Source organism: Podarcis vaucheri, assembly GCF_965113315.1.
Source record: "Podarcis vaucheri genome assembly, chromosome: 7".
In the NCBI taxonomy this organism is placed as follows: Eukaryota; Metazoa; Chordata; class Lepidosauria; order Squamata; family Lacertidae; genus Podarcis; species Podarcis vaucheri.
In genome coordinates this window covers 53579785-53723082 of record NC_138765.1, presented here as the reverse complement: position 1 = coordinate 53723082, position 143298 = coordinate 53579785, and the positions used below count along the sequence as shown (strand labels likewise).

Below are 143298 nucleotides of genomic sequence, written 5' to 3'. Positions count from 1 at the left end.
AGGAAGACTCTCCTTCTGCACCACCCTGCTGACTTAAAACCCCTGGTTTGGATATTAGTGCCACACTGCTTTAAAAACTGACAGCTGCTCCAGTTTAGTGTTGTTTTCTCCTGTTTTGTTTAATTGTTTGGCTTAAACAGAGTTGTCATATAAGCTTCTATTTTTACAGTGTCGCTTTGCAGGGGATGCTTTTGGCCAGAAATCAGAAAATACAAATAATATTAATCACCAAACATATGCAGGGAGGAGAGCAGCTTTACCCAGGCTGCTCTTGATTTCCCTGGGATGGTTCTGCAGGCACAAGGCTGCTCTGGGAATTCAGTCCTCCCACAGGAGCTGAGTCCCAACAGAAAGTCAAGCATAGCTGGGATGGTGCATAAGGAGCACACCATCTTGTCACATAAAAAGCATGGTGGATACAAACTGGCTATGGAAAGCAATATGACTTGCTTTCTTGCTGGCTATGACATAGGGCATAGGGGGCGACCACCGTGTTTGGGAAGGGGCTGCTCTCACTTTTGATGCAACTAGGGAGGGGCAATCAATCAGTAGCAGCTTCTCGCATTTTAAGGCAAACCCACTTAATCTGCATGTTCTAAAGCAATGTGTGAACTGAAACACAGTTCAAAATTTTCACCTTTTCAGATTTTGCAATGCAGCTGTCCTACCAAAAACATGTACAAAAATGCGTTTAACAGGGTAATGTGTGCATAATAATGCATGCATTAGTGAAAATCACAGACAAAAGGGAAACTGCTTTGCATAGGGGAAAATTGCACACAAAGATGTGTCTATCTGGAGAAATTTGCATTAAAATGCTGATGAATTTTCAAGAGGTTTTTCCCCCCCAATTGCAAACTGATGTGGAAATGCAGAGGACCAAACTTAAGGTTGGGGAAATGAGAAATGGAGAAAAACTGAAATGGACAGATTTACCCATCCCTAGGTGAGTGTGCTATATAGATAAAACCACTGCCACCACCTGCCATCTGATCCTTTTCACTAGAGGGGACAGGATCTGAACCCAGGCCTTCCTGCCTGCAAAGCAGGTGAGCTGCCACTGAGCCACAGGCCCACCCTGAAGCACCACATAACTTCTGCAGAAATTAACCCAGCACAGTAGAAGACCAGGCTCCTAGTCCTTCAAGAGCTGATCAGGAGAGTGAATTTTGGAAGGTGCAGCTTTTCCCACCACCGCAGCGCTACGACACAGCAAACTGCACCTACCAGAATCCCCTCTTCTACCCTGTTGCTAAGGATACAGCTGTCCGCTGTTGCTAAGGAGACATTGTTGCATCAGTCCATCCTACCATTGCAGCTGACAAGCAACAAGCCCTTCCGTGGCTTCATTAGCCCCTTTCTCAGTGGCCCTTTGCTCCATCGCAGGCTTGCCTGCCAGACACCACCCACGGCTTCTTCTATGCCGGCAAAAGCGTCCCGGCTGCCCGCCCTGTTTAGAGGGCCTTGGCCTACCAAGGGTTAACCAGTGATTACTGCCTTTGTCTCTGCATCAGTGTACATAATGCACTGCTCATTTGCATACTGCAGTGTGCGCTCAATTAAAATGAACTTTTAATTTCTTCTAAGTAAATTACTTCTTCCCGGTACGTGACGCGCACAAATGTCAGAATAATGGGGGAGCCGTGATGAGTTTGGGAAGCAGAAGGAGGCAGGGATACAAGCTGTTTTTAAGGGGGTGGGAGGTAATCTCCCTACCTCTCCCCCCCCCATTTTTTTTAATCCCCACATTGTAAAGTTGGGGAACAGCTGAGTGTAGCAGGGGGTGGAGGGGTTGTGTGCAGCCAGCCTAGTAACTTTCTTCTCTTGCATTCTGCTGTCATGGGGTTTTATAGGAATCTTCTGCAGGGCAGCAAAAGAAGAAGTGTTATTACACGAACATATGTGCCTGCCTCCTGCAGGAATTTATCCCCAAGCTCTGAGCATAATTTCAGCACATGTCTCTCTGCTCACCCACAGAAAATCTCCCCGCTGATTTGAAGGAATGGTTCCAGGGAGGTAAGGGGAGGCAGGGGAAGGCAGAGACATCGAGAGGCAGCTGGCTACTAGACCTTTCCACTGGGGACTTCTTCAGCCTTCACTGGAAGGCCAGTGAAAACAAGAACAATCCCTTTCCACTGTACCATCCTCTGGCAGCAACAGAAGAAGGTAGTCACAGGAAGCTGCAACAGGAACACGGGGACCTGCCTTGGTCCATCAAGCTCAGTATTGTCTCTACACCAGAGCGGTCCAACGTTTCAGACCAAGTGGGCCACAAGAGGAACCCACGAGCTGCACTGAACAAAACTTCCATATCACAAATTAAAGTGTTCCCAATATAGCTAATATTACTTAACACACACGGTTAATATAGTTTTAATTGAATATATATAATTAAATACACAAGTAATACATTCAATGTATTTATTTATTAAACATGCTTTCGTTACCAACACAGACATTGAGTCCCTGTAAGAATGAAAAGATGGAGTATAAATAAGCGCAGCCTGTGAAGAAGCAGAGAGCAGAGAGTGGGTTGAGGGCTGTGGCCACCTCATTCTCCTCACCTCCCTGTTCAGACTGGAAGACTGAATCTGCTGCAGAGAGGGATGCCTTCAGCTGCTAGTGGGGGCCTGTTGCTTTGCCTTTTATGCACAACTGCCCTTTAGTTGCTGATAGTTTGGTTGTAGGCTTTAGTTGCAACTTCTCTCAGTCTTATAAGGCATTCTCAGATTGCCCCAAAGGGCAAGAACATGTGATATAACTGGAATGAATAACAAAATAAGCTTTTGTTTTTGCTTTTTACAGCACCATGAACACACATATTAAGGCAGAAGCTTCCATTGACTCTTGAGTGTTATTACTCACTGGTGTCAGAGGCATACTGCCTCTGAAAGGGGAGGTCCAGGTCATAGCCATTGGTATCTTCCCCTGAATTTGTCTATTGCTCTTTTAATCAGACATCTTGTGGGACCAAATATCATAGTTTAACTACGTACTGTGTGAAGAAGTGCCTCTTTTTGACTGTCCAGAATCTTCCACCACTTCATTGGATGACCCCATCAGGTTCTGGTATTCAATAAATAAAAAAGAAGAAAACATTCTCTTGGTCTACTTTCACCACACATGCATAATTTTATACACCTCTCCTGCTTCCCCTCTTCCCCTTTTCCCCAAACCTGAAAGCCCCAAATGCCGTCACTTTTCTGGGGACTCTCAGCCACTTTTGCTATTCACTAGGCAGAAAATGTCCCATGACATTCCCACTGAAACAACTGTATCTGTCTTTCTGTGTTTGTGTGTGTGTGTGTGTGCACGCACATGCGTGCGAGTGTGTGCTCACGCCTGCTTGTGCCCATGCCCTTCTGTATGCAAGTGTGCTCCTGTCTGAGTGCCGCAGACACGAAACCAGATGGCAGGCAAGATTACTGGAATTTGATTTCCAGATAAATCGCAAGGCAGGATGAGTGAATGGTATTCCAGATGCATTATCCATAATCCTCTGGAAGGGAACCTTTCCAAACTAAGGAGGCCCTTGTGCTACCTCCGATAACAGCTGGGTAATCCTGTCCTGTGGAGAGAAGAGCCGTTCTGAAGCCACGGAGAAGGTTTAGTGATGCTGCAGGGCCCAGATCAGGTGGTCTATAACACCAGCAATTCTTCTGACACACATTTGAATATAAATATGAGGCCTGGTGGTGGGAAGATGAAAGCTTATCAAGCCGAGGCCATCAAAATGGCATTCTTTGATGACATCAAGCCACATGATGCTCTTAACATGCATGGCATGACTACTTGGAGAATGTCTCTAAGACAGTGTTTCCCAACCGGTGTTCCGTGGCACACTAGTGTGCCGCGAGACGTTGCCTGGTATGCCGTGGGAGGGAGGCGGGCGAGTCGGGCGGCGAGAGGCGGGGCGGCGGCAGCGAGGAGAGGCCGCCCAGCGCGGGGCTCTCGCCGTCTGCCTGCCTGGCTGCCTGCGTGGCGCTGACGTCACGGGGCTGTAACGTGCCCCACATAGGCACACGCGGGGCGGCGAGCGAGCTCCCTCCCACATCCCATCGCCGGCTCTGCACCAGGCGGTAGAGCTCGGCGAAGTCGCTGCGCTGGAAGGCTAGCAGCTCGCGCGCCTTGGCCAGGCTCTCGCCCGCCTGCGCCTCTAGGCACGGCGCCTCGGTGTCGGGCGGCAGCAAGCCCAGGAAGCGGCCCAGCCGGCCGGGGTCGCCCGCCTGCAGCAGTGCCTCGCACACGCACGAGACCTGCTCCGCCGAGAAGCGCGGCGAGCGTGGAGAATCGGGCGCGGCGGAGGCCAGCCCCGCGCTTGGAGAGGACGCAGCAGCCGTCGCCAAACCCGATCCTCCTCCTCCTGCTCCGCCGCCGTCCTCTGGCTCTCGGCCGGGAGGAGCCTGCAGCGACGGGGCGGGTGCCGAAGTTGGCAGAAGTTGGCGCGCCTCCTCGGCAGCGCCTTCATCCTCCTCCTCCTGCCTCTGCTCTCCTCCGGCGGCGGGGGTGCGCCGCCCTCCCCGGCCGGGGGGCTCGGCGGGGCCCGCGGGGAAGGAGGCCATGTTCGCGGCGCGCGGGATCGCGGCCCCCTCGCCCGCCTCCAGCCCGCTCCCCTCCCCCTGCGCGCTGCCCTAGCCGTGCAGGTCTCCTCCCCCTGCGCCGCCGTCCCCTTTCCACATCCTAGGAGCCGCGGTCCGCCTTCCGCCCCCGGGCCGCGGCGCGGCTCCCAGCCCTGGCTGGCCTCCGCCTCCTGGGACGTGCGCCCACCCCCGCGGCCCCCCAAACTTCGGAGCAACTCTCCAGACGCTTCTCCCCCGCCTCGGTCTCCCTCCTTTCCACTTCTTCCCCCCTTCCTTCCCTCTTTCTTTCTCTTTCTCTCCCACCCGCCTTGCCTTCTATTAACTTTCCTTTCCCCTTCCCATGTAGAACAGTCCCTGCAAATAAAAACCTAGCATATTTGGAAGAGGGATGCTAGCCTAACCATTACCTTCTATGCTATTACTATTTTTTTTTTTTAATTTAACATAAGTAAAAGGTGACCTTTCCCCATCTGGCATGGTGGTGTGCCTCGAGATTTTTTTCATGAAACAAGTGTGCCTTTGCCCAAAAAAGGTTGGGAAACACTGCTCTAAGAAGCAGGGTGAGTAGGAAGCTGCATGTTGACAAGGAAGAGTCAAGTTCAAATCAGAAGTGTCAAGAGGAAAAATGATTAAGACAGCAAAGCTTTTTACACATTAGGAGTGCAATGTAAACCCTGGTTGGAATGTCTGCCGGTGCTTGTTAAAATTACTAGTTGGCATGCAATTGCATTTCTCCTCCTCCTCCTTCATTTTCTGCCCTTCACCCTGAGGTCCCAGGTCGGGTTACAACAATTTAAAATGCAGCATTCAAACCAGTTTAAACCAACTTAAAATTACAGAAATAGGGTGGCTCCTAAGAATACATATCTCAAGGGCAAAGGGGTGTGTCTTCAACAGGAAAACTGCCTAATGAAGGTGCCAAATGCACCTCTGTAAGGAGAAAGTTTCACAACTTAGGGAGAGAGAATAGCCCCTCCTGGGTAACCACCACCCCTAGCTTCTCAGGGCTACTAAGAGGGTTCCCCTCTGCTGATCTTAATACCCAAGAGGATATGAAGGGCATGAGGTCGTCTTTCAGATATTTGGGGCCTAGGTCATTTAGGGCTTTAAACAGCAGCATGAGTACCTAAAAGGGGGTCTGGAAATGAACTGGTAGCCAGTGCAGCTGTTTTAAAACAGAGCTTATATGGACCAATTGAAGTTTCTGAGCAGTCTTCAAGGGCAGTTCTATGTAGGAGAAGCTTTGTCTATGCTTGCCCCCATTTGAAATGGATGGGCAAATTGTCAGCTCTGATACAATTGGGAAAGAATACAGTATGTTTGCCCTGCAAGAAACCCTTTGCTTGCCACATGTTCCAGAGCAGAGTGGGAAAACTGTGTTCAGTCCAAGGGCCTCATTCCCTTCTGGACAAACGTGTGGTTGATGGTTGGTATCCATCTGTCTCGGGAGACAATGGAGGGTGCCTTTGAGGGTGAAGTCAAACTGTTGGAAGGTTATAGTGCCTGCTGTGGCTGTAGGGACCAATATGGAAGAGACATGTTTTGCTGCAGCTGGGGCAGATGAAGGCGTCTGGCTGTGGTGCTGCAGGTGCACTACGACATTTCTTCTCTCTGTGCTCCTCCTAGCAGCCATTCCTCCCCTGGTCACTGCTCTGGTCACAAACATATGGGGGCCATGGGAAAAGTGAGTGGGGCCAGATGCAATGAGGCAACGGATGTGACTCTTACCTTTGTACACTAGGCTGCATTCCAGCCACACAAAAAACAGAGGCTTACCTTACACACACACACACACACACACACACACACACACACACACCTGGATGAGGTGAATCACCCAAACCCTCTCCTTATCTGTGCAAACAGGAACCATAATCATCATTCAAAGATACATTCTAGCAAAGCAAAAGCAATTGTAGAGGCTGCAGAGCAGGGCACTGGTAGGTGTGGCCTTAGGGAAAGTGGGTGTGGCCTGCAGAAAGCCTTGAAGTCTGGATAGAGAGGGCCTGAGGGCCACATCCAGGTCAGTGGTTCCCCACTCCTGCCCTACAGCAACATAGAATCAGCTTCTCAGATGTGGAAGATGAAAAAACTAAAACAAGGTACTCACAGAATTAAGGTTCTCAAGAGCTGATAGACATCAAACTAAGAGCTCTATGCATTGTGGAAGGTCCTCAAATATAATAGTATAGAGGTTTTAGCCTGATGTGGGGTCGATGCATAATATCTGTCAAAGTCTGACTGTGCTTTGCATGTTCAATTCAACTCTAGTCTGGCAGCCTCAAATGCAAACCACGATGAGGTCACGGTGAGGGTGCAATAAGCCTTCAGGGCAACATATAGCTCTGTTTTAATTATACACATTGCGGCACTGTTAAATACTGACGATGTTGATCCATCAAGTAATAAGACTCTATCTCCTCACGTTCACTTTATTAATCAAGATGGGAAAATTGCTCTGGATAGTCACAAGCAAATAGAAAGTCTGCTCAGAGAAGGGGTAATTTAAGGTTTGGCATCTGCAGACAATTCCCACCGGTGCAATTGTGGTTCAGATGTTGGGGAGCTTTTCCACCTCCTGGAATTTGCAGAGCAACTACACATTTCCCCATGCAAACCAGCACTTCTCCTAACTCTTAAGATAATTTCATTCAGTGTCTGGGCAAAAGGATTGGACACATTAGTTAGCAAACTGAGAAGTGAGGAAATGATGGTTAGGGTTTTTGTGGTTTTTTTAAAAAGTCATTGTGCATCACAGGTAAGAAGCAAATTTAATCAAAGGATACAGGCAGTCACCATGGACACGAGAGACCCCATTAACGTGGATATCTGTTCAAAGTCTCAGAGAAACCTCCTGGGAATATGGGACTAAAGAAAGAGTCTACTACACCTCTTAAACATCAGAATAAAGGGAGGGAATGAGAAATATAAAGGAAAGAGGATGGTTTGGGAGTCACCATTCAACATTTGAAAATTATCTAGGTATCAAAAGGGCCCCCAAAAGGCTAACAAAGAAAGGAAAGTGTGATCATTTATTTGGAAACACAGCCTTAATTCAGTGTAACTAAGAAGAAAATTTTCAACATAATGGCTGCCTCAAAGAAAAAACTCCTTGTGATCTTCAACAAACCTGAGGTCAGGCAGCCCCTTCCATTCTTCCAAGGAAGACACACAGCCCTTTTTAGTAATCCGTTAAAGAATGACTTTCAGATGGCCCAACTTTGATTCTGCAATAAGTTCTAGAGATACTACAATAGCAGGGAAATAAGATCTCTAGGCATAGAGATGATTTTGTTGCCACATGCCAGATTGTGCACTAGAAGACCAAATTCAAGGTCCTGACAAAATGGTGCTGAGGGTACTTCATTTTATTACCTCTTCTATCAACATTTTTCCTGCCTTCAACCTGATGCAGAAGCATAGGCAGAACACCAACTTGCCCCAAACATTACATACAAGCAGGTGAACCAAGGTAGACATCTTCAGTCTCCAAGTGAGTGATTCCCGAATAGGTGTAGCAGAAAGAAATGGCAACTCTCTTCTGTGGTGCTGACACAAAAATGACAGCCCTCATGTAGTGCGGCACAAGTACAGCATGATTACGAGCTGATGCTTGTGCATGTTTGTGTCTGAAGTTTGTTTTCAAAAGTAATGGTTTTCGCGTGTTTTAACTGTAATGCTTGTTTTTAGAATTTTTGGACTGGTTTGAATGTTTTTGCCTTTTAAATGGTTTAAATGGTTTATCTGTTTCCCAGCCTTCAGAAGGACATGTAGAATATAAAGTAAATAAATAAAATAATTCAAGCGCCATCATTTTACAAAGGTGGACTAGCTCTGCTTAGTGTGCCTAAATCTAAGAGCTGCATTTTTATAATAAAAAAAATGCACATGATTAAAAACCAATGTCCCAAGCCCATGGCTTCCTTGTCTTTAATACTGATTTAATCAATTTCAATAACAACAAAAAAATCAAAGTTCTGGCATCTTTAGGCAGCTGCTACAGCTGATTATAATGTCAGTGAACAGCTTTCCCTCTGGAGTTCAGCACCAGGGCTCTATGGACAGCTCCTCATCTTACAGCTTCTCAGAGTCCCTCCAGGAACTTGCAGTTTTTAAACATAAAATTTTCACCTGCTATTAAACTGAGGGATGGAATGTGGAAATGAATTGAATGTGGGATGGAATGTGGAAAGATCACCACTCTCGGATCAAATGTCCTTTTCTATCCAATGCAGGTTTTGCATTCACACCACAGGGCATTTTTTAACACATAAACATATTTAAGTGACCATGCTTTCCATCACTGCTGATTGAAATGGGCTCAAGGGGACAAGTGGAGGCAGCAAGAGGGGGCAAAGGTGCTGGATATGGGCTGGAATCCATGCACATGTTAAAGCAAGGCTTTTGAGGTGGATGTCTAAGAGCCATCCCAAACCATGTGACTGCTCTCCACACAAGTTGAGGGAGAAGTCTGAATTCCCCAACACTGCACTGCTAAGAAAAGGAAAACCAAAATGACTGAGGGGATGGAGTGACTGCCCTATGAGGAAAGGTTGCAGCATTTGGGACTTTTTAGTTTAAATAAAAGGTAAGTAAGAGGCAACACAGTGGACGTTTAGAAATTTGTGCATGGCATGCAGAAAGTAGCTAGAGAGAAAAAGTTTCTCCCTTTCCCCTAACACTAGACCTTGGGGACACCCAACAGAGATGAATGTTGGAATATTCCGGGGGAAATAAAAGAAAGCTCTTCTCCATGCAGCACATAGTTAAATTATGGGGCTGACTCCCACGGGAAGCAGTGGCAGCCACCAGCTTATATGGCTTTAAAAGACGATTAGGCGAATTCATGGAGGATTAGGCTACCCATGGCTACTAACCATGATACCTTTGCTCTGCCTCTATGCATGGTCAGAGGCAGCAATGATTCTGAATATCAGTCATCAGAACCCGCAGGAAGGGAGAGTGCTCTTGTGCCCAGAGCCATCTAGTTGGCCACTGTGATAACAGGATGCTGGGATAGATGGGCCTTTGGCCGGATCCAGCAGGCTCTCCTTATGTTCTTATGCTGCTGTATGCCATTTTAGGTGGCAGAGTGGTCAAATCTCCACCACTTCCCCACCACTGTCGTTCCCCATGGGTTGATAATGGTATGAGAGGAAGGGAGGGTGAAGGAACCGGCCAATTTATTTTAAAATTGCCTTGTTAATGAGGTTGTCTTGACTTGTTCTTGCTCAGTATGTGTTGTAGTAGACAGTTGTTTGGATTTTTCCAGTTCTATTTGACCATCTCAACCAAAATTGTTATGTTCCTCAACACACACATTTCTGAAACTCCTACCTCCTATACTCCTCTTCTTCCTCTCATAGAGAGAATTGAGTCCACTTTCAGTTCCTCCCCCTTTGTTTTGGCAATCCAGCTTTACTTTCTCTCTACCCCCCACCCTCCAAAAAGAGTCCCTGCACCTTTAAGAGGATGAATTATTTCTCCCATTTCCTCTCCTCTCCTTGTTTTTCATGCCCGTCTCTCCCCCTGGATACCTTCTGACAATTACCACTTCCCCGGCAGCTGGTGTGTGCTGTTTTGTGTGTGCGTGTGTGAGTGTGGGCACATGCTGCTATCTATGCGCAAGAGGTGATTGGAGCCACGCTTTTCCCCCCATTGCTGAAATTTACATTGAACCACAAATTAATTTCATAATTTTTTCCTCTCTAATTATGCCAACATCTGCTGCAAAGGCAAGCTGTGTGCATGCATTTTAATAACTCGCTTTCCCTGGGTTCCTTCTCTCTCCCCCTCCCTCCCTCCCTCCCTCCCTCCCTCCCCCCCTTCTCTTTCTCTCTGCTCTGAACTTTCCAATAATTATCACCAAGAGAAGAGCTTTCTATTTTAGAAACACACACACACACACACACAGAGAGAGAGAGAGAGAGAGAGACCGAGACCCAAATAAGCAAACCTTACTCTGCCCAGAGATGAATGGGCCTGCAAAGTGGTAGTTGGCCCATTAGGGTACAGTGGGGTACAGATGCACCAGCCTCAGTCTGCTGTCAGTCAGCGCTACCCCACAAAAAAACCCCACCTTCCTGCCTTCTTACTTATACAACCAGCCCGGGGGGGGGGGTAGACATTGGCTGTCAGGTTCCTCCTCCTTAGTCTTAGTTTTGCCCTTGCAGGACTCAGGAGGGAGGAGTTGGGGGACAAAACTAAAATGAGTTGGCTCTGCCTGTCTTTGGCTCTGGATCTAGCTCCTGTTGGACTCCCTACATTCTGCCCCACCAGTCCTAATGGGCAGCAGACAACAATGGGGCCTGTGTATGGTTATGGTCTGCTATGGAAAGTCCATAGCGGGTTTGAAGGCTTTGGGTAATACAGTCATACCTCATGTTATGTTTGCTTCATAGTACGTTTTTTTCAGGTTGCGTTCCGCGGAGACCCAGAAGTACTGGAATGGTTACTTCCAGGTTTTGCCACTTGCGCATGCGCAGCAGCGCTAAATCGTGCTTCGCGCATGCGCACAAGCACCAAATTGTGTCGTGCACCTGCGCAGATACAGCGCTTCAGGTTGCGGGCTTTTCACATTGCAAACAGGCCTCCGGAATGGATCCCGTTCACAACCAGAGTTACCACTGTATATCTAGGAGAGCAAATGTGGGGCGATTGTGCCTAAGCTCCTTCCATGAAAGGCCTGCTGCACTGTGTTGCTTTTATTTCCTTTTTTTTTTTGCCTTAACTCCTTTTCTAAGGGCCAATTCCAGAGTCCACATCACCAAAGATACATGATGACTTGAGCTGGATGGTCTTCCTGCCAGCAAGGCTTTTCTGTGGCATTAGTGGTCCAAGAGATGGCATGCCTGGGGAGGTATAACAGTCAGTTGCCTGCCCTGGATGGGGTTGCACTCCCTCCGAAGGAGCAGGTATATAGCCTGGAGGAGCTCCTGGATCCATTTTTGTCACTGGAGGCCCAAGTGCCTTGAGTCAGTTAGAAACACTTTCTGCCACTTTGGGATGGCAGCTACAGCTGTTCCTGAACAGATTACCCAGGTATTGGTAATCTTCATATTGGATGACTGCAATGCATTGTATATGGGCCTTCCCATAAATTTAATCCAGATGTTGCAGCTAGTGCAGAATGCTGCAGCAAAGCAATTGAAGGGGGTGTCCTTTTGATAGTGCTTTGACACCTGTAGTGAAATAAGACAGGCCAGGTTTCAGGTCTAGTAAGAGGCACATAAAGGCTTGATTGTGGGAACAAGGGAAGCTGCCTTGTACTGAGTCAGACTATTGGGCCACCTGGCCCAGTATTGTCTACACCAGGGGTAGGCAACCTAAGGCCCGTGGGCCGGATGTGGCCCAATCGCCTTCTCAATCTGGCCCACAGACGGTCCGGGAATCAGTGTGTTTTTACATGAGTAGAATCAGTGGCGTAGCGTGGGTTGTCAGCACCCGGGGCAAGGCAAGTAATTTGCGCCCCGTAACCCATGGATTTGCGCCCCTTAACCCTAACCCCCAGATGTTGCGCCCTGTGTGGCCGGGCCCCCCTGCACCCCCCACGCTACGCCACTGAGTAGAATGTGTCCTTTTATTTAAAATGCAACTCTGGGTTATTTGTGGGGCATAGGAATTCGTTCACCCCCCAAAAAAAATATAGCCCAGCCCACCACATGGTCTGAGGGATGGTGGACCGGCCCCCTGCTGAAAAAGGTTGCTGACCCCTGGTTTATACTGACTGGCATTGGCTAACAAGGTTTGTAGACAGGGGTCATCTCTAAGCCTTCCTGGAGATACCATAGGCCTTCCAGGAAAAGCAGATGCTCTACCACTAAGCTATGGCCCTTCCTCAAACTTGGGGCTATTGTTACCTCTGGGAATGCCTTGCTTTGTATACCCCTGCCCATTCACCTTGAGGTCTGCCTTATGTCTGCTAAGAACAGTGAATAGGAGCACCCCACAATTATTATTATTTATTTTTTTGCAAGTCCCACTTGTAGTGACTGTGATGCCCTAACCCAGTTTGCCCTTGGGAGAGAGTAGCCTGGGACGTTTCAAACACATAAGAAAGGTGGATTTTGTGTGATGTCCCTAATAATTTGGTTCATGGGCCTCCCACTATCCCATCCCCAGCATGAACAGCTGACACAAATGACCAGCAGCTACAACTGCCCCATCCTTCTTCACATCACTATGTATGACTCATTTCCCTTCCTACCCAGCCCATATCCCCAACTATAGGCTTGTCTCTTCACTGTGGATAGGTGAATCACTCAAGTTCAGGTGCTCTCACTTTCTGATCGTTTTAATTTTTTTATTGGGTTTTATAAACAAGAATAATGTTATACAAACAAGTATACCAAGTTTTTTCATGTCATTTGTATATCACAAAAATAGCATAATAAATGTGGGAAAATATCTACAACATGTTTCATTATTAGTGGTCTTAAGTTCAGTTATCTGCATTTCCACATCAGTTTGTGTTTCATTTATTCTTAGTTTCTTTTTTAAAAAAAATGTCATGAAGATTCATCAGTATTGGAGTATGAATTTCTCCTAATAAACCCATTTATATTATCCTCTATATACACATTTTTTGCAAAGCAAATTCCCCTAATACAATGCATTTTTTGTATGCCACTTACACAAATATATGCATATTTTACTCTCCTCTGTGCATTTACTTGACTGGAGAACTACATTGCAAAATTCAGAGAAGTGTGAATTTTGAACCTTGGCTGTGCTTCAGTTTACTTCTTGTTTCAGAAAGCGTGAATTAGGTAGGTTCGCCGTTAAAAGAAAACTGAATTAAATTCCTCCTCCCTCGCTACTCACCACAGGTGCCTGTGAAATGTGTCCATCCTGTCATTTGGCCAGATCTCCACTAGGGACTAGGCTGAGACCATCCAATTCACTCTCTCTCGTCCAAGAGGATGGCTCTCTGAATTCACAGCAGGCAGCCTCATCAGAGGTCAGAAGTTACTTTCCTGCCATCTGCCCCAAGTGGAAACAAGTTTCTCTTCGGCAACCTGTGAATTGGCCCACACCAGTGCAGTGCAAGGAAAGAGATGGGCTCACCCCCGGCCCCTTGATGTGTGGATCCAAGCCTATTACTGAGATCCATGGGCTCACCTGTTTGGTTCAAACAGGAATTGAGCATCCCCAGCTAATGTGCTGCCCTTTTATGTTTCCTGTGGTTTTTAATTCCTTTCCAGGTAGAATTACACATTGTGGGGTATCATTAAGATCACCCAGCTGTTGCAAAAGGTCATCAGCAATGGGGCTTCCTGTGCTGGAAAAAAGGGATATTACAAGCATCAATAGCTATCTGTCATGACAGCTATATGACACTCCTCCATGTTCAAGGTCTGTCTACCTTGACCCAATAGTCTGATCCAGCAGTCTCATCTTATGTCTGTACTTGTAAGGTATATTGTGAGAAGTGTCTTCTTATCAGTGATGGGGAAAAGGGAATGGGCTCCTGGTCACTAGAATAGGCTGAGTTTTAAAGGCTCAGTGCTGTCTGGGTGTTCTCGGGGTGAACTTTGCATGACCTTATCCTAAAGACACCACAGGGCTGGCCAGCAAATCCAAGCCCTGACCAGCTCATTTCTCCATTCCAGCGAACCTTGCTCTAATGAGGGGAAACTCTGCTCTGTCCACTTTTGCCTCTGGCCCCACCCACCACTGGCATGTGGGCCTTGGATGTCTGCCCAGAAGGGAATGTGACCCTGGGCTGGAAAAGGCCCAGAGCTTTCACCACTGCTCACTCCAGAGCAACCCACATATGCTGGCAAGAGCAGGGCGACTCTGAGACTCAATATTCTGCTGGTGGTGCCTGCCTGCCTTTGCAGTGAGGAGCAGATGGCAGGTAACAGAAGCTTGTGATGAGTAATAGATGTCTAATGAGAACAGCTCATTCAGATCCTCACCTTTTTCTGCTCGCTCATGCACCCTCCCCCTCTGTCCTCCATACATTTTCTTGGCACCTTCCCTCACTCCTTGGAGCTCTCAGTCTGGCCTGATTCCCAAGAGGGCTTTCCCCCCCCCCCATTTCTGGGGTTCCCCTTGCCTACCTCGCTCACACAGACCTCTTCTCCCTCACTGGCCCCAAAGCTCACCATTCTCTCCTGCTCATTGAGCCTAGCTAGGGCTGGCCCTGCTATTGGGCAAAACGAGTTGGCCATCTCAGGTAGCAGTTTCTGTGCATCATGAAAGGGCACGATTTCATTCAGGTGTGAAGAACCTTTTTCGGCCTGAGGACCACGTTCCCTTTGGAAGGAGGCATAGGCCAGTGATGGGCGGGGCCTGAAGCAAAAGTGGGTGGAGCAATAAATGTAAATTTTTCTTTTCTCCAGTAAGTTAGTTCCTACACACACCCTCACCCTTTTCTTTTCTCCACCCAGGGAAACAAGAGGCGTTATCAGAGATCAAGGACGCTTTCCAGCCAGGCAAAAACAATTAAGGAAGGTACATGAGTCTGGGGAGGTGGTTGGCCTGGGGCCAAAGAGAGCCTTGTAGGTCCTAGTGTTTCTCATTTGTCATGGATAGGGTTGCCATACATCCAGATTTTCCCAGACATCACTGGAATTTCAAAGGCAGAATTGACGTGATGTCCAAGAGGAATTTCTGAAAGACGGCACTTTGACCTGGATCTTAGGCAAGTCAATCGAATCAATTTTGGTGGTTTTCTTTTAAAAAGCTCAACAATTTTGGGCTCTTCCTAAAAAAAAACTTTTGGAGTGTCCTGGTTTTTACTTTTTGAAATATGGCAACCCTAGTCATGGACTGGCTGGACACAGAGGAATGGTGGGAGGCACCAGCTGGGGAACCCCTAAGGGAAGAAGGCTCACAATCTGGCGATTGGTGGTGGGATGACAATGAGTGGTCAGAGGGAGAAGCCTGGGAGGAGGAGGTGTCAGAAGCTGAAGAGGTAACAGGGTTTAGTGAGCAGGGAGAGTCTGTGGAAGAGGAAAGTCCAGAATCAGAGTCAGAAACTGAAGCAAGAGGAGGGAGGCCAAGAGGCAGAGATGAGTCAGGCTGGTGAAGACAAGCTTATCCTACTGCGACAAGCTCCCCTGACCCCTGGTCTCTGAGGACCAGAAGAAGTATGAAGAGGGGGAAGCAGAGGCAGGAATCTCAGATTGCTTGGCAAAGACCTGGGGGAGGATGAGATTTAGGCAGCTGTAGGAAGGCAGGGATCTTCAGCCTCCACAACTGCCTCATAGGGGCAAGACCTACCAAGAAGAGTTGCTGTGCTCATTACACCTAACTCCGTTGAGCTGGCCTGGTTTCTGCTAATGTCATGTACTCCATGTGATTTATTGCGGGCTGACTCCCTGACATCATCCCTGATTTAATTCATCATTACTGTCTTTTTACCACCACGACAAGAGAGACACAGTTGTGGGATTTTCTGCCAGCCTCCGGTATCTAGATAGGGTTCTTTTGGATGCTTCAGGGAACGAGGGAGACCACAAGCAGGACCTAAATGCAACACTAGCCTCCCCAGCTGTCATTCCCAGCAGCTGGCATTCAGAGATAGACCATAGCTTTATCCACAGTGATTTGGGAAACAAGATGCTAGATCCAATGGACCCACAGTGGGCCAATCCGGCAGGGCATATGGCCCAGCCTCCTGTTCTGACAGTGGTCAGCCAGATGCCTCTAGGATGCCCATAAGGAGCACCAAAAGCACAAGAGTGCTCTCCCCACTTGCAATTCCCAGAAACTGGCATTCAGAGCCATTGCTGCCCCATGACACTGGAGTTAGCACATAGGCTGCTGATGGCATTCAAGGCTGCCAGCCTGTAATCAATCTGGTGCCATTCTCTGCAGTTTCTCTGGTGGGAGAGGCAGCAGCTCCCTTGGATATGGCAAGGCAGCATCCTTAGGGAGTCTCACGTTATTCCAGCAGGCGAGAGAATTGGGGAATCGTCACGCCTTGGCCTGGTTGGCTCATTAATAGTTGATTCTGCTAAGAGCTTCTCTTAATGACTGTACGTCTTTCTTATAAAGTAAAGCCTGGATGGGAGAGATACATCAAAGGGGGCAATTAAAGCTGCTATTTAAGCAGCTCAGTTCAGTGGAGGGAAATCATTAGGGTTGTTAATGGCTGGTGGGAGAAGCAGGCATAGGCCTGAGGAGGCTCTTCTGAGCAGAGGTGGGTTGCGGAAGAGCTGCGCAGTCAGAGGGATCAGGGAACACCCCCCCCCAAAAAAAAATTGCTGCTGAATATCAGAAGATTTGAGCTTTTGTGCCAGCAAATTTGCAGCATGGAGAAATTGGGTGCATCTCTAAGAGTGCTGTTTAGGGAACAGGGGCAGCTTTCATATTTGAAACCACAGGCATTCAACCCTCTTCCCACTGAGGGACTCCTGATAAAGAAAAATAACAAACCAAACAAGTTGCACCCTAAAAATGAGCATTCATTGCAGCATAAGTTTTTGCAGACTGGAATCTACTCCATCAGGTTGTCCATGAAAGCTTGTGCCACAATAAATCTGCTCGGCGTGAAAAGCAGGTGCTTTTCCACTGAACTACGCAAAGGCAATATAGGGAACATGCAAATGTGCCTTATAGAGAGCCAGTGTGGTGTAGAGGTTAGAGTGCTGGACTGTGAGAACCTGGGAGACAAGGGTTTGAATCCCCACAGAGACACAAAGCTCACTGGTTGACCTTGGGCCAGTCACTGTCTCTCAGCCTAACCCACCTCACAGGGTCATTGTGGGGATAAAATGGGAGAGAAGAAGAGCCATGTAATCAATCTGGTGCCATCCTCTGCAGTTCCTTGGAGGAAAGGTGGGATATAAGTGCAATAAATAAAAAATGAATACCCAAGTCAGACCACTGGGTCTGCCTAGCTCAGCATTGCCCACACTGGCTGCCTTTTCGGGATTTCAGGCAGCAATCTACATGGAGAGGCTGGGGATTGAACTTGGGACCTTCTGCATGCAAAGCAGCTGCTCTGCCACTGAGCTATGGCCCTGTCCCCAAAGTTCTAGCAACTCCACTCTTCTTCAGCCTCCAGCCAGTTACAGCAGCCTCCCTGCTGGGTCAGGGCACCCAATGTGCTTCTCAGATGCCACTGCATACCAACTCCCACCTGTCTTACCTCCCCACTACCCACCCACAGCCACAGAAGTGCCTTTGCCTTCCCACCCTATCAGAAAGTTTGCTTTAAAAGGGAAAAAATACAGGTCACCTGGGACTTGGAAACAATAGCTCAAGGGATGGGGCGGGCGGGGGAGGGGAGCAGAGAAAGAGAGAGAAATGTGATGAATTGGAGAGCTATTGAAGCACTGAGTAGTAAACTCCATATTTTTAACGCCATTTAAATGCCTGCAAGCAGATTAATAAGGTCTAGGTAATAGCAGAACCAGCCTATATTTATTCTATCTTAAATGCCAGTTTGTCAGGCTGTATTAACATTGATGGTAAGACTTGGATTGAGGACAGCAAGTGCTGGGACTCAGGCTTTATCTCTCACAAACAGGCAGCCGCAGACCCTTTATCAGTCTCCTGTTCTTGCAGCAGCCTGCCTCTTCAAGGGCTGGAGCACCCCCTCCTCCATCAGCCCCCCCTCCACCTCCCCTCTCTTTTTAATCAGAGGAGAAGAAGTTCCCGGCTTGATCGTTCCATTTTTATCTCTTTTATTTACTCCATTTTAATGTCTTTCAGTGCATATTTTATTCCCATCAAGGCAGGGCCATTGATAGCTAAGGTTTCTCTGCCTCCTTCCCTCCCACTCCTTGCAATTTTTTTTTCCACATTGCAGGCACAAAGAAAAGGATGAGAAGGGTTGTTTTTTTTAAGAGAGAGAGAGAGAGAGAATTATCCTGTCAACCGCTTTCCCCAGCTTGGTTTCTCTTTGAGATTGGGCAGAGTTGAGCGCTGGGCCCCCATTTCGCTGCTGCTGCTGCTGCCCCCCACCCCCTTCTCCAAGTGGCAGAAAGTTCACAGCCACCTTTGAAGGAGAAAGTGGCAGAAATCTATTTGACTGCTGGTTCTTTACAGGTGGGTGACTCAGAGGGCTTCTGCGGCAAGCGCAGGGAGGGCCCGTCCGCAGGTGTTAAGAACACAGGAAGCTGATTTTTGCATAGGCTAATCTCTATCCTAGGACACTGATTCAGGCCTCAAGGGAGCATTCTGTCCCCATCCAAAACACTCATTTTGGCTGCAGGGGAAAGGGGTGGAAAACACTTAGACACAGCTCTGGGGTAAGGGAGAGGTTTACATCTCTCTACTATGCACTCTGGTGGGGATTGCAAATTACCCTTTCCCTGGTCATTGGATTGATGAGCAAAGGAGGCCTGATAAGTGTCCCTGCCCTGCATATACACAGCCCTCAGCTGATCTGGACAAATCAGCCGAGGAGGGGAGCTGTGTGCCTATGTGTGTGTTTGCACATATAAGAGTGCCGGGGAGGCACACTCACCCCTGGCATGTGCCAAAGGGTGACTGGGGCAGGCCAAGAAAGGTGAGCCGCCTCTGGTGTCAGGTGACTGGCAGGGGTGGAGCCACCTACCTGCCCTTTTTGGCTCGCAAGGTGAGGAGATAAAGATCTGGCCTGCTGGGCCATAAAGGTTCCCCGCCTCAGCGATAGTCCAACCTTAGTGTGGCTGTGCCCTACTTTACAGTGTGTAGTCCTCTATTGGAAATTAACTTCTGTTGGAAAGGCTGGCCATCCAAGTCTGCTTCAAGTATAAATGACTGCAAGACAGGAGGCCTTGTGAGGCCTCAGAGATGCTGTCCAAGGCCTTGCGAGACCTCGGAAGTTGCGCCAGGGGCCCTGTGGTGTGGGTGCTGAGCACCCACAACAAGTGCCTATAGTTGGCGCCCCTGCTGCTCATTCATTCCTCGACTGTTTCTTTAACCACGGAAGTACCCGTTAATCCATCTTTTGCATTTTCTCCTGCAGTCCTTTTACATAATACAAAATGGCAAGGTGGCCTTTCCCCGCCTCCCTTCCCCACTCCTCCTTTCTCCCCCATCAGCTTCATTTGCCTTCTGATCAGCTTGACAAAGTCCATTCTGGAAGAAAGGTCAGGCACCAGCCTTGGTCTCCTCCTGGGCTTGGTGGTGCCTGGAGAATGCTCAGGACGATGGGAGTAAATGCCCCTCAGCCCAGGTCCCTGGGGCCTAATGCGTTGCCCTATAAACCACAGCGCAGTGTCCTGGGAGGAGGAGAGGCAACCTTTTCAGCTGAATAATGATTTTAATGGCACAGTTACTATACATTTTCTTTATGCACAAGCACAGGCTTTGGCTGGGGGGGGGGGGAAGGGGGCGGGGAGAGGCTTTGCTGCTGAGCACACCAGAGATGCTAAAAGGGTAAAATCACTTCATTATACAAAATCAATTCCCTGCTCAGTTCCCTAAGCTTCTCTCCCCCCACTTTTCAGCCCCACAGCTTCAACCCAGGTGACTGCCTTCACAAGCTCTTAACCAAGGAAGCTGGGGTGGGGGGGGGAGAGTGAGAGAAGGAGAGAGAAAGAAAACCAAACCGTTTTAATTTAGCAGCCATTAGCCTTCTAAAACATCAAAGGGCGGAAAAATGGAAATCCTTATTAGCTAATAAAAAGCCCATTGCTCTCGCTCTCTCACTCTTTAATATAATTAACAGCAGCCAGCACTTCAATTAAAGCTTTTGCAAACTTCATTCTCTCTCACAATTACAACCCGGACACGTGCTCGTCTCCCTGCAAGGATTTGCCAGTGGAGAGGAACAGACAAGGAGCTGGAGTTGACCCAGAAACACCCCAGTTCAAAGAGAGGGGAAGGGCTGTGGTTGAGTGGTACAGTGTAGGTGCTTTGCAGGTAAAAAAAGGTCCCAGGTTCAGAGCCTCACAGATATGGCTGGGGAAAACCCCACTTGAAAACCACAGTCATTGCAGAGACAATATAGGCAAGGCAAAGGAATCTTTCTTTTCAAAGCCAGCCCGCCCACTAGGTAAGCTGAGGCAGCTGCCTCAGGTGGCAGAACTCCAAGAGGCAGCACCTCTGAAGGAGCCCTGCTGCTGGCAGGAAAGGAGCAGAGGCTTCTGGCAAGATCTCGCCAGAACCTGCCATTGTTGCTGCTTTGCGGGTGCCACCATGCAACCCAGATTAGGAAGGTTTCCACAGCAGAGAGGCAGTAGCAGTGGCAGCTTCCCATTTCGCTTCAGGCTGGGCTGCCCCAGTTCCTGTGTTCCTATATCTGCTCACAGTGGCCACCCAGATGCCTGTGAGAAACCAACAACCAGGACCTGAGCACAAGAGCAATCTTGCTCATGATTTCCAGCAACTGGTATTTAGGAGCATGCTGCCTCTGATCATAGAGGCAGAGAGCAAAGACAATTTGCCAGTAGCCACTGATTATCCTCCATGAATTTGTCTAATTGTCTTTAAAGCTACCCAAGTCAGTGGCCATCACTGTCTCCTGTTGGGAGTAAGGTCCATAATTTAGCTATGTGCTGTATGAAGGAAAGCACTTTTGCTGCTGCAGCCATTAGAGAGGGACAGATCTGTCAGTTTCAGTCCTCTTGGTTTCTCCCCCCCCCCATCTTAATCTCATCCCTCCACATTTCTGAAGCATTTTATTGCAACTTTCTCCTAATATTCACTAATTTTTATATGCGATTTTGTGTAATGTACACAGTTTTTGCCCATTTCCCCAAATATAATGTAATGTTGCATGTTAATTTCAATAATACCTGCACACTTTACCCTGGTCGATGTGTTTTGTGCACATTACTTGGCTGGAGAACAGCATTGCAAAACTTGGAGAAGTACAAATTTCAAAGGCTGGCTGTGTTTGGGTTGTGCATTGTTTCATCAAGTGCCAATTTGATAGGTTTGCCTTTAAATGTGAATTTGATTGAAAGCCTCACCCATCCTTAGCAGCCTCTGATATTTTCTCTTTCTGGTATTGCCCTAGGGTTGCAGGCATAAAAAGTGAAGTGAGCCAGTTTCATGCTATTGGATGCTGTTGCAGAATTTTGCTTGCCTGATAATTGAAGACCTTCCCCTAGTTTCTAACCCCAACACATCTTATGGCAAAGAGGAATCATTGTTAGTGGGTGGGTGTTGCTGTTGCTTGTATTTTTGACAAATATTGATAGCATCACTGAAATATTTCAGTTTAGTCCCTTAGAAAAAAAAATTCTTACTCATTATTTTCCTTTTTAAAAGGCTAAATATATACTAAGTGCTTTGCAAAAGGACAAAGTGAATAGGTTCCTTCCCGCAAAGCAGATCACTATCTAGAATGTTTACGGAAGGTCAGCAAGCAGCTGGGGCTGTAATGAGTTTCATCAATGCTCTCTCTATGCTCACAATCTCCTGCTCCTTTCCTCCTGAACATGACCAGCACTGGAGCATGTTAAGAATGGTTGCAGAGATTTAAGGATGCAGCTGCTGAAATGCCAAGTCTTCACTTCTCAGATAGACTGCTCCTGTTAAGGAGCCATTGTTTAGCACTCACATACCACAACAACCGTATAACTCCAATTTTCTGTTCCTCCGCCACTAACACTGCATGCATGAATGTGCTTTGAATGACAGACTGCGAACACAGGGCCACTGAGGAGCCAGGTGGGTGCTGTGCTCTGTGCACCATGCTGCTCTCACTAAGAAAAAGAGCCTGCTGGATCAGGCCAATGGCCCATCTAGTCCAGAACTCTCCCCTCCTGTGGTTCCCAACAGCTGGTATTCAGAAGTATTACTGCCTCCAGCTTTGTAAGCAGAGCATAGCCAGCATGGCTAAGAGCCATTGATAGCGCTCTCCTCCATTCACTGTGGGAGTGAGTTCCATAGTTGAACAATGTGCCCTGTGAAGAAATGCTTTTTAAAATCTGCCCTGACTCTTTCAGCACTCAGCAACTCTTGAAATTGCACATTATGCCCTGGGTAAGTACCTCAGTCATCCTGCCCTAGTGACACCATAGCAATAGAAATACAGTCATACCTCATGTTACGTTTGCTTCAGGTTGCGCATTTTCAGGTTGTGTCCTGCGGCGACCCAGAAGTACCAGAAAGGGTTACTTCTGGGTTTCGCCGCATGTGCATGCGCAGATATGGAAAATGATGTCATGCGCATGCGCAGAAGCAGTGAATCGCGACCCCCGCACACGCAGACGCGGGTTGTGTTCTGCTCATGTTGCGAACAGACCTCCGTTCGCAACCAGAGGTACCACTGTAATGTAAAAGGCATTTAAAAAAGAATAAAAATAAAAATGAAACCCTGTTCTTTTACCACACGAGGCTATTTGCATCTTGGCTGAATGGGGCTGGGGCTGGGAGGTCTCTGGGCCTTTGTGGAAACAGGATCTCTGGCACCTTTCCTCCAGGCCGCCAATGCTTTTCTCTCCTTGACCTGCCTGGGCTGGCCTTCCCCTGGCTGTGACCCCAGAGAAGGTCGGGGGACATCCTCGTCCTGTGGAAAGAAGTCGACAGCTTCCCTCTGATGCCTCGCACTCCCCGCCTGCCTTTCCAGCCTATTGTTCCCTGGCAGGGAACTTGGCCAGCTGCCTTGGCTCTCCGCCCCGCCTGGAGGCAGATTCTGGGCAGCCGTCTCCAGCCGAGCCCCGCTTGCCAGGCTCCGCCAGTGAAGCCACTCTTCCATTGCAGCAGCGTGGCAGAGCTGTCAGCCTGGAAGGAACAGCTGGGTGGGATCTGCTGATAGGTGCACCAGCTTCCATCTGCTTCCTTGACAAGGTGGCCCCTGTTTATGTATCACTTCAGCCTTGGCAGTCGATGTGCCAAGCGCAGCCTGGGAGGAACAGAGGAGGTTTGTGGGCATAGGAGGTGAATCAGGAGAAGGAGCATGCAGTGCAAAGCATTGCACTGATCCAACCCAAGGGGCTGCATTGTCCACATGGATGAGGAAAGTCTCAGGATCCTGTGCAAGAGAGCAGATGTCCACTGCAGAGGAGCAGTTACAGAGCTCTAGTGCAGCCTGAGGGGTTTAGCAAGCTTGGAGGAAACTCTGTGGGTTTATTTGCTAATGCCCTCAATGTGGTATTTGCACAGGGACTACAAGGGGACTACAAGAAGGGTTAGCGCTGCTCCCCTCAATATTTCCTGCCACTCCAATCACACCCCAAGCTTTCAGTCACAACCATAATTTTAGATCCTCTACAGCAGTGGTTTCCAAACTTTTGGGGGGCATTGGTTTCATTAACACATCCCTAGATAAATACCGCTTACCAGCGGGAAGGTAAACGGCGTTCCGTGTGCGGCTCTGGCTCGCCAGAGCAGCGATGTCACGCTGGCCACGTGACCCGGAAGTGTCCCCGGACAGCGCTGGCCCCCGGCCAATAAATGTGAGATGGGCGCACAAACCCCACAGTCTGTCAAGACTGGCCCGTTCGGGCAGGGGTACCTTTACCTTTACCTAGTGCCCTCTAACCTGTGCTATAGAAAGCATTATTCAGAATAGCGGTTTGGACAACTCACTAAGGAAGTTAGTAACATGATAAAATTCAAAATAGTAACAGATAAAGGCACATTTATTCAAAATCCAGTTAAAACTTGATCCAATGATACCAGTTTTTCCAAGGGTGATAGTCTTTTCTGCTTCCAGGGCCGCAATTTGGGAAGCACTCCTTCATACCATGAATCTAATATTTTCTCCTGTAATAACAGGCTTTGCTGCCTCTTCACACCCCTAAACTAGTTGTTCTGAAGTTTGCACACTTGCCCAGATTTTATATAAGCTCAGTTTTTGGGATTCTCTCTAGACTCAACCCCCTTGTGAGGCCACACCCCTTACTGCAGCCCTGCACCCTCCTTGAGTGAGTCCTTGAAACTGTGGCCATGCCTCTTCCTTGCCAGGATGGAGAGAGATGTGTGTGGAGGGGAGGGCTGCACAGTACGTAGTCGACTCTGGAACTCGCTGCCACAAGAGGCAGTGATGGCCACCAACCTTGCTGGCTTTAAAAAAGGATTGGACAAATCCCAGGAGAAGAAGGCTATTGAAGGCTACTAGCCACAAGAGCTATGCCTTGCCTCCAAAGTTGGAGGCAGTATTGCTTCTGAACACCAGTTGCTGGAAACCACTGGAGGTGAGGGTGTTCCTGCGCTCAAGTCCTGCTTTCAGGCTTCCCATTGAGACCACTGTGAGAACAGGATGCTGGACTAGTTGGGTCACTGGCCTGATCCAGCTGGTTCTTCTTACATTGTTACATTTTCTCTTTGGCCAAATTGAGTGGACTTGAAATGCTTGAGGCCTTTCCAAATGACAGCAAAACTCCTCATTGGATTTTTTTTTTATTCCTGGGCAGAAGGGCAGCACATGGCCATATGTGCAGATGGAAACCCCTTTGGAAAGCCAGAGGAAATCTAATCCCTCTCCATCCCCTAAGGGCCCCATCATGATCACCTCTCTCTCTCAACTCACCCCCCAGGGCAGCTAAGCCTAATCATCCTGCACCACACGGGGCTCCTTCAGATGGCATGGCCACCACCAGGTCCGGCCACGAGCTGTTCTTGACGGCATATCTGTACGGCCACACAGCAGAACTGGCAGAGCGGAGACCCTACAGGACAGCACTGTTGGGCCTGCTTCTAATCCCCCTCCCCACAAGGGGCTGCCGTTAAAAGGGGATTACTGGCATTTATTCACTTCGGGGCTTGTGGGATTGTTACGGGGTCACCATCTGAGCTGAGGGATTCCCCGCCAGGCAATCACAAAAAGGGAAAAAAATAGTCACCTTAATTTGTCTCTGTGTGTGCTGCCCTGTTAGCTAACATGAAGCAAACTAGCCTCTCAAGATGGAAGGGCCATGGCTCAGTGGTAAAATGCATATGCTTTACATGCAGAAGGTCCCAGGTTCAATCCCCAATGTCTCCAGGTAGGACAGGGAATTTCTCTTATCTAATATTCTGGGGAGCCACTGCCAGTCAGTGTAGACAATAATGAACTAGATGGGTCAACGGACAGACTTGGGGCAAGGCTGCAGTGCTAGCTATGTCCTTGGCTGAAAGGGGAAGGATGACATAGAATCGTAAAATTGTAGAGTTGGAAGGGTCATCTAGTCCAATCTCTTGCAATTCAGGAATATTCCCAAGCATGTCAGCTGGCTAGTAACTGCACCCCGGTGCCAAATGTACAGCTGAGCTATCAAGAGCCTTGGTGTCAGAGTCCAGCCTGATCATGACCCCAGGGAGACCCCTCAAGGATGAGAGGTACAGTGCAGTTGGAGACCCTGAAGAACCTGCTCCCACACCAGTAGAGCAGCCTGAGTTATCTGGCAACAAGGATACCTCATCTGCCCACCTCTATCTGGGTTAGATAGTCCCTTTTTAAAACGTGCAGGTTTGCTTCTTTTAAACATGCCCGTGGCCTTACTTGAAGTCTTATTCCTGTACACACTATTGACCAAATCTAGACTGAATCTGGTTTAATAGCCAGCACATTCCTCAAGGAACCCAGGGGAAATGCTCTGTCACAGGCTCGCTAAGAAACCTTTTGGGAATGATGTTTCCCATGGAACCATTGGCAGAGAGACAGGGCGGACTTTGGACGGGTGAGTTTCTGTTGATCCCGACAGCACTGATTTGCTGAGCCACAAGGGGAAGGCCATGCCAAAAGGTGCCATTGAAAAATGCCATGGTCAGCATAGTTTAGGAATCATCCAGACTTCCTTTTGTACCCTGCTTTCCAGGCACAGGTCAGCACTGTAAAGCTCTGTGTCTGAGCATCACCGCCCCGCCCTGCCCCCATCCTGGCACTTTCCACAGGAAAACCCATGTTTTACTGCAAATGGCCATCGGGTTTTCCATCAAAAAACACCCTCTCATGGACATGGAACTTTAAAACCCAGACCTGCATCACTGCCTTGAAACTCAGCACAAAAGGAATTCTGGATGAGCCCTGAATCTTTCAAAGGGAATGGGTGTTATTTGCATACAGTTGCTTTTATGGTGGAATTATTCAAAGGATGGAGCTGATGGAGCCCTGGTGAGCATCACAGATCTTCGGGAGAAGAGCCTTTCCAGCAATGCAGTGTTTGGATCACTGAGCCATTTCTGACGCAGCGTTTTCCTTCCCAACATAAAGAAGGGGAATCTAAGAGCTGATGGGCATTGAAACAGACCACCTCGGAAGGTGGTGGGCTCTTCTTTACTTGAGGTTTTTAAACGGAGATAGGATGGCCGGGGATTATTTAGCTGAGATTTCTGCATTGCAAGGGGTTGGACTAGATGACCCTTGGGGAACTCTTCCAACTCTACAATTCCACGATTCCATGTTCAAATCCCCAATAAGCAGTGCTGAGCAAATGCCGGGCCTGTGTTTTGATCTGCCTTTGTCTTCCCAGCACATGCAGACGCTCTTGGTATTACAAGTGTTGTTGCATCTGTACGAGAGTGACAATCCCTGTTCCTAACAGCTGTACATCTACTTTGGGGTGGGGTTTGGGGAACCACATTTCTGGCGCATATATTCTTTTCCCCAGCGTATTTTCATATTTGCCCGTTCGTGTTTATACAATAGGCTGTCAACAGCATCAGTGTGTCCGAGGGGGGATGATTAGATTTGTTTACGATACACGTCTCCTAAAGCTAGCTTGGGGGGTGGGGGTTGGTTGGTTGGTTGGGGGTGAGGATTTCCCCCTCCCTTTCTTTGCAAAATTGGGAGGAGGGAGAGTGAGGGGATTAAATCGAAAAGGGGAACAGTAATGGTGCGGCAGGTGCAAGTTCTGACAGTTTTGAATGGTTGCCAGCCAGCCTCTGAAATCCTCGGCACATCTGCTCTGATCAGTTGGACAACAGATGGGCCCTGGTTTTAATATTTTTGGATTCGGTTAGATTTAGGAGCTGATGTGAACTGATTGCAGAGCGCAGGTGTAGAAGAGACATGCAGCTTTCAGGCAGGAAGTGGAGGGTCAGACCGCGGCAAAGCAAGGCAAGTCAAGGCTTCCTTGCACGGGTCTGGGAAACTGTGGTGGGGGTGGGGGGAGCCAGAGAGATGGATTGATGGGGGGGTGGAGCAGGAGGAAGCCCACAGGCTCCAGGGTTTTTCACACGCTCCTCGGGTTTCTGATTATTTTTAGTCGGTTGTTTTGAGCATCTAAAGCCAGGGGTTCTTGCTGTTTGGGAGGGAGCCACTGTGCCTTCTGGGCAAAGTTTCTAGGGAACCAGCTGCAAGGGACTCTGCCAAAAACACACACACAGAGAGAGACACGAACAAACTTGAGGTTAAGAAGAGAGTGGGGGGAAAGCAGTGCTGGCTGCAAGGGACAGCTTGAAGAGAGACAGATGGGCAGAGAGGACACTTCCAACCAGCAGCAGCAGGCCTGTTAACAAAAAAGAAAGGAGAGGAAAACAAATGGAAAACAAAACAGTCAGAGTCGTTTTCAGTTATCAACTGAAATAACCTGCAAATGGAAATGTCGAAAGACTTTGTCGAAAGACTTTCTGCAAACACAAAATCCCAGATCATGCCTTGCTAAGATGCCAAATGGGTTATTCGATGCCTTTTAGCCACTCTTTGCTTCGTCTGTCTAGGCCATCCTTCCCCTATCTGGTGTCCTCCAGTTGTTTGGGACTGTAGCTCTTATCAGTGTCCCCCTGCCATGAGCCAGCATGGCCATATGATGTTGGGGTCATTGGGAGTTGCAGTCCACAACAAGTGGGGAGCCCCGGGTCAGGGAAGGCATTCTAGGCATGGCTTTATGCCACTGTCAGAAGCATCATACCTTTGAATACCAGGTGCTGGGATTTGCAGGTGGGGAGAGGGCTATTGTGCTCATGTCCAGCTTGCATGCTTCTCATGGGCAACTGGCTGGTCCTTGTGGTGAACAGAATGCCAGAGAAGATGGGCCACTGGCCTGATCCAACAGGCTCGTCTTATGTCAATGTATAAGCATGGTGAGTTTTTATGGTTCTGTTAACATGCATTTCTGCAGATTCCACCCCTGCGGGTGCTCGTTCTTCCTCCTCATTACGAGCAAGCCAGTAGCTAACTTGTGAAGATCCACAATTGAGAAGATCCATGTGGGAGTGCCAAATGTTGGCCTTCCTCAGAGCAGCATATTACAAAAGATGACCAAAGTCTCCCCCTGCTAGCAACCTAGAATGGTTTACAAGAGAGCAACAGCAAGCTTTCCACCACTGATCATTTTCTTCTTTCTTTCTTTCTTTCTTTCTTTCTTTCTTTCTTTCTTTCTTTTTTCCAAATCATCTTTTCAAGTGTTTTGCTTGATTATTGCATTTCTACAGCATTTGAACTGCAACACCACCACCACCATTTCAGCTGTGAATACTGAATACACAGGATTGCCCAAATGTCAGGGGCTCTTATGGGACAGCGCCTGTGACACCAAGGATGATTGAAAACCAACCATTGTCACCCTTTCCTGAATTTAATCCCTAATCAGGAGTACCACAATGAGCAGCATGCAGGGGAGGCTGTCCTCTGAAGGGAAGGGCATGTAGCACTGTGCTGCCTCTGCTTGCAAATTGTGAGTCTGGGCGGTAGACCATAGGGGCCTTTCCATTTTCTGGTGCGATTCAGTCACAAATGTATAAGATGAGCCTGTGGGATCAGGCCACTCTCCCCTCTAGTCTAGCATCCTGTCCTCACAGTGGCCAATCAAATGCCTGTGGGAAACTGAATACCAGCAACTGGTATTCAGAAGCACTACTGTCTCCAAACGTGGATGCAGGGTATAGCCATCATGGCTCGTAGCCATCAATAGCCTTCTCCTCCATGAAATTGTCTAAATTCAGCAACTAAAGCTGTTTCGGTGCTCTTGCACAACAAATCTGCTCTCCCCAAGCAGGCTTTTTTTCCTGTAAGGAAAATGCACTAGAACGTGTAGGGTAACAACTGCTGAATGGAAATTGCCTCGCCTCCCTGCAAGCAAATCAGAATGAATGCACAGTAAACACCAGGCAAACACCTGAAAACCTTGGTGCAAATGAAACTGGATGAACGTTCCATATGCAGGCCATCTGGAAGTGACCCGCATCTCCCAGGTCTTTATGTATGGCTGAATGAGAGAAAAGCAATAGGAAGCCAGGGGCTTCTGATTGGCCAAACTACATAGCTCCCTTATTGATCCAAGTGCCAGACATAAACTCTGTCCACTTCAATCAGATGCTTCCATCTGCTGTATAAACTATATGGCCTGTCCCTGGTCTTTGACTCTTTCTTATTCCACCTTCCAGAACCAATCCCCGTGGCGTGCTCCCATGATCTCAGCCTCTACCTGATCCCGTGCAAAGTTTGTGGGGCCCATTTGTATGCAGCACATAGCTAAACTATGGGACCTGCTTTCACAGGAGACAGTGATGACCACAACTTACATGGTTTTTAAAAAGGATTAGAAAGAATTTGTGGAGGAGAAGGCTATTTGTTGGTTACTACTAGCCATGAGGGCTAAGCTAAACTGGACCAAGTGTGCAAATCAACTTTCCCTGCGAGTAACCTATCCAAACTCCAATCCTTATCAGGACTGGGGCCTCGCGAATCAAATTTGATAGGTGAGCAATCTATGTTTAGCCTGGCAAACATGCCTGAACACACATAGCCATGCACACAAGCTTCAACACTGGTTTTATAAGAGGGGTCAGGCAATGGCCCATCTAGTCTAGCATCCTGTTCTCACAGTGGCCAGCCAGATACCTGGGGGAAATGCCTAAGCAGGACCCCTATGCAAAACCACTCTTCCCCTCCTGCAGTTTCCAGCAACATGTATTCAGAAGCATTGCTGCCTCCAGCCATCCCAGCTAGTCGCCTTCAATAGTCTTCTACTCCAGGAACTTGTCTCATTCTCTTTTAAAGTCATCTGGCTTAGTGGCCATCACTGCTTCCTGTGGGAGTGAGTTCCATAGTTTATCTCTGCACTGCATGAAGAGGAACTTTATCAGTCCTAAATCTTCCAACATTCAGCTTCACTGGATGTCTAGGAGTTCTGGTGTTACGAGAGGAGGGGATTTGGTTATTGATCCCTCCCACCTCACCATCCAGTTCTAAGTTATATAAACTGCATGCATTATACATGTACAGATATTTACAGCAGTTTAATCAGTGATGGCACATTCATACATGTGAGCCATAGAATCATGGAATCGTAAAGTCGGAAGGGACCCTGAGGATCATCTAGTCCAACCCCCTGCAAGGCATGAATATGCAGCTTTCTTATACGAGGATCGAACCTGCAGCCATGGTGGTTATCAGCACCACGCTTTAACTGAGCTATCCAGACCTTGTGTGTTTTCTCTCTTTCTCTCAATTCTACCCATAAAATAAATAATAAGTAATGGCCCATTCATTTATTCCAGGTGAAGTAAGCGCTCTGGACTCCAGTTAATACAATTAGTTTAGGGGGCTGTCATCACTAAGGAGGAAAGGCCTTAGGGAGGACCCACTGGAGAGAATTAACAGAAGGCAGGTAGCAAAAGAAGGAGAAAAAAGAATTACATTTGTGTCTGAGAAAGGGTTGGACTGTCATTTACACCCTTCTATGTGCATGGGAGAAGATGAGCCAGAGAGTTACAGGTGAAGGGGACACAAGCGCTCTCTCTCTCTCTCTCTCTCTCTCTCTCACACACACACACACACACACACACACACACACACACACACAATGCCTTCCTTCAAAAGAAAGTCCTGTTGAGAAGCAAAAGGTAACCAGCTTAGTGGCTCGCTTGATGGACCTTTGCCCCAATAAGCTCTCCCGGTGGCGAGAAAGCAGGCAAGGTTCATAGCCCCATTTATTGGCTTATTACTCCTTCATCTCTGGCCTAGAGAGGCGAGAGGATGAGAAGGCAGGGAGGGTTCTTCAGACACTCGGAGCAATAGGATTATAGGCCAGCCAAGCAGCCGCACTCAAGAGATAATGTAAGCCCTGCCAGCCAACTTTAATGCACATCTCTCTTTCAGGAGGTCTGGGGGCTTCAGAAGCCAGAGCACCTTGTTCCATCTGTGTCCTCCATCCTCTCTATCAGTGACCCTTGGCCTGACGGGACATAAATCCAGCAAAGGTTTGATGATAAGAGGGTGGTCTGTGTGCTGAGAGATGAGCATCCCGGATGGCAGAAGACGAGGCGAGGAAAGCACTTGCCTCGCTCTTATCTGCTACAGACCCCGTTTATACTAGGACAAGGACACTCTTGTGAGGGGTTTAGAGGAGGGAGGAAGCAGACAGAGCAAACCTGGTTAACACAAGGGTAACACACAGATGTACACACTCCAAATCAGCACCCCCAACTTTGTGCCCTCCAGATGTTTTGCACTACAACTCCCACCAGCTTCAGCCAGCCTGGCTTTAGACTACAGTTCCTATCAGCCCCAGCCAGGACCAGGTTTTGTAAGGCTGCTCTACACAATCCTTGACAAGCTAGCTTTTTGTGATGGTGAGGAGTGAAGATGATTACTCTAGTCTTGCCTTCCTGGGCAACTAAAGGGATCTCAAAGCTACTTCAGTTTATTGAACTGCATTTCTGTCTCGCCTTTCTTCCATTGAGCTCAAGGTGGCATGTGTGGTCATCATTCTCCCCATTTTATCTTCACAACAACCCTGTGAGGTAGATTAGGCTGAGAGACTGACTGACCCAAGGTCACCCAGTGAGCTACATAGCTGAGTGGGGATTCCAGATCCTAGTCTGACTCTCTAACCACTACACCACACTGGGTTTCATGAATGTTTGCCACTGGGAGATCTGCAGCATGGCAGAGGGGCTCACACACATGTGTATGCATGAGCTACCAGAGGCAGAAGGGACGCCGGTGGTGCTGTGGTCTAAACCACCGAGCCTCTTGGGCTTGCCAATTGCAGGGTCAGTGGCTTGACGAGGTGAGCTTCCGTTGCTCTGTCCCAGCTCCTGTCAACCTAGCAGTTCGAAAGCACACCAGTACAAGTAGATAAATAGGAACCATTGTGGTGGGACAGTAAATGGCATATCTGTGCACTCTGACACTCATCACAGTGTTCCATGCGCCAGAAGTGGTTTAGTCATGCTGGCCACATGACCTGGAAAAGCTGTCTGCGGACAAACATCAGCTCCCTTGGCCTGAGGCAAGATGCAAGATGACCCTATGGTCAAATTTGACTGGACTTAACCATCCAGAGGTCATTTACCTTTACCTTACCAGAGGGAGAACTTTCATGCCACTTCAGATCAGCCTTTTCCAAACTGGTGCCTTCCAGATGTTTCAGACTACAACTCCCATCAGCTCCAAGTCATATGGCCAATGGGTCAGAGGGTAATGGGAGTTCGGCAGGGCTCTCCTTAAGTACTTAACCTGGTGCTTTCTAGATGTTATTGGACTATAATAGTCCCTCTAGTCCAGCATCTGGTTCTCACAGTAGCCAGCTAGATCCTCATGGGAAGCCCAAAAGTGGAGCGTAACAGCCCTCTCCCACTTTTGATTCCCAGCAACTGGCATTCAGAGGCATCCAACAATGGAGGCAAAATATAGCCATTGTGGCTATTCATAGCCATAGGGAGGGCGACCTCAGGTGTGCACCAATGTTTTTTTAAAGTCTGTGTACACATTCCGCTGACAATTGTCAGGCGGTGGAAATGCAAGTGTGAAGCAGCCCTAACTTCTAGAGCAGGGAGGGAGCAAACATTTATGCATTTCAAACTCTGTCTCTAAGGTGAGACCACCTATTCACCAGCCTCCTTACATGCCAACCCATCCAGTCCGGAGTTCCAGTTTGACAGGTTCCCTCTGATTGTGAACAAAAGGTGCAGTACGAGCCCAAATCTCTGCAAACTTTGCCAACCTGAACTTTGTGGAGGAACTCATTCCCTTTGTGAATTCACAGTCCAGCCTTTGAAGCCTGAGTATGCAGCAACACGTCTCCAGCAGAAGATGGATTTAGGACCATTCAATGGGGACCACTGAAAACAGACTTGATTTCAAATTGCACAGACTGTGTCATGAATTTGTGGCAAAGAAGAAAGTAGAGGGCATGACTTGACATGTTAATACTGCCAATATCATAATGCCATTAGAATAATGGCACAACCACCCTTGGAATATTGTGCATAATTTTGGTTGCCACTCACCTGAAAGGGGGGCGGGGAGATATCGTAGAGATGGAAAAGCTTCAGAAAAGGGAAATCAAAATGAGCAAAGACTGCAGCAACTCCTATAGGAGGGAAGGTTACAACATTTGGGACTTTTCTGCCTAGATAAAAAGAGTTGACAGAGGTGTTCAGAATTATGTATGATGTGGAAAAAGGAGAAGTCCCCACTCATTTCAAAATATTCTGCTAGTCACCAGCCTGGTGCACCAAGCTGGACCCACCGAAGTGTCAATTTTGCACCACTTCCAACGGGGTCCCCTGCACCAGCACTCAGAAATCCACACTTGGTCTGGCACTTCCTTCCTTGCCCCTGCCATTCCCCCCTCTGTGCTTCCCCCTCCTCTTTCCTCTCTCTGAAAATTGATAATTAACCTCTTGTCCACGTGGCTGTTGTGTTTATTCGGTTCGAGCGGCTGCAGGGTACTGATATGGAAATTGCAGTGCACAGCCAACACCTCATCCCCAACACAATCTGTAGCTGCTCACAGCCGTTGGGCAGAGATAAGCAGGTGCTTATTCACCAGCCTAGCAGCAGCTGCAAGGGCCAGACTACCTGATCACTCCAATCTTGGTGAAAAACTACTCGATGTTGGGCTAATGCGATGGAGAGGGCCGATAGGCACTGGGTGTGTGGCTGGTGATGGGGTGGCCACCTCCCACCCCCCCCCAACTTTCTTGCTCTCATCTTCCAGCTTTCACCCCTTCCCTCTCTCTTCCAGGCTCATTTCTCTTTCCCTCCCTTATGCTCACCCCTTTCTGTCTTCCCTCTTATCTTTTACTCCAAACCTCCCTTTGATTACTTTTTTTTAAAAAAAGAATAATTTATTTCAGTTTGTTGTGTCCCTTTTCTGCCTGTTGTTTCCTTTCTCCCCAGCCTAGTAATTCACGTCTTCAAGAGTGACTTTGTACCTCTCAGATTCCCATGGGAATCATATCCTGCGATGGTGAAGAGATTAAGTGCGACACGGTGCCTGGGTTCTGGCATCAAAGCAGCGCACCTTCCACAGCTGGAGTGGGCTGGCCAGGATCTCTGGAAATGTGACGACAGTTGTTAAAGGCACTTGCTTGCAGGAGAGGGTTGTTGGTTTGTTTTTGGAGATGTTAGAGCACTAACCTGACCCCTGACAGCTCCAAAAGGACTAGGCTGCTAAGCACATTGATGCCCACAATCCAAACAGCAGATCAGAACATTAGTAGGAACATACAATGTGAGATTGTTGCACCAAATCCATGCGGCTTTGCACCCCTTTGCAGACTCTGTCCCCTCCAGGTATTGCCCAGGTAATGGTTCTGTTACTGGAAGTTCCCATCTGAAAACTCCACAAGTTCTGCAACTTTCTTATTGCCAGAACGTAGAAGGATTGTCTGAACTTTCCCCAGATGGAAGGTCATGGCTGCAGAGAGCAGCTGCTTTGCATACAGAATGCCCCATGTTTGATCCCTGGCATCTCCAGTTAAAATGAACTCAGGCAATCTGTGCCTGGGCTAGATGAACCAAAGCTCTGCTTTTCTCTGCATCAGGCCACTGAATAGCTTTGTATGATAAGCGAGGGCTGGAACGCCTGGCGCTGGAAAGGTTCCGAGTGAGTCCTCTGCCAGTATCAGAGCAGAGATTGAAGGAGTGGCAATCCCTGTTTTATCTGGGCAAACCAGAAGGGTAAGTCTAGCAAACTGCGCCATGTAAAACAATCAAACAGAGATGCCTAGCAAAGCAGCAAATCCCAAATGCACGCTTGGCTTTTGCAGTCGTCCATTACATGGTTGCTTTTGTTTTTGAGAAGTTGGGAACAATCCAGGGAAAAAAAGTAGAATTGGGTAATTATTGAGAATCACTTTTTAAATGAAAACCTAAAGTATTTGTTTAGCAAACTTAGATGCAGACAAACACATCTTCAGCCTCAACCCCTGGAGCACTGAAAGCAAGGAACACCAACTGGCAATTAGATCGGTTCATAAACAAGGACAGCAAAAGCAAAAAACCAGGAGGAGGCCTGAGGACCTCTTTATCTCTCATCCCAGCTCTGCATGCTCTTCGTGCTTTTGCCTGGTCTTCTTGAACTGGGATAATGTCATGCTCCAATAGATGCCCTCAGGGGTGAGGGTCCAATTCTCAGGTGGGTTAGCAAAATACCCAACAACGAGAGTGGGGTTGCATGTGCAACACTGTCCAAACTAACTAAGGTCAAGCACAGAGAACCAGTCTAGGTCTGAGACCTGATCCAGAGGCAACGTCAGGCAGCAGCACAAAGTCAGTATCAGAGGGAATTGAGGTAATGCGAAACACAGAAAGGAGGGCTAATTGAAATGAGGAACAGGAATCCCCAAACCTGTGTTAAGTTTCAGCAATGGGAAGACTCGAGATATATTCACACCTTTGTATTCTGGACAGTGAGGGCCTAGCTCACTGGACAATGAGGTTCCCACATCTTTGGAGAGAAAAGCAGCTAGCCAGGGGGAGGGATTTTGAGCAAAACTAGAATAAAGCCTGAAGGTGAAGCATTAAGGAGCTGCTTCCCAAAGTCAGTCCTCTGTTCCAGAATGCATCCCTCTTGTGCAGTCTCTTATGCATGTGTGCTAATACAACATTTGACCCTTGCAAATGCAAACTCAACCACTCGAGCCGAAGACTCCTGAACGCCATCTGCCCTGGTTTGTTTATCTGTGAAAGTTGTCAAAGGTGGCAGGAAAGGTAGAGAAATGCTGCTCTTTCTTTCTGAGGAGGCATCTGGGAGAATTTTCTCTCTCCTGCCTTCCAGCTGGTGGGTTAATGAGGTTATAACATTAGGGAATTTACTAGGAAGGAGAAGGTGGAACACCTCTAGCTCAGTGTTGTCTACCCTGAAAGGTGGCTGCTTTCCAGGCTTTCAGGTTGGGCTGCTTTCCCTTCTTTACCTAGGGATGCCAGGGATTGAACCCAGGAGCTTTCATATGCAAAGCAGATGCTCTGGGACTGCATTGCAGCCTTTCCCATAAGACCTCTGGCTGTATGAGATTTGGAGTAGAGAATGTCAAAGGAGTAGAGGACCACCGGCTGAAGCTCCCAGCTACAGATGGGAGAAATGTTCAATTCAGTTCTCACTTAAAGGTGGATCTTCTTGATTTGCACTATCAGAAAAACAGGAAGTGAACCGAAACACAACCATCCTTCAAAATCTGCACGTCTCCAGATTTGGTAGTGCAGTTCTCCAGCTAATTACTGTGCACAAAAATGCATATATTAGTGAAAATAACATGCAGAAATGCATTGTGTTAGGGAAAAATCACTTCCAAAAACGTAGCAAAGAGTGTTTATAATCCAGTTAAATCCACAATCAATAAAATAAACTGGACAGCAGAGCATAATATAAAACGATAAAAACAACAGTGATGAAATATCAAAGTGGCGCTAAAGCACACACACAGAAAATAGTTTTAACCAGGTGCCTAAAGCACACTTTACCTGCTTTATTTATTTGCCTGATTTTTTTTCATTCACTCAGTGGTTTGTTTATTTGTTCATTTTTATTGATTTTTATACTGCCATCAGTCAGTTGACTTAGTGTGTCATGAAAGAGCAGCACATGGTTTATTATTTAATTTAGTAGTAGTGGTGGTAGTATATTTTTACTCCCAGGGAGAGGCAGTTGTAGGATTTTCTTCTTCAAGTGCCAAAATATCTTGGCCCCAAAGCACTTTGCACTTTGGCTTGGAGAGAATGCCTCATGTGCTTTTCTGCCTCTGTCCCCCATTATTCTGACATAGCATGGAGAAAATGAATAGAGTTTTAAAAAATAAAAATAAAATATCCCTCTCTCATATTACAAGAACCTGCAATCACTCCATGAAGCTGAATGCTGGAAGATTCAGCATAGACAAAAGGATGGGCCTCTTCAAACAGCACGGTTAAGCCATGGAATTTGCTCCCATGTGAGCAGCCACCAACTTGGATGGCTTTAGAAGAGGATTCCACAAATTCATGGAAGAGAAGGCTACCAATGGCTACTAACCATGATGGCTATGTTTTCCAACAGTGGAGAACAGTGGAGGCAGTATTGCTCTGCATACTGTTGGCTGGGAAGAGTGCTGTTGCACTCAACTCAGAAGGACCATCATCCATTCTAGAGCATCATCTTTGCATGCAGAAGGTCCCAGGTTCAATCTCTGGCGTCTTCAGGTGCTGCCTGAAATCCTGGAAAGCCACTGCCATCACCCTGGAGAGTAATGAACTAAATGGACCAGTGGTCTGGCTCAGTAGAAGGCAGCTTCCTATGCTGCGGGCTTCCCATTGGGGCATCAGGCTGGCCACTGGGAGGACAGGAAGCTGGACTAGCTGGGCCTATGGCCTGATCAGTGAAGTGGCTGTGTTAGTTCTGTGCTTAACGGTGGCAGATCCACCTTATCTGACCTTCCCCAAGCAGAGAGAGTGTGTGTTGTTGGGTAAATGAAGGCTACCACCACGTGCAAAGTCCCAGATCCACCCTGTTAGGCAGCAAGTGAACTGAAGTGCCTGGCAGCTGTTGGAAGGGGGTGTCCCTCCCAGCCCTGTTCCCTCTTTGGGCCTGACTCATGGGAGAGGATGTGAGAGCCGGTGCAGCTTCTCTGAGCTGACAGGGGGTTTTTCCGTTCTGCTGAGAGCAACAAAACGTCTTCCCCTCTTGTTCATAATGAAACTAGAGCGGGCCGGGAGGGGGGGGTCCCCACCCAAAAATAACAAGCCGGGCTCATTGCGTGGCTGCTGGAACAAATCTGTCTTGCGGCTCAGTCACGGTGCATAGAAAATGGGGCATCAGGAGGAGCAAGGCCCCAGCAGGTGCAGGGGGCATCCCAAGTTGGAAACTGGTGTTGATCAGAGTAATGAAATAGGCTGCAGGTGTCGGCACAGGCAGGCAATGCAGAGAGACGCAGCTGCCTGCCCTATTGGGACACAGACGTACACTCCAAAAAGGCTGCAAGGATGGCCTCCTTGCTATCGGATGTGGTGGCAGAATTGCAATGGAAGCAGCTTTAAGGAAGGGTGAGATAAATTCAGAGGCAGAGACAGGGTCAGGGGTAGGCATGGCTGGGCACCTGCCAAAATAAGAAGAAGAAGAGGAGGAGGAGGAGTCTGGAATTTATATCCCGCTTTATCACTACCCTAAGGAATCTCAAAGCTGCTAACAATCTCCTTTCCCTTCTTCCCCTACAACAAACACCCTGTGAGGTGAGTGAGGCTGAGAGACCTCAGAGAAGTGTGACTGGCCCAAGGTCACCCAGCAGTTGCATGTGGAAGAGCAGGGAATCGAACCCTGTTCACCAGATTACAAGTCCACTGCTCTTAACCACTACATCACACTGTCTCTCGCCAGAACAGTCCACACTTCTGCAGGCAGTGGAAGACAGGCTCTTAGGGTGAAGGGGGCACTGTCCCCACCAGCCTCAGTTTGCCATGAGCTCACTTCCCAGCTGCTTGCTTTCTTATTTAAATCCCATCCAATTCTGGTAATGTTTCAAGAGGATTTAAAACAAAAACAAAAAAACACAAATGGATGCAGAAATGTGGCCAACTAAATTTAGGATTGGAAAAATCAGAAACTGAGATAAACTAAAATTGGCACATTCATCCACCCCTAGTTTAAAACCATAACACCAAAACTCTATGCCCCAAAGCCAGCAAGTGCCCTGCCTATGGAGTGGGGGGTGGAATAAAGGTCTTCAGCATGTAGCAGAATGAGTACGGGGTGGATTATCAAACAGAGAGGCTCCTTTGCCATCAACTCCTGCTACCCAAGATCCTTTGACTTGGAGATACCAAGGACCGAACCTGTGTGTAGCAGCACACCCTGCTCTTTTGATTCCTAGCAACTGGTGTTCAGAGGCCTGTCCTGCCTCTCCATAACATATGAGGTCACCTTCTATTGAGGCAACCCACTGGCCCACCTAGTGCCTTTGTCTCTGCCTATCGGTATCTCTCTGGGGTCTTTTTGAACCCTGCATCTTAGCTCCTTTTAAGTGGAGATGCTACTAAATGAGCACAGCACCCTCAAGCCTGTGCTCTACCATGTGGCGACAGACCCTCCCCAAGTCATGAGCCAAGAAATGAAGAGAGCCAATAACCTGTTGCAAGAACTCCCCAAGGTGCAGATGTCATGCTGCCCGCTTAGTCAAACTGGCACCACTACAGAACGTGGAAGCAAAAGGGAAGCATCTTCTGCAGGTCACCATCACCTCCATTTCCATTCCCACCCCCCAGTGGTGCATCTCAAGGGAGCGTCAGGGGGCGTGTGGTGCTCTACTTTAAATGTGCATTTCCTCCAGCCTTTCACTTCTCTCTCTCAAACGAGCCACTTCCTTTCTCCAGTGCCCCCTTCTCTTGCCTCCCTGGTGCTCTCCTACACATTCTTGACCGATAAGAGGGAGAACATAGCCATTGGTAGCTTCCTCCTCCTCCTCTATGAATTGATCTAATCCTCTTTTAAAGCCATCCAAGTTAGTGGCCATCACTTCCTCTTGTGGAAGTGAGTTTCATAGTTTATCTACAGTATATGCTCTGAGCATGGGGGGTGGGGAGAACCTTTTTTGCCTGCCCTGAATCTTCCAACATTCATTGGATGTCCCTGAATTATGGGATATGGGAGAATTCCACTTCTTCGTCTTCTGGGGCCCTCTTTGAGAAAATATTCCAGTTGGCTGGGGGGGTGGGTGTCCTGCCTGGAAGCCCTGCCTTCTCAAGTCCTGCTTAGAAGAATGAGCAGAGGGGCAGCAGTGACGGAGACAAACACAACAGGGGTGGCTCATCACATTTTTAAGTAAGTGCACATTATAAACCCTCCACTGCAACATTAAGTCCGGAGTATAAAATTACTTTGCTGTTTCGCAAGTGGCATTAAGGCACGATCAAAGGCTTACATTCTCATGCCAGACATTAACCTGGCTATCGAGTGGGAGGGGGAACCTGGATCTCCTCCTACTCTGCCCGTTCCTCCTGCTCTTGATGGCTGAGGGATGGAGAATTCTTGGCTCGCCTGCCTGTCCCCAGCTCAGGCCCTGCTTCCATGTTTGGGGAAGTACAAAGGGGAAGTTGTTCGGAAATCGCTCCGGAACGGCTTGTAGGGCTTGTGGAGCTGGACTTGCCCACTGACACAGATGGTTCCTGTTGGGGGAAAGAGGATGGTGCAGCTGTCTTCCCTCCCCCGCCTTCTGCACTATCACCACAGTGCAGCTGTTTTGCCTTCCCCTCTCGCTGTGGGGCATGACCCTCTTTCCATCTCACAACCCACATCCAGCCTGCAAACTCTGTGCGCACCAGCTTGCCAACTCTCTCTGCGTATGTGTTTCTAATGGGCCTCCCGTGCATCGAAAACAACACGAAAGGGGTGAAATCCAACAGGTGAAGCTGTTGACTGCCTTGAGGCACCCGGTTTCTTCTGCTGAATTTCTGCCTGCCATGCCATTCAAGTGACAGGAAAGTTCATTGTGGACCACACAGCTGGTGCCAACCCTTTGCCAGTCCCCCTTCTGCTGGGATGCATGACCAGGAACAGAACAGGAGTGGGTGCAGACCCTGCACCTCCAGTTGTGTTTTGCACCACTGTGCTCAAATGCCATTCCAAAGCTCCCCCAGTGGCAAAGGCTTTGGCAATTAGGCCCTTGAGCAGGCAGCAGTAGCAGAAGCAGGGAAGAACATGCATTCCAATGGGGATGGAGGAGAAATTTGATACATTTTGCACATTCCAAAGCAAGGCATGAACACAAGCACAGCTGCCCTTCACAATTAGCACTTCTCTGAATTTTGCAATGCAGTTTTCTAGCGAAGTGATGTGTACAAAAATGCACACACTGGGGGGAAGTATTCATAAAAATTTATATTTCAGAGACACACAGAAAAATGCATTACATTTGGCAAAACTGCACAAAAATGTGTATATTAGGAGAAATTTGCAATAAATGCTGATGAATTTTAATGAGAACCTTGTTGGTTTTTTTAAAAAAAACAACACACAAGCTCATCTGGAAAGATGGAGAACTAGACTTAAGTTTGGAAAAAAGAGAAAGTGAGAGAAAGTAGAATTGACCGATTCACTTCTATGGGGCTTACTCCAAAGGAGGAGTTTAGATTTCAACTATGGTTACTTATCCTGAGACGAAAGGGGGGTGAGGCAAAGGCTGCAATTCCATGCATCCTTACTTCTGGGTACCTGTTCATACAATCAGGCTGCCTGTAATCCTTCCTTCTAGTAAGCATTCTTCACTTTTAAATAAAACTGTTAGCCTCCATCTGCAGGCACACTTGCTGCTGAAGCCATTGCAGGACAGAGCACTGCTGAGTAAATAAATGCAGCAAGGGGAAGAAAGCATTTCGGGACAGAAGACGGGGTTCAGGCAGCTGTCCTGGAAGGCTGCTGGGCAGGGTGGCTAACCTGTGGCCTTCCAGATGTTGGTGTCAGAAACATTGAGGGCTGTAGTCCAGCAACATCTGGAGGGCCAAAAGTTGGCTAGACATTTGAGGTTTAATGGAGGGGCATTACCAGTAAGAATGTAATAAAGTTCTTCTTCAGGCAGTGCACTGTTAAACTATGGAACTCGCTTCCACAGGAAGCAGTGATAGCCACCAACTTGGGTGGCTTTAAAAGAGGGGGCAGAGGCAGAATCATGGAGAAGGAGGCGAGCGTCTCCACCCCCATTGTTCTGCCCAGACGCTGAGGTCCAATGCTGAGGGCCTTCTGGCGGTTCCCTCACTGCGAGAAGCAAAGCTACAGGGAACCAGGCAGAGGGCCTTCTCGGTAGTGGCGCCCGCCCTGTGGAACACCCTCCCATCAGATGCCATAGAGATAAACAACTACAGTCATACTTCAGGTTGAATATGCTTCATGTTGAGCATGTTCGAGTTGCGCTCCATGGCAACCCAGAAGTAACGGAGCACATTACTTCCGGGTTTCGCCGCTCGCGCATGCACAGACGCTCAAAATGACATCATGTGCATGCGTAGAAGCGATGAAAAGCGATGCGTGCATGCGCAGATGTGCCGTCACTAGTTACGTTTGCTTCTGGATGCGAACGGAGCTCCGGAACGGATCCCGTTTGCATCCCGAGGTACCACTGTACCTGACATTTCAAAGACATCTGAAGGCAGCCCTGTTCAGGGAAGTTTTTAATGTGTGACATTTTAATGCAATTTTAATCTTTGTTGGAAGCCTCCCAGAGTGGCTGGGGAAACCCAGCCAGATGGGCAGGGTACAAATAATTTATTATTATTATTATTATTATTATTATTATTATTATTATTATTATGGCTATGTTCCACCTCTACTGTCAAAGGCCTTGTGGCCACCTTATTATCAGGACAGACCTTTAGTCCATCTGGCTTAGCACTGAGCACCCTGACTGGAAGCAGCTCTGCAGTTTTCATGCTGAGAGAGGCTCTTGGTGCAGCTCCAGGGTCTCATGAAAAGGGCTGTAGCCCGGAGGTAGAGCTTTGCATGCAGCAGGTCCCAGCTTCAACCCCAGGTAGGGCTGGGAATCCCTAGAGAGCCGCTGCCAGTCAGGGTGGACAATACTGAACTAGGAGGGCCAGTTGTCAAGCACTGAACTAGGAGGGCCAGTTGTCAAGCAGCCTCCTGTGTTCCTAGAGATCTTGCCCCTCGCTTGCAGCATGAGATTATTATAGCTAGAGGCCACTGGGCAGGGTTAAAGCAGGATGCAAAGCAGGTGTTTTGCCACTGAGTTTCAGCCCCACCCCAAAGTGTACAAGTGTCCTCTCTACAAAATATTGTGAGATAAGGAAGGAACCAGCTCAGATTGTCCACCCTTGCACACACACAAACCATTCATTCCTCTTGGGCATCAGAGTCATCAAACTCTGTTGACGCACACACAGGGCCAAGCTGTTGACTCTTCCCAAATATCAAACAGTATTTCAGGGCAGAAGGGTGGCCTGTCCCAACAAGGCTGACAGGTGTCAGCCGAAAGGGAGCTGGCCACGGCAAACACGACACACGGCGCGGCTCAAGTGGCAGATCCTGGCAGAGCAGGTGGGAGGTGTGCCTATTGTCCAAAGGTGAGGAAGGAGAGGGGACGGCTGCTATGCACAGGCCCAGGCTGAGTGGAAGACCCAGGCTACATGCACGCCACATATTTAAAGCACATTCCCCCTCCAAAAGAAGCCCGGGAATGGTAGTGTGTCCCTTGCAGAGCTGTGATTCTCAGCACCCTTAATGAACTACAGCTCCCAAGGTTGTGTAGACTGCGCACATGGCCAGCTTAGAAGGTTGTCTCTTTATTTCCATAACAAGTCCTTGAGTCTGTACTCTGAATGGTGACACCAGGGACCTAGAAGGTGCAGGACTTGTCAGTCCAACCCCTACACAGTCTCATCAGGACTGATCTTAAGGCAATTGGAGCAATTGGACCAAATTGGGCCCTGCATGCCGCTCCTAAGGGGTCTCCGCACCAGGGCAATCCAGATGGATTTTATATAAGATTTTGCAAACTTTGGCTGTGAACTGGGGCCCTACAAACAAAAATTCAAGTTGCTCCCCGCTGCTTCAAATTGGGCCCCACTGGCTAGCCCTGAGTCTCATAGTTGCTGGACCTGAGTTGCCCTGCCCTTGCATGAAGTCTTGGGTTTACACTTTTGGGAAAGGGGAGACTGCGGCATTGGGGAGCGGGCAAGCTGGCGAGGCCCCCTAGAAGGCTATGTCCCATCCCTTGTTGTACCAATGATCCAGAGTACAGTAAGTCCTTTTGAGTCTTTCCAATTTATTTATCTTTAACCAGCGCATTTGTCCCGTGCCCTTCAGCCAAAAAGGCTCCCAGACTGGCTTACATACAGACAGTTAAAACAAGGCAGCCCCTGCCCACACAGGCTTGCAATCTGCAAACCGACCAACCAACCAACCAAACAAACAAACAAACAAACAGGGCACACAAGGAAAAAGGGACAGGGAGGGAAGAGGGGAGGAGAGACTCAGGCACCAATTCTTAAACAATTCTTAAAGCTGGTACAGTTCAGGCTTCCCCTTCAGCAGCCAAGATCACCCTTTTTAGGGGGCTATTAAATGTTGGGCTATTAACATTCTAGAAAACCCATTAATTGCTTATAAGTATCAACTTGGTTTGCTCTCATATGCAGATATAATGGTGCAAATTCTGGTGTCGCTGCTATTGCGACATTTGTTTTTCATTTCTTTATTATTTCTGCAAAGGCTAACATGTTTCTAACATCTGAGTTTATTAGTAGTTTAATTTAGAACACTTGTAGGTTTTGATTACTAAGTGGTATATAAATCCTGTTAACTTAATACTATAAAATAAATAAATGCCGCCAAGCCTTTAATACCCACCAAGGGCTAGGAAAGAGAACTCACACACAAGGGGAAAGCAGGCTGACTTGCAAACGTTGGGGGCAGTGATTGTAGGGGCAGCGAGATACTGTTTGGATGCTGACAAGAGAAGTGTTTGTCTTACTAGCTGAGCAGCTCAGCAAACTTCCCGATCGCCCCCCTACCCCACCCTGTGGCCCTCTGCAGAACGGTATTCCTCCCTGGCCCACCCTTCATCCTGGCTGCACAGTGGGGAGAGAGAGAGAGAAAACCTGTTATCTCCATGAGCGCACCAGAGCAGGCAGGGTGGGGCTGGGGAAAGGGAAGCAGACTTGAGAGGACACAGCCCCTTTGCCACTGATAACAAAGCCCTGTTTTTAGCCTGGGAACTTGGAAATGGGGCAGGTGGCCAAGGCCAGGCCACGCTGTTGCTTCCCACGACGTTTCTCTTCTGTTCCATTCACAAAATGGTGCTAGGGATAGGCATTGGCCCGATGGTCTGAGTGAAACTCTGACTATAGAGCAGTGCACATTTCAAACATGTACAAAATCACACTGAGCTCACATACCCAACAGCAGGGACAGGCGAATTTGCAAAGTTTTGTTTATCCCAGTTTTTCATTTCCAGTTCTAAACGTTCAATTCAGTTCTTCATATCTCCACACCAGTCTGCAGTTTGTTTTTGTTGGGGGTTTTTTTTTTTTAAGTCCTCATGAAAATTTATCAGCATTTCAGTGCAAATTTCTACTAATATACACATTTTTCACTTCACTTTGCCTAATGGACACATTTTGCAAAGAATTCCCCCCCCCTAATATAATGTTTCAACAGCTGGCTATGTTTAAAGTTTGCATATCATTCCAGAAACATAACGGGTGTCATCTTGAGTTACTTAAAGGAAAGATGGGCCTTGGCCCAGTATACCTGAAGGAGCGTCTCCACCCCCACCATTCAGCCCAAACACTGAGGTCCAGCTCTGAGGGCCTTCTAATGGTTCCCTCCCTGTGAGAAGTGAAGTTACAGGGAACCAGGCAGAGGGCCTTCTTGGTAGTGGCGCCCACCCTGTGGAACACCCTCCCATCAGATGTCAAGGAAATAAACAGCTATCTGACTTTTAGAAGACATCTGAAGGCAACCCTGTTTAGGGAGGTTTGTAATGTTTGATGTTTTATCTTGTTTTTAATAGTCTGTTGGGAGCTGCCCAGAGTGGCTGGGGAAACCCAGCCAGATGGGTGGGGTATAAATAATAAAATTATTGTTATTATTATTAATCATTGTGCAAACCACTGTGTGTGTGTGTGTGTGTGAGAGAGAGAGAGAGAGAGAGAGAGAGAGAGAGAGAGAGAGAGAGGACCCAGAGACCAAAATGCAGCCCGACCCCCGACCCCCAGTTTCCTTGGCAAGCCCTTGAGACTTTCCCCAGGCCAAGCCCTTCAATGATACCCTCCCTGGATTCTTTTGACTGACTAATAAGCATTCTTGAACTCTGTTAATGCCTCTGGCTTGCCTGGATAGAAGATGGAGAGATGTGGGGTGTACATACAGAAACCTTTGACTTTTCCTGTTTGTTTGTTACTCGAATGCAGCCTACCAAACAGAGGTAAGGATCACATCCTTTCCCCCACCTACCTTTGCCTCTGGCCCTGCTCAACACTAGCATGCCGCCTCTGGTACATGGACTGTAAAGAAATGTGCCTGCAGACTGAGAGAAGCTCTCCAAACCCAGTGGAAGAGTCAAACCATTAAAAAACCAACACCATGCATGCCAGTCTCCAGAAGCACAAGTACAGGTAACAGGTAACTTATTTATTGTGTAGGTGTCAGGGAACTGCCATCGGAGGGACAGGTGGTGGAAGGGCTCACGGAGGTTGGGAGAGACCCAGCAGCTGAAGCAGGAACCAGCAGGGGGAGAGGTGGGTCTCTGAGGGAAAGCGAGCAAGAGGGAGGGCTCAGGGAAACGTCCAGCGAGAACAGTGGGGAGGTTTCTGGACCTCCCATAGGGAGACCCACTCCTCGCTGGAAACTGTCACGCCGCGAGTCCAGAAGACGTGTTTCCGTTAAGGAGCTTTTATGTTGGAAGCGATTCCGAAAGCAACCACTGTCGGAATCTACCAGTGACTAGAGGAGCCATGTCTGAGGGGCTCCGTCACAGACAGAGGTTTGTGGACTTGAACAAACTCTGAGGGACTACGATTTTACGCACAAGCAGCTCATCATCCCTTCACAGTAGGTAATTAATACCATTAATCAACTCATATTTATTTTCCTTTTTGTAGAAATTCCTCTGCACAATAGCCAGTGAAATGAGCAGGAATAGGAAAACTGCCCAAATAATGTTTGCATTGTCATGATTATAATTATTATTATTGTTAGATGTGCCAAAAACATCCCCAACTTACAACAGTTATTTAACAACAACCTAAACCACAGAGCCTAGGGCTTGCTGATCAGAAGGTTGGCGGTTTGAATCCCTGTGACGGGGTGAGCTCCTGTTGCTCTGTCCCAGCTCCTGCCAACCTAATCAGTTCGAAAGCACATCAAAGTGCAAGTAGATAAATAGGTACCGCTCCGGCGGGAAGGTAAACGGCGTTTCCGTGCGCTGCTCTGGTTCGCCAGAAGCGGCTTAGTCATGCTGGCCACATGACCCGGAAGCTGTATTCCAGCTCCCTCAGCCAATAAAGCGAGATGAGCACCGCAACCCCAAAGTCGGCCACGACTGGACCTAATGGTCAGGGATCCCTTTACCTTTACCTTTACCTTTATCATACATTTAATTTAATGACTGGACATTCACTAACATCATTTCAAACTACCAGATCATTATAAAATTCAATGTAAGGATGACCAGGCCATTCTATCTTATCTATATTTGTTCTCAAAACCTCCTTATATCCTTATCCTCATTTATAATCCACATCGGGCTGTGTACAGTTCTAAACTTCATGCAATGCAAGTAACTCAGCTTGCTGCTTCTGCTACAGTATCAGAAGAATTTATCTAAACAACTAAGAGTTATTTAATCCAATGACAACTCTGTGAAATACGTTTTGACCTCTTCTGTTGTCATGGGGTACCATCTTCTGAGACATTCCATGTAATGCTTGTTGTAGGGTTTGTGGGAGTGGGGCAGGAGGGTACCTCACCCACATTTCAGCCTCCATTTTCCTTTGGGCTCTCCTTGCAGGAATACCTTTCCTTCAATTCCACCAGCCACAGAGTTCCCTGCCCAGACCAGGGTTGATAAAGCTGTCTTCCCTGCCGCAATACGTCACCCAGAGCCTTGTCTGGCTGGGCTAGATTGACGGCTATTAATTCATCTTGATTTGTTTCGCAGGAACAGGAGGTGTTGGAAGCGCAACACAAGCTAATTAAAACCCCATCATTAAAAGGCCTCCTGCAGCCCGTTCCACCCCACAGGGCTCAGAAAACCCCGGCAAGCCTCCTGCCACAGGGCTAAGCAAGAATAGAAAGGCTGGTGAGCCCTGCCCCGATCCCAATGTCCATCACAGGTCCTGCCACTCTCAGGGAGGGATGGCAAGGAAGGTCCCCAAGTACCAAAGTTAAGAGCTGGCAGGAGGCTGTGGGAGTTCGGGATTGGCTGACACATTCTCCAATCAGAGCAGAGATGGGCCATTTTGGGATGGGGGGATGATAGATTATGATAAGCCACAGCTGGGCAGAAGGGGGAAGGGAGGGGAGAGTGCTGTTAGGATGCAGCAATAGGTTTGGCTGTGGGAAGCCAAGTTTCAAATCTCTCCCAACCATGAAACTCACACTTGGTCATGTCTCTTTCTCTTTTGCCCCTTCTCTCTAGCCTACATCACACCTGTATGCTGTAGGTTCTAGGTTTGATCCCCATCAACTCTACACAGGGCTGGGAGAGACTCCTGCCTGAAACCCTGCAGAGCCGCTGCCAGTCAGTGTAGACAGTACTGAGCTATATGGGCCAATGGCCTGAATCCATCTAAGGCAGCTTCTAGATTCCTAGAAAAGCCGTTCTTCTTACTCAGACCATTTGTCCATCTAAGATCAATGTTGTCTACACTGACTGGCAGCAGCACTCCAGTATGGATTCTCCTTTGTCTGAAAGGCGGATAAGCTGAAAGCAGATAGCCTGCTTATCCGGGATGGTGTAGTAGTGCACCAGCAGGCCTGTGAGTTCCCTTCCAAAACCTTAGAAGTAGGATAGGTTTCTGATGGTTAGGAGAAACAAATTAGGGGATATATATTTACTTGGTTTTCTCTGGGTCCATGCTGACTAGCAGCACCCTTCTTTTTGAAACAAAGGCTGGCATTTTTGTGGTCCACATCACCTGCATCTGCCTCAGATGCTCTTCTCTGAGCTTGCCATCACTTGATCTTAGGAGCATAGGAAGCTGCCTTATCCTGCACCAGACCATTGGTTCATCAAGCTGAGTACAGTGACCTGCAGAGTTTCAGGCAAGGAGTCTCCTGCAGCTCTATCTGGAGATGCCATTGAACCTGGAACACCTTCTGGAACACAGGAGCCAGTGTGGTGTAGTGGTTAAGAGCGGTAGTCTCGTAATCTGGGGAACCGGGTTTGTGTTTCCGCTCCTCCACATGCAGCTGCTGGGTGACCTTGGGCCAGTCACACTTCCTTGAAGTCTCTCAGCCCCACTCACCTCACAGAGTGTTTGTTGTGGGGGAGGAAGGGAAAGGAGAATGTTAGCCGCTTTGAGACTCCTTAAAGGGAGTGAAAGGCGGGATATCAAATCCAAACTCCTCCTCCTCCTCCTTTTCTTCTTCTTCTTCTTCTTCCTGCTGAGCAGATGCTCTACCGCCACTGAGCAAAGGCCCTTTCTAGGTAACAAACAAACAAATTTGGGAGGGGGAAGCGAATAAGAGGAAGTGACTGGCAATCACAAAACAAGACAGCTCCTTCCCCCGCCCTGTCTCCACACACACACACACACACACACACACACACACTTACTTTTCTCAAGAACTGGCAAGTGGAACTTCCTGCCTCACAGATGTCACCCAGGCGGAAGCAGCTGCAAGTGGCGATAACTCCAGAGCACAGGGGAGCTGCCTTCCTCAGCCCACTGGTTCCCTCCAAGTCCCTTATCTCCTCCGTGCATTCCACCCTGAATTAAAAAAAAAAAAGCCAAGAAAGGAGAGCGCTTCTGTTTCAAATGAAATTAAAAAGGCAACAACATGCCCTTCTGCAGCCTGGCTCTTGGGATTAGCTGCGAGCTGGATTTAGACACTGAGATTAAGACAAACACACCCAGGCATCAATGGGGAGGAAGGGGGTGGGAGTGCGGGGAAAGGCACCACCTCATGAATACCAATTGCCCACCTTGGGCAGCAGGGAAAGTGTTATGCGGCAGCAGGAGGACAGGAGCAGTGGGCTGGCTGCCTGTGCAATGGGTCAGTTCTGCAAGTTGCTTACACAGCGCATGCATAGCCATGCGCAGCCCATTAGGCATCTTCTGCAGGGCTTCCCTTGACCCTGGTCCAAGATGGGTCTTCAAGGCTCTGCTGATAATAACACAGCTCTAGCCACAAGCTCTATTCCCTTGCCACAGGGGGCCTCTCCAGACATCCTTTTTATTGTGCATTCATGATGAATTGCACCCGTTATGGTACTGGGGCAGTTATACATGACCCTGTTTTCAATACTCCTTGTCCCTGGAAAAGTTTCGGGGTGGACATAGTGCTTTGTTTCCAATCTGTGCATGCCTTGTAGCTTCCTGTGGAAATCCTGTAGTTTATCACACCACAAATGTTCCAGTTTATTCTGGTGGCTCTGTAGAGCAGAAGCGTGGATGGCAATAACATGCTAACATTGGGGAAGAAAATCACAGAAGAAGTAGTCAAATGGAATGATGTGTGGATGGTCTGGTAGAAATGCTAATGTATCATTATGGTTATTTTATTATTGTTATGCTGTCTGTTACTGTATTCTGCTTTTTATTGTGTTTTTATTATTGATGCTCCATAAAATGTGTTCTTAAAGTTGTACTCTGCCTTACGATCTTTTGATAAAGGCCAATAAATAAATCAAAGAAGAAGAAGAAGAAGAAGAAGAAGAAGAAGAAGAAGAAGAAGAAGAAGAATGTTAATATTACAAAGACATGTAGAGGTCCTGAGAAAGGCGAGGCAGCCCACAATCAGGGTCGGAAAGGGTCTGGCTTGGGTCTTGACACTGGCATTACAGACAGATGCAGTGATAGCTCTGGTGTCTCACAGTATTGACAGCAGAGTTAGTACTGGATTACCCCAATTGGTAATGGCGACCTAACACCAGGTCAGATCATTTATCCATCCATCTCAGCAGTGTTGTCTATTCCCACCAGCAGTAGCTGTCCAAAGTCCCCCTTCCACCTGATCCTGTTCAACAGGAGATGCTGGGGTTTGAACCTGGGACCTTCAGTGTGCAAAGCAGGTGCCCTACCCTCTGAGCTATGGCCTCTCCTAGGATTTTACTTCTGTTTCCTTGAGGGTTCTGATAGTGCAAAAGTGTAATGTTGTGTAAGAAATTCATTAATTTCTGCCCTAGGCAAAACTATCTGTTTGCAGAGTTGATCAAGACACCAAGCAGCTGTACCTCAAGAGATTAAAGAGGCCATCTCCAGAATCCCTTGGAATGTTTCACAAGTTTGCCAGGAAGCAATTTCTAGATGTTTGGGGCTGCAGACTGCAAGGGACAAGAAGCCTGTGGGCTTCCCATGAGCATGTGGTTGGCCACTGTGAGAATAGGATGTTGGACTAGATAGGCCATTGGCCTGATCCAGCAGGGTCTTCTTATGTTGTTGTGCTCTCACACCCCAAGAGCTGCCCAGAAGAGCCCTGCAATGGCTCTGTGACTTCCACCACCATGTTGTTGTCTGCATTTCACTGCCTCCATCCAGGCTTAGAAATGGGGAACAGGTTTTAACAATTCTCTTTCCTTGTTGTGGCACTGATCTGGCTCTTTCTGGCTGACTCTTCTGCTGAAGCCAGCCGCACTCAGCGAACAGGGGGAGGATTCCCAGAGTGTTGTGCAGAAGAAAGTGTGATAAATTAATGCCACCGGCTCTTTAAAAAAAACCTACCAAAAAAACCCACCCTTACACTTATGAGCAGGAAGATGTGGCTTGAATACCAATCAGCTCTTCACTGTGTACTCAGAACTCTATGATCTCAGCAAATAACTTGGAGCGGGAGCTGTCAAGGGAGTAAGAAAAATTAGCAGGCAAGAAAAGAAAAGGAGGAAAACAAAAAGGAGGAACAAAGACACAGAGGTGGCAGGTTCTGAGCCCAAGGACAGGAAGAGGAAGAGCCTCAGGCTGGGTCAGCCCTGGGTGGAGCCCATGCCATCGCACCCCACTGCCTCACCAGAGCCACAGCTCCTGTCTGTCTCCTCTGCAGAGGATTATTGCACACGCCAGGCAAATGTTGCGCAAAGCAGAGGTTGGTGCTTTTGACCTGAAACACAGTCTTCCTTTGCTTTAGTAGGTCAGGATCATCCCAGACCCTGAGATTTTAGAGCCCAGACCTGAGACCTAGAGGCAGCCCCTGGTGATATCATGGGGACGGCCCTTGTTGATTCTTCCTCCACATGCCCTCCCACCACTGAGCCCTGGAAATGGAGGTTAATTGGGAGAGGGGAGGAGGGAGATGAGGGGAGCAGATACCCCCACCCCCAGCTGAGAATATACAGTATGCAATAATGTTCAGCTGGATCCTGCCTGGCTAATGATGCCTGCAAGCTGCACATATAGTCTTCTTAATAAAAATAAATCAATAAAAGGCACTCTCACTCACCTGAAAATTCAAGCTCTCTGCCTACCACCTGAAGGGAGCCAGGTAAACCTGGAGACTTCAGGTCAGCCCTGGACATCTGGCCACACTGTCTTCCTTTCTAAATTCTCTTGTTGGCTTTGTCTCTGGCCAACATGCCTCAGCATTTGAGGAAGAAAAAGGGAAGCCCGGGTTTCTCCCCTGTCTCCCCACTTCAATGGCCTCTGGGGCAGTATTATTTCTGGGGGCACGACAGAGAGAGTTGCCAACTTCCAGCCTGCCTCTGTTCTTATGCCTTTAAACAGCAACTTTGATCTGCAGCAAGGAGCAGATGATCTGCATTGACCTGCATGCCGTGATGAGGTTTTTACCTGCTGGATTTTGGAGATCCACTTTCTCTCTTAAAGGCATTTGTCCCAATAGTTGTTAGCACTGAAGCAAAGCAGGCCTGCACACTTTGAGAGGGAGACTCCAAAATCATGGAAGAAATTGGATATGATGAGGCACAGAGAACAATTCTCAGGCTGCCACTTATGAGTGGCAGCAAGTTGGAGGCCAGCCCTGACTCTCTCTCCCCCCCTTCAGTATTCAGAAAGAGACAGGCCACCAAAGGCCACCCAGCTACTGTTTAATGCAGAACACAGAATGTCACCTTCTCTTGCTTCTATTGGAGGAGGGAGAGAGCAGATGATAGTCCATCATACCTTCGGAGAGAGGTTTTCTGGCGGGGAAGAAGTAGTGCAATCAGAACTCAAGGCCTGGAGCATCTCTGAGTAAAAGACATAGAGAATAGTGCCATTTAAAAAATAACTGTTTCTTTCATGTTGGGCATTAATGGGCATTAATCATGTTGGGGATTAAAGGGAGATTCGAAACAGATAAAAGAAACTCGCTCCACAGGAGATATTGATGGCCACCAACTTGGATGGTTTTAAGAGAGCCTTCAGCAAATCCATGGAGGAGAACACTATGGATGGCTGCTAGCCATGATGGCTATGCTCTGTTGCCGTGACTGGAGTCAGTCGTGCTCCTGAATACTAGTTGCTGGAAACCACAGGAGGGTAGAGTGCTCTTGTGATCAGATCCTGCTTGTGGGCTTCCCAGAAAAGGCAAGTGGCTGGCCACTGTGGGAAAAGGATGCTGGACAAGATGCCCCCTTGGCCTGTTCCTCTTATTCTGTTCTTACGACTTCTCTGCTGGGAATAGAGAGAGTGATGCTCTCTCTCTCTCGGAGTTTCAGAGAGACAAGGCAAGGCAAGAGGAGCAGGGCTCTCACCTGATGCAATTATTTTTTCTGGAACCCCAAATCCAGCCCCTTTCCAGACCAGTGTTTTATTGAGGGTGTTTTCTACATCATGTTTTTGGCACAAGAATAGCTCCTCAGTGGCAACTTTGTTCTGCTTTTTTAGTTGTTCTGTGGTGCTTCCCCAATGTTATCATGTTATTACTGTCCAAAAGGGCTATAATACAATGAAAGTGGGACCCCCCCAAAAAAGCAACAGTATATTTGTGGTATGAAAAGTTGCAGGATTTCAGCAGGATGTTACAAGACATGCACTTGATTGGAAATGTTGTCCCTGGAACTTTTGCAGGTGTGAATAATATTGATAGCAGGATCATGTGTCCAGATGCCACAAATGCACAATAAAAGGACTTCTGGAGCCCCACCCCCAGTTTAAACACCCACAGGCTGTACAACCCGCCCGCCCCCACCCTTCTCAGAGGAAACTGCATCTCCTTGCCTGGATCATTTACCCACTGAGGAGTGGTTGTTTGTTTGTTTCTTTGTTGTGGCCCAGAACAACATTGGAGAGGCATCCTCCTTCCCTCTTCCATTTTGGAAGATCCTCCTGACACAGCTCAGAGATTGACAGATGAGTGAGTCTAGGGATCTGCTTAGTATTAAAAGAGATCCGCACCCAGCCAGCCGCTTTCTTCCAAAGCCCCGCTGAGAGGCACCATATGTCCCCTGCAATATGCACATCGTCAGAAAAAGAAAAGAAAACAAGGGCACCATCCGTTGCCCCATTAGGTTGCAGGGAAATGAACCCTGAGTCGTGCCCACCTCTCTGGTGGTTGCAAACCCCTTTGTGGGCACAAATCCCAGAAGGAAAAGTCTGTAGTTTTAGCCTGGCTCCTGTTGGCAAGAAACACGGTTTTAAAAACTCCCCACACTCCCCCAACTAGTAAGGATAGAAGCTTTTGTTTAAATAACAAAGAGGAGGCATTGGGGTTTTTTAAAAAACTTTTTATGCAGTTGATGATTTGCATAAGAGGAGTTAATTTTAATGTGGGTGGCTCTGAGGGATGGAGGAAGCGAGGCTTCCCTTTAAAAATATCAAAGTGCAGGAGAGAGAAGAGGGAAGGCAAGAGAGAGGGAGGAGAAGTTGACAGAACATGTACCCTTAATCTCCAGAGCTCAATCCTTGCACAGGGAGCCATCAATCATGTGTCTGGGTGACTGACAGAAACTCATTAGAACACTTCCCCCCCACCCTTCTCACCCCCCACACACTCTGGCTGCCCACTTGCTGTCCCAGAATTGAGACCCTTTGATGGTTGTAGGATTGGAAGGGGAAAAACAGGCAGTATCGAGAGCAGGGAAGAAGGCAGCAGTGAGGACCCCAGGACCTGTAAGTAGGGATCGGAAGAGCAATTCAATTCAGACGGCACTTAAAAGTGAACACATAAAATCTGCACATTTGAAAACAAAAGGCAAAGCAAAATGCAGCCCTTCTTCAAAGTTCACAGCTTATTGAATTTCGCAATGCAGCTCTTCAACAAAGCAATGTGTGCAAAAATGACTATATTAGGGTCAAGTGTGTCTATAAATGCATATGTTACTGAAAGTGACATACAAATATGCATTCTGTTGGGGGAAACAGCATGCAAAAATGCACATTTTGGTCAAACCGGCATACAAAAAGGTGTTGATCAGAGAAATTCAGACTAAAATGCGGGTGAAATGTCTTAAGGGTTTTTTTAACAACTGCAGCAGCAACAACAATATCACGAATTGCTGCAGAATTGTGGAGAGCTGCCTTTACGTTTGGAAAAATGAGGAACAGAGAGAAATGAAAACCAACAGATTTGCCCATCCCTACCTGTAGGCTCATGCAGGCGAGAGACAGGAACACCCAGGTTCAATCCCACCCCCCAGTATCTTCCATTAAAAGGACTGTCAACATCAGGGCTGACAGAGTCACCAGGGAGCCATTAGCCAAGCGGGGAAGACAGTCTCAGGCTAGACAGGCAGACCATCAGTCTCAGGGCCACTTGCATGTTAGGCTAAAAGCAGGGCTGATACAATAGGATGTAAGAGCATCCTTCCTCCTGGCTTCACAACTAGAATGACAGGTGTGCACGCCAACAATGGGGGCTGGTCCATTAGGCAGACAGGGTGCTGTCCCACTGATCACATCCAGCCCATTCTTACTGAAAGCCAGTCAGGGGGCAGTTCTGCCTGTCGCTGGTTCGGACTTCATCTGCTATAAAGGTCTCCCTGCCTTCCAACTTATCAGTCCCAATGATCACCAGCTGCCACTGCATCCCAGCAAGTTAAATGCTGCCTTACAACCCACATGCTCCAGCCAGGCTGGTTGCCTTTAAACTTCTTTTTGTAAAAAAAAAAGGGGGGGACACTGTATGTGATTCTGTTTATTCATGTATTTGTCATCTTATTCCTCAGGTGATTCAGCTCCAGGGATGCAAAGGGCAACGTCACAGGTATGGGCCAATCAGCACTGTGCACGGCCAGCTTATACTGCCAATTTGCCACACCATTTTTTACTAGTGCAGCCCTAGAGCGGGAAGGTGCATTGGGACTGCACATGCTGCCCAACTTTTCTAAAACAATACAGATGCTGCAGGTATACATGTTATGTACCACTGTTTCCTGTAACATGAAGATGCATGTCTCTTTTCTTATTCTGCTCTGATGCAACACAACACATTTCTACATGCATGCAATGCAACTAAGAAATAGTGCCTGGATTTGGGTTTTCCCTCCTCTGTACCAGTCCCTTTTCCTTTTGGGTCATGCTTTTTAGATTGTGTACTAAGGGCAGCGACTTCTCATACTCTATGTTTGCAGAAGTCCACTTTGGGATACTTTTGTGGCTGATGAGTGGAATAAAAAGGCAATGTTCATGTAGGGAAGAAAGTAGGTTGTTTTCTGCCAGCACGCATGGGTGGCACAAACCAGTAATTCAACCGGAGACCTCATGTTCCCAGTTTTTCAGTTGTTAATATTTCTCTGCCTTGGCATATTGGAAGGCCTTCAAACAATGCATTAGGGCCATGCAGAGAACATTTCTCCCTAGTGGTTTATCATTTCTCTCTCCTCTCCTTGATCCCCAAAGGGAACCAAGTGCATGGTGAATGCAGAGAAAGTTTCAGGTTGGCAGGATTCAATGGAAGAGTATATTTATGTCGGTTTTCAAAGCTTTGCCAATCCCACAAGCTTCCGAGTACCAATACACAAAACAGAAGAGATATGGGAATGACTAGCTAGCTAAACCTCCCCAATGTTAAAACCCATTTATGGGCATCACCCCCCAAATCACAAGGCTTCAACAGTCCTGCCACAAGATGCTCAAGCTCAAACTTCAGTGAATCTCCCTGGGTGCACAGTTGCAGTGGTGGCTGGTGCCCATTGGGCTTGGAGGGTGAGGTGACAGGAAGCTCAGCCCAACAAGAGGCGGAGTCAGAGCCTGTGAGAGAGGTGGAGCTAACTCATTCAGGTTTTGCCCCACCCTCCTCCCTGCTGAGTACTACAAGGGCAACACTGAGACTAAGGAAGAGGAAGCTGGCAACTAGGGGCATCCTCTGGACTGGTTGTCAGAGTGCACCTCTGCTAAGGACAGCATAAGACCTTTCACTACCTGAGGTAGAAGACAAATGGCTCTTCCTAGCCATTTTGTGCACTGGACTGACAGTAGAATCTTACTTCAGTACTAATGGTGGGATGCTGCCCTCCACTATATCAGAGGCAGCAAACTAGTTTAGGTTGCTCAGGATAAGCCATGTAGGATTAGGGATGTGGTGGCGGTGGTGGAATCTGTCTATTTCAGTTTTGCTAAGTATCCCATTTTTTTCACGCATTCAGTTCTTCACATTTCCACATCAGTTTGTAAGTTTTCTTTTTCTTAAATCCTCCTGAAAATCCACCAGCATTTTAATGCAAATTTCTCCTAATATACACATTTTTTTGTATGCGATCTTGCCTAATAGACATGTTTCCCCTCATATAACCCATTTTTGTATGATATTTTCATGACACAAATGTCTGCATTTTTATGCATGCATTTTTATGCATGTACACACAACTTGGCCACAAACCCAGACTCCAAAATTCAGAGAAGTGCAAATTTCATACACTGGTCATGTTTTGATTCACATACAGTGGTACCTCTGGATGCAAACGGGATCTGTTCCAGAGCCCTGTTCACATCCTGAAGCGAATGCAATCCGCATCTGCGCGTGTGTGGGTTGTGATTTGCCGCTTCTGCGCATGCGCGTGACGTCATTTTGAGCATCTGCTCATGCGTGAGCAGCAAAACCTGAAAGTAACACTTTCCGTTACTTCTGGGTCACTGCGGAGTGCAACCCAAAAATGCTCCACCTGAAGCAACTTCAACCCAAGCTATGACTGTGTTGTTTTGGAAAGTATGCTTTATGTACATTCACCTTTAAATGCAAACTGAATCAAATTTCTCCTCCCACCCATCCCTTTGCAGGACCCACAACTGTGGTGGTGTGCAGGTGCAGGGAGTCTTTGAAAGAACAACTAAGGGGGTGCGACTGCTGCCCCATCTCCAGCATCTGCTTCCTGAGGCCGTCACCTCACTTTACCTAATGATAGATCCAGCCAGTTCTCTCCTGGCACAATGCAACCCCTTGGTGCAATCCCCCCCCATGCCTTTATCCACCCCTGGATAAAAGCTGTGGTTAAGTTGCAATTGAACCAAAGTGGCATGCCGTGCATTTAACATTCCTACACAGCTCCCGGAACAAAACCAGCAAAAGCAGACCGTTATTTCTCCTGGAGGTAAATTATGATTTCAACAGGCTGAAATTACAGCCCATGTTGTGCATAAATTGGGGAGTGGGGGGGACCTTGGCAGCCCAAACTGACATTCAGAGGGCAGTGGGAGGGGGCGGGGAGGGAAAACATGTCAAGTTGTCTTCAGCCAAGAGGCCAGTTTTTGTTGTGGTTTTATCTGCCAGCCAAGAAGGAACTTCTATCTATTCTGCACAGTGCCAGGGGCTGGAGCGGGTGAGGTTTGGAAGCCTGGGCGAGGCGAAGGCCACCCTTCCGCAGTTTCATCTTCTGCTAACGTCGTGTCAGAAGGGGCTTCTCTCCTGCACTTGACAAAGCCCTTTCGTGAGTCTGTGTCTCAGTCGATAGCTGCCATCAGCATGGCAGGAGACCTCTGTATCCGGAGGATATTGATCATTTGCCTCGCCAGTTGCTCCTTGGCTCAGTGATAGTGGATGTGTAGGGAATCCTCCCTTCTCCCCTCCACACCACCACCAAGGCAGGAGGAGAGGGAGAGAAATGCCATTCAGTTTGCACTGAAACAGTGGCGTAGCGTGGGGGGTGCAGGGGGGGGCCGGCCGCACCGGGCGCAACATCTGGGGGTTAGGGTTAGGGGGCGCATATCCACGGGTTAGGGGGCGCAAATCCACGGGTTAGGGGGCGCAAATTACTTGCCTTGCCCCGGGTGCTGACAACCCACGCTACGCCACTGCACTGAAATGCAAGCCTTCCTAATCAACGTATGCTAAAGTGTGCTGAAAAGTGCATCTATTAGTGTAAATAATGTCCTAAAATGTGATCAGAGGCAGTCATGCTTCTGAATACCAGTTGCTGGAAACCACAGGATGAAAGAGGGCTCTTGTGGTCGTGTCCTGCTTGCAGGCTTCCCATTGAGGCACCTGGTTGTGCCACTGTGAGAACAGGATGCTGACCCAGATGGGCCATTGGCCTGATCCAGTTGCAGGGCTCTTTTTATGTTCTTATGCTTTGTATTAGGAGAAAATGCTCTGCAAAATTGTAAATATTAGGCAAAATTGCGGACAAAAATGTGTATGTTAGAAGTTTGCAGCAAAATGATCATGGATTTTCATGAGGACTTGGGGGGGAATCATACGCTGATGTGGAAATCTGGGGAACTGAACTTAAGATGGGGAAAGTGAGAAATGCAAAGAAAACAATGTTAACAGATATACCGGTCTTTCATGTGTGCATATCAGAGCAGTGTAGGTTGGGGAAGCAGGGATGTTATGTGATCAGCCCATTCGGGTCAGTTCTCTGTGAAGTTACACTTTCCCCACCACCACCACTCTGCTGGGTTTCATCTTATGCAGACCAGCATAACAATAGCATAATAAATGATCAAAAGTTGGTGTGAACTTCCTATTTTTCATTTTTGACTTTCCTGACTTAACTCTTATGGAAAGCTGCCTTATAAAAGGTCAGAATATTTGCCTATGTTGCTAGCTAGCCTCCTGTAGTCTAGCACAGGTTTTGGGCATCTTTTTTAACCCCAAGGGCCACATTCCTTTGTGGGGAGACTTCTGAGGGCCACATGTTAGTGGTGGGCGAGGCTAGAGGCAAAAGTGGGTGAGGTGATGGATGAGACTCTTACCTTTGTCCAATAGGCTACACTCCAGCCATGCAAAAGCCAGAGGTTCCTACACCCGTCCACAACTTTCCAGTCTCTACTTAGGCAAGGAAGAGGTACGACTGTGACTCAAGTGGAAGAGCCATGGCTAAGTGGCAAAGCATGCAGAAGGTCCTGAGTTCAATCTCCAGTAGCTCCAGATAGGGTTGGACTACAACTCCCATCATCCCTAGCTAGCAGGAGCAGTGGTCAGGGATGATGGGTGTTGTAGTCCAACAACAGCTGGGGACCCAAGTTTGACAAATGCAGGCACTGCAGATAATACCAGCCAGCTGGACCAATGGGCTGACTCAGTGGAAGGTAGCTTCCTATGTACCTCACACAGCAGCTTGACTTGCAGGCATTAGAGGTGACATTTATCTCCATGTGGCTTCTGAAAATGAAATGCTTGTCAAAGACTTGGGGGCAGGCTAGGCTGGTTCCTCTTTGATTAACTGGCAATGTTGTTTACTCTTAAGGGCTTGTTCACAACTGGAAAAGTGTAGGGCAGGGGGGCAATAATTAAGCCTGTCAGTGTTCTGGCTTGGCACATAAAGGTGCTCACTGTTTTGACACCAGCAGGAGAACCAATTTGATTGACAGGCCTTTTGAGTGATGCATGTGGTCAACATCTCCTGTCGACACCCGAATTCCTGCCAGGAGTGGCAGCGGCCCAGCAGTGGCACCAGCAGTTTGATCCTGACAGCAAGGCCTGGATCGGAGAAGATATCTTTCTTCACGAGGAGACACCTGATAACTCCTGAGTGGGGGAGCCGTGAATAAGTTATCCATCTCCTTGCTGAGGGAGATAAATGTCATATCAGGCCGAAGCCATCATCTGTGCGTAGCGGCAATTCAAGCCGCTGCCTGGCATTCCCTATCAGCTCTCCGTGGACCAGGCGACGCGAGCTGTGCTGAGGCTCCCAGACAAAAGCTTTGTTTCTGCCTTTTCAGTGGGCAATGTGCAGGAAATGTCATCTGTCTCTTCACAGATGGGGAGCCAGCAACCTTCCTTCACCTGACCTTGCAGCCTGCCTCCGTAATGGGATGAAAAGAGAGGTCCCTAAAGAGTAGCACCGTGTGAGCTCACTGGGTAAAAAAACACAAAACCCTGCAGGATCAAAATAAGGGCCCTGATTCTCTAGCCTTGTGCCTGATCTGGTTTGCTTTCAACAAGGCCTGAGCCTCAGTTCTTGAAGCCTTAATCTCTGGTGACTGGCACATGTGGACTCAGATATTATTAATACATTGCCATAGCTGCCATTATGTGTTGATGGCTCAGAGTGGATGGGAGGAGCCACAGCTTAGCAGCAGAACACCTCCTTTGCATGCAGAAGGTCAGGTTCAGTCACCAGCATCTCCTGGTTATGCTGGGAAATATTCCCTGTCTGAAACCCTGGAGAACTGCTGCCAGTCAGTGTAGACAATACTGAGCTAGATGGACCCAAAGTCTGACTCAGTACAGTGAAGCGCAACTCGTACAGCACGTTGGAGACAAATATTCACACAGTTGTTCAAAAATAATTTTACACCATTTATCAAATATGTGAGAAAGAGACAATTACTTACAAAGTGCCATGAAAACTTACAAACTACCTAAAATAAAGTGAACTTGCAATATCAGATTTTACTTTTGTTGTTGTTGTCATTTAGTCGTTTAGTCGTGTCTGACTCTTCATGACCCCATGGACCAGAGCACACCAAGCACTCCTATCTTCCACTGCCTCCCGCAGTTTGGTCAGACTCATGTTTGTAGCTTCAAGAACACTGTCCAACCATCTCGTCCTCTGTCGTCCCCTTCTGCTTGTGCCCTCCATCTTTCCCAGCATCAGGGTCTTTTCCAGGGAGTCGCCTCTTCTCATGAGGTGGCCAAAGTACTGGAGCCTCAGCTTCAGGATCTGTCCTTCCAGTGAGCACTCAGGGCTGATTTCCTTAAGAATGGATAGGTTTGATCTTCTTGCAGTCCATGGGACTCTCAAGAGTCTCCTCCAACACCATAATTCAAAAGCATCAATTCTTTGGCGATCAGCCTTCTTTATGGTCCAGCTTAGGTTCTTACAGACTCAGATTTTTTGTTTTTTCTTGTTTTTTAAAATAAGTTCAAGAAGATTCAAGAAAAGGGTAAGTTCAACGTTGTTCCTGGTAGCTGTGAGGTGCTGATGAAGCAGCATATGAAGTAATAAAGAAGACAGGGTGCCAGCGTTCTAGCCCCATTTCACCCTAGCAGTCCATGCAGTTGAGAGGCTGCAGTTTCACCCCTGGTGGGGCTGATTTGTTGCGGTTGGTGGATAGCACACTCCCTGAGCACAGTTTTCTGGCCTTCTTCAGTTTTCTCGTGCCATTGATGCGTCTACTAGTGCTAACTGATAATAATCCAAACGGAATCTTATCAGAATCAACATAATACACTTCTAGGTGTTCAGTTAAATACAAAGTAAATATAAATCCCCCAACTACATGCAAATAATCCATTTTGATGCAAAAGTTCATAATTATGTACTTACATATCTTTGAAGAGACAATTTCTTGGCTTAAGCATACAAGACTGAATAGCTTAGCAAGGTAGCCCTGTTTGATTACAGATATATATATATATATATATATATATATATATATTTGCTTTCGTAGATTTTCACGGGTACAGGAATGCAGGTTTTGGTGTCTTCGGGTGTCTTCCCGTGTAAGAGTCGGGGTGTCTGTGCGACGTTTCGACGAGGTCTCACTCGTCATCTTCAGGCTGGTGCTTTCGGCTTCTTGTTACTGGAACAGAGCAGAGTCTGGTGTTTGAGTTCCTATAAATACTGTTGAGGGGTGTGGTGTATAGCCTCCAACGTTCTGGGCAGAGAGGAAGTTCCTAGATTAGTGTGCCTTTTCTTCTTTTGTTCCTTAATTACTTGAGGGATATCTTGGGTGATTTCATGAGTGATATTCTGAATACCACTGGGTGGGTCATTAAGTGTAGATTAGTTGCTAAAGCTTTCGTGTCTTGACCTCTTGAGCTTGTGAAGAGTTTTTCTGAGAAGATGGCTGTGCTGCATTTAGTTGTGCTCTGGCTTGGCTTCGTGTATAGGGGCGAGCTGTGGTTTTGTGCCTTATGCCAGCCAGATCTGTGTAGGGATTGCAGGGGGGTGCAGCATCCGGAGGTGCCACTATAGTTTGGCTACTGGATGGAGTCTGTAATATGTCTGTGGAGAGGGTCTGGGTTTGGGTCTGGTGTGGTTGATTGGTGACGGCGTTCTGTGTGCCTCTGGTTCTGGTGTCGGTTTTTGTGGGGAGGGCTAATTTCCAGATGTCTGGCAGGCGGGACGTGTCGTCACGCTTGTTCATGTTGTGAGGGTGTTTCTCTATCTCGATGGCTTCCATGATTATTCTCTTGTGGTGATGTTCCTAATCTAGGAACTTCCTCTCTGCCCAGAACGTTGGAGGCTATACACCACACCCCTCAACAGTATTTATAGGAACTCAAACACCAGACTCTGCTCTGTTCCAGTAACAAGAAGCCGAAAGCACCAGCCTGAAGATGACGAGTGAGACCTCGTCGAAACGTCGCACAGACACCCCGACTCTTACACGGGAAGACACCCGAAGACACCAAAACCTGCATTCCTGTACCCGTGAAAATCTACGAAAGCATATATATATATATATATATATATATATATATATATATACACACATTCTCTCATTATAGGTTTTTCAACAGGTGTTTTACATCAGTAGAGAGGTGAGGAGGTGGAGTAGAGAATGGACATGATACTATTAATATTTACATCTCATACATTTCACATTCAGATACACATTTCAATACCCATTGCTGTAATTAAATGAAAATTGAAAGATCAAATTTGGAATTTAATCATACTGGCTGGAATGTTTTAAATAAAAATATTAATCGTGCTTCTTGTTGTTTTAATATTTTTTGATGTCCTGTTTGCTATATTTCCTAGGAACAAATCGCCAGATCCCAAAGAACAATAAGTTGGTGTCACTGTGTGTGTTTTTTAGCATTTTTCTAGCACCAGTATAGTGAAAGGCTGCATCTCAGTGGTAGGGTGTCTCCTTTGCAAGCAGAAGGTTCCAGGTTCAATCCCTGGCATCTTCAGGTAGGGCTAGGAGAGACACCCTGTCTGGAACACCAGAGAGTCTTTCTATGGCCACCCACTTATTCTAATAAGCAGGGTCTGGCCAGAACATAAGGAGTTGACTGAGCACGTGCTGCAGCTGCCTCTCTCTTGTCTCTCTTCCACATCATGTGGTCACCAAGGGAGGATGCTCTTTTGCCACTGCCTCCTAACCTGTTGCCATCTCAGTCTCCCTCAGTGTGTTGCCTGACTGGAGCTGCTCCTCTCCTCCTTGCCTCCACTTAAACTCTATTTTTGTTTTGTTTTTTAAAAAAGCTTTTAAAAAATCAAAATATTACAAATAAAAAGCACCCCAAGTTTCCAGTACTTTGTCTCCCAACAGATACAATCTGGACCTCACTGCTTTAGAAAGTGGGCATGGTGTGACAATGCTTTTTGATCTCTCCAGCCCAAGGAATAAAAATCAGCAGCAGCATTTGTCTGGCCACAAAAGAGAGGTCCCAGATATCAGGTTTTTTTATGCCACACATGGGTATTTGGTTTTCTTTGCAGTGCTGCAGGCAGCATGCCTCTGAGCCCATAGATAATGCTTTTCTCAAACTACAGCCCTAGACTACTTAATCCAGCTAAGATGAGGCATTTAGCCACAATGGTTATGTTTCCATTCCACTGTTGGAGACTGTCCCAGTTCCTGGGAATCTCCAGTGGGGAGAGCACTGCTCCACTCAAATCTTGCTTGTGGGGGCCTTCCCATGGGCTTCTGGTTGGCCACTGTGAGAACAGGGTACTCACCTAGATGTTGCCATGTTTTGGGTTACAGAGGCTCAATAGGACGGGGCTTCTGTCTATTCAGTAAATCAGACTTGGAGATTTTCAGTACTTTCTTTTTGTAAACCACTTTTAGTGCATTTTACAATCGGCATATAAATTTTACAAAATAAAAATAAAATAACTTTTAAAGAGAGTTAAAAGTGGTGTGTCAAGGCCAGCCCTTCCCGCTGGAGCAAAAACACACGTTTCTTTCCTTTCACTGTTACCTCTGCTCAAATAGGCGTTTGAAACAAGATTAAAAAAAAACCTGTATGACCTGTTTCACAGAGGCAAAAATTGGGTGAGTGTACCCACAAGGAACCATCCTTTAATACAATTAATACTCCATTCTCTGGCTATTTTGACATGTGGCTATGTAGCCTTTTATGACAACCAATGAAATGTGCCCAAACCAAACACCGGGAGTTCTGGTAGGCACAAAAGCTTCTCAAGGAGTAAACAGGGTTAACTGCAATATTCAACCTGAGTTTATAAGGTGAAGGGAGGGAGGCAGGCAGGAAGGAAGGAAGATGCAAGCTGGTAAAAGCTTCCTGGTCAATACAATCTTCTGCTTCTTTCCTCAGTCCCACACAGAGATGACCCACACAGAGTGAAGCAACAGCCTCAGGTGGAAGACACAGATATGGGCCCCTGAGTCATTCCCCACCTTTGGAGATCAGTGCTGTGAATGTCACACACCCCATAAAGTAATGGGTTCAGCCTTCACAGTGGATGATGTGTTGCTTCCACTGCTGGTCCAGTCAGCTTCTGCACTCCCATCAGCCTCAGCAGCAGACAGTTATTTTGGCCTATGGCCTGTTTTGACAGTTTTCCTGCCTATGGGACTTCTGGTCCTAAACATCTGGAGGGCGCCAGGATGGAGAAGGTTGCTCCCCTCCAGTGACCCTTCGGTGGGTCTTATGTTCTCTCAGAACCCTAATGGACCTGGGCAGCTCTACTTAGGAGGGGTTTTTTTATAATTCTGGGAGGGAAACGGGCATAAAGTTGACCTAGCGATTTGCACGAGGGAACACAGTTCCTGGATCCCAGCTTCGGAAGGAGGAAGCCTCTTGAGATGCCGGTGGCACTTACTCCCGAGTAAACAGGCGCTGGAGTTGCGCGGGAAGGCAAGTAAAGGGCAGCAGCAGCCGCCCAGCCTCCTTCTCAGCGAAGCCCGGGAAGGCAAAGTGGCGGAGGCGCGATTCCATCCGGCGCGCAGAGAAGAGGGAGGCTGGGAAGGAGCCGGAGTCGGTGGGAGAAGCCGGCGTCGGATCGCGCCTCCTAGCCAGGCTGCTGCCGGGCTGGACTTGCTGCAGCAGCAGTAGGGGTGCAGCGCCCCCTGCCGGGAGCCGCGCGAAGCCCGTCGCCGCAGCAGCAGCAGCAGGAAAGGCGCCGCCGCTGCCAGGCGCTGCATCCAACGCGGCGCGTCCGGCAGGGCTGGGCTCCATCAGAGCGGGAGCAGCAGCAGCAGCGAGCGGAGGCAGGAAGGCGGGCTGGGGGGCCGCCGCCGCCGCCTCTCCCAGGAGCCCGCCCGCCGCCTGCCCGGCTTGCTGGAGCCGAGAAGCCGCCCGACCCGCCAAGGCAGAGCCGCCTGCCATGTCCCGGGGAGCCCGAGCGCCGCCGCCGCCGCGCAAGAGAAGCCCGGAGCCGCTGGCCAGGCTTTGAGGGAGACCGGGAGCCTTAGGCGGAGAGCGAGCGGCTCCCCGCGACGCGCTCCGCTAGGCAAGCGCCCGCCGCCGTCGTGCCCAGCTGAGCCACCCTCGCGGCTCGTCCTCCTGCGAGGGGGCGGACGGCGCTCCGAGGATTGCCTGCCCGGAAGGTGGCGGAGCCCTCGGGAAGGAGAGAGAGGCGCCGAGCTGCGTTGTTGGACGGCGGCGAGCGAGAGCCGAGCGGCGGAGAGGGCATTGGGGGGGGGCGGGGTGTCCCTCGCCAGATGGCACACCGAAGGGGCGAGCGGAGGAGGCGGAGGCGGCTGCAGTAGCTGGAAGGCAGCTCAGGGAAGAGGAGGAGGGAAAAGGCGACGAAGACGGCGAGGGAGCAGCGCCTGGCCACTCGCCCGCCGTCGAGGAAGGGACCCAGCTGATCCCTCGCTGCGCACTGCCCCACCTGGGACCCGGCGCGGCTGGCTTCATCCCATGGCCCCGACTCAGCGCCAGGCCTGAAGGGGCAGCGAGAATGAGGCCACGTCCAGCGGCGGCCAGGCTTCTGCCCGGGCAAGCGGAGGGCGGCGGCCGCAGCGACAGCAGCAGCCGGTGAGCGGAGAGCCCGGCGCCCGGCGTGGGGAGCGCCATTTACCAAAGAGCCGGAGAGTAGGCGCGCTAGCCAAGCGCCGACGCCCGCTTTCCTCCGACGCCGCTTCTGGGTCGGGAGCCACGCTTGGAGGGGCTCCGGAAAAGAGACGGACAGCTCCTCTCCCAAGGCAGGCGGGCGGAAGGGACCGCTAGGCAGGGCGCGCCGCTGGGACGCATCGGGCATCGCCAGGACTCGGATCGCACCTGCTCAGGGCGCCCCCTCGCCCAGTCAATGAGCCTCTTGGGGGCCCGGGAACCCCGTTTGGATTAACTGGTTCCCCTCCCTCTCTTTTTTCCGTCTTTCTTTCTCCCCATCCCCCTTTTTTGGGTTCTCCGGGAACTGTCCGACGCCTGGCCACCTTCCTCGACTTCTCCTGGGACTATTACCTCACCTCACCTCGCCACCGACCTCAGGACTGTAAGTTCCGCTCCGTTCTCTATTACAGAGCTTACTAGCCTTCCGGCTGTAGCGATGCGATGGGATGTGGAGGGAACAGAGCGATTTGCGGGTGGGAGGTCGGTTAAGTTGCCTGATCCGAAGAAATGTAGTCGAGAGGGGACCCCCCCCCCCAGCACGCACTCGCGTGTTCTCTTTCTCTTGCCTTTGTTATTTTGACCTTTTGGTGAAGTTTTTGCGGTTGGAGGAGAGGGAGACGGGCATCCCTTGGCCTCTGAGTGTCCCAGCTGTGTCCCCCCCCCCCGCCTCGCACTCCCCGGGCATGCTTGTCGTGGTGGTTTCTTTGAACTGTCCCAAAAGATGAAGAGGTCCCCTGCGCTCCTCCTCTGTCCGGATCTCAACCGGGCAAGAGGGGCGCAAACCAGCAAAAAACAAAAACAAAACCGGGCTGGATCCACCACCCGTTATCCTACCACTTCCAAACAAAGGCGAAGGGTGGAGCGGGGGGAGAGATATGAGAGAGAGAGAGAGAGAGAGAGAGAGAGAGAGAGAGAGAGAGAGATGTGGCCAGATGTGCGCCCCTGAACCGCCCTGCCGTTCGCCAAATACTCCACACCGATTTCCCCGAGGGTTGGCTATGGGGTCTCCTGAATGCACTGTGGGGAAGGGGCTGCGTGGACACGGGGCGGCAGAACAGCCTGACTGGGCTTGGGAAGCCGCGCGCGCCTGGTGCCTCCTGACCTGGTGATGGTTCCTGTTCCTTGTCTCTCGATGTACCCCCAAAATTGCTGTTGCTGCTGCTGGGGCTGTTTTCTGAAGAAAAGACCGTGTCTTACTTTTGTGGTCCTCGCTCGCTCTGCTATAGACCCAGCGGCTGCCCAAGTGACAGCCGCTTCAGCGCAGCCAAGGCGAGAAGCTGATATGGTCCCTGTCGAGGGTCGGTGGAAGCTCCCGACACTTGACCGCTCCGCAGCTCCGTCGCCTTCCAAGAGGAACCCCAAAGACCCCTTTCTTTCCACCCAGACGGAGAGAGGTTTAAGTGTTCCGAAGAAGGGGGGTTCCGGTCCCATTGCGGGAAGCTCACTTCTGCCCCGTCTAAGGACGCCTTTGTTTGATCCCTTGTGTTAAGTGCTCCGCAGACATCACCATCCTCTTCAATTTAGCGGGATAGTTAATTCCTTAGACGAAATGTCCAAGTGCAGAATGTGCGTGTGTGTTTTGTGGGGGAAGGCAGATAGAGTTTCTTAGGGACATAAATTGGCATGGTTGGAAGGGTGAGTGGATGGAGCCTTACCCAGACCTGCCTGGTGCCTCTTTCCTCTTGCACTAGTTGGATGACATTAACTTGTGTGATTTGGCAACTCAAACCTTCTGTAGGGAAAGGAAAGCTGGAGGTGGAGGAGCCAGGGGTGAGCAGCTTTGAAATTGTGGGGTGCAGTTTTCATAGAACCTCCGATGTGGTTTTTAGGGAGTCTTGCTGAGAACCATCGGGCAGAGGACAGAATGGCAGGAAACCCAAATGAGCCACTAATTAGCATGGGCCACCAAAGCCACTCGGACATTGTTTTGTGTGAACCTTGTGCAAGGAAGACGAACAACTCTTGCCTCACTTTTCCCACCCGCCTGGTTACAAGTTGCCTGAGGAGCTTCTTATCTAAGCTGAGTCCAGACAGTGTAATTTTTAGGAAATGGTCGTTGCATACTTCAAATAAGTATCCTGGCTGAGTAATCATCCATGCGCTAGGGTTTTGTCTTGTTTGGTTTTTAAAAAAAACACATACACACACTGCCAGGCCTGGGAAGATATCTAACAGACCCCAATTTACACCTGATTTATTTTTTCCGCATTGCCAGACTTACTCGCAGCTTCAGACCTTGAGCCCATGAACATAAATCAAAGAAATGTCCCTGAGCATATGCAGAGAGGTTTGCATCCTCATAATGGGCAAGGCCTAAGTAACTCCCAGGCCCAGTGCAGGGTGCAGAACTTCCAGCCCAGAAAATGTGACTTCCAGAGTCTTAAAATCCCAATTCTTTCCATATTAGAAATTAGGCGCAAAGTGTGTGTGAATAGGAAGGGGGTTGTCTGTGGGGCAGGACTGCAGAATGTGAGCAAATGAACCTCCATGATTATGACTTCGCAGAATTAATAAATCAATGTGCTTAAGGAAGTGGGCTGGAAGGGAGTCCCTCCCTTCATTCACCACCGTCAAGCTCAATACTACTGTATTTAGAAATTATATTTCACAACCCCATAATCCCATATGAGTGAGCTGGCTGTGATTGCTGCACTGGGAAAGGGGTTTTTCACTTTGCACATGCTCAGAGGTATTGTCTTCTTTGTTGTGGCTACCCCCATCCCTGGGCTCAGTCTTGTAGCTGAAAATAAATTCTGGGACAAAGGAGTTGTGAGCCCAGCAAAACAACTTAGGTTGCAAGCTACAAATCTGGACTCTGCATCTGTGTCATGAACCACTCTAGATTAAATCCTTTGCAGTCTCGGTAAATTAGCTACACATCTGTTTGTGAGGCTGGGGTTGGTGTTTTTCTTTTTGTTTTGTTTTTTCCAAATCTCCAGTTCCAGATATTTTTGCCCTTCTAAAGAACAAAGGGAGTAGATTTCATCTACCACCCCACAAACCCACAAGCACTCTAAGCAAAACGCTGCCTTTCTATTCAAGGGTCGTGGAAAACCCAGGGGGACACGCCATCTCTGGGACACTCTCCCATGCAACTCCTGTAGGAACGAATCAGAGGGATTTGGACCAGTCCCAGATGGATAAGGAGGCAAAGCTCTCTTGCTGGGATTTTGAAGTGTCAGTTATAATGAGCAGACTGCACCCTCCTAACCCTATTTGAGATATTCACAGACCTCAATCTGGAGAAGGTTAAGTCAACCATGGTGAATTTATCCCATTTATTTCAATGGGAAATGTGGGAAAAACAAGCAAACAACACTTTTTTTTTGAGTCGCACTACTAACTTTCCTGGGGAGCCGAGCATCACCGTGTCAGTTTTGCCAATGTGGGCTGAATCTTGGCATTCCAAATATATGATGGCTATATATTGCAAGCTGCGGTGGTCCTAGGAGAGCATTGGGGATGAGAGCTGATTACCCTCCAAGTGGGTAAAGGACATTATTCACTGTGATGCAGTGCAGCTTCCATGAGAACACAGGGACAACATGGATTGCTTTTCAATTCATTGCTCAAAAATGGCTCATATGTTAATTAGCTGAGAAGATAGACTTTTTTTTTACTCAGCAACCACACTCCGCAAATGAGTCAAGAGGCAGCATTCTTGGCTAAGCTGGATGGCAGCAGCTAAGACTGGGAAGAAAATGTGGGAAGCTTAAATCAAGGGCAGTCAGCATGTGGGCTGCATCAAGCTCATGAAGCCAGTTCCAGTGGCCTACCAGCCCTCTCCCAAAATCAGGCACCTTTTCCTCTCACCCTTATGCCTTACTGACAAAGGTGCCTCTTCTCCCTCTGGTGCAATGGCAATGCCATTGCTAGAAGGTCTTAGCACTCAAAGAAACAGGAAGGAGAGGTCCTCCCTGTTTCCTGAGCATAAAGACCTTCTAGCAATGGCAGTGAGCCAGATGGAGAAGAGGAGACTTTGGAAGGTAAGTCAAGGGCTGTGCTTTCCATTGCTGGGCTAGGTTGGGCTGGGTACAGAAATTCCTTAAATTTTACAGGTTTGGATGGAATTACTGTACAATACAAGGATTTGTTGTTTTCAGACCCTCCAAGTGTCCCTATTTTCCAGGGACATCCCTGATTTAGAGAAGCCATCACAGTTTCTGATTTGATCCCAGAATGTCCCACTTTTCCTTAGGATGTCCCTATTTTCATTGGAGAAATGTTGCAGAGTATGGTAGGATGTCCCTATTTTCGCTGGAGAAATGTTGGAAGATACGGAGTTATCCAACCCCCTAAGCCATCTGAAGGCAATCCTTTGTAGGGAAGTTTTCTAAATGTTTAATGTTTTATTATGTATTTATATAAGTTGGAAGCTGCCCAGAGTGGTTGGGGCATCCCAGTCAGATGTGTGGGGTATAAATAGTAAAATGATAATTATGGAATGGGACGTCCCTATTTTCATCAGAGAAAAGTTGGAGGGTATGTGTTTTAGGAGTATTTGGAGTGTGTGGCTTTTCTCTTCATTCCCTGGGAAAAGCCACATCAATGGTCATTTTGTGTGCATGGAGTTACACGTGTTAAAGGATTCTGTGGTGCCTGACAGCTGGCAAGCAGGTCAAGCATAGTTTTGAACCGCCTAGAACTGAGATGCATGACCACAGAGTGTGCAAACAGGGGAAATCTTCACTCAAAAGTGTGTACTGTTCTGCATGATGATGAAAATGCATCTTGAGAGACAACCTACTAGAACTCTGGAAAAGGCACATGCATTGGACTTGCTGAAGGGGGCATCCCAGGATGGCTGTGCACTGCAGCAGGAACAGGGTAGGAACAGGTGGTGGTTGGGCTATTCCGAGGAGAGGAAATCTTTTCAGCTTGAGGGCCACATACCTTTCTTGGTAACCTTCCATGGGTCACTCGTAAGTGGTGGGAGGGGCCGGAGGTAAAGTGGGTGGAGCAATGAATGACAATGTTACATCAGCTTGTTTCTATACTCACTCACCCCTCTGCAGGAAATCAAGAAGCATGTTCTGTGTTCAAGGATGCATTCCAGCCAGGCAAAAACACTCAAGGAAGGTGTGAAGCAGGGTTGGGGAGGCTGTGGCCTAGACTGAGAGAGTTCTGAGGGCAAGATGGAAAGGCAGCCACATTTGGCCCCCAAGTCTAAGGTTCTCCATTCCTGTGCTCTGCTCTCATATCCTTTCATCCCTCACCATAAAAATAAACATCCTGTTCCCCTCTGTTGAGTGCTGGAGGATAAGCAGCAAGTGCTGTGGGCTGTGCAGAAAGGTGTCTTGTACTGGTTCATGCCAAGCAGGCCCATAACACTTTGGCTGACCCCAGTGTCATAGGCCTGCCTTTCCGTTGCAAATGGTATGGGGATGCGTACCAATTCAGAACTGGGTGAAATGGACTCTAGCCCACAAAAGTTTCTGCTGTGATAAATTTGTTAGCTTTGAAGCTGTTAGCCATAATCTCTGAGACACTACGCTTAACACAAAATCTTCAAAAGTCTTGTTGAGGGGATGAACTAAGCCTCAATGGCGGCAATAGGAAGAACAGGAATCTATAGGTTGCAGAAAGTGCTTAACATCGCATTCCAAGGATGCACTAAAGGACCTGCATCTCTGAAACCAATCAGAACTAGGCATCTGGTCACATGGTCTGCCAGGTTCTTTCCCCCCCCATTCATCCCTCTCCCCTACCCCATGTTTCAAAGTCCACCCAAAGGAAACAGGCCTCCATCCTCCTTCTTTCCACTTGCGATGATAAGGATTGATACTGGGTGTGGCTGTTGCAATATCAAAGCAAATACTGAACTGCTGGGGGGCCTAGCGAAGATCCTGTGTTGTTACACAGAGCCCTGCTTTCTGGGGGGTGGGGGCTGAGAGTTTTCTCTTTTTTCCCAATGACATAATGGCTATTTATAACTTTTGGCTCTCTCTGGGTTGCCGCTGGGCTGGGAAATGAATGAAATGCAGCTGTTGAGGCCAGGGGCGGGCTGTCTCTGCGCACGTTTCACAGGCTCAATTAGAGAAAAGCCCCCCCCCCCGCCTTTCCCTGTTGTTTTGGAAGGGGTCAGGATTTCAGCTTGTTTCTTTTTTAAAAGTGTGTGCTCTGTGGGAGACCATTAATAGCGCCCCTGTTATTCTCCGAGATCCACATCAGGCTGAAGCAACAACTGCATAAACTTAACTTTGAAGAAGGACTGCGGCTCAGGAGCTAGGCATCAGCTTTGCATGCATAAGGTCCCATGTGCCAGCATTTCCAGGCAGGGCTTGGAGAGACCCACCCCTGCCTGAAACCCTAGAAGGCCCCTGTAGACAAGCCTGAGTTGGAGAGGCTGATGTTCTGATTCCGTATATTGCAGCTTCCTACGTGAGCTCCTGGGAGAGTCCTGGGCAGATGGGCCTAATTTGAATAAGAAGCCAAGATGCCCAGCTGTGTGCAGAGTTGTCTTCAGAAGTATTTAATTCATGGTCCTGGGTCATCCCAGCTTGAAGTTCTGGCTCAGCTGCCTGGATCATCTCCCTGCCAGCCCAACAGCTGGCTCTCCACAAATTCCTCCACCTGTTCATAGTGCTGTTTTCTGCCCTGGATCTGTGGACAGAGAGTCACTTTCATCCCCTGGAGACTGACTTAGCTGTAATCCTAACCTTACTTACCCATTGAATCCAGTGGGACTTTCTTCTGAGTAGACAAGGTCAGGGTTGCAGTCACAGTTTCTAAAGTGAGAGATGGCTGCACTCAGGCTTAGAACGCTTTACAAATAGCACACATTATTTCAATTTGTTTCGTCTTTCTTTTCCCGACAAAGATCTGATCACTGCCCTCCTCTTTTCCTTTCCTGTCCTGTTGCTAGTTATTGAGGAAGTTCCTGATCATATGGCAATCCATATTGCTATTGCTATTATCAATATGAATAAACATCTGTCCTACACTTCAACTACAATTTTCCAAGGCTGCTTAAACAAGGTTCGGCAGCAAAATATTTTTAAAAGCAATAAAAGAAGAAGATTAACAGTGCAATTCTAGGCATGTCTAGCCAGAAGTCCTACTGAGTTCAGCAGGGTTGATTCCCTATAAGTGGCTGTAGGAAGGCAGCTTAGAACAGCAGAAAAAAACGCAGCACAAAAAGGAACAACTTCAAAGCTCAACTTGGTTTAAAAAGCCTGGGGAAATGAAAAATGGTAAGATAACAGGAAGGTAAGATAACAGGTTCCTGGGAAAACTTCCCAGGGTGAAAGTTCCATAGATGGATGCCATCACCAAAAATGATCATCACTTATTGCACTGCCATGTCACCTGCCTTAGCTAGCATGCCACAATCAGAAGGGGCGGGAAGGAAGATGACAAGTTTTCACTACATGAAAATGTAGTGCCATCAATGTACATTAACAGAGTTCCATAGGGCAGGTCTCTGCCTCCGAGAGTTTACAATTTCACAGTGGGTAGAATAGCAGAAGAAAGGGAACGCAGAGAAAGGAAAACAAGGGTAGGAATGGTGAAGGCGAACACCAGTAGTTACTAGCAGCAAGAACTTAGGCTTGGTTACTGTTGAGGTTTTTCAGTTGAACAGACAATCCAGATCACTCAGATAAGTGAGCCAAGCTGCGTTCTATTGGAAGAGGATAAAATGTTTGAGATCATCATTAGCCATTCTGACATGGAGATAGTCCCCTCTCACATATGGCAATTGGACAGACATCCTAAGCATTAAGGTACCTTAATGCAAAATAACATTTGCAATAATGGTTGAAATACTCTATGTAGTCTTCTCAACTCACTAGAAGTGTGTGCGCTTTCAAAGAGAATGTGCAAACTGAAGCTGTAACAGATACACTCTTGACTGTAGAGAAATGTATTGTTCCATCTTGAAGATAATATTCCACAAATGCTGTAGTGAGGCAAGTGTCTAGACCTAGAGAACCTTTTCCTGACTATAAAGCCTTAGGCAGCTCAGGATTCCAATACAGTACCTTCAGGGTCGCCTCTCCCCATATGAGCCAACCTAGATGCTGCATTTGTCACAGGGGCCCTTCTCTGTCTGCCTGTCTGCCCCCTTCAAGGGAAGTAGAGAGGGTGGCAACACAGAAATAGCCCTTCATTGACGACTCCCAGTTGACAGAAGGCTTTCCCCAGGGAAACCTGCCTGACACCATGGTCCTCTTCTTTTAGACATCAGGCTAAATAATTTCTGTTTGCCCCGGCCTTTGACCAATAATATGGAAGGTGTGTGTGTGTGTGTGTGTGTGTGTGTGTGTGTGTGTGTTTTGTTTTGGTGCCAGGTTGGGTAGGATTTGTCCTTTTATAAATATTCATGGATGAGTCATGTGTTTTATTTTTATTTATTGCAGGGCTTAAATGTATTTTATGCTGGAAGTCACTTTGGAACACTCCATTGTGTGGGGAAAGAGATGAATGTTTTCTGTTGCACCAGCCTCTGCTTCCTTAAATTCCGAGCATTTTTGTTGAGTCTTTCTGGTGTGCAAAATGCTTCCCCTTTTACATTATCTCAGTAATCTTAACAACAGTCCTATAAGGTAGGGTGCTATTGCCTGCCCCCACGCCCCATGCAGGGCATAGGCTGAGAGTGAAAAGTGCCTTGCTTAAAGGGACCTGCTAAGGTCATGACAGATGTGAATTCCTGGTTTTCAGCACATGGTGGAACTGCTTTCTGAGATCAAACTAAGGAGGTGGTACAATTGCAAGGGCATTTGGAGAGGGAAATCAGCAGGCAAGAGTTATTGGTTTATTTACTCTCCCCTGCTGCATATGTCTCAACTACTTGTGGGTCCCCCATTCATGATCCCCAGCTGTGCTGTTAGAGCAGAGGTAAGCCCAGCAGTGAGAAGGGCATTTGCAGGGATGACTCAACGGAAGAATCAGGCACCTGTTAACAAATTCCTCCACCCCTGTGTTTGTCTCAGGTTTGCCATCTCTCACACAAACCCTTCATTTAGCCCATGGGAAGTAATAGCTCTGCTCTGTTCTGCACTAGACAGGACACATCTGGAGTGCTGAATCCAGGTCATTTGAGGAAGGACTTTGACTGAGAGGAGGGTGATCAGGGTGGTGAGGGCTGGATGAGGAATGGGTGAAAAAGCTGGGGGTGGTTAGCCTGGAGAAGAGAAGCTTAAGGGGGTGGGGGAATGGGAGAGACATGAAAGCAGTCTCCAAATATCTTAAGGGCTGTCATGGAGAAGATGGAGCCGGCATGATGGAGCTGGAGCTTCAGGGAGGTGTTGGAAAACAAGAGCTGTGTGGGCTACTGTGTTATGGCCTTTAGTCCCTAAGGGTGCTGTCCTCTCACCAGTGCTGAAGTAAAATCTAACAACCAATCCAGTTGGTTTCAGTGCATGAGATAAAGCACTCAGCATTTGCGGTGTGGGTGTCCTGCTTTAGTGGTAGTAAGTTGTCTTGGGTCACTCTTGCATTAGGAGAAACTTCTGGAATGGTGGAACATTCTGCCTCAGGATATGGTGGACTCTTTTTCACTGGAAGTATATAAGCGTGGCTGGGCAAGCCACCTGTCAAGGATGCTGTAGTTGCAGATTCTGTACTGAGCAAGGGGTTGGACCAGATCCTGTCCAACTCCTCTGATGTGGTCATAAGTGGGCCTGCTTCATTTTCAGAGCCTAGGAGATTGGAACAGGGCTTCCTTTGTGGTGGCTCCCCAGTTGAGGAATCCTCTCTCCAGAAATACCCCTAAAGAAAAGCCCTGTTGGTTCAGCCCAAAGGTTGATGTAGTCCAGCATCCTGTTCTCACAGTGGCCAACCAGATGCCCCGATTGGGAATCCCACCAGCAGAATCTGAGTGCAAGAGCATTGTCCCCCATTTGTGATTCCCAGCAACTGGCATTTGGGGGCATACTGCTTCTGACAATGGAGGTACAACATAGCCATTGTGGCTAGTAGCCCTCAGTAGCCTTATCTTCCATGAATTTGACTAATTCTCTTGTAAACCCACCCAAGTTAGTGGCCAACGTGGTAGCAAATGCCACAATTTAACTATGTGCTGCATGAAGAAGTCCTTTCTTTCATCTATCCCAAATCTTCCAACATTCAGCTTTCTTGGATGGCTCCATTGGGTTCTAGTGATTTTATGTAAATTGTATTACCGCATTTTTTGCACCATAACACTCACTTTTTTCCTCCTAAAAAGTAAGGGGAAATGTCTGTGCCTGTTATGGAGGGAATGCCTACGGGTGGCATGCCTACGGATTTTCCTCCTCTAAAAACTACGTACGTGTTATGGTCGGGTGCGTGTTATAGAGCAAAAAATACGGTACTTTTATTGTTGTTAGCTGCGCTGAGCCCGGCCTTGGCTGGGGAGGGTGGGATATAAATAAAGTATTATTATTATTATTGTTGTTGTTGTTGTTGTTGTTGTTGTTGTTGTTGTTGTTGTTATTGTTATTGTTATTATTTAGTGTTCTGAGAAGGATAAATGTGTTTTTTTCTATGCATTTTCTCCACACTAGGCATAGTTTTATACATCTGTACAGCGCCATCTCTCTCACCTCCCCAATGTCTCTCGGCTTTTAGGCGGCAATTGAACACAGTTTTATTTGGTGGGCTCTTGAAGGAACAGTGTTGCTCTATGCTGCTCTCAATGGGTTTGTTTCCATTGTGCTTTTTCAGCAGATTGTTCTCAAGTTTAGCAAGCCTCCTTGAGGATCAGTTCTGATGGAGAGGTTGGGGCACAAATGTTATAAAGGAAGGAAGGAAATGCACCTCGCCTTGGCAGATGTGAGTTGGGGAACCACCCCTTTGCCAGGGTCACTAGGAGCTCCTTCTCCCTCTGCCCAGAACATGGCATCTACTACTTCTGTCTTGGTGCAGTTCCACTGGTGGGTCTGGTGCTGTGTACACAATGCAGGAACCACAGCATCCCCTCCTCTGGAGACTTTTCAGGTGCTGCACCAGACAGTCACAGGTGAGGCGGACAGGTAGTGGCGGAAGGGAATGCTCAGTATCCAATGGAACAATCATATCCCACCTTCAGCAGGTTGAATTTTTTGGGTGGTCCCAATTCTACAATCCTCTAATTATGTTTTGATTTTATAGTTGTCAACTGCTCAGGAGTTATTTTGGATATGAGCACTATATAAATTAATTAATTAATTAATTAATTAATTAATTAATTAATTAATAATATAGGTGATTGAATAATAATAATAATAATAATAGTTGAAACAAAATAAAAAAATTCCTTCCAGTAGCACCTTAGAGATCAACTAAGTTTGTTATTGGTATGAGCTTTCGTGTGCTTCTTCACATACCATGCACACGAAAGCTCATACCAATAACAAACTTAGTTTTTGTATTTTGTTTCGACTACGGCAGACCAACACGGCTACCTACCTGTAACTAATAATAATAGTGGAAGAAGAGTATCAGAAGCTTTCCTAATTTGAGGAAGAGTTTATTGATGGGCTTGGAAGATAAAGAGGGGGGCAGCAGGCTGAACAGAGGCAAGGAGTTCTTCAATCTTGAGTCCCCAGATATAGTTAGACTCCAGTTCCCATCATTCCCAGCCAGCTTAGCCAATGGTCAAGGGTGATAGAAGTTGTAGTCCAACAACATCCGGGTGGGGGAAGGCAAAGTTGAAGAATCCATCTCTAAGCTGCCCTTCCTTAGCCTGGTGGCCTCTGGCTGTTTTGAAGTACAGTTCCCATCTGCCTCAGGCAACATGGCCATGCTGGCTGGGTCTGTTGGGAGTTGTCATCCAAAATAGCCAGAGGGCACTGGCTGGGGAAGGCGGCTCTAAGCACAGGGAAGAGGCTGACAGAAAGAAGCAGGCAGGAATCAGGGAGGAAGCGAGAAGCAACCAGCCTTCATTGCTTCTGCCCAGACACACCCCTAGGGATGGGGAAGAAATTCAATTTTGTTTGCATTGTAGTGAGGAACAGCCTAATTTGCACTACTCAAATCAATAAACGAACCAAAACACAACTATCCCCCCCCCCCATATCTCTCTAGCTAAACAGTGTGGACAAACATGCACACATTAATGAAAATGACATACAAATGCATTTCATTAGGAGAAATTGCTTGCAAGAATTTTGCTACGCTGCATGCAAAAAAGTAGTAGATAGGTAGCCGTGTTGGTCTGCCATAGTCAAAATAAAAAAATTCCTTCCAGTAGCACCTTAAAGACCAACTAAGTTAGTTCTTGGTATGAGCTTTCGTGTGCATGTGAAGAAGTGTGCATGCACATGAAAGCTCATACCAAGAACTAACTTAGTTGGTCTTTAAGGTGCTACTGGAAGGAATTTTTTTATTTTGCATGCAAAAAAGTGTGTCTTAAGAGAATTTTGTACTAAAGACGCTGATGAGTTTTCATGAGTATTTTTTTAAACAAAATCACAAGTTGCTGCTGAAATGTGGAGAGCTGAATTTAAGATAGGGAAAATGAGGGAACCTAAAAGTGACAGATTCATCCATCACTACACACCGCTCCAATTATATATTGCTTTGGTTTCTTTCTGGGGCTTAAACAGATCTATGATCCACCCCCACCCCAATTTGCCCCTGGCTCCCTTCCACATCACTGCCTCTGCCTAACCAGAGCTGCCTCCACAAGTCACTGGGGCTCATCATCACCACCCTGAAATGAATCTTCAGCTCCTCTGCTAATGTGGGGAGGCCAGGTCAGAGCAAGGGAACAGAGCCTTGCACTCTGCTGCTTCATTTTGTTTTCAGATTCCCCCCCCCCCCCACTTCCATGTTGAGGGAGAAATTGTGTCTCACTTAATTCCCAGCATATGGCTCAGGAACAGAACCTTGCCTGTGGGTAGGAGGAAGGAGTTGAGCAAGCACAGATTCCGTGGCAGCAGCCTGGGCTCTCATGACGATTGAGTGGAGGAAGAGGGTCTGCATTAGCTCTGCAGGAGAGTGCAGGCGCTGCATGCAAAAAACCTGCTCCCATATTTAGCCCATAGTTCACAGGTCACCAATGCAGTGCCCACAGAGACAAGGAGGCCTTCCTGGGTGAGCAACCCGAGCCTTTGTAACGGAGGTAATGTGGTGGTGTTGTCAGAGCCTCATCCTATACCCAGCCAATGGTTTGAAGGCTGACGGAAGCTGGGTTAGAGCACTGGAGGCACCAAGGAGGCCCCGGTCCAAAGCTCAGTGCTGTGAACTTCACTGAGTAACTGTGGGACAGTCGCAGCCACTCTCAGCCTGCCTCCCTCACAGGGTTGTTGTGAGAATAAAATGGAGGGAGTGTGAGATCCATTTGTGTCACTTGGCGGGATGGTGGGATAAATATAAATAAATCCTCAGTGTTTCCAGCAAAAAAATAAAAGGCATATCGGTCCAAGCTGTGAGCCAAAGGATCTATGGATAAAGGGCGGTATACAAATTTAAATAATAAATAATTTAATTAACTAATTAATAATAAAATGAGCATTTGATCATAGAATCATTGAGTCGGAAGGGACCCTGAGGATCATCTAGTCCAACCCCCTGCAGTGCAGAAATATGCAGCTCTCCGTTATGGGGATCAAACCTGCACCCTTGCCTTATAGGGAGGCATATAAAAAGCAGACCTTTCACCACTGATGGATAATATATGGGAAGCAAATAATGGCACCTGGGGCTCCTCCCAGGATGATACCCCACCCTCCCTGCACAGTGACATATTGTGTTCCAGACCTATGGCTGTTCTCCAGCTGTCCCCAGCCACCAAGCCTCTTCCTCTTCCCTTCCTGTGTCTTAGTTCTAAGCACAGCTAGGCGAAGGGCACATCAGTGTTGCAGCAAATGTCTTTTCTGATCCTGCAGAGGGTAGGACCTGAACCCATGGCTTCAAACTAGAAGAACAGAGATTTAGATGAAGGCTGGGGGAATATGTGCGCCGTGCAGACATTGCTGGACTACAAATCCCATTGTCATAGACTATTAGCCATGCTGGCTGGGGCTGATGGGAGTTAGAGTCCAACAACATCTGGAAGGTCCCCAGCTACCCTACTCCTGACTGAGACAAAACGGTTAAGGAGAACTTTGCAACATCACAAGCGGTTTGACAGTGAAGCAGACTGCTTCTGAAGATGGTGGGTTTTCCTTTGTTATACGTTTTTAAGCAGAAGCTGGGTGACCTACACTAACAAGGATGATGATGTTGTAGTGGGTCTCTTGCACCGGCAGGCCTTTGAGATCACTTCTAAGACCTATGATCTCAGGAGAAAACACTCTCTAAATGTTAGGAGAAGCAGCATAGCTGCCATTTTCAGTTCTTTTCTCTGGGTCCATGAGCACCTTTCTTTTTTATAACAAAAGCTGGTGTTTAATTATGAATTCCACCTGCATTTGTATTTAGATGCACTTTCCTAAGTTTTCCATCACTTGATTTTAGCAACATAGGAAGCTGCTTTGTACTGCATCCATTGAACTAAGTATTATCTACACTGACCTGCAGTGGCTCTCCAGGTTTTAAGACCTAGCTCTCTTCTAGCCCTACGGGGAGATGTCTGGGATTGAACCTGGGACCTTCTGCATGCAAGGCAGTTGCTCTACCCCTGAGCCACATCCCTGTGCCTCTCATGGAAACAGGTGCCTTGTCCCACCTCAGATCCAGCCAGCGTGTTGGGGCTTGCTCTGGTTCCCTGCAGCTGCACCCAAGGCCCAGGCCAGATCGTGTTGCTCTGTTTACTCTTGGTGGTCAGGGAGGATGTTCGCGTTCCCTGAGCACAAGACAGCTGGTAAACAGTGGTGGTGTTGGCTGGGTAGCCAGCTCCTTTGTCTAGTGAGGAGATCATTAAGGGCTCAGCTTCCCACCTGTTCTGACAGGAAATGGCCCAGCTGCCTGGTCCTCCCGTTTCCTAGTAACAGTTGACAAGATGGTGGCGCAGAAGGGGCCTTTACCCAAGATACGTCTGTCAGTCCACAGTGTCACTCGCACCGTGTGCAGGAAGATGCTCCCGCTAGAAATGGAGCCGTATTATTCACACAACTTGGAGCACCTGTTAGCGGGTTGAGGAGAATGGACATTTCCTCGCTACCCAGCAGACATCCAGGTGTGGCATCCAGGCAAGTAACCTTTACTTGCTAGTGGTCTACTGGAGCTTTTGGCTCTCCAGGGTGGAAAATTCATGTGGGTTAATTTGGCACTTGCTGAAGAGATTGCTGAGATGCTTTGTTCTTGAATGCTTTAAGGTTGCTGTCTTTGCCAACCTGGTGTGCTGTGCTAGCAAGGACTGGTGGGAATTGTGGTCCAAAACATATGGAGGGCACCAGGTTGGCAAAGACTGCAATGTGCCATTTCCCTCGGGACCAATGCCAAAAGACAGTCATTGGGGGAAAGTTTAGCTTGATCCTCGTAGGGCCAAATCCTGATAAAAGAGAGTTGAAAAGAAGGAAGTTTGGGTTTCATGTGCTTAACAGTTTCTTGAATTTTGGGGGCTTCTCACTGCAGCTGTTCAGAGCTAACACTTCTTCCCCATGTTGTTCTTTCTCATTTTATGAATCATATTTTGTTTGCATTTTATTATAGGGAAACGTAAGCTTTTCAGTACCTCCAAAGTCTAGCTGCCAAATGACTTTGCATTTCAAAATCTCAAACTTCAGCATATTCTATTTCTTTTGCTCATGTCCTTAATTCATTTGTATCCCACCTTTTCCTCCCAAGTCACTCCAGGTGGTTTACTAGGTTCTGCCACTCCTCATTTAGTCCCCACAGCAGCTCTGTGAGGTTGGTTAGGTTGAGAGTCAGCGAACTTCACAGCCCATGGGCAGTTTTAACCCTGGTCTCCCAGTCTTGTTAGACCTGGTGACAGAACTCCAACAGGGGGGTTAATGCCATGCTAGTAGGGCTGAACCTGCATCTCCTGGGCGCAGCTGGTAGTGTGAGTACTTTCTGCCATTTAGTCATAATGATCTCAATAAACCTTTTGGAACTAAGCTGCTCCCTTTCGGCATAGTACATAGCTGCACTATAAGACCAGATGAAGAATGCTGCCGGTCCAGGACAAAATCTAGCCCAGCATCCTCTTCTCTCAGTGGCCAACCAGATGCCCCTATCAGGAAGCCCACAAGCAGAATCTGTGGGTAACCATGCTCTCTCCCATTGTGAGCCCCAGCAACAGGCATCTGGAGCCATCCTGCCTCCAACAGGGGAGGTGCAGCACAGCCATTGTGACTAGCAGCCATTGATAGCCTTACCCTCCATGAATTTGTCTCACTTTCTTTAAAGCCATCACGACCTCTTGTGGGAGTGAATTCTATAGTTTAGTTCTGTGCTGTGCTTTCTTTTGCCAGCCCTGAATCTGAAGGATCATTGGATGGGCCAGAATATTATGAGATCCACTTCATCCATGACAGCCGGCATTATATACGCCTGTGAGCCCCCATTACTCACTCCCCCACCCCAAACTTAAAAATTCCTCCTCCCTACCCCTTTCCTCCTAGGGTTTCCATCACCACTCCTTGATTGTAATGTGTTTTATGTCTCCTGTGCACAAAAAACATTGTGTGTGTGTGTGTGTCTGTGTGTGTGTGTGTGAAGCATGATTTCAAAACTGCAAACCTTCAATGATTTTTTAGATACTGTACAGCTGAAAGGCCTGAAACTGTTTGCTTGCAAAATAATTGGGGGGGGGGGCAAAGGGGTGTGAATAGCCTTTTGTCTCCTTCCCTGATGCTGATGCTAGGAACTGCAACAGCTTTGCTCTCTTCTCCCCCTCTCCTCCCCCCTCCCCATAACACCCTGACTCCAACTGCTCCATCTGCTTGCTTGGAATGCTTCCCACAATTGGGATGCCTGCAGAAAGAAAAGGATTAGGGGGAAATCCAGCCCCACTGAGGGATCAGCCTGAGAGGTCACTCAGAAACACCAGGCTGTGCACCGGTTAAGTTGGGCTCCGTTTAACTAGAATGTGAAATTCCCCTCCTGGCCTTCATCTCAATCTGCCTAGGTGAGATTCATACTGCTGTCTAGTTCTTTTAAAAAGCACCTTCCAGTTAAGCAGCTGCATCCAGATGCCACTACTACAAGGGTGGGACCCTGTAACCTCCCAGATGTTTCTGGACTCCAACTCCCATCATTCTTGATCATTGGCCATGCTGGCTGAGTCGGATGGGAGCTGGAGTCCAACAGCATCTGGAAGACCACGACAAGATGTACTACAAGATGCAGGGATGATGGCTGTCAACCTAGATGGCTTTAAAAGGGGATTAGGCCAATCCCTGGAGGAAAAGGCTATCGATGGCTGCTTGTCATCCTGACTACACTTTATCTCCAGTATCAGAGGCATTGCTAAGCTAATTAACACATCCCCATTGAAGGATTCTCTCCCCCTTCAGTGGATCTGCCAAGCTTCCTTTTAAAGCAGTCAGTAAAGCATGTGACTCTTGATCTCAGGGCTGTGGGTTTGAGCCCCACATTGGGCCAAAGATCCCTGCATTGCAGAGCGTTGGCCTGGATTACCCTTGCAGTCCCTTCCAACTCTACCTTTCTGTGAGTCACTGAAGGCATCACCGCATCTCCTGGCAGTGTGAATTCCATAAGCCAAAGGCGCACTATGTGAAGAAGTCCTTTTGTCTTTCCTGAATCTAATGTCCATCAGTGCCATCACGCTCTACTATTACAGTGATACCTGGAGTTAAGTACTTAATTCGTTCCGGAGGTCCGTTCTTAACCTGAAACTGTTCTTAACCTGAAGCACCACTTTAGCTAATGGGGCCTGCTGTCGCCACCGTGCCACCAGAGCACGATTTCTGTTCTCATCCTGAAGCAAAGTTCTTAACCTGAGGTACTATTTCTGGGTTAGCGGAGTCTGTAACCTGAAGCGTATGTAACCTGAAGCATATGTAACCCGAGGTACCACTGTACAGGGTTAGGGGAAAACCTGTCTCCACAACTGCTTCTGCCCACTTCCTGCAAAGGCAAAATATATGGGAGGAGATAAGTGAGCCTTCTTTGCTGAGTAAAGAGCTCTTACACCTTTCAGCAAAACGATCCCCTGCGCACATTCTTGTGCTTTTAGATTTTTTTTAACCCATCCAGTTCCTACAGGGTGACATTATAAATTACAGTAAAGGACTTAAATGTAGGGCGCTTTGTTTTTTTCTATTGAAAAACTAGCTATCCTTGCAAGGAATCCCCTAATAATCTCTTAACAGAAAAGTCTTGCCATCATTCTGGGAAAAACAGAAGGCTGGGCCACCACGGACACCTCCTTGATGTCTTCACTTGCTATGTGGAAGGTGCCTTTACAAGGCTATCCTTGCACACTGTAGCCAACCCATCAGAACCCTGGTTTCAATAGGTGCGCCAGTGAACAGCACACAAAACACACATGCCACTAAAAGTGAAACAAAATTGAAATGATGGCACTTGGGCTGCAAACCTCTGCTCCACAAGTGCAATAGCAGCCTGAAGGTGCTGCCTTTAGGCCAGGCCTGTGCAACTACAATGTTTGGGGTAGATACTTTCCAGATGTTGTTGGACTACAGCTCCCATCATCCCTGATAATCAGTCGTGCTGGCTGGGGTTGACAGAAATTGGATTCCAATAACATCTGGAGGGTGCTTTGTCAGTTCCCCTGTGATGAAAAGTGGGGCGGGGGAGTTGATAAAATGCCTGACCACAGAAGAGCCACAGAGATAGTGTCTGGGTAGAACGCATAGGCTATACAGTGAACTCAGCTGTTTTGGAGACTTAAAACTGAACATCTGGATAACACCCCCGCTCTTGCGCACCGAACATGCTCATGTGCATCTCCTGTCCATTGCGCTGTGGCTTGTGCTCAAGAAGTTCCCCTTCGGAGGGGAGAGGCTTTGGCAAATATCGCAGTGTAAGTCCCGTGTAATCCAGGGAGTCAAAAGGTGATTTTAAGCCGTCTGCAGCTTGTTGGAAGCAGGCAGCTCATCCCCAAAGGCGGGTAGGGAGAGTGGTAGAGGGAAGGTGAAACATGCATATTCTGGAGATGTAGGGAGGGCACGGACAAGAGGGGAAGAGGAGGAAAAACACTTGTTCGCTTATCCTGAGCTCATCTGCAGAGCCGAGTAGTGCCTTCCAATCCTTTCCTAATGGCTGCAAGCCATCACCACCTTAATCCATCATTAGCTGGGCATATTTCAGATCTGAGCCAACAGTGAATTGGTGTGCGTATGGCAGCGGCGGGTGGGGGGGGGAGAGAGAGACTCCTCTCGCTTGTATGCTTCCCCTTATTCCCATGCCATCCTTGCTGCTGCCTGTGTGTAATTAACAGAGTAATTAAAAACAGGATGAGTTAATTGGTATTCATTTATGTGGCAGATGTTTTTAATTGAGATACGAAACAATTTACCTGTTTATATAAACAATAGTGAACGAAGGCTTGTAAAACAGGGTGTTTTTCCTTCCACATGCAGCAGCAGGATCTGAGCCATCTCTCCCAGCTCCTTTTCATTAGGCCTGAGGCCAAACTGATGGAGAGCACCTGGGGGTTGTGCATGGTGCCAGGGACTGAGGCTCCGTTCCAAAGATGTGTTCCTCCCCGTTCTTAATAGCATGCCAGCTACAGGGATGTTGTTACAGGGTGACAGAGCAGGGCTGGACCCTGGATCTTTTCCACTGGTCCCCAGATCAGCTGCTGCTTCCTCCCTCCCTTAAAAAAAGAGAGAGGCTGTTTTAAAAATTAGCTTTGCTTACAGGGCTGCTGGTCAGGTGTCCACATATGCAAAAAGAGCCCAAACATTGATGCATATTTGCATTAAAAATTGCATATGCTGATCTATGTGCGTAAAGGCAGATTTAGAAGCAATTAATAACCTTTAAATGGAAAAGCTAGGTGGTGACAGGTGAGCTGCCTCCTGCTCAGTCAGCTGTCTAGGCACTCATAGTTGTGGAGGCAGCTCCCTGCTCTTCCTTTTCCACGCTTCTTCGGGTTTAAACTGGACTTGGGCTGAACAGTCCTTCAGATAGAGGACTGTCTTCCGCAGAGTAGGACACACAGCCACTCTGGATGCATCATTGCATGTAATGGTCAAGGTTTGTAAAGGCAAAAGCTGGGGATAGTGACCAGAATATCAGCAAGACATGGAGGGGAGACTGGTCGAGTCTCCTTTGCTTTTCAGAGGCCAGAGAAGGCAGATAGCAAGATGTAGGCATTGGAGGCTGACAACCTAATACTCTGCATTCCTATTCAAAAATAAGCCCCAACTGAGGGGCTTCCTCCCAAGACTCCTGTCTTTGCAACTTAAGTGTCACAATATGAAGACCATAAGAAGCACCATGCTGAGGGACCATTTAGTCCAGGGGTCAGCAAAGTTTTTGTGGCTTGGGCCAGTTCATGGTCCCGCAGACACCGCAGTGCATGCACGCGCATGCACACATGCACGCACGCACAAATGCTATTTCCAGTGTGGAGGAGGAGTACGCAGCTTCCCATTGGCTGCAGGAGCTTTCTGCAGCCAATAGGAAGCCAGCCAGCGGCACGGAAGGCGGTCCCCGCGACCGAGCGGGCGGCAGGGGTCCATGGGCCGGTTAAATGACCCCCATGAGGCGCCTGTGGCCTATGGGCCTTAGGTTGTCGACCCCTGATTTAGTCCTCCCTCTGGTATCCAGAGGAATGTTGATTTGAGCTGGTGAACCAAATATTTAGTTTCTTTTTCCTTGGCACATAGGAAGCCACCCTTTGCGGAGCCAGACCATTAATCCATCTTGCTCAGTCTTGCCCACACTGACTAGCAGGAGCTCTCCAGAATTTCTGTCAGCCGTCTACCATAGTCATATTTGGAGATGCTGGAGATTGAATGTGCATGTAAACAGGTGTTCTACCACTGATAGCTAGGCCCCACTTGTTTGCATGGAGTGTTTGACTATCCATGCCACAGAGGCCAGAAAGACCTGATATATTATCCATGAAAAAAGGGGGGGTCTTGCCCACCCCAAATGCTTTTATTGTTCAGAAGGTCTTCCTCCCTCCTGGTGCAGCTCTAGGGCCCATCCAGGCTCTTACTCTGTTTTTGGATGGGATTCAGTCATATATTGGCAAGTTCAGATGTCAAAATTAAAGTTGATTGGGAGCTCTTGTGCAAGGAAACCAGACTTTAGCAATAAGGAAAAGTGATAGAGGAGGTTGTACTGGAAAGTGTGGGATGGCAACTGCTTGATGCAAGGCCATATGATCTCCCTGCTGACAAATCACAGTGAATGCTTGGTAAACAGGCAGCACTGTATCATCTCCCTGCAAATTTTGTGCAAATAAATGAAGACAAGTTCTCAGCTAACAGTTTGCCTTGGAGTGACCCTACTCTGAATGGAAGGTCTGACCTTTGGTGTTTGTATGTTGTGACTTCCTAGCCATGGGCAGGTCCATGGCTTCTGCCTCTGCCGCAAAGGGGTTCAGCACACCTCAGTTTTCCCAGAGTCACGGCCCACAGCAGATAAGAAATGTGATAGTGAAACATTTGGCTATTGCTGGAAAGAGGCCTTGGCAGCCTGCCGGCAAAGACCAGATGGCTGGAAGCCCAGCTGGGGGGAGAGCAGGTTGGTCTCAGGTGTGCTAAGTCCTCAATCGGTCCCAGGAAGACTTGGCATCACATCCTAATGAATATCAAAGAGGGGGCAAGAAGCACCGTCTTTGCTCTTTAACACTGTGATTTTCCATTTCAGCAGATACTGAATCACTCCTGTCAAGCCCTGCGCTGATACTGGGATGCTGAGCATCTCCTAATAGCTCTGTGGGTTTTGAATTCCCAAAAGGAAGGAAGGAAGGAAGGAAGGAAGGAAGGAAGGAAGGAAGGAAGGGGTGTATCTTCCTCTCCAGTCCCCAGGACAGGTTAGAAAGAGAAATTCTCTGGCACATTTTTCATGGCCTGTGCAAGAAAGAGAAGGGAAGCTTTTGCTTCTGTGCCCACTTTATGCCAGCTCCCCAGTCTCTTTTCCCTTTGTCTCCCTTTAATTCCCCACTTTGCTTCATGCCCCTTCTTGCACCATTCATTTATAGTTCAGTCCACAGCATCTCCAGGTAGGTCTGGGAATGCCCCTGCCTAAAATCCTGGAGAGCTTCTGCCAGTCAGAGTAGAATCCACGCAGTGCTGAGTCTGATGGACCAACGGTCTCACTTGGTATAATGCAGCTTCTCGTCTACTGCATGTCCCCATTTTTCTGAATCCCCTTGCATCCATTTCCTCAAAGGACTTCCTCAAAGAGTTGCCCCACACCTCCCTGCTTTTCCTCACTGTAGTCAAATTACGCCTGCAAACAGTGTATTCTGAACCTCCCAGTTATATGGAGCATCATCTATCTTTGATCACATCCCTCATACACCTAGTCAGACCACTGGTCCCTCATCAGTATTGCCTGCACTCACTAACAGCAGCTCTCTGGGGCCTTCAGACAGGGCTTTCCCCCAGCCCTAACTGGAAATACCAGGGATTGAACCTGGAACCTTCTTCATGCAAGGCAGCTGCTCTGCCACTGAGCTATGGCCCTGAAAGGAGAGCACAGACACTTTGGCTTGGCATGTAGCTCGTTCTGCATCAGCTACTTATGATGCTGCAGGATGTAACCCAGAGTTTGGTCACCTCCACACCATACACTTAAACTGCGTGGCTTCCCCACAAAGAGTATCCTGGGAACCATAGTTTACCCTCACAGTCCTAGCACCCTAAACAATCTACAGTTCCTGGGGTGGGAGTCCTGGGCTTTCAATGTGTTTCTAATGCATGGTGCAGGTGTTGGAAGCTTCCACCAGCCCTGTTCTTCAGGGGCCATGGGCAGGTGGGCAGGGCTGATGTGCCCCAGCTGCCTATGGGGGGGGTGAAAATAGAGGCGGGGTGGCCCAGAGGTGCCAAGGGCAGCAGCTGCCAAGCTTTGGAGATGCACTCCAGTCATTCCAAAGAAACGAAAGGAAAACAAGGAAGGAGACCGCGTTGTTTTCCTTAACAGGGAAAGGCTGCTGGAGGAGCCTGGCACTGGGTCCAGCTGCCCCAGCTGTGGGGGGAGGAGGGGGCTCCTGAGGAAGGTTTGGGAGACAGGCTGAGCCCCCTCCCCCCTCCCCCATCTTTTCCCACATGGAGTGGTCTGCAGTTCATCCCCAGTTTGCCGCCAGCACTGAGTGCTTGAGCTAACACGATCCAGATGGAGCAGCTCCGTCCCTGGTGAGCATATCGGGGAGTTGTTCTTGGCCCTGCTGGCACCGGCAGCTGAAGAGCAGGAATGCACAGCCTTTATTTGGAAGGAGGCAGTGGACCCAGTGCTCCCCCCCTACCCCCACATCTGGATTTCATTTGCAGAGCATGAAACGATGCTGGGATTTCAGGCCAGTGTCGGTTTAACCCTTTCCTCCTGCCTCCCTTCCTCCCCCAGGGTCAGAAGAGGGGAAAGGGGAGGAAGAAAGAGGGAAAGGACTTTTCCCCCTCCCCAAGGATGTTTTGCTCGTGGTGGCCGAGGCGTAGGGTCCAAGACAGTCTTCCCTAACTTGGAGCCCACTTGAAGTTTTGGACTAAAACGGCCAGCAGCCCCAGCCATCTGGTGGGCAGCAAGTTGGAGCAGCCTGGCCTAAGACATCTCTCCATGCACGCATCCTGGGCATAGTTAAACTATGGGATTTGTTCCCACAAGAGGCAGGGGTGACCATCAACCTGGTTGGCTTTAGAAGAGGATTAGGCAAAGTCATAGAGGAGAAGGCTACCAATGGCTACTGGGTATGATGGCGATGTTCTGTCTCCATGGATGGAGGCAGTAAGCCTTTCAATACCAGTTTCTGGCAATCACAAGTGGGGAGAGTTGCTGCAGCATGCAGGTCCTGCTTGTAGGCTTCCCATAGGCAACTGGCCGGCTACTTTGGGAAACAAGATGCTGGCTTAGATGGGTCTTTGGCCAGCAGTTAGGCTCTTCTCATATTCTGCAAAGGATGGAGCTGGAGCACAGTGCTCAGACTGCACCAAGCACGTAACCAGATTTTTTGTTAGGGGGGCAGGCTTTTGTTAGGGGTGGGGGCAGAACCTCAGCTTTGTCTGGATTGGGGGGCAGCTGCCCCCTTTGGCTATGCCCATGGGCTGCACATGGCTGCTTTAATGTTAACCTGGAAAAGACTGCTACCCCAAAGTCATTGCTTCAGTTTCATGAAGACTGGGAGGGTCAAGCCATCGAATGCAATGCAGCTTCTAGCAAGCCATTTGCAGGGCTACAGTGAGAGTGGGTTGATTTATGCAGCCACGTAGGCTGTGCAAATTCAACAGAATGAGGAGGTGGAAACCTGAGGTGTTAGAGTGGGCTATACGATTTCAGGATGCTGGTGTTAGGGTGGGTATAGAGTGCTTTCCTATGAAATTATTTATTATTATTATTATTATTATTATTATTATTATTATTATTATTATATTGTGAATAATTCTCCTTTCACACTGAAAGCTAGTGCAGCAGGGAGTGATCTGGGCTGACACCAATGGGCTAGATCTTTACTTGCAGGGAATTTATGTGCCTTTTTGGTTTTGGTTTTAACTGCTGCTACCTGCCTTCAGCCTGAAGCAGTACAGTTGCCTTCGCCAGCTCAGGGTTCTTCCAGCTTACTCTCCTGCATGTGCTGCTCCACTACAAGGTGCAATCTGAAATGATACAGGAGATGACTGTAATACCTGACTGGAATGTGTCCTTAAGCCCTGATAATGCCTCTTGCTTCCTTGCATGGAGGGTAGAGAGGGCTGTGTGAGCATGTATAGACACAAGCCTACTGCACAAAGGGGAAAAATTGCATGCACTGCTCAACCCACTTTTGCCTCTGGCCCCACCCACCTCTGGCATGTGGCCTCCAAATGGTTGCCTGAAAAGGAAAGTGGCCCTTGAGCTGAAAAAGGTTTACCACCTAACACTCTGACCCACAATGCTGGTCTCACAATCACTACCTCCTGGGGTATAATAGACTGACCGGACCCCAGTCAAGGATGTAGCAGATTAGACTGTCAGATTTGGCCATGCCTTGAACACAATCTGTCCTCTATTATAACCACCGTGTGGACACCCTCTGGTATTGCTTCCAGCTGCTGGCTGGGGGCTGAAAGGAGCCCAGCTGCAATGGATGAAACCCACCCTTGACTGAAGCAAAGCTTTCAATCACAGTGGAATGAATGAGGAGGGGAAAGGTGGGGGGGGAGAGAGATAGATTGGGAATTGCCCTTCTGTTCCCACTGGGAGGTGCAGGGTGAGGATGGGCGGCCCCCTCGGTCTGGAGGAGGAGAAAAATAGAAATCCTTTCATTTTTAGATCCTTGCCTTCTCTGCCTAAGCTCCGCAGCTGCTAATGGAAACCAGATGTCAGAAGGCAGACACACAGCTCTCTGCAGTTGGGACAAATTATTCGGCTCTTTTCCTCTTCCCAGCCCCACTCACCAATTCCTTTCCCACCCCAAGTAAGAGGCAGCTCATTCCTTCAGCCTCTGAGCCATCGTGGGGAATCGTGGTGACATTTAGAACTCCTGCTTTAAAAAAGGAGAAGCGAGACTCATTCCCAACTTCCCAATATGAGAGCGTTCTAGGTTTGGGGTTTTGTTTCTGCAGGCACCCCCTTTCAGTTCATGCACAGGCTCTCCACTCTGCACCATTAAGTCCCCATCACGATTCCTAATCTCACACAGACAGTGCATAAACTGCTTGGACTTGGATGGCTGAAGCCAGGGCTCCTAAGGAATCGGCCCAGTGTGCAAGCAAGCAAAAAGAAGCTCGGAAAATCATCACGGCAGGCAGGCGAGGTTCCTGAAATTGAAGGGAAATGACACAAATTCTCATTGGTGCAAACGAGGCTGGCACCTCTCCAGTACAATCCTTAACATGCTGCTTTAACACATGGCTCGTTGTTATCAGGCATGTATATATGCCACTTTGCAAGCACACACACACGGCCACAGAACTCAGCACCGTGAGATTCTTAACAAGCTTCTAGCTCTCATGGGTCATGCTAGGCAAAACCTCCAAAGCTGGAGAGAAGGTGGATTATCAGGGAGCAAGAGTTCAAAGCTCATTGCCCTGTGCCGTCCTTTGAGGGTTGAGAGAAAGAGGTCATAGCTCAGTGGAGGAACACCTACTCTTTTAACTTGAGGAATGAATAAATAAATGCTTCAAACATTGTAGGTCTGATCCCTGGCACAGATTCTGGAGAGAAGCCCAGGTGAGCACGGGTTCAAAACAGAAGGTCTTTTGGTTAGAGTGGCACCATAGCTCAGGCTTACCTTGATGGTGCAAATAGGCTGGCTTCTGGAGAGGAACTTGACACCTACTCTGCTCCACCCCCAGCTTTTTAGTTTGGCACAGATTGTCAGCTAAGCTGAGGTTGGAGCTAGCAGATTCACCCCATGCATTTACAGCACATCCAGTGTGCGTTCAAAACATTCAACTTCCGCCAAAAGAATTCTGGGTTCTGTAGTTTGTTAAGGGTGCTGGGGCTTGTAGCTCTGTGAGGGGTGCCACCAGTACGTGGGTAACACGTAGCTGTACTTCTCCAAAACATCTGGATCAGGAGAGGCTGCAAAAGCTCTGGATTGGTGTCTCAGTGCCATGCTAGGCTGGATGAGGGCCAATAAACTGTGCTTGAATCCTGGGAAGATAGAAGCTTTTGGAATTGGTGGTACCCATGTCTGGGAGATAGGCAGGTTACCTGTTTTGGGTGGAGTTGCACTCCTTATGATAGGGCAACTGCATAGCTTGAGGGTACTCCTGAATACATCTTTGCCATTTGAGGTAAAGGTGTCCTCTGTGGCTAGGAGTTCCTTTGACTGGCTTCGTCTGGTTCACCAGCTATTGAGTTCCTGGACAGGGATAGCCTGTAGCCCATGCGTTGGTAACCTTGAGGCTGGATTACTGCAATGCGCTGTTTGTGGGGCTGCCCTTGGACCTTTTCTGGAAGCTCCAGCTCTGATGCAGAATGTGCCGGCCAGATTGCTGGTGGGGCATCTGGCTGACAACATGTGACTCTGTTGCTACAGTATCTTCACTGGCTGCCCATCTACTACCAAGCCTCTTTCAAGGTCCTTGTATTAATTTACAAAGCTCTGGACAACTTATGCTCAGGGTGCCTCAGGGAGCACCCGAGCCCTTATATCCCAGGTCGATCACTGAGATCATCTGCAGGAGCGTCGCTGGCCATTTGTCAAGTAGGCGAGGCTCATTTGACAACTACAAGAAACCGAGCCTTTAAGTGTCATTAGTTCAGTACTGTGGAATACTCTGCCAACAGAGATTCAGCAGGCACTTTCTGTTTCAACTTTTAAATGCCTGCTGAATCCTTTTCTATTTTATCAGGCTTATGCAAGCAATTAAGAATACATTTTTTTCCACAATAGTTAGCTGATTTCTGATTTTAACTTTTAAGATTGTTTTATTGTGTGGTTTGATGTACAACTGTTGTAAACCACTGTGATTTTTTTAAAAGGAATAGCAGCATATAATTTTTAAAATAAACAAACAAACTTCAGTTCTCAGGATTCTTTGTGCGAAGCCATGGCCTTTAAATGTGCATTGGATGTGCTTTAAATGTATGGGGTAGAACTGCCTGACTTGGTGCGTTGTACAAACATGGGATTGTAGGTAAGATCTCTCCTCCTTAACCCTGATCTGTAGCCCTGGTTTGGGCTATGGTTAAGGAATGACCTTAACCACGATCCCAGGTCAGAGAACATACCAGTCCAAACCTTGGCTGGGCTGTGGCACCTAAAACACCTAGTGAGAAGCAGCCTAGTAAAATTAAGAAATGCTTCTGCATGTTGAAAAACTCAAGGACTGGTGAACCTTTCCAGGGAGATGCTCCACAGTTGGGATGTCACAAATGAGAAGTCCTGCCTTGGATCACTGGTACCACACCTCCAAAAGCGGATGGAGGGACTTACAGGAGGACCAGTGTCACTTAGTGGTTAGAATAAAACTGGGGAGACCAAGTTCAAATCCCCACTCAGCCATGGATCTCCCTGGGTGATGCAGGCCCCTTACTCTCTTTCTCTGCTTCAGCCTAACCTCCCTCACAGGGTTGTTGTAGAGGGTCAAACTGTGGTTGGATGAGAAAGAGAGAAGCATGTATACTGTCTGGATCTCCTTGGACAAAAGGCAAGATATAAATATAAGAAGTGTTGCAGGTTGCTACATTAATATTGTGAATCAGCCTTTCCATTGTGGTTTGCAACTGCCTGATCAGAGTCTGGGATCAGACAAAAGAATGTTAATATTCCTTAATGGTCCAGGAAGGGCTGCTTTTATCTCTATATGGAAGCTAATTGCTCAAAGTGGCTTCTTGATAGGGAGGCATCTCTGGAATGTGTGGAATGGAGAAGGAGATCAGAACTTGAAAGGTGACCCTCTGCATCCCCAGCAGAGGAGATGAGGGTGGGAGAGGGAGGTGCCAGTGTGCCCTACTTTGCAGAGGACAGTCCTCTGTTTGAAGGGCTACCAGTCAAAGTGAAGTAGAAAAAGAACTCTAAGAAGGGCTAGCAGCTGGGACTCTGAAGTTGCACAACAACCCTGCATAGCAGACCGGGCAGGTGTCACACAGATCACCTGAGCCCTTACAATCCAGCCCGACCAATGAAATCATGCGTAGGTAAAGTAAGACCCGGGGACCAGATCCGGCCCAATTGCCTTCTAAATGCGGCCCACAGATGGTATGGGAATCTGCATGTTTTTATATGAGTAGAATGTGTCCTTTTATTTAAAATGCATCTCTGGGTTATTTGTGGGGCCTGCCTGGTGTTTTTACATGAGTAGAATGTGTGCTTTTATTCAAAATGCATCTCTGGGTGATTTGTGAGGCATAGGAATTCGTTTATTATTATTATTATTTTCAAAATATAGTCTGGCCCCCCACAAGGTCTGAGGGACAATGGACCGGCCCCCTGCTGAAAAAGTTTGCTGACCCCTGAATGAGATCATCTGGAAGAATGCTCTTAGCTGTCCCCCATACCACAGAGGCCCAACTGACCTCAACCAGTGATCCCATGCTGTAGAGAATCAGTAGGCACCCCTGCTTTTAACTGAGAGAAATCTGCTGAAGACCTTTATATGCTGACAGGCCTGTGCAGTTGTTTACAATTTTCTTGAGTGATTTGAACGATTGTTCGATGTTTAATCTCACGCTACTGGGCAGCACTCTGATCTTTTGTAAGGATAGGGAAGAGGAAGTATGTCTTTACATCAGCACATAGTTCAAACTATGGAACTCGCTTCCATGGGAGGCACCATAGGTGTAGCCAGGACTTGGGGGGGGGCAGGACCGACGTGATTGGCCAGTTAGTTAAGTATTTCTATTGTTTTACTTGATGCCGCCCGCTCTTGGCCACACCCATGGGAGGCAGTGATGGCCACTAACCTAGATGGGTTTTAAAAAAGGATTGGACATATTCATGGTGAAGAGGGCTATCAATGGCTATTGGCCATGATGGCTGTCCTCTGCCTCCATAGTTGGAGTCAGCAATGCTTCTGAATAGTAATTTCTGGAAACCACAGAAAGGGAGAGTGCTCTTGTGTTTGGGTCCTGCTTGGGGGTTTCCCACCAAGGCATCTGGTTGGCCATTGTAAGAACAGGATGCTGGACTACATAAGCCATAGGTCTGATCCAATGGGCTTTTCTTACGTTCTTACATAAGAGGGCAGTACATAAATACTTTTATAAAAAAACATGCTGTGCTCCAGTTCAGGCCCTGACCATTAAGCCAGCCAGTCTCCGATCTTGCATCCTTTTGGATGCAGACTGCAGCATCCCATTTCCCAGCTGCATTGGCTTTTCTTGCCGTGTCCCAGATCCACTACCTCTTTGCTGTCTCACAAGGATGACAGGACTCTGGACATGCCAGGGCTTCTGTGGGCTCCCATCTGCTGTGTGAGGCTCTCAGCTGCTGTTTGGCTCTGCACTGTCACTCAGGACAGTATTTATAAATAAAGCAGGAAGCATGGGGGGGGGGTCAGCGGCCCCGCACTGTGCCAGGCTCCATTCTCAGGCATCGATAGTCGCAGGAATGCTGTCATCAGTCAGAGCGATGCACAGTATTTCACATGATGCTTCTCACCCCTCAACACTTCCAAAAACAGCACGGGATAGCAGAGAGGAGTGGAACATTTATAGGAGCAGAGCAGCCTGGAAACAAACAGGATCTGGGCCCCAGAAGGACTTAGTACTCTGTCAAAGCTTGGTGCAAAGGCTGAGCCCTGGAATATTTTAAATGGCAGTGTTTAGCCCTGAGACATGCAAGCATGTGCAGAGTGCAATGGCTCTCCCAAAGGTCTGGGATCAAGGTGAAAGATTTCACAGGCTGAAAGTCCAATGTCTTGCGAGGGGGGAAATACCAAGGCAGTTCACACACAAAAAAAATAAGAAGAATAAAACCAATTATCGAAAATACATCTAATTAAAATACACACAAAAGCAATGATGTTAAAACATCAGTCTTTAAAGTATAAGATAAACAAGGCTTTCAAAACAGCTTAACAGTTAAAACGACAAGCAAAGCAGGAGACTCAAGCTGGGAAATTCTTATCTAACCTGGTGTGTCTTCAAGGAGCAGCAGAATGACAGTACGGATGGGACCTCTGGTATTTTAGCAGGCAGGGAGAGCATTCCACATCACTCATGCCACCAGTGAAAAAGCCTGCTTCTGTGTTACCACAAGCCAATAATCATCAGGCCATGGCAAAAAAAAAAAAGTTTGCATCTCTTGCACTCTCAAGTGGATTAGAAATTCAACAGTAAATCTCAGTCTGCACAGTCTTGAAGGGGACATAGCTCATAGAATCATAGAATCATAGAATCATAGAGTTGGAAGAGACCACATGGGCCATCGAGTCCAACCCCCTGCCAAGCAGGAAACACCATCAGAGCACTCCTGACATATGGTTGTCAAGCCTCTGCTTAAAGACCTCCAAAGAAGGAGACTCCACCACACTCCTTGGCAGCAAATTCCACTGTCAAACAGCTCTTACTGTCAGGAAGTTCTTCCTAATGTTTAGGTGGAATCTTCTTTCTTGTAGTTTGGATCCATTGCTCCGTGTCCGCTTCTCTGGAGCAGCAGAAAACAACCTTTCTCCCTCCTCTATGTGACATCCTTTTATATATTTGAACATGGCTATCATATCACCCCTTAACCTCCTCTTCTCCAGGCTAAACATGCCCAGCTCCCTTAGCCGTTCCTCATAAGGCATTGTTTCCAGGCCTTTGACCATTTTGGTTGCCCTCCTCTGGACACCTTCCAGTTTGTCAGTGTCCTTCTTGAATTGTGGTGCCCAGAACTGGACACAGTACTCCAGGTGTGGTCTGAAACACAGGTCTGAAAAATGTCTCAGCAGGAGACATTTTTTTAAAACGTGCACATTGATTGTGTTTTGCGGAATGGTCCCCGTCCAGTGGGAGAGCACCTGCTTTCCTTGCAGAAGGTCCCAGGGTGAATCACAGCATCTGCAGGTAGAGCCGGGGGAAACCTTTCTTTTGCTTTGGACCATGGAGATGCTGCTGTCAGTAAGAGCTGAAATGACTGAGCCAGATGAGCCAATGGTCTGACTGGACATAAGAGGATCGTAGCTCAGTGGTAAAGCAGCTGCTTCACACGCAGAAGATCCAGAGTTCAGTCCCTGGCATCTCCACTTGGGATGGGATGAGAATGGACCATGATTGCAACCCTGAAGAGCCATTGATGATTGGTGTCAACAGTGCTGAACCAGGTGGATGAATGGTCTGGCTCAGTATAAGGCAGCTCCCTATGTTCCCATTAAATGAGCCCCTTTTATTTCAGCATCACGAGGGCTGGAGTCCTACTTTAATTTTAGGGGAAAGGGTGTAGCTCAGTGGTAGAGCACATGCTTCAATCCAGGGCATCTCCAGGTGGGACAATACTATGACTGGGAGAGACTCCTCTCTGAAATCCTGGCAAGCTGCTGTCAGCCAGCACAGGTAATATTGTCCTAGGTGGTCAGCTTCCTGACTTCCTATGCAGCTTCCCGTAAGGCAGCTTCCTTTGTCCCCATGCCGCTCAGATAGACAAATAGATTCCTTCATTTCACGCAATGAGCCTCGGCTCTAAATGGGAATGAGCCTTTTGCTCTCCTCCCGGCCTCAAGCACTTTGGGTTTGTATTCAAGCAAACTTTCACAGTGAAAATTGACTTTCCCAAGTACATTGTGGTAAGATCCAGAATGCTCCCTCTAGCTCAGGATTGCCTACACTGACTGGCAGCAGCTCTCCAGTGTTTCAAGCAGCAGACATTCCCTTTCCTACCTGGAGATGCTGGGGGTTGAACTTCTGCATGCAAAGGATGCTCTGTCACTGAGCTCCAGCACTTCCCCAGATTTGAATGTCTGATGAGCCATGGTTGCCTCATCCAGTGCTGCTCATTGGACTGGCTTGCCTAAGAAATGCTGCCTGCAGAGCACATATATGCGGGGAGGTCAAAGCAATTCCATTCCCCCTGAAGTCTGCATACATTGGAGAGAGAAACGAGTGCCTAAATCCCAGCCCCGTGATGTTGTGCCTTGTTTTCTCTGTATGCTGGCCAAACTTCGCAGCAACCATAATATATGTCCTTTGTGTTGTCTCACAGTCCCTGCACAACATCTTTCTGCCCCCAAACCTTTCCTGTGTGAAACTAGCCATTCCTTACCTCGTGGCTTGGTTCCCTTGGGTGTGTTTCACTCAGACATGTCTGGTGCACATTTCCACCACTGTCAGCTGCTTCTGCGAAGCAATTGCAGCCGGGGGATACACAGCCAGCATTTTGCCTAGGGAAAAAGAATAACAACCAAAAAAGGCAGGCGGGCTTTGCAAGCAGAAAGATCTGCTTTCTGTTTAACCCTAACACACATTCCAATTGTCCCTATTAACCAAAGCATACTGTTCTCAGACTACTATTTCAAACTTGACCCAGATCTATTTCAGTCTGTTGGTTCCCAAACTGTGGTCCGTGAAAGACATCCAGGTGGTCCACAGCATGTGTGTAAAAATACAGGTAAAAAACATACAACGTCCAGCACAATGCATTACAATTGCCACAGCAGACAGAAAATAATGAAAATGTCTGTCAAGACCCTCAGCAATTGAAATTGAACCTAATTGAACCCTCTGACCCACTGAAATCGATGAACCTACGTTAATTATGCCCATTAACTTTAGTGGGTCTACCCTGAGCAAGAATAGCACTGGCTACACCACAGTATGCGTGGTCAGGGGGCTGCAAGGCTTCTGTGATAAAAGGAACCTATTTTGGACGATGCTCAGAAGTGTTGTGATTTGGCATAACTCTTCAGGCTGAACTCTGTGGAATTGCAAACAGGTTCTGGGGCTGAGCCCCTGGGTTGACTTGGCTCACATTTTAAGGGCAGGTCCAAACCATAAATTTAAAACACACCTGACACACATTTAAAGTGCATGACTTCCCCCCAAGGAACCTGGGAACTGTAGTTTGTTATGGGTCTGGGGAGTTGTGGTTCTGTGAAGATAAAATACCGTCCCCAGGATTCTTTGGGAGAAGTCATGTGTTTTTAATGTTTTGATTATATTTATGCTTTTTATATGTGTTGGAAGCTGCCCAGAGTGGCTGGGCAACCCAGCCAGATGAACGGGGTATTATTATTATTATTATTATTATTATTATTATTATTATTATTATTAAAATGTCTAGTGTGGATCTGCCCTAAGCCCTGTGTCTGGCGTAACCATGGCGGGAAAAGATTAAGACAACTTTGTGGCATGTAACCTCCACCCCCCTCCCGCCGCTGCAGAGAGGACAGGCCTGCTTTGCAATGCCAGGAAAGGCTTCGGAGCCAAAGGGACTCCTAGCAAGGCTGGGGAGTCTCCTCTCCGTCTCCTTGGCCTCAGCCGGAGCTGCCTTCGGAGCTGATTTATAGCCGGCAAAGCTCGTGTTTGTTGGCCCGAACTCAGCTGCATGCTGGGAATGGCGTTGAGAAGGAAGGCGGCCCTGCTGGGGCTGAGGTGGTTCTCTCCCTGGCTCCTTTCCAAAGTTCTATCCACAACGTGTAACTCTTTGGATGCGGGGCGGGGGGGGGGAGCTTTCAGCAAATATGGGAAATGACCCACACTGAAGGCCCGGCATGGGGGTTTCTTGCAGATGGGGTGGCCAATGCCTGGGAAAGCTGCTTGCACCTCCTGGAATTGTGGACAGCAGCTTGGCATTTTGGGAAGGGCTTTGTGCAAGGCAAGTTATCAGTTCAGGGATATACCCAGGAGTCCCCCACCCCCTCTTCCCATCCTCACAGAGTCGAGATCAGGGCAATTTATTCATCATCACTATCATTGACAAGTAAAGGATGACTCTTGGCTCCTTCTGCCCTTGGCATTGCTTATTGGCAAAGGAACACAGAGCTCATCAATGAGGAGGAGGAGCGAGAGGGAGGCAATCCAAGGGTGGCTGGCAAGAGGGGCTCTTTCTAACTGGCTGGGTGAGCGGATGGTGAATTTTTAAAACGGCAAGCATTGAAGGGAGCTGTTAGTTATTTACCTGTTGCATTGATATCCCAGTGTTTTCCTCCAAGATGCTCAAGGTGTCCCGCATGGTTTCCCCCTCCTAAATTCCTCTCCTTGACAGCCCTGTCAGATAGGCTAGTGTCTGGCCCAAGGTCACCTGGTGGGTTTCACAGCTGAGTGGGGGTTTGAACCCTGGTCTCTCCCAGGCCCTAGTCCAGCATTCTATAGTGGCTCTCAAGTTGAGATGATAATCAGTTGCTGGGGTTTCCTTACGTGTGGGAGAGAAATTTGATTCATTTTGCATTTCAAGGCGAACCTGCTTAATTTGCACTATGTGCCTCGGTCCTGTTTACCTGAAGGAGCGTCTCCACCCCCATCGTTCAGCCCGGACACTGAGATCCAGCGCCGAGGGCCTTCTGGCGGTTCCCTCATTGCAAGAAGTGAGGCTACAGGGAACCAGACAGAGGGCCTTCTCGGTAGTGGCACCCGCCCTGTGGAACGCCCTCCCATCAGATGTCAAAGAGATAAATAATTACCTGACATTCAGAAGACATCTTAAGGCAGCCCTGTTCAGGGAAGTTTTTAATATGTAACACTGTACTGTTTTTAATACTGATTGGGAGCCGCCCAGAGTGGCTGGGGAAACTCAGCCAGATGGGCGGGGTATAAATAATAAATTATTATTATTATTATTATTATTATTATTATTATTATTATGTGAAAAAATAAGCAAACTGAAACATAGCAATCCTTCGAAAGCCACACTTCTCTAAATTTTGCAGTGCGGTTCTCTAGTTGAAGTATGGTGCACAAAAATGCATATACTCGGGTAAAGTGTCCATGAAAATGTAAATATCAATGAAAACAGAAATGCATTGTTTTAGGGGGGATCACTTTGCAAAAAAAGTGTATATTAGCCAAAATTGCATATGGAAACAGGTATATTAGGAGAAATTCCCATCAATATACTAATGAATTTTCTTGGTAAATTTTTTTTAATGGCAAACTAATGTGGAAATGTGGAAAACTTAGAATTTGAAAAATGAATAATGGGGGGAAACTGAGATGGTCAAATTCTTCCGCCCCTTAATTTTCCCCTCACTGCCACATCATTGTGGGAGGAGAAACTGTAACAGCCATAATTATGAAATAAAATAATAAAATTTTGTGGGTTCCTCAGAGATGGATCCCATGTTTATGTTAATCATTCATTCATTCATTCATTCATTCATTGATACAGTTTCTAAACCACTCTTCATCAAAGCAACTGCAGGGTAATTTGCACAACTATACAATTGAAACTTAGGTAGGTAGATAGATAGATAGATAGATAGATAGATAGATAGATAGATAGATGATAGATAGATAGATAGATAGATAGATAGATAGATAGATAGATAGAGATATGAATAAAATTGTCTAAACATAAAGGGGTGTAGCCAACTAAGTTTTACTCAAAGTAGACCCACTGAAATGAATGGACCTCTGATAGGCCATTACTTAGAAATGGGGTCTACTCTACATAGGACTAACATTGCATACAACCCAATATTTTAAATTTTAAAAACCAAATGTTGCAAGATGGGGGGTTGTATTCAGGAACCCTGGAATTATGATCGGGGAGGACAGCTGGGGACACTGAGAGCTCAATTGCAGATTATCTACAGAAAGTCCGAGGCCCCATCCCCAGCATCTCCACGTAGGACCAGGAATATCCCAGGCTGAAACCTTAGAGAGTCTCTACCAGTCAGTGTAGACAATACTGAGCTAGACAGACCAGTGGTCTGGGCTTGGTATAAGGCAGCTTCTGTGTTCCCAGGTTCTTAAGAGAAAAATATACCTTGCATGGAGTCAAGCCTTCATGAAAGCCCATTGAAGCCAGACTTCTCCATGTGAAGGGTTTCCATGCCACCTGTATCCATAACAGAGAGCCTGCCATATGATCATGTATGATCACTTATGTTCAGCTCCAGCTTAGGTTGCCTCCTCTGCGAACCCCAATGATATCTTCCTTTGGCTAAGATCACAGCTTTATTTAGCCTGGACTGTGCACATTTTGTGTGTGTGTTCAATTAATCGTGCAACAGTTGCAGTGCATTTGGAATGTGCCACAGATTAGAGTTTTTATCAGCCGCGCAACCGTCTGCAGAGAAGCTCTGTGCTGGTCTCATGGAGGCAGTGTCACCTCGAGGAGATGCTGGCTGACCCCAAGCCAGGGCGGCGAAGGGGAGGCTTTCCTTCTTTGGTCCTCATCTGGGTCTTGGCAGGGCCCTGCCGGCGCGAGGCTCAGTGACGGAGCGCCACAGCTGCCCTCGCACTTGCGCTGAGCCATCAAACTCAACTGCATCCTCTTCACTTTAGGAGAGAGAGAAATGAACTTGGCAGCCTCCAAAGTCAGAGGCAGGTGCCTTTCCTTACGGCCCGGCAGCTGCTCTTGTGGGCTGGCTGCTCCTCTGCCATTTACCTCTCGTCTCCCAGCCCACCTCGTCCCTCCCATCCTGATAACACTTCCACAACTTACATTCATCACCCCACAAAAACAGGATGGCTTTTTGGAACCTCTGAGCGGTTCAGAGGATGCATGACACCGAATTGGGGCAGGGGCTACCGCCAAGGGATGACCATTGCCTTTGGGGCTTCCTTGTGTGAGCTTCTCAGGAGGAGAGGACCACCTGGTCGGCCACAGTGGGATTTAGGATGCTGGACTAGATGAGGCTTTGGTCTACTTGAGAAGGGCTCTATATATACATTATATACATTGCTTTTGATGTTGCTACATGGGATCCGCAACAAAACATTGCATTGTGCTCCTGTTCAGGGTGCCTGCCAGTGAGCCAGCCAGATGTGCCCTCATCAGGGATACTGCATTGCACATACCACCACCACCACCACCCCACACAGTTAGCATTTTTATTTCTCAGCTGGCGCTGGGAAATTTCCCATGGCTGCTGAGCTGTTTGTCTAGGAGCATGTTTGCTTGCTGCTCAGGGGGGAATGTGGTCCTCAGACTGAAAATGCTTCCCCATCCCTGATGTGGCTGAAGCGGGCATCAGCATGAATCACGTCTTCCCTGGGGGCTTCCATCCTAAATATTCCCTTTCTTGTTTCTTGGGCAGTATCTTTGCCTCTGACTCTCCTCACCTGTACCTCCTCCCCTCCCCTCCCTCTCTCTGTTCTGCAGGTAGTACGGAGATCAAGGCAGCAACAATGCCTGACTCACCGGCCGACGTGAAGACGCAGTCCCGATCCACGCCCCCCAACATGCCACCGCCGTCACCAGCCGTCACGCAGGGAGCAACGCGACACCCCACCTTCACACCAAACCCTAGTGAGTAGTCAAGTCAACACCATGCCCAGTGATGGGCATCAAAAATGGCAAAGGAAACAGAAACGGTGGCCAGGGGGTTGAGGTGGGGAATTAAAGGTCTCTCCTGATGTGGTGCACAATTATTATTATTATTATTATTATTATTATTATTATTATTATTATATTATTATTATTATGTTTACACCCTGTCATTCCTCCAAGTTGCTCAAGGTGATGTACATAGTTCTCTTCCTCATTTTATCCGCACAAGAACCAGGGGGCAGCTGCCTCAGGTGGCAGACTCCAAGGGGCGCCTTGGCAGGTATGCACCCCAGCTAGAGAAGCAAGGAGAAGCAGTGGCTTCCAGCTTCTAGTGAGATCCCGCAAGAGCCCTGTTAGAGGCCTTCAGAGGTCTTGCACAATCGTCCTGAGACCACAGTATATAAGGCAGAGCCCCTCACTTACCAGGGTCTCCAAAGGCCTCCATGCAACATTATGGGGCTCTTGCAAGGTTTTGGTGGAACCTGGAAGCAGCAGTCGCACAATTCTGCAAAGCGAGGCTTGAGCTTCCCCATCGCTGACTTATCTGCCTGCGCTCTATCCTTGTGGCCTATTTGCTTCCATAACTGAAGCAGACTGAAAAACTTACATACGCTTCCTCCCGCACACATGCTATTCCCACTCTGCAATGACCTGTACAGCAGGATCTGTGCGCTGCGGCTGTTCATTAGCCTTTCCAAGAGGCAAAACAAAAAAACAAAAACCCGACCCAAGCAGAGGACTTTGCACTTTAGAGGACTTTGCAGAAACAGAATCTAGCCAGACCCATTTCCCCGCTTTACCCCCAAGCTCTTTTCCTCTGGCGTGGAGGTTCCGGTTGTCATCAGGACCCGGAGCTGCTTCGGATGCCGGGGCGGGTGGGTGGGCTTGGATGCTGTCCACCTCCACCCTCGCCGCTTCTCGCCTCTTGATGCATCGCCTTTCAAGCGAATGGCAGTGCCAGATGGCACCACATTTGGAGTGCCAGGAAAGCAGCCCTCCCCCTTCCCCGTTGATGCGGATGCCAGCCGTCTCTGCTCCTGCTGTTCATGAGCGATGCTGCGATTCGCAGCCAGAAGGTGCATAAGGAAGCAAAAAGGGAGAGAGCAGTTGAACCCCAAGCAGACAGCAAAGGCAACAGCAGCACTCAGGATTATTTTCAAAAAGGATGGGTGCCAGGGGCCCAGGTCTTGCTAGAATCCAGACCTCTGAGCTCCAATGTAAGGTGATGCAGATCTCAGTGGGAGAGCATCTGTTTTGCATGTTGAAGGTCCCAAGTGCAATCTCCACTATCATCTCCAGGTAGGACTGGGAACGGGTCCCTGTCTGACACCCTGCAGGGGCCCTCCCTGTCAGTGTAGACAATGCTGAGCTCAACATACCAATGGTCTGATTCAATATAAGGCAGCTTTCTATGTTTCACTGTGTGGATATTCTACAGGCAGAGCAAACTACTTTGCACATGCTCAGAGGGAAGATTGTTTCTCCAGAGCCCCGGTGTTGAAACTAGATTCCAAACCCTGTTTAAACAAGGCTGCAGAGCAGTAAAGTTGAGCATTGCATGGCTTAGCTGTAGCCATGTTAAACCCCCCTATGGGATTTCCACCACTCATCAAAGGCCTGCCCTACCATTAGGCAGGGTAACTAACTCAGGCAGCAGGTGCTGGTGAGGCAGCAGTAACAGCCTCTGAGGCCATTTCCTTCTGATAAGAGGACAGAACTGTGTCACCTAACCTGCACCCAGGAATGACCCATTCTGGTTTGCCTCCTGAGCAGTGTTAGAAACCAAGATATGAAAGCTAGGAGCTAAATGGTGCCTTAAACCTAGGTTATCGGTGCAACAACGGAATGACTAGGTGCACTTTTTTATAACAAGAATACAAAGCTGAAAATGAATGAACTGCAGCTAAAATATTATGTTCAGCGTCCAGTCTTTCCTTGCCCACCCCCCTAATATTCTTAAGAGGGTCTCTTCTCTAGTCTTCAGAGAGTAGCTGGAGGGGGGGGGACAGAAAAAGCTCCTCCTTTCCTTCCACTCTTCTGTTTTAATCTGAAATCTTAGGCGCAGTACTGCGCCCAGAGCTCAGAAACTGCTAGCACTAATGAAATTCCCTGTCGCAAAATGCGCCTAGAACAATGGGAGTTTCGAACGCGGCTCCTGAGGTGAAACAAGAAAGTGCCACCCACACGGCTGCCCACTATTCCCCCCCACACACACACACACTGCGCTTGCTAAATCCTTGCTTACCAGGGTCATGCAACTGCAGTTTCTGGGTTCCTCGCAAGATTCTGGGGGAGTTCTGCTAGGTCTCGCCAGAACCCGGAAGTCACAACCATGTCTCCTTGCTTCTCAGTTCTCCTCAGTTCTCTGGCAACAGGAGAGGTTGGGGCACCTGAGGGGGCTCACCTCTTGTGATTCCACGGCTGTCTCAGTTTGGCCCTGCCTGCACCCCAAAAGCTAGTTTGCTGCCTTCAAATTGCCAGGGCTGAAAGAGGATTCAGTAGCCAGTCCAGGCAGCCTGTGTATGTGCAGGTGTGTGTGTGTGTTTGCGTGTGTAAGACACCATCTTCTCCTTTGCCTCGGGCAGCAAAAATGCATTTCTCTTGCCTGAGGGTCACCCCCATTTGCAAGGCAGAGAATCGCCCCGTCCAGTTGCCCGCCAGTGCATAATGCACAGTTTGCATTGGGCCGCGAAACGCTCGGAGTGCCACAAGTGCAGCCTAAGCAGCAGGAAGGGAGTCTGCGCCCCCCACTCCCTTCACAGATGGGAGCCTTTCCTCCATCCACAGATAAAAGATCCAATGGCAGATGGGCGGCTATATCCGCAGGCGCAGCTCATCGATGCCGAAAGCCCTGAAATAGTTGTGACTATAATAGCCTGCTCCCCCAGATTCCTTTGCCCTTCAGCTGCGAGGAAGCCATGCAGCCCGGGTCAAAATTAACTTCTTCTTGCTCACAATCAGAAAGAGCAACACATGCCCACCCCCCTCACCTTCCACACTGAGCTGCAAAGTCTCCTCCCTTCTGAAAAGAAATGCCTTTTTTTGTATTGCACCTTGCGGGGCGGGGGGATAGTCTCTCTCTGTGTCCCCTGCCTCCCCGATTCTGAGTGGCAGTTCCAAGTCAGGTCCAGCCTTTTTTTTTTTTTTTGGAGCCAGATGTTCTCTAATTAGAAATCGGATTCTGCTCGTCTGTGATCTGATGGGGTTTGCTTTTAATCGCTCTCGGTAGCAGATGCAAAGGCGCTTTTGAGCCAGTCTGCTGTGTTTTCTGAAAAGGGTCTGCTGCTGCTCTCCCCTCCCCCCTCTCAAAAACAACAACCCTTCTTGCAATAGCTGACCCTGGGAGGACTAGCCTTTCCTCCCCCCCCCCCAGTCCCCGTCCCGCCACCACCCCACAGTGATGCTGTGTATGCATTTAAAGCGCTTAGAGGTTAGGGAAGAGAGAAGGATTGGAAGCTGTGACTTTTGCACTTAATTCGAGTGGATATTAGCAAACAGCTGGTGTTGTGCCCTTACTAAGAGCTCTGCTAAGATGTTCAGCCTAAACTGGGCGGCTTTAATAACCACCTAGCCTGATGGTTTGCCACCCGAGAGCTATGGCAGAGACTTGGCCCATCTCAGGATCCCACAGCCAAGGAGCAAGACGCCAGGGGCGGATTTCCCAGCCAGATGGTGGCTGCTGAGAGCACACGGATGTGCAAAGGAGGACTTGCAGTCTATGAACTGCTTGGTTCCTCTCTCCCCAGATCCTTTTTATTATGGGAATCTTCCCAAGGAAAGCTAGATGCCAGAGTTATCTTTCCAGCCCTTATAAGCTCACTAAAGATATTTTGTAAGCCAGGGATGGAGAAATCAGTGTACAAGGAGGCAGGTCCCTGCCCAAGGAGCATACAGTGAAGAAATTTGACACCGGTGAATTTGAAGGAAGGAGAGGCAGGGACAAAAAGGGGAGCCATATATGGTTGTTTCAGTTACATAAAGGAAGGCTTGTTTACAGAGTTACCATTACACCATAGGGCATGGGAACCTCGGACCTGTTATTCCAGCTCTGATGTCAACAAGCAAGTTGCAATGGTTACTAATGATGTCCTACCTCCCCTTCTGCTGGAAACTGCAGCAGGGGAGAGGGCTGCTGTGCTCAGGACCGGCTTGGAGGCTTCCCGGCAACATCTGACTAGACACAGTGAGAACAGGATGCTGGACCAGATGGGCCACTAGTGGGCCTGATCCAGCAGGCTCTTCTTATGTTCTTACATCTTGAATTGGTTCTGAACCAGACATGCTTGTCAGTTCTGTAGCCCAAGTTCCCTTAATCCATCTGACCCTTTCTGATCAAGCCAGCCCTTCTCCTTTGTTCTTATGTCATAGTGAGCCAGGCTTGTTGCATGAGGAAGCGAGGGGTGTGGGTGGGGAGGATACCACGCACCCTCTGTAGATTTTCTTTGCCACATTGGTGGAAATCAGAGGTGCTCTACATTCCCACGCCCCTTCCTTCTCTTAATTTCTGTTGTATGTTTTTGGATTAATACAGCATCTGCCAACCTGGTACCCTTCTGCTGTTTTAGACCACATCTCCCATTAACCCCAGCTTCGCTGGCTGAAGCTGATGGGATTTGTAGTCCCAAACAGCTAGAGCATACCAGATCAGGAAGGGCTATTCTATACTTTCCAAGTGTTTGTTAATACTGACGATCACGGCCCTATCTTGTGATCAGCACCGTATGCATTTTGCATTGTTTGTTGTTATAAATCTTTTCTGGTTTTAAATTGCTTCTATTTGTTGTATTTTATCTGGCTAAATCGCTTTGAAACTCTTCTACAAAGCGACCGATACATGCACTTAATTAATAAAAAAAAAACAATACAGCTGTTGAAGAGCTGTTCACCAGGCTTCAGCACAAAGTCCATTAACCTGGAAAGTGGGTTGTTGCCAGGCAGATTTCTCATCTAGAAAACAAATAAACACATCCACATGGTTGTCCTTTCTAGAACAGGTTCCATTTCAGCATGGAGCTGGCTTTATGGCATGCATAGCAATAGATCAAGGGTGGGGACCTATCTCAGTCTGAAGGACTCATTCCTTTCCTGACAACCTCAAGGGCTGTATGCCATTGGTGGGCGGGGCCAGAGGTAAAAGTGGGTGGAGCAACAAATGCAAATATGAGCACTCTACTGTAGGCAATTTTCTACTAGTGCATCCCTCTCTAGCCTCCATTCGGATGAGCAAAAAGCATTATCAGAGTTCAAGGACACATTCCAGCTGGAGAAAATATTTTCCCAGGGTGCGAAGCAATGCCAGTGAGGTGTGTAGTCTGGGGAGAGTTCTTCAGGCCAGATACAGAAGCCTAAAGGAGATGCCACCCACCCTTTCCACCTGCCCACAGGCACTCTAGGCACCTGTGCAAATTTGGGCCCCCAATCCTTTTGAGTATCTGGCAGCAACACCCCTAATCAGCAGACCAAAGAGCAACCATTTGTGAGTCTCCCATGTCAGCAAGACAGTGAGTTGTCAGCCCCCGGCTCCTTCAGTTGAGATAACACCATACCACCCAACATTTCTCCAATGAAAATAGGTACGTCCTAAGGAAAAGCAGGACATTCTGGGATCAAATCAGAAACCAGGACAGCTTCTGTGAATCTGGGACTGTCCCAGGAAAATAGGGAGGGTCTATAATACGGGCAGGGAAGCCACACTAATTTGGCAATCTAGGAAGCTGGGAGTGGCTTCCTTCAGTCTGCATTGCAGTTTATGAAGCTGGTTTAGCGTAAGCCTCTTCGCACAACCTTAGTCTTTGTTTGGGCATTGCATGACCAACCCATATCTTTCCAGCACACCCTCAGGCAGAAGGGACAGTATTGGTTAAGAGTTTTGGCCCTGCAACTAAACTCACATGCTGGAAGGAAATCTCCCAGCCAAGATGGATAAGCTTAAGGCCCTGCCTGGCTACTGCCCCAGCCCTGATCAGGGACTTCAGGAAGGAAGCGCCCTGCCACCTCTGGTCTCTCCTGATAGCGTATGTTTTATTTTGCTTGCAGATCGTGAAGCTGGGCCACCGATGTTTCTGCCCCGCGGCCGTTTTCATGGTTGCTTGAAATGGTCCATGGTGTGTCTCTGTAAGTAAGATGAAACGTGCCCGTCAGCAAGAGACGCAGAAGCTGTAGCTCAGCTTTGCTTCCCCTAGAGCAGGGGCGGGGGAAACCCGAGGGCCACATTCTCTTCAGGGGAACCTCCCAGGGGCCGCATGCCTGTGGTGGACGAAAGTGGGTGGAACAATGCATGTTGATTTGACCTTTGTACAGTAGGCAAATTTTGACACATACTCACATGATCTGCCTTCTGGGCAAGCAGGAGGCCTGATCAAAGTTCAAGGACACATTCCAGCCGGGGGGGGGGGGGCTCAATAAGGGTTTTAAGCAAGACCAGAGAGGGTATGGCTAGGGAGGGTGTGGCCTGGGGGGAAAGTCCCAAGAGCCAAACACAGAGGTCTGGAGGGCCACATTTGTCCCCCAGATCTGAGGTTGCTCACCTCTCCCCTAGGTAAATACAGGAGGGGAGCAAATGCACTTTTGCTGGAGTTGGCGCAGGCAGTGTTGTCTATAGGGTGCTGCCCCATAGGTTTGCAAACCCCCCATTTCACTCTCAGAGGGTTCCCAGTTGGCCAGCATCACAGGAAATGTTCTTCTTCTTCCTACCTCTTCGTAATGTCCTTTGGGTATCTCATTTCACCTGCCTCAGTGTTAGGGGTAGGCAATTTTAAATTTGCGTACATTTAGTCAGTTGGCATCTTCAAATGAGCAATGGCAAATCATTTGTAAATAATCTTTGTAAAGACAGACAACAAGAAAGCTGCACCTTCTGTCCTGGAGGCACCACCTCCCAATGCTTCAGGTATAGGGGGAGCATTGTGGTTGGTCAGTGAAGAAAGTGAGGAAACTTTTATCATGCTCTGAGGCACCTGCTTGTGTTATTGTTACTGCCTGATAGAGGCCTTCAACCACAGAATGGACTAGTTAGTCCAAATCAAAAAATGAAATTCAGCTCCTTTCTCTTATTCTCTATTTACTTCAGTAATATTCCACTCAGAAAGTCAGTTGCCTACTTTGCTCCACATTCTTCAAGTACCTTGCCTCTGGGCCCTCTGCTCCTAATCTTTCCATCAGTCTAGGATCTTTTCCAACTTCTTATCCCACCCCACAAAGATGTGCCTGCCCCTAAGACCTGTGTGGAATTTTAATCCCAGTCAAAATGACAATGTACCTTTCCCTCAGGTAAATTGGACTACAAGCATTCTGATAGCCTTGCTTGCCTAGGCCAGTCAGAATGTTTGCAAACTTTCTGTGCCGTCATCACACCAGCTCAGTCAATTGGTGTCAAGGGGATTAACCACTGCATGTGCAATACAGTGGTACCTCAGGTTACAAACACTTTGGGTTACAGACACCACTAACCCGGAAGTAGTACCTCGGGTTAAGAACTTTACCTCAAGATGAGAACAGAAATCGTGCAGCGGCAGCAGCAGGAGGCCCCATTAGCTAAAGTGGTACCTCAGGTTAAGAATGGTTTCAGGTTAAGAATGGACCTCCGGAACAAATTAAGTTCATAACCAGAGGTACCACTGTATATAATATGGACTAGGGATAATAGGTCTTGGTTCAAATTAACACTTCAAAAGAACAGTGTCCAATTACAAGTTTTTCTTACATACACAGAGTCGTGGCTGTAGCACATGGCCCATTCTGTGACTTCAATTAGAACAGTCATCAAGGTGTTCCATTCTACTTCCCGTGCATACTATTGCAGAATAATAGCTGTGTCTGTAGCACTGCTGGTGATCTCTGTGAAAATAATACAGAAGGTGTGTGTGTGTGTGTGTGTGTGTGTGTGTGTGTGTGTAATAGAGCACTGAGGAAGGAAGGAAACTTCATTGGCCAGTTTCCCCCACCGCGGTGAGATTTATTGCATTCCCATTGGTACAGTCCTAAATTTGCATCTATGCATATAAACTTGTCCATGCAAATATATTTTGGGAGCTACACTGGAGAGCCACGACCTGAACAAAGGATACAAAAGTATTAAATGAACTTTGCATTTTTTAATTTGCATAATTTGTGAATTAAAAAAGTTTCATAGGAGAGAAGCGCCTGAACTCTGCCTCCCTTCCCCCACCGCCTGCCAAACTTGCAAGCTGACACATATGCCTTCACTTCTGCAAAGAGGCAACAGCACACAGGCCCTCTTCGACCTCAGAGCAGATTGAGCACAGGTGCAGCCTAAGGACACCTCCCATTATTTCCCCAGTGCAATTAGGGCAGTTCGGCAGCTTGACAGCTGACGTGCCCCACTTTTTCCAAATATCCTTTCCCTCTTTTAGTTGAGGAGGACCCACAAACGCAGCTCTCCGCCGAGGAGGACCCACAAACGCAGCCCCCATCCCTAAAGCGTCAGAGACATATGCAGAGTTTAACTTAGTAACACACCTGTCACTCGAATAAAAGCAGTTGTGGCCGAGCGGTTATTTTCGGCACCTCTTTAGCAAGCGGCGGTTCTCGCCCTGCCGGAGACTGAGCAGGAGCCCAGGAACACACGGCAAAAGCCCCGACGGCTGCGGCTTCCCAAGGAGGTGTCAGTGCCACAGCGGGAAAGGTTAGTGATTAGTGACGACTGAAACTAGGCAAGGCAAACTTGGCACCTTCCCAGGACTGCTCAGGATCTCTTTTTGTTCCCAAGAAGGATGCTGGGATTTGAGGCTCTCCCTCCAAGGCAGGGGACAGTGTCTGCCTGGGGCACATTGTTGCCTGCTCTTTCTCAGCCCTGACTGCGGAGAGACAGGCGTTTCGACATTTTCTGAGGGTCCTTGGGGAGGAGGGATAGCTGCTTGCAAGGGGGTGGGCAAACAAGTTAGGTTCTGACCTCTGATAAACAGGCTTTGCAGGGGAGCTCCTGTGGTGTGTTTTTTAAAACCTGCAACACCTGTTTGACTTGAGAGGATCAAAAGTTGAGAGAGAGAGAGAGAGAGAGAGAGAGAGAGAGAGAGAGAGAGAACCACAACATCTCTTTCATACCGCTTCAAAATCTGTCATTAGTCTCTGGCCTAAGAACACGTGTAAAAGCACAGGGCTGGAAGGCAGTTTTTGCAGTCTGGGAATATGTTGCCTCTGTTCAGCGCAGTAAGATTTGTTGTTGTAGGCCGGCTTTTCAGCTCTTGTTTACTGCTTCAGGGTGGGGAGGTCAGCTGGGCGTTGGGGGGTGTAGCATCTTGTGCGGAAAGGTCTTGGAAGCAGTAGGGCTCGTCAGGAAGACAATTAGCCTTGGAATATGATTCTAGGATATTTATGGCACAATCCTATCCACACTTAGCTGGAGGGACTTGCTTCTTTGGAAAAACACTCCTTTTCTTGGAAGCACATCGGCCCAAGAATGGGACTTGCTCCCTAGTAAATGGGGTGTGTTTGCTTTTTAGAATCTCAGCATCAGGATATTACAGTTTCTGCCTTGACTCTTAAAGCACTGTTGCTTCTCTTGTGTTAGGCAGCCGGGTCCCAATCCACCAGAAAATGTCTCCTGCACAAGTCCCCGTTCACTTTAGTAACATTGCAGAGGACCAGACAGTGGTCAGTAATCTGCCTTTGGGACATCTTTCTGCAGCCTGACAGTTCTGAGCAGGATTTAACCCTGTGCGTTCCCTCCAGCTGGATAAGACTGTTTCATTCCTCTTGCTCCACCCTCACTGACTAAGGGAAGCAGCTGGGGTCTTGTGGAGCTCAGAGAAACCCATTTGAGAAGAGTGTCTTTAGGGTCGCTCTCTTTTTCAGGGAGGAGGAAAAAAATAACTGCTTGTTTGCATCTGCAAAATGATTTAAAAGTATGCCTCTTTCAAATGACCTAGCTTTCACGCACAGAAAACCCCTTCAGGTAAAAAGCCAACCCCTACTCCGAACCAGCCAGGGTTAACTCCGCTGATCTTATTCCTTTTTCTGGGGATGCACATCTGCCAATCTTGCTTGGTCTTTTTTCCCAACTGGTTTAGCATCTATATTTCGCCTCCACCTGAAAAGCTCATGGGGTTTGTTGGTGCTAAAAGGCATAGCCTTCCCCTTGCCTGGGATCCTCCTGCAAAACCTCTCCCCAAAGGGCCATAGCCATTTTTGCAACTCTGTCCCATTGTTGACTAACATAGTGCCTCTGGGATCCACTATGATTGTTCCCCTTATCCCACAGTGCCTTACTGTATGCAAGATTGCAATAGCAAACCCCCTCTTATTACCGCTTTCTCCCTTTCCCCCTTGCAGTAATGAATGGAAGCAGCCACTCCCCGACGGCGATTAACGGTGCGCCCTCCACCCCCAATGGCTTCAGCAATGGGCCTGCGACTTCCTCCACGGCCTCGCTGTCCAACCACCAACTCCCTCCGGCCTGCGGGGCACGCCAGCTGAGCAAACTGAAGCGCTTCCTGACCACGCTGCAGCAGTTCGGCAACGACATCTCGCCGGAGATCGGGGAGCGTGTTCGTGCCCTGGTGCTGGGCCTCGTGGTAAGCTCGCAGACTGTGTGCTCTGCCCTTGGCGGCGAGATCCCTGTCTTCAGTCAGAGATCCTTTGCTGGCGGGGGCAGTGGCGTAGCGTGGGGGTGCAGGGGGGGCCGGCCGCACCGGGCGCAACATCTGGGGGTTAGGGTTAGGGGGTGCAAATCCACGGGTTAGGGGGCGTAAATCCATGGGTTAGGGGGCGCAAATTACTTGCCTTGCCCCGGGTGCTGACAGCCCACTCTACGCCACTGGGCGGGGGGACCTGGTAGCCATTGCAGCTGGTTGAAATACATTTTGCAAAGAAGGCAGCAGTGGGTGCTGTTAAACTGCAATGCCGTTACTCTGCTCATTACACCTGCTACAGGTGCTCTGTGGAGATTTGGGGCACCTTAAAGCAGGGCTGGGAAATGTCAGGGCAAGGGGGATAATATGGCTCTTCAGGGGACTCTTCTTAGGGCATACCCCACAATGGTCCTGCTCTGCAGCCTGTTTGAGTGCTTTGACTGGCTGGAATGTGTCCCTGAACTGGGATCCTGCCTCTTGTTTACATGGATGGGAGGAGTGTGGGGTGTGGATTATCCACAAACCTCTGACTGACCACACGAAGGTCACACCTGTCGCTCCACCTACACCTGCCTTTGGCTCCACTGGCATGTGGTCCCCGAAAGATTGCATGTGAGGAAATCTGGCCCTTGGGCTAAAAAGTGTTCCCCACCACTGCCTCGGATACCAATTATTAGAGCGTAATCTGGGGTCCCTTTCGCCAGATGCATGCTAACCCCCAAGATTCTTTGTCATTTGCGCTGCAACAGATTCATACTCTGAAAGTTATGGTCATGCAATGTTGTAATACTTTGCTCAGCTTGATATTACTTAGCGGTAATTTCTTTGCTTAGCTGGACAGGGTTATGTCATCCGATATAAAAAAAATTAAGTGCCCTTGCCCCTGTCAAATTGTCAGCAAGGCAAGCAAACCATATCCATATTTTGGCAGGGGTGTTGCCAGTTTCTTAGTGGCTCTTGTGCCTTTAGCAACACCCTGAGCTGCAAACGTAAGCCAGTGATTTGTGCTGATATCCATGCTGGGCAAAACAAGAGGGAAAGGGTGGAGTCATTTGAGGGAGAGCAGGAGACCTCTGGGGGATGTGGGGGACAGTGGAAGAGGGAATGTCATTGGCCGAGATGTGTAAGGATGTACGAACACAGAGGGCCTAATGAGGCATGACTGAATGCGTGACTTCCAATTGCTTGTATATGTTTCCTTAACAATCAACCAAGGGATTTTTTTTTTTAATGGGCCCTCACCTTATAAGGAGGAGAGGAGTTTCCCCCTTTTCCTCCCCAGCCATGATTTCTGCCCAAATCACCCCCCTCAGTTCTGCAATTAGTGACAGGTAATAAGCCCCCATTGGCACCATGGGGGCTTTCCCCCATATCACTAATTGCAGCATGGCAGGGGCATCAGTTTACATGAATACACAGTAAAAACTCCCTATGCAATGCGGTTCTGATAAAAACCGGGAGCGGGGGCGTGGGGCAGCACATGATTAAAGAACCCCAATATGATTGACAGCCTCCATTTAAATCACATTTAGGAGACATAGGAAGCAGCCTTTTACTGGTCTATCTAATTCAGTGTTGTCTGCACTGACTGGAAGTTGCTCTCTAGGATTTCAGATAAGAGTCTCTCCTAGCCCTACCTGGAGATGCCGGGGTTTGAATTTGGAACCTTCTGCATGCAAAACAGATGTTCCACCAGAGAGCCATGGCCCCCTCTCCAAAGTTAAGTTCAGCTTAACTATGGTTTAAGAGCAAGCATGCTGGTGCATGGAGAGAAAATTGCCACACTTCCATTCCACCAGGGTGCTGCAGTGGTTTAAAGTAAGGTACGAGCCAGACCAGTGAAGAGAATTTGCTGGACATGAATCCACAGTCCTCAGTATCGTTGACCCCGTGCTGTTTCTACTTTACAGAATTCCACGCTGACCATTGAGGAATTCCACTCCAAGCTCCAGGAGGCCACAAACTTCCCTCTGCGTCCTTTCGTCATCCCATTCTTGAAGGTAGACCCTTTATAAGACTTCTGTCTTGCACGACTTGAACTTATACCAGCTTCATAATTTTGGGAAGGTTCTTTGTTGCATAGACACCTTTTCACACAGCTGAATGCAAGTTGGATCGTAGAATGCTTGGGCCAACTTGTTCTCTCTCTCAGAGGCACCTAGACACCATTGTGTCAGGTTCTGGCAGGTCCTTCCCATTGGAAGAAGTTGATGGTTTCCAGGAACCATCATCTACACATAAAGCTTGGTTGGTTCTCTACTTCCTGGACTGGTCAAGACATGTCCTGGAACATTGGAAGCTATCTTACACTGAGCCAGTTCAGTGCCCCTTCTGGTTATGTACTGTCTAGACCAGCATATAAAGCAGATGTTCTACTCTCAAACAGAATAATAAGATTCCAGTCCTCATGGTTCTCAAGAAAGGACTGGTTAAAATGGGACTAGAGGAATCTACCTTCTACTGAGTCAGACCCTTGTTCTAGCTCAGCATTACCTAAACTGTCTGGCAGCAGCTCTCCAGGGCTTCAGGCAGGCGAAACTCCCAGCCCTACCTGAGACCTTCTCTCCCACTGAGCTATGACTCTTTCTGTGAGAGGGATTGGATGGGTAGGCTGTTTTCTCCTATGGAGACTGGCAGAAGCTCCCGAGGGAGGCTTACCTCAAGCTTTGGAGCTGATTACACAATTAAAAATGTTCAGGATGTGTCATCTCAAAGGTAAGATCTGCCTCACTGTCTAATGTCAGGGCTGGCCATGACACCCCCCCCAACCCTTCATTCCTTTCCTTCTCGCTCCCACCGCACTGACTTCTGCTGCATAGCAAAGTCTGCTGTTTTCAGAAAACAAATCCTCTTTGCAATGGCCAGGACAGAGAGAATATATCAAGCAATTGTCTCTGAGCTTTGATCAGCGTCTTCCCATGTCTCTCTCTTGCTTAGTGCCAGGCCCATCCTGCAATCTGAGGATCTGTTGAGCCCTGGCATTTCTGTAGAAGCAAGCAAGACGGGATCTCTCTAGCAGAAGTTGCAAAGGCTGCTCTCAGCTGCCCTTGTTTATCAGAGAGGCATGAAAGACAGAAGACTTGCCTTTTGCCTCTTCCCCACCCCCCACCCTCCCACTTATATGGGGCTGTGATTTCCATGGCTCTAGAGAAGCAGCAAAAAAATATTTCCTGAGCAGAGAAGGTTTCCTACTGACCCATGTAGCCCATCCAGAAATGCTGACCCAAGGTCAAACCACATGTTACGTTAAGCCTGTAAGTAGTGATGTGCAGTCTTTGCTGAATAGCAGTTGGAGGGGGCTGAACAGGATTGGGACCGCCAAGCGGGAAAGCAAGGGAATGACATGTCCTTTACCTGCCTTAGGGCCCCAGTCTTCATCATCTCTTCCCTGCCTTGCCTCCCTCAAGGCTATTATTTAAGGAAAAGCACGCAATAGCTAGCTGCATGCTTGCTATAAGGTGCCATTTGGCCCTAAGCAGAAACCCAAACTCCTTCAGATGTAGGCAAACTGGAACTTGCTAGAGTTTAGCCCTGCCTCTGAGCATGTGCAGAGTGCATTTTTCTCATCACCAATTACATACTCTTCAACTGTCCCATTTTAAGTGGAGCATCCTGGAATTACAGAAGACATCCCGACTTCTGGTTACATCCTGGAATGTCCCATTTTTTGGTCCAACGCTTTGGTGCAAGCAGAGTGCCAGACCAAAAGAAGCTCACTTTTCGCTCTCACGAAGGTCACCTGGCTCCCATGAGAGCTTGGGACCAAAAAACAAGTGTCCTGATTTTGATCAGCGGGAAGCTGGAGGATATGCGATTAACCACAGAGAGGCACTGTATGTCTAGAATGAGGATGGAATGGCTTCCAGGCAGGTTTTCGATCCCTGGGGGGAAGAAGAAGGACACTCTGCACATGACCTTTAGGGGGATGCCTATGCTATGTTTCTTCTACTGTTGTACACGCTCAGCAATTTATCAGCTGCACCATTAAGAGCATAGGAAGCTGGCTTAAGCCCTGTCCGGTCATTGGGCCATCTAGCGGTGTGTTGCCAAAACTGGTGGCCAGCAGCTCTTCAGGGTTTCAGGGGCAGAGAAGTCATTCCCAGGCACACTCGGAGACTGAATCTGAAACCTTTTTGCATCCAAAGCATGGGCATTTGTCACTTGATGTGGCCCTGCATGTAATGTTTTTTGGGTGGTTTTGTTTTTTTTAAAAAACAACCAATGCAAAGAGGCCTGAGACAGACTGGGACCATGGCAGCCCACCCAGCCCACACTCAAATCCGTTGAAAATCCATTTCCCACCAATGGAAGCTTTCATCCACTTGCAAATAGCAAGCCATGGAGGAGAGACAATGCAATTCTCATTGGGGCTGTGGCAAGGGCAAATATTTAAAGCCCGCTAACCCCAGACTAAAGCCCCAATTCAGGTGGGGGGGGGAGAAAGAGGGCTTGTAGTGTATTTTCTTTTCCTTAGCAAAAAGGCCAAACAGCGCAAAGTCATTCCTTGCATCAAACACCATGTCTAGTTTGGCTCTAATGCTGAGCAACTCCTGGGAAAACAGGTCCGTTATCCCACCCCCACCCCCCATCACCACCACCACTTTGTCTCTTCCTGGCAGAGTTTTTGGGGGGCAGACCACAAGCCTGGCGCCTTTCTGCCAGCAGAGAGACAGAGAGAGGAGTGTTTTGAATGAGAAAGGAGCCCTTTGACAGCCCTCTCCCCCATCTCTTCCCCTCCTGCTCCTCTCTCCAGCACCCACCCTGCTTCCAGCTGTTTCCACCCAGGGCTCCAGATGCTTCTCATTACCCTAACTGCAACCAGGCGGCCTCCGGCGCGCCTTTCCCAGAGATGTTATTTATTTCTTTTCATTGTTTTTCTTTCTTGAAATGTGATGGTGACTGGGGGTGGGGGGGTGGAGAGGGCAGGGGAGAGAGGGAAGGAGGGAGATGGAGGAAGAACGAAGGGGGGGTGGCGGCAGAGCGGAGGGGGGGATGTTTGCTGCCCTGGAATCCACAGCAGTGGATTTCATCAGTCCTCGCTCTAACATGTCCAACAGATGGGGATTTGGCTGGCGATCAGCTGCCTAAATAGGAAACCAGGGTTGGCTGACGGCACAAAGCTCTGCTCTGGGCTTGCTTAATTGCTCCTGCTCCTGCGGATGCTCTTCTTGGAGGGCTGGAGTTTCGTGAGAAACTCGCTGGGTGGGGTGAGGAGTCAAAGGAGCAAAGGGGAGAAAGCTTATTTACAAACGCTTTCCGTTGTGCAAAGGAGAGATGGGAACGACCTCGTAGGGCCATGGGACCCTCGCAGGCTTCTCTGGAGCAGAGCCAGCACAGTCTCATTGATAGACGCTGAGGCTGTCTAGGGGGCATTGTTTTCTGAATGGAGCAATGAGAGCAGCCCCCCGCTCAAGTGAACTCCGCATTCCCCAGGCTGCAGGACCTGACACAGCTCTGCCCCTTCCTAGGCCCACTTCCAGTACGAGTCCCTTCTTTCAGGGAGGCTCAGAGGAGGACTGCAAGGGGAAAGGGCCTTTTCAGCAGTGGCTCCCCGTTTATGGGATGATTAGGAAAGGAACCGGAAATAAAACTGCCAATATCGTCACGACATTATGCAAATCTGTGGCATGACCACATTTCGAATGCTATGTACAGTTCTGGGCCCTTCATCTAAAAAAAAAAAAAAAAAGATACTGCTGCGTTGCAAAGGGTTCAGAAGAGAGAAACCCAAATGATCCAGGGGTTGGAGCTACTCTGAAGAAAGCCTTCAGATTCTGGAACACTTAAGTTTAAAGAAAAGGCACGTAAGAAGTGACACGGTAGAAGTGATGCATGGAGAAAGTGAATAGAGAAAGTTTCTCTCTCTCTCTAGTGGACATCCAATGAAGCGGAATGCTAGAGAATTCTGGATAGGTGAAAGAAAGTATTTATTCACGCAGGGCATGGTTAAAACTGTGGAGCTCATTCCTCCGGGAGACATTGATGACCTCCCACTTTAAAAGTGGACTGGACAAATTCATGACAGAGAAGGTGGACTGGCCCCCTGCTGAAAAAAATGCCAAGCCCTGTCGTTCAGTATCCAGGCCAGGCTATAGTTGCTTATACCGAAACCACAGCCTGTTGTTCTTTTTCCTTCTTAAGGAGAGCACTCCTCACCTTCTCCACCTTCTGCCCTCTTTCCAGGCCAACTTGCCTTTGCTGCAGCGCGAGCTCCTCCACTGCGCCCGCATGGCCAAGCAGACGCCTGCACAATACCTGGCGCAGCACGAACAGCTCCTCCTGGACGCCAACGCCTCCTCCCCCATCGACTCCTCAGAGCTACTCTTGGAGGTCAACGAGGGGGGCAAAAGAAGGACACCAGACAGGTACAGGCCTCCGTGGGTAAAAAGCCAGGGGGTGGGATTGGCCAGAGTTGGTGTGCTAGGCTGGGTGGAGGCTTGGCCCTAACAAATTCTTATTTATTGGGAACGTTTTGCAGGCTGCCTTTCGATCAAAGGATCTCCAAGGCAGCTTGGAGCAAGAAATGCAAAATGCAGGAAACCACTCTTTTGTGCCTTTGGCTCAGGCTTTGCCAATCTGGTGCCCTCTAGATTACAGCAAGGATGGGACACCTTTTTCCCCTCAACCTAATGGGAGTCTTGTTCCACAGCATCCTCAACTTTGACTCTGGGGCAAGAAAAGGCAGCATGCTTTTCTCCAAATATTGTGGGACTCCAACTCCCATCAGCCCCAGGCAGCTTGGTCAATGGCTGTGGATAATGGGAGTTGTAGTCCCCTAACCACATTAGCACAGGGCACCAGGTTGGCTGTTCTTGCTCCAAAGGAAGGTGCTATATCCATAGACCCGGACTGTGCTCCTTTCAAAAAGTGGGCCTGGCTCTTGAGGACTGACTGTTAGTTCTGTCCCTGCTGCTACTATTCTGAACTATTGGTTAAGGTTGGCTTGGTTCTGTAAAAGCCGTTTGACGCTCCACCCTCTTTCCGGGACAGGACCAAAGACAATGGCTTGGACCGTGACCCTCTGCACCCAGAACACCTCACCAAAAGGCCATGCACGATGAGCCCCGCCCAGCGCTACAGTCCCAGCAATGGGATCAGCCACCAGCCCAATGGGCTGCCCCACCCTACGCCTCCCCCTCCCCAGCACTACCGCCTCGAGGACATGGCCATAGCACACCACTACCGGGACGCCTACCGGCACCCTGACCCTCGGGAGCTGAGGGAACGCCACCGGCAAGCTGGTAAGTGGCATCCTGTGCCCATCCCATCCAGTTTTCACAGTTATCTGTTTGTTATTATTATTAACCGTTCAAAAAAAATTTCTTTTACCAATATCTTTTTAAATTTTTTATTTTACCACAGAAAATGTATTTGCAAACTTATTTTAACTCACAGAATCATAGAATTGTAGAGTTGGATGGGGATCAAAGGGTCATCTAGTCCAACCCCCTGCAGTGCAGGACTCTCAATGATTTCATGACATACAAACAATGCTTAAAAACCTCCAATGAAGGAGAGTCCACTCCTTTACGAAGTAGTCCATTCCACTGCCAAACAGCTCTTACCATCAGAAAGTTGTTCCTAATGTTTAGTTGGAATCTCCTATCTTTGTAATTTGAATCCATTGGTTCAGGTCCTACCCTCCGTAGGAGCAGAAAACAAGGTTCAGACAGCCCTTCAGTCGCTGCAGCCGGCAAAATTCTTGCAAGGATCTTAGCAGACCATCTCCTAACAATATCTGAGGCTTCCCTTCCTGAATCCCAAAATGGTTTTTGACCTTCTAGGGGGACAGTGGACATGATTTTCACCTCTCGACAGCTTCAAGAAAAATGCAGAGAGCAAAACCAACCCCTGTATATGGTGTTTGTTGACCTGACTAAGGCCTTTGACACAGTAAATCTTAATGCCCTGTGGACTGTCCTTCTTTAAAATTGGCTGCCCAGATAAATTTGTGAACATCCTTCGGCTCCTCCATGATAATATGACAGCAACAATCGCAGATAACAATGGCTCTCAAAGTGAACCATTCACAGTGGGATCAGGTATTAAACAGGGTTATGTTATCTTCCCAACTCTATTTATTATTTTCATCACCATTATCCTACACTTTGTTGAAGGGAAACTCCCCACCGGAGTAGAAATCATATATCGGACAGATGAAAAGCTCTTTAATTTGAGTAGGCTGAAAGCAAAGAGTATGGTTACCATAACTTCTGTCATAGAGCTTCAGTATGCTGATGACAACGTACTGTTTGCACACTCAGAGGATGACCTCCAAACCATTCTAAGTATCTTCGCAGAAGCTTACAAAAAGCTTGACCTATTGCTTAACATCCAAATAACCAAAGTGCTGCACCAACAAGCACAAAACAACCCCTCTGTAGCACCACAGATCCAACTCAATGGTGTAACGTTGGAAAGTGTCAATTGCTTCTGCTACCTGGGCTGTTATCTTTCCACAAGGGCCGACATGGATGCCGAAAACCAGCATCGAAGTGCAGAGTGTTGTTTGAGGACCAAGACTTTCACAGGGAAACCAACATTCTTGTTTACAAAGCTATTGTACTACCAGCCTTACTGTATGCTTGTGAAACATGGACCACTTATAAACGCCATCTCCAACTCCTTGAAAGGTTCCATCAACGGTGTCTCCAAACCATTTTACACATCACTTGGGAAGACAGGCGAACTAATGCCAGTGTACTGGAAGAAGCAAAGATCACCAGTGTCGAAGCAATGATTCTTCAACTTGAACTTCATTGGACTGGTCATGTTGTTCAGATGCCTGATTGTCATCTTCCAAAGCAACTACTCTATTCCAAACTTATAAATGGACAGCGTAATGCTGGTGGTCAACTAAAGAGGTTTAAGGACTCTCTCAAGGCAAATCTAAAAAAATGTAGTATAAACACTGACAACTGGGAAACAATGGCCTGTGAGTGCTCCAAGTGGGGAACAGCCTTTACCAAAGGTGTCATGGACTTTGAAGACACTTGAACTCAGGACGAAAGGGAGATACATATTAAGAGGAAGCCTCGTTTGGCAAACCCTCACCATGATCAACTCCCATCCAGAAACCTATGTCCCCACTGTGGAAGGACGTGTGGATCCGGAATTGGCCTCCACAGTCACTTACGGACTCAGTGTTAAGACCATGTTCATGGAAGACAATCTTACTTGGCTACGAGTGATCGCCAAATATGGCTATCCTATCATCTCTCAGTCTTCTTTTCTCCAAGCTAAACAGTCAACTCATTTGACTGTTCCTAAGACTTTGTTTCCAAACCCCATCATCTTGGCCACCCTCCTCTGCACACATTCCAGTTTCTAAATATCCTTCTTAAACTGTGAGGGCCTGACCAAGACAAAACAGAGTGGTACTATTACTTCCCTTGATCTGGACACTTTACTTCTGTTGATGCAGCCTAGAATAGTGTTAGCTTTTTTTGCTGCTGCATCACACTGTTGACTCATGTTAAGTTTGTGGTCTACTAAGACCCCCAGATCCTTTTCACATGCACTGCTATCAAGCCAGGTGTCCCCCATCCTATATTTGCACATCTAACTATTCCTGCTAAAGTGCAGAACCTTACATCTGCCCCTGCTGAAATTCATTGTGTTAGTTTTGATCCAGTTCTCTATTCTGTTAAGGTCATCTTGAATCCATCTCAGTGTATGTATTCCTGAATGTACTTTACCATAAAATCCATATTACTATTTTTTTAAAAATGCATTTGGGGATGTTTTTCAGCTGAGAACTGTATAGCAACATTTGGAAGGGTGTGAAATCTGAAGGGTAATGATGTTCTGATCTGTGCATTAGTTCAGGAGGTACAAATTGGTTTGCTTAACAACTTGACCAAATGAAATTCTCCTCCATCCTTAGACTTGGCATGAGGGATCTGTCACAGAGTGTCAGCCAGAAAGGGAGACAAATTTACTGTAAATGCATGTCCCTTGAAGCGATGTGGTCTTAAAGGTACGTGTCGCTATCCATTCCTGGCCAGGCTGAGCCCACAGAAGGACTTGGAGGAAGCAGGTCTAGCAAGTGGAAGGGAATTAGCATGCTTTGCATTAAAAAGACCCAGGTTCAATCCTCAGCATCCCATCCCTGCCTTATGTCTTGAGCCGATAGCCAGAGTGGGCAGTTAGCTGGCATTTCTAATCCAAGCTCAAGAACCACAGAGCAGAGAACGAGGGCAGCCAGAGGCCGGTCTTTCAGTACCCTCGGCCAATCAAAGGATGGAGACAACAACCTGGCCAGATCCCTTTGGGGATCAACACCCTCATGTTCCCCAATGCTTGCTCCTGAAGAAGTGATCAAAATACCAGGTGCCAACCAGAGGACTCTGCTTTTAAGGCTCTGGATGCCTGAGAAAAGAGGAGGAGCCTAGATGGGACACTTGGACCCAGGAGCTGCTGTGTCCCCGTGGATAAGGACGGGGAGAAATTTGATTCAGTTTGCATTTAAAGGCAAGTCTACCCAATTTGCACTTTCTAAAACAGTATGCAGACCAAAATGTAGCTGAATTTTGCAGTGCAGTTCTCCAGCTGAGCCACGTGTACAGAAATGCATGTGCTGGGGTAAAGTCTGCATATAAATGCACACATTAGTGGAAATAACCTTTTCTTTTGCAAAAATTGTGCATATTAGGCAAAACTGCATTCAGAAATGTATATTCTGAACTAGGATAAATTTACACTAGCTAGCTGGTAAGTTTTCGTGATAACTTTAATATATTGCAAACTGTGGAACAGCAGAGAGCTGAACTTAGGTCTGTGAAAGGGAGAAACAGAGAAAAACTGAATTGGCATATTGGCCCATCCCTACCTGTGTGTGCCCTATATGTGTGGGTGTGTTGTGGGCATGTCGTGTGGGGTGGCCAGGCCCACCCCTCTGCTCTCAAGGGCCTGATGCCAAAAGTTTAAGGTGCTACCTGCCTTTCCTGATTGGTGATATTTTCCTCTTCTCCCTTAAGCTGTGCACAGTTCCCGGCAGGAGGAAGTCATCGACCACAGGTTAACAGACAGAGAGTGGGCCGAGGAATGGAAGCACCTCAACAATGTATGTACCAAATCCCACCGCATGGCTTGCGGTGGCTGGGATGGAATCTGGGTGTGGGGCAGAAGCTGTAGCGCAGACCTTTGTATATAAACATATTGATTGTCAAGACCTACGCCCTTGCTTTCCGATCACACAATCCCTAGGGAGGCTGGCAACAGGTTAGGACAACACCGGGATGAAACACACCAAACAATTAACCGGACAGAAATTGGCAGAGGAGCGGCGTCCACATGATAAAGCAGCATAATTATATCCCTAGGACAGCTTGAGCAACTAAAACAGTTTTGCCTGCTGAACCCCTAGGAGAGGGAAGTGATTGATACACAGCTGTGCTCCAGAAGGATGCTGCGTTGGCACAGGGGCCACAGAGATAAAGACCCTTCCCTTGGTATTGGCCAGCATCCAGTCACTTATGCACTTTGGACTTCTTCATTGCTAGCTTTTGCCAGGGTGGCAGGCAAGCAAGATGTCCCTGTGCCTTGGAGAAAATTTGCTGGCCATCTGACAAAAAGAACCCGTTAGCTTTGCTCTTCCGGGTACCATCCACTGGCTGGAAAACCAGGTGACAGGGAAGACACACCTGCCTGCAGTGAAGGGGTGTAGTGGTTAGAGCAGCGGTTCCCAGACGTTCTCAGGCCACCATCCCCTTGGTTTCACAAACACACCCCTGGGGCCCCCAACTCCACCCTATAAAAAGCATTATTCAGAATAGCAGTTTCCACGACCCGCTAAGGAGGATAATAACACAGTAAAATTCAAAAAAGTTACAATTAATTGCACATTTATTCAAAATCCAATTAAAACTATTCAGTTTAATTAATTCAGCAAAACTGCTGAACTTGATCCAGTGATACCAGCTTTTCTGAGTCTTAAAGTAGTTTATTATTATTGTTTATTAATATTGTCATAATTCTTATTATGACTTTATATTGGATCGGATTGTTACTATTAATGTTTGATGTTTTATTATGTTTTTATATGTGTTGTTCTGGGTGGGGGGGCCAGAACAAATACTGAAATAAGCCCTCCTACAAGCAATAAAGAAACTGTTAGCAAATGCAACATATAAAGCAGATCAGGCGAAAATACAGTAATAGACAATAAAAATAGCACACAAATGAACAAACGGCAGCAGCCTAACATAAACTTTCAAGGAGGAAACAGCAGGAGCAACTCGACTTGGCCACCATATTTAAAATAGGATCAAAGTGATCTTTCAAAAGGAAAATGTAATTTTTTTTTTAAAAAAAAAGCTATCTGGAAAAGAAGGTAGGGGAATGTGACCCGTATGCAAACCTATATGCAAAGCAGATGGCTTCCCTGCCAAAAAAAAAGTATCCTGAGAACTATAGTTTTCATGGGTGCTAGGAACTGTAGCTCTGTGGGTGAGAAAACTATGGTTTCCAGGGTTCTTTGGGTGGAGCCATGACTGTGAAAGTGGTGTGAATGTGGTTTAAATGCATGCTGCGGATGCGGTTTTAGTTCTTGCCGTCCTCACAGCAACCCTGTAAAGTGGGCCACCACGGCCTGTAGAGGTTGATGGTGCCTGGGCAGATCCACCAGGCCAGGGCTATGGAGGGTGCCCCCATCCCAGGCTACCCAAGATCTTATGTTGTGGCCTTCCACCCAGCAGCTGCTGAATTGCATCATGGACATGGTGGAGAAGACCCGCCGCTCGCTCACCGTGCTTCGCCGCTGCCAGGAAGCCGACCGCGAGGAGCTGAACCACTGGATCCGTCGCTACAGTGACGCCGAGGACATGAAGAAGGGGCCCAGCCCTGCCACGCGACCTCACAATAGCACTGCCAACACCGAGGCGTCCCCTCTAGGTATCCATGCGAGGGATAGGTTGGGCTCCTAAGCATTCGGCCTGGTTTGTTTTTTGCTGGGCGACTACACAATGTTAGCTAATGAATGAGCATTTCCCGTTATTTGTTTGTAGGGAGGCTAGATGACGTGGCCTCAATGCGAGACTCATCACACGCTTCCAGGTGCCTTTCCCGCCTGTTGCAAAAAGTCCAGTCTCTGAGGGAAGCGGGTTTGTTCTGCAGGAGCTGCAAATCAGCTTTAATTGTGCAGATTGAAAATGCAGGGATGTGATTGTATCCCACCTCCAAAACAGCGACAGGCTGGAAGTGCCCCAAGTCAAGGGGAAGTGCAGCTGCCTGGCATGTAGAAGGTCCCAGGTTCAATCCCTGGCAGCCTCTCCTGGTAGGTCTGGAAGCAATCCTGCTTGCAACCCTAAATAGCTGCTGCCAGCTGTGCCAGCAACACTGAGCTATTTGGAGCAAGGACCTGACTTGGTATAAAACAGCTTCCTATGTCCATCTCTGCCCATCTTGTCCAGTGCTGCCTGCTCAGACTGGCAGTAGCACTCCAGGATCTCAGGTGGTTGGTTTTTTTTTAAAAAAAGTCACTCACATCACTTGCTACTTGATGCCTTTAAGCTGGAGGTGACATAGATTTGAACGTGGGACCTTCTGCATGACAAGCAGTTGCTCTGCCCCTGAGCTAGTTTCCTTCAGCTTCCAATCAACCTCTCCAACATCTGTCATGACTGCATCACAAACAGAGAACCGATGGAGAAAGAGAGGATGGAGAGAAGCCTTTCTCCCTCTGTCACAGTACAGGAATCTGGGGATCACCCAATGAAAGGAACGAGGAGGTTACAGGTGGACCAAAGGAAGTACTGCTTCACAAGTAACTTGTGGAACTCACTGCCACAAGGGCCGGTGATGGTGGCCACTGCCTTAAATGGCTTTAAAAGAGGGTTGGGCAAATTCGTGGTAGTCAATGGCTATTAGTCATGATGCCTGCATGGAATCTCCACATTTAGAGGCAGTTTGCCTCTGGATATATTTCTTTTATTTGAGTCCATTCATCGATACTAGATGATAGGCATTGAAAGAATTCAGGGAGGGCTGTTGCCTTCCCTCCCCACCACTGGGCTTCCTGGACATATATGGCTGGCCACTGTGGGATGCAAGAGTAGCTGGGTCCTCATTTGCTCTCTTCCAGCAAGACTCCGCTAACAATCTCAGTCTTGCCATCCCTCTTCCTCACTGCATGGCATTTTGTGCCACTGACTTTGCACAGGGGCAGAGGGGCCCCCTGCCATTAAACTAGCTTCCATCCACCATTAGCTTTGGGGGCAGATAGTCCTGTACCAAACAGCTGGACACACAGTCATAACTTAAGCATGCCCCATCCCCTGGCTGGACAGGTGTAACAGATAGACAGGGCCACCTGCCTGTCAGTCACCTGGCATTTTGCACAGTGCTGTGCACTGAGCTTTGCAAGCCCCAAGGATCAGCTGATTCTTAGTGCTTGCAAATCACAGTGCAATAGGGCTTGGGGGGGGGAACTGGCCCACTTGTGTCTTTACCTGTTCCACATATGATGCCATACATGGCATCAGGTGTCGAGAAGGTAAGTGTAGAGGCCAGAGCTCTCCCACCACTGATCTGCTGAGGATGTTGCTAGGCTTTCATGTTTTGTTTTGCTTTTAAATCAGGTTGAATGTTTAGCATTTCTCAACAGCATTTTCTCCATCTGTCTTTCTCCCAGATGCTCACCGCGAGTTTGTATCCAGGCCCCTGTCTGGCTACATGCCGGAGGAAATCTGGAGGAAAGCTGGTGAGTTTTTTGGGAAATGAGGAAATAGTTTAAGAACAGAACTAACTCCTGCACTACATAGCTGGAGCCAGAAATCATTGAATCCATCAGTTCCTAGATCCCTACTGTGATCCTGGTCATTATCCCTAGCATTCACACAACCTTGGAAGTTAAATGAAAAGACGCATTCAGTTATGGACCCTTCAGGGTGGCCAAGTGTCCTATTTTGCAGAGGACGGCCCTCTGTTTGAAGGCCTGTCCAGTCTAAGGAAGAGTGGCGAGCTGCCCGCCAACATTGAAGTTCCTGGGCTGCAGACTGAGTGTGCCGCCCCTTGCTTAGCGCCCCCTACATGACTCCTGCCTTGCCCTGTGCTCTTCCTTTCAGAAGAAGCTGTGAACGAGGTGAAGCGGCAGGCCATGTCCGAGCTCCAGAAGGCCGTGTCCGACGCGGAGAGGAAAGCCCATGAGCTGATCACGACGGAGCGAGCCAAGATGGAGCGAGCCCTGGCAGAAGCCAAGCGCCAGGCCTCCGAGGATGCGCTGACCGTCATTAACCAGCAGGAGGACTCCAGTGAGGTAGTGACACCCTCTCCCAACGTGGATATTGGCACCAGAGTAGTGGGCTGGAAACAGTGAGGACGGTCCTTTTTTCCTCCCCCCCTAACTTTCCATTCCTTAAATGTATGACGTTGAGCTCCATCTGGACCTGAGCCAAAGCCCAGTGCGAATGCAGCCAGAGGGAGAGACTGCGCTCGGTGGCCCCGGTGAAGAGAGTATAGAGAGCCCCTTAGCCCCGCGCTTGTCTTTCGGTCCGCGCTGATCTGTGTGCTTTCGCCTTCTCCTGCAGAGCTGTTGGAACTGCGGGCGCAAGGCAAGCGAGACCTGCAGCGGATGCAACACGGCGCGCTACTGCGGCTCCTTCTGCCAGCACAAAGATTGGGAGAAGCATCACCACGTGTGTGGGCAGACTCTCCAAGGCCTCCCGGCCTCTGCCGGGGCAGCCTCTTCAGGGCTGGGCGTAGCGTCGGCTCAGCCAGACGTGGTGGCTGTGAGTACCTCCATCACCAGCGTAGCCGTGGCGGGCAGCCCCAGCGATTCCGGCTCGGCCACCGCCTCGCGTTCCGGCACACCAGCCACGCCGGCTCCTCTGGACACGGCGTCCCGCTAAGGCGGGCGGAAGAGGAAAGGGAACCGGGGAGCCGACCAACAACTGTCACTGCTGCTACCACTTCTCTCCAAATGAAAACAAAAACAAAAAAAACTGCATTCAATGCAAACCCTCAGCTACCTGACACGTATTTGACCTCCAAAACGACCTCTATCTCTCACACGAAATCCTCACGAATCCTCAAACCTGGGCTTTAAGTGGAGTTAAGGCAAATACCAACCTTCTCCGTTCACTCGTCAGTTTTTGGTTTTTTGCTTTTAATTCTTCTTCTTACAAATATGATTTGGGGAAATTTATTATTATGATTATTACTTTTTTTTTTTTTGGATGAGGAATTTGTCTGCAAGCGTCGTGCATCTTGACTTGGAAGGGGGCGGGCGGGAGAAGGGAACTGAAAAGGTTCTTCTGCCCATCCTTCTGCTGGAGATGTGTTCGAGGAAATGAAGGAACTGGAAAAAAACAAAAACACCCCCCCCTTCCCTGAAAAGGAGAAGAGGGAGAAGGTGGGGAAATGGAAAAAAGAGAAAAGAAAAGAGAAAGGATTTCAGTTACAAAAAGCAAGATTTTTTTTCCTTTTTTGTAAAAAAATATAAAAATAAATAAACAATAAAAAATCATCAAACTCTTTGGCTTTAAGTAAAACAGAAAAGAAAAGATAAAATCCAAAAAGAACCCAACAAAAACCAAGTGAAGGAAGCTTACCTGTAAACTACCTTGCTAGCTAGCCAAGAAGATACCAGATTCACCTCTGCTCCAAAGGAAATCCAAAAACAGAAAAAAAAATCCAAACTTTTTTTCCACTGCCAAAGTTTCTTTCTTTTTCTTTTTTGTTTTCGGTTGGTTGGTTTCTTCTTCTTTTCCCTCTTTCTCCTCGTTTTTTGGGGGGCTTCTTATTTATTTTTGCGGGTTTTTTGCGAACCGAGGAGTCATGCGCATCATCGCAGGTCCGGAGAGCCAACTGCGCCGTTCTGACCGACAGCAATTCCTGCTGGGTTTCATTTCAACTCCTTGCGTTCTTGGATGGGGTGGGGGTGGGCAGGGGGTGGGCAGTTGGGGGTGGGAGGAGGGGGCTTTCATGCACTTGGACCTTCACCGTTCCGATGTATACCCTTTGAAGGAGGACTTAGACGTGCATCTGTGGGATCGAAAGAAATTTTCGTAGAATAAAGCAAAAAAAAAAAAGCAAAAAAAATTATATTCAATCCACCACTTTGTGCGTGTGCGGAGAGTGTGTGTTTGCGTGTGTGTGTGTGCAAGAGGCAGAAGTGACTCTTGGAAGCCCCTCCTCCCTTGGTGGATTATAAATCTGTTGCATTTTTTTTCTCTCAAAGAGCTTTTTTGTTGTTTTTTAAAAAAGAGTTATAAACAGCCACCTACACACCCACCCAGCCTGTTCCAGAGAGAGAGAGCACTGTTCCAGAAAAACCTGTGATCGTCTTCTGCCTGTTCTTGAGCAGAAAATAACTGTACCCAGGGCTTTCCGCCTGGAGCTTCTACCCTTCCTCCACTACCTCTCTCTGCTCTCCGTAACCTCCCAAACTCCAGGCGGTCTCTTTTTGCAGTTTTGTCATCCTGACTTCTTCCAAACACCCACGAGAATCGAAGGAAGTATTTCATTTTCCCTCCTACGTCCATGGCCTGTAGATACCCCTTGGCTTCTCGTTATGTGTGTGTGTGTACATGTCTCATCTTTCAAATGTCCTGTGACAAAAAACATCTTTGCCCCCCCCTTCTTTTCTTTTTCCCTTACCCCCTTTCTCTTGGTATGTTTTTGCTCTCCCCACCCCACCTCAGGCCTCTTTTCGTCTTCCATTCCCACTAGGTTTACAATTATTTCTGGGAGGAAACCAACAGATGCTTGTCCTTAGATATGATGGAGGAGGAGGAGACAATGTCGATTTGTCACATTTCATGCATCGTTGTACAAAGCGCTGAGGACGGTAGTGCAATATGGGGGGAAATGGCACGGCTGTAGGGACGGAGGGCGGGGGACCCTCACGGAGGCTGCCCAGCCATGGGCTCAGGGCAGAAACGTTGTACCTTTAATGTGAATGTATATAGTATTTGCAGAGGTCCAAAAATACTAATAATTAATAATAATAATAATAATAATAATGAGACTTTTTGCCAAATAATTTAAAAAACACACAGACAAACCATTAAAAGTATGCTAACAGTTGGGAAATAGGTTTTCAAAGAAAGACAAACTTACGGGGTCATTAGGAGGTGTAGTTTTCCGGAATTCACAGAATACTTTGTGCTTTTCTTTTTTTTCCAAAGGAGGGATTTTGAAAGAAAGGGCCAGGTCCCAGCATATGGCAGCACTGTGGACAATTGAACCGTGGGCCTAGAGAGGCTATATCAGCTACGTCTTCCTTTTTTTAGCTGCCCCACCCATATTCCCCTTGACCACTCTCTCTCCCTCTCCCTCTGGGTCCCTCCCTCCATCCCACTTTTGTATCACCTACGTCATCTCTCCCCCCCCCCACAGCCCTAGGAAAAAGCATGCCTGGAGTCAGTGGCCATGGCTGGCCATTGGAGCTGATAGGGCAGAAGGCAGGAGGCCCAACTATAGATTGCACCAGAGCCAATGTTAGGTGGAGTCAACTCATTCTAGCTTTGTTCCCATCCTCCTTGCTTTGTTCAACAAGGGCAGTACTGAGCCTAAGGAGGAGGGGGAGGACACTGGCAGGCAGTGCTGCCAACTGGACTGGTGGTAAATAAGGCTGGCAGGTAGGTGGCAGCAGACTGAGGTTGGAGGGGCGGTGCCACACCTGCCCCAATGGACCAGGCTCCACTACAGCTGAAATGAGAAGGGAAGATACTAAGTTCTACAAACCTCCACTCGTCCTCTCCTTTCTCAATCCCTTTCCACTTTTCTACGTAGCAGATCCATGATTTGACAATTTCAAGATTCCCTTCCTTGGTTCTAGGTCATTACAAAAAAATAGACAAGGGAGGAGGAAGGCGAGAGCAGATCATTCACGTGTCCCTGCATGTTGGAGGGATTTATTATAGCCAGTTGCTGTTTGTTCAATGTTGGCTCCACGAGACAACCTCTGAAAGGCACAGCCATTCTACTGGTGGTGCTTCAGTCTCTTGAAGACAGATCTGCAAGGTGTGGCGTGGTCCCAACAGGGGAGCCCTGGCTGAGCCTTCTCCTTTAAAAGCACAAAAGGCCCAGGGCAAAAGTGAGGTCCTGTTCTCATTCATGAAACCATGTAAGGCTTGCTCTAGAGTGGCCACTGGAACAGCATCCAAGATGACACAGATTTGCAAAGGGGAGAGTATATGCCAATTCATGTGTAGGTGCCAATTTTGAAATATTTTTTAGGAGTTAAATAGAAATGCCATTCATCTCACCACAATGGCCGAAGACTGTAGGCAGGTGGCCTGGATAGCTCTCTGCTCTCCCTTCTTGGGGTTCTTTATCTTTAAACCAGACTTGGGCCAGATAGCCTTCCAAATCAAGTCCACCGTCAAACTGAGGATTATAATCTGAATACCAGTTGCTGGAAGCCACAGGAAGGGAGAGGGCTCTTTTGCTTAGGTGCTGCTTACAGGCTTTCCATTGGGATATCTGGCTGGCCACTGTAAGAACAGGATGCTGGACTAGATGAGCCATTGGCCTGATCCAGCTACCAGGCACTGCTCTAAAAGTGAGCCACTGGGCAACCCTAGCTTTATATTGTGCCATGGAATACAAGGGTCTCATTGCATTTCATTGCAAGGAGCAGGCAAGAGAAGAGTACAAACTGATCTCCTTGATGAGATGATTCTCTTGTGCAACCAAATTTCTGGCCTCCTGACCTGCATTCCAGTTTGTGGCCAACAGCTCTCTGCTGCAGTCAGTAGCCTACGGAGTAGCTGCCTTGGGGTGGGGAAATGGAATGGACAATTGTTTAATGCATGATGGAATGTTTAGTTTCTGCCACTCCATCTTCAAAGTAACTCCTGCTATCTTCTTTGCACTCTCCAGAAACCAGGAGAGGGGAAGAAGATAGCAGTAGATCTGCATGCTGAGGGTCCTGTCAGTATCTCCATTTACAAAGACATGTTGTAAAACATCATTTACAAAGAGATGGGTGTTGAGGCAGTACTTTCCTGTGATCCTGGAGAATTGTTGCCACTCAGAACAACAGGTCTGGGGTAGATGGACTATTGTGTTTACTCCATCTCCATGCGTGCAAAACCAGTAGTACAGCATTGCTTTACCTGGTGGGCAGGAACCTCCTCCCGAAATCTCTTCTGTCCCATAAGCAGCATGCTATCCAGTTCCTTCTGTCATCTGGGCTGAGCTGCCCCATTTGTGTTAGCTGCATACACCACCTGTGACTGTAGCTGTGCCTGTAAAACTATCGCTGGAAGTGTTTTTCTGTTTTTACACCCAAAGGTCTCCTCTGCAGCTACAGTAGGCCAACATGTCATTGATCTGGTGCGTTTTGCTCAGGGTCTCGGCAGGAGAGGCTTTTATCGATGTGAGACAGCTGATGTGAGGCAGTGAAAGCAGGAAAGAATGTGCAAGCTGGTTGTTGGTAGCTGTCTACTGCAAAACAGCTGGGCCTGCTACTTCCAGTGTCTGAACCAGTCTGGAGCCCTTGCTGGGAATTTGTTTGAGCAGTCTTGGTATTTTAAAGTGCAACTCTATGCATGTCTACCTAGAAGTAAATCCCATTGAGTTCAATCAAACTTACTTCCAGGTATGCATCTGTGGGATTGCTGTAAATGCAGCCAAAGGCCTCTGAATGAGAGAAAACTCAAATTCCCCTTGCAACTGCTTCATTCCTCCCTTGCAGCCTTGTTCACAAGGCGATTTTTTAAAATTTCCCCAGCCTTCCCCAACCAGAGGGCCCTCCAGTTGTTTTAGACTACAACTCCCATCCTCCCCAGTCAGCAGGTTGGTTTTGAGTGAGATAGGTATCTTCCCCAACCTGTGAGATCTTCCCCTTTGCAACTGCAGTCCTCCACTGTTGCCACATGGCAGTGAAGTGGCAGCATGGTGGTTCATAGGGCCTTGCTTTGCCTGCCTGCCTCTAGCTGGGGTTGTTTAGAAGCAGACAGACAACAAAATGGATCTGAATTTCAGCCTCTTGCTATAAGGGTGTCCTGCTTGTTTCTCTGCACTATATGTGTATATTGTTTATTTGTTTTTCTCATGCAAAGAGGTAATATATAAATGGAGTGTTTTCAGATATGCTCACTGGCTCATCCCTTAGTTTGCCAAAACTTCATCTCATGATTACGGGGGTCACATCCAGCGTTTCTGTCTGCGCAGGCCATTTTTCTCGTCTGCTCTGCATCTCTGGACCTCGTAATGCTACCTCTGACTGGCTGGGAAACCGCAGACAGAAGAAATCCTTTAGGAATTTAACAATATACCAATGGATAAGGAATGAAATAAGCTTACATTCAAACCAAATCCTAAAGGAGGGAGATTGCCTCCATCAGAGCCTCAAACAGTTGTCCCAAATCTGATAGCTTTAAAGTATGGTATTCCGGTGTATGCATGTTTTCCTCTCTACCCTCATCTCAATGGTTTCCAAAATGATGCCCCCCCCCCCAATGTGGGCAACAAGAAACAAGCAAAAAGTGGGAGGCAGCTATAAAAGAAGGGGCAGAGGTGGGGCTTTGATCTTCCATGATTGAAACCAATGCAAGTGTTTCTGTAGTCAAATAAGGGCTTCGTTTACAATGCTAATTGTTCAATGGGGGGGCTTCCTTACTTTGTTACAGGGTGGGGTGGGGGCTGGCTTGCTTTCCAAGTCATTTTTCTGTGAGATTTCCTGTTCCAAACTGCATCAGGCAAGGAGGCCTTCTACTTCGTGAATGTGTCTGCCCTTCGCATCCTGCTCATTTTCAGATTCCACCCCCTACCTGCCAACTGCAAAAGTGGTATTCCCTCCAGAGCACAAAGCAGCTGGGTGGGTTTAATAATAGCATCAGACAGGGAGAACTCTCCAATACTGAGAACTTCACAGCCATTTGTTCTAAGTAAAGTGGGCAGGCTGCATGATGGCACAAGTATTCCTAGAGACATATGTTGTGACAGCTTCTGTTCATGGCCTCACTTGTGTCACCTCTGTAAAGCTGGCCCAGTTTTTACAAAGCATGGAGCTAAGACAGTATTTCTCAAATTGTGGCACCTGCCCTGCCGGAAGGTGTAAGAGACTTGGAGAAAGTGGATAGTCCAGGAGGGAAGGAACCACTCCCCCCACCCCACAAAAACTGGGTTGTCTTGTGATCTGTCTCCTCTTCAAGTTGCTTCCAGATTTGACCTTTCTGGGGGAAATTCAGTAAGCTATAAAGTCTGCTGCCGCTGACCTGGTTTGCAATATCTCCATGACTTGTTTGCAAATTAAGTCCCCCTCTGGTAGCATCCTAAGGGTTTGTCTACACTTCCACTTGTCCCGTGCCTAGAAAACATGGCTCCAAGCGGTTTTCCCCTTGCCCCACTCCTTTCCTAGATAAAATCTGCTCTTTAGCACGAAATCAGAGTAAACATCAATCTGGAGAAAGCCCAAATTGCTGTTTGCTCCAAGTGAATGCTAAAGAGTGGTTTTCCTCAGGGAAAAGCAGTGGGACAAGAGGAAGTGTGGATGAACCCTACGTTAGAACCTTTAGACCTTTCATGAAAAAACTGTTTGGTGACGATGGATGGAGGCACAGCCTCTTCAGGTGGTTCTGCACTCAGGTGTGGTTTTCTCCAAGATACTCCTTTGTCAATTTGCTGATCTATAGTAACACAGTCCACTGATGGAGGCAGAGGGCCTCTGAATGCCAGTTGCTGGAAACCACAGGTGAGGAGAGTGGAGTTGCGCCCAGGTCCTGCTTGCAGATTTTCCACAGGGGCATCTGATTGGCCACTGTGAGAACAGGATGCTGGGCTAGATGAGTCACTGGCCTGATCCAGCAGCCAAGCTCTTCTGAACGCTCCTTAATTCCTTTTAATCGCCCTGTCATACCCTTAACTCTGATTAGACTGAATAAGGTGCCAGGAGGTGGCAACTATTTCAAAGTCATTTAAGACAGAGCACATGGTTCTAATTATGGGTATGTGACCATGGGTGTCCCAGGTGAGAGGTGAGGAGGTTGCCAGCATCTGTCAATGGTTTTCTGACAAAGTTAGGGAGAGAAGCAAAGAGGAAGATCACTAAGGCTTGGATTAACTGGTGTGATGGCTTTGTAACTTACAGGAGTGGGAAGCCAGAGCAGCCCATCCTCTGTCTTTATGAGAGCATGGCCTTGAATGTCTGTGAAGCATCCTCAAGTCCATTGGCCCAAACGTGCCCATTGGTTTAAAAAAGTGGGTGGAGGGTGAATTCTTGGTGAAAAACAAGCTGAAATGGTTTCTTTCATTGAAATGTTCTCCCAGTAGTCTTTGGGTGTTCACACAAATGAAGCTAACAGTCCAATCCTATGCATGCTTTACCCAGAAGTAAATCCAAGTAGAAAGTAGAAGAGAGACATTTTTTAACAGAAAGGATGGGAAACCTCAGGTCCATGGGAAACTTCAGGTCCATCCTTAGCATCCCTTGTGAAGATGCTTTCTCTGAGAGGCCCTCTCTTTAATTTCAGTTACATTGTGGCATTCTTCCAAATTCAACCCCTTCAGCATGCTTTAAGTTGTTCCCAACCAAAGTTGGTTGAACGGCAGCGTTGACCTGCTGGATGTCTATGTCAGACATGACCTTTTGGACAGGCTGCATCCAATTCACACAGAATTATACTGTGACTCACCCTGTGGCTCACAGTGCCTTTTGTGGCCTTTGAGAAATGGACTGAACATGGACACAGGGAACCATTCTTTTGTCTTGCCAGTTGAAGGCACCAAAGTTCCATGGAAAAGAGGCAACTTGTCTTGAAACATGGCCAACTGATCATCCTTCTTAACTTCTTGAATTGGGGGTTGATAGTCCAATTTTCCCTTTGACCAAAATGTCAGGTATCTTTTGAGGTCACACTCTTTGGTTGGGTGCTGATTCTTATAAAATCTACTTTGGTCCCTCCCTCCCTCCCCTGATACTTCCAAAATTTTGTAGACCTGACCACCTGGGGAACAAAAAACTATTTCTCCATGCTCACCGACTATAATCACTTTGGGTTCCTCTCAAGTCTCATTTTCTGTCCCATCCATCTGTTGTTCCAGAAAGACCATCCAGCTGCTGTTTCTCTTGACTTGGCCTCACCTGCTCTGTACATGCAGCCCCAGGGTCATCATGAAACGAAACACCGAATGTCTCTTGTGTGTGTGCAGGCTTCATCATCCCTAGCAACCAACATGGGGAAGGGCCATAACTCACTCACAGAGCACATGCTTTATATGTCAAAGATCCCGGGTTCAATCCCTAGCATCTCCAGGTCAGACAGGGAAGGACCCCTGCCCGAAACCCTGGAGAGCCATTGCCAGGCACTGTGAACAATACTGAGCTAGATGGACTAGTGGTCTTTGTCTAAGGCAGCTTCCTATGTTCCTAAACCGGGTCCATTGACAAACAGTGGTGCTTCATTTGCCACTGATGCCCCTCTCTACTTCTGCTTGCCAAGAGATGGTGTGATGAGATTTTCAGCACTTCCCACCGACAGCACCCGCCTCCCATGCAGTTTGCCATACAAATGCTCAGACTGCGAATTTGCCCCCTCATCCGCAGTACAAACAGGCAGGAGACAAGCAATATGCATGGTGGTATATGTGATTCCCCCCCCCCAAAAAAAAAAATAATTGTATCATGCAGGTGAATATTTTGAAAAGATGGGTCCCGTCCCGTCCCCCCCCCCCCAAGTTTTAATTCGTGTGAAAATATAATGTGGGAACCGGAGGATGTATTCTGAGTGTGTTGAGCGAGGGCGCTTTTGGGGTCAGACTCTGAAAGGAGGACCTGAGGTCACCCACATTGCCTTGGAAACAGATGCTCTTCCCATGGTATGTTTTCGGCACACATTAAGACATAAAGGTGTCATTATCATCATCATTATCACTGGTCCTTGGTTTCTTGGGGGAAAGCCTTTGCTCTGAGAGTTAGAAGCAAATGGGAGGAGAGGGGAAACAGAGGTACAGAGAAGCCCCGCAGAAAGATAAACGCAAGGCAAATCTAGCTTTAAAGACTTTCTGTTCAACCTCATTATTAGATGGGCAAAATTCTGAGAACTGTTCCAGCTCTAACAGTTCTATAGCCAAAAAATAATAATAATACCAGGCTCAGGAGTGGTTATGGAGGAGAACTTGGTTCAAATCCTTCTAGAATGCATACACAACCTTGGCCAGCCTTTGCTTATTTCTTTTTAAAAAATAAATAAAGTTAAGGTGGCCTTGTTGGCTATGAGAAAAGAAATATATATACTCACACAGTCCATATTAGGGCAATACCTTTATTAGGCCAACCAAAATTTTGTGGATATGACCTAATCAAAGCAATTCTGGGGGAACCAAAGGACTCCTTTCCTTGATTCTTTTCGCTGGCGTATGTCCCAAGGCTGGCTCCTTTCTTGGCCAGAAGGGATGCAGCATCTGGAGCAGAAGTGGCTCGTTCTTGGGCCTTCTGCTGTTCCTGGAGCAGCTCAGCCAAAAGACTAAAAAACAAAATGGACCGGTGGCATTGCATGTGAGCCCTGCAGCCGCCAGGCTGAGGAAAGCACCATTCTCAGGGTGTTTGGGAAGCATGTGCCACATTTAGAACCGTGCAATACTTGAATCCGAGGGTGTTGTGAAGAGGAGGGAGGGGAGGACGTGGCTTTGTACAGACGGGCATGGGTGCGCGTGTGTGTGGGTGTTTGCAAAGAGGTTTTAAAGAGAGGAGAATTAATAGAAATTTAAAACAAAACAAAAATTTTAGGAAATAAAACCCTAACTCCCCACCCCAACTCCCGCCACCCCATCCCCCGATCATCTTCCCCTGGTGTTTGTGGGTTTCTGTGGCCATTCCAGAGAAATAACAATGTGATAGGAAGGTTGTTTTTCTGTTCTTGTTTCGGCATGCTGTCCCCGACTCCCTCGCTGTTTCCTGCTTTCTCTAAATGTACTGTATGTTTGACCTGTGAAAGATGTAAACATTATGATTCAGGTTACGTCTGTTCTTAACTCTGTATCCGTGTAATAAACAAAATTTAATATCACCCAACTGGATCTGGTTTTTTGGGGGGGGGGCTTCTTCCTTCTGCCACGTTAAGTAAGTGAGAGCCTGCTTAGTGTAGTAGTTAGGGGATGGAGTGACCTATTTGGCTGCATAGACCAGATCTTTTTTGGCAAGTTTGATGTCACAGGTAATTTGGTGCTTTGAAGTCCAGATGTTGGGACTTCAAAACATTGCACAGGAAGCAAGGCGCTCCTGGAATAAAGGGTTCCCCCCTTCATTTTAGCAGGGAGTTCCATGCAAATCCCTTACTGATTCAGGAAGGGGTTTGCATTGATTTTTTCCGAAGTGAGCAGGATTTAATTTAATTTAAACCAAACAGGATTTAACCCCCTATTTATCAGCTGAATGTATTGGCTGCCCGCACCAGTTCCCTGCAGGGAAGTGACCTGCGCAGCCAATGCAGAATTCCCAAGTGATGTCAGCTGATCAACAGGTGGATGTGATCTTGGGAGGAAAGGCCATGTTAGGCCAAGATTGGGTCACCCTTTAAAAAGGGTAAAAAGGTAAAGGACCCCTGGACGGTTAAGTCCAGTCCAAGGCAACTGGGGTGCAGCGCTCATCTCGCTTTTCAGGCCAAGGAAGCCGACGCTTGTCCACAGCTTTCTGGGTCATGTGGCCAGCATGACTAAACTGCTTCTGGCACAACAGGACACTATGATAAGTGCCAGAGCACATGGAAACACAGTTTACCTTCCCACCACAGCAGTACTTAATTATCTACTTGCACTGGTATGCTTTTGAACTGCTAGGCCTTCTACTGTTCTGCCAAAAGTTAAAAAAAACCAAAATGGGTTCAAATCCCAGCTCAGCTGCATGATGCTCACTGGGTGACATGGGGCCAGTCACCTCTTTCAGCCTAACTTACCTTGCAAGGTAGACAATAAAATGGGGATGGGAAGAACTGTGTTCACTGCCTAGAGGTTCTTGGAGGAAAGGTGGGATAGAAATATAATCAACCAACCAACCAATAAGGAAGTAGTCAGATTTGTATAAATACAAGAACCAGAGGAACTTTGGCACTCCAGCTGGAACCCAGGCTCCAGTAACTCCAGGTGCCAATGAATGTGCAAGAATTCAAAAGAGAAAATGGGGGGAAGTTGGTATTTGTTGCTATTCATCTTAATTAATCATTTACAGAGCCATTACAATGAAATGATAGTTCATTTCTGTAGCTATCGCTGCTGTTTTAGGCTTTAACAGGCCTTAACTCAAGCCTGCATGCCTAATATTGTTGACAGTCTTGAAACCAAAATGCAGGAAAATAGTTCAAGCCTTCCATCCATTCTTTGAGAAGAGCAATGTTGGCCTGCATAAGGACAAAAGGAGCCTGTTGGCACATGCCAAAGACCCATCTAAGCAAGCATCCCATTGATACTGCCAGCAACTGGTAATCAGATGTATACTACCCCTGGCTGTGGAGGTTCCACTGAGCTATCATGGCTAATAACTGCTGATAGATCACTTTTCCTCTTCCTCCATGAGTTTGTACAGAGAT

The 143298-nt window shown here is 48.0% G+C and overlaps 1 protein-coding gene and 1 long non-coding RNA gene across 7 annotated transcripts; one reads left to right on the top strand and one right to left on the bottom strand.

The window, feature by feature from the left end:
* The first annotated feature begins 67733 nt into the window (after window positions 1-67733).
* Window positions 67734-132295, top strand: CBFA2T3 (CBFA2/RUNX1 partner transcriptional co-repressor 3). Of its 6 annotated transcripts, none has more exons than XM_082233268.1 (12): window positions 67734-67889; window positions 105069-105215; window positions 111273-111350; window positions 115527-115768; window positions 117736-117825; window positions 122009-122190; window positions 122816-123066; window positions 126805-126890; window positions 128524-128719; window positions 130458-130526; window positions 130891-131081; window positions 131353-132295. In XM_082233268.1, the coding sequence occupies exons 2-12, from the start codon at window positions 105095-105097 to the stop codon at window positions 131671-131673; spliced, it is 1827 nt and encodes a 608-aa protein (XP_082089394.1). In that variant the 5' UTR covers window positions 67734-67889; window positions 105069-105094; the 3' UTR covers window positions 131674-132295. The 6 variants fall into 6 exon arrangements, with proteins under 6 accessions (XP_082089394.1, XP_082089393.1, XP_082089395.1 ...); XM_082233267.1 differs by having other exon boundaries at window positions 128521-128719; XM_082233264.1 differs by having other exon boundaries at window positions 67756-67889; window positions 128521-128719; window positions 130894-131081.
* On the bottom strand, window positions 86764-97282 carry LOC309536700. Its single transcript, XR_014221707.1, has 3 exons — window positions 97231-97282; window positions 91959-92052; window positions 86764-87100 (listed from the first exon to the last, which is right to left on the bottom strand). It is a non-coding gene; the product is annotated as an uncharacterized lncRNA (long non-coding RNA).
* Window positions 132296-143298: the final 11003 nt, after the last annotated feature.

Excerpts from the sequence above, each read along its gene's own strand:
- CBFA2T3 (XM_082233267.1), top strand. The coding sequence starts at position 105,095 with ATGCCTGACTCACCGGCCGACGTGAAGACGCAGTCCCGATCCACGCCC. Across the intron at positions 117,826-122,008 it reads TCGTCATCCCATTCTTGAAG|GCCAACTTGCCTTTGCTGCA; the intron begins GTAGACCCTTTA and ends CCCTCTTTCCAG. Across the intron at positions 126,891-128,520 it reads AATGGAAGCACCTCAACAAT|CAGCTGCTGAATTGCATCAT; the intron begins GTATGTACCAAA and ends CCTTCCACCCAG.